Here is a 144179-nt window from a genome sequence, read left to right on the forward strand (position 1 = left end):
AATGATTATACAAATCATGATCATTAAAATCTTCGACAAAAGCGAAATGCAACGTTTCAAAACGGCTGTTATAACAGAGATGAAAAAAAAAGAAAAAAAAAAGTCTAAAAACCACTTAAGCAAAACGATTACTTAGCACAACCAGTCGTGTCAATCAATTAAATAATCAACCAGGCGTTACAGCCAAGGAACGAAAAATTCACAGAATTTAAAAATCGCGCTGTGGTAAGTTTCGAAAAATAGTCGGCATACATCTACTACAGCTGTCTCTAGAAACAAAAGAAAGCAATACACCTTTTTTTAAAGAATCTCTTGGAATTATATCAATCGACTAATCTGAGTCCAAGTCGATGATTACGAGCCTCTTCCCTCGTCTTTTGCTTCGCGAGGAATCTCCAGAAGGCAACCGGTGTGTGTTCGACTCAAACAATAACGTGAACACTTGACAAGGTGCCTGTTGGAGAAGTTTTATTGCCATTGTGACAGACTATGATGGTGTGAAGAAAGGAGGCATATTGCCTGACCCATAAAGATTAGCTGGATGTTTTCTTTCATGTTTGTATCTCCTGGACCTAGACAAGAGGAAGAAATAATTGCCGGCGATCGACCTTTGAACTATCACTGATAAAGTCGATGTTGCGGCATACCCACTTGTTATACAAGACAATTGCTATCGTTCGCTCTCCGTAGTTTTGTCACAATCATCCAGCGAAGACTCTCTGGCAGTAACTTGGATAATTTTATGAAGTGGTTGGCCCGCTTCTTTTAATTTCGCAACGACCGTTTTTCTTGTGGAATGGTTTGTTATTTTCTTGGCACGCTCCTCTGGTAAACAACTTGCAACTGATTTCATTATTTGGCCAATTCGATAAATATAGTGCTGTTATTATAGGCATACAATGAACCTTCCTTCTTACGAATGATGCACTAACTTGGAAAGATCGTTAACTTATATAGCACGCAGGAAAAAAGGCCTTTTACTTACGATTTTTTTCAGAATGGAACAAATAATTCTCTAGATAGAGATTGTTTGCAACTATAGCTAATAAAATAAAATAAGCTGGTCCTATTTCTCCCTGCCTATCAGTGTATGAAGTTTTAACACGTGTTTATTGATATTTATCTTTTATCTATTTATCCATCTCTTCATCTTTTCATTTGAAATCCTTCATTATTTTTTGTTTACATTTTCTGTTTTTCTTATTGTCTCCCCTTTTTCTAGAAACGTCAGAACTTCAAAAGGATGTGCAAGAGTTGAAAAGGAACCTCTCTGCATTCAGAGATTACTCGGTAAGAGTAATTCTTAATCTTTATCAGTAATCAGTTAAAAGCAAAATGCACTGACTTGAAATACATACAGACTAAGGGCCTCAAAAGGACTTTTAACTCGCTGATAATTAGTCATATTTTATAGAAATATAGATTTTAAACAGAGCTTTAATACTTTCATAGAGAGCAGGCTGGAGGCACTTTGCACTTCTGCTTTAACTTTTTCAATGGGGCAATCTAAATGTTATTTCTGATCAGCCGAGGCTGTTGTGGAGAAGCCTGATGAACCTTAAGATAGGCCATCTTGGGTGTCATTGTTGCAGACATTATAAGTATTCTCGTAATTTTTTGGACCAACTTTGGAAGCATAGCGGTTCAAACCCTATCATGCAAAGTGCACACCTGTATAGCCATCATCATCATTTGATCATTAGAAATAAGAAATTACAAGAAAGTATTATTTTACCAAGAAACTTGATCAGGAATATTGATTTACAATTTTTTATTGTTAAAGGTTTCAGGGGATGTAAAAGAACTAAAGAAAAATGTAAGTTTGCCATTCATTCCTCTTCCTGTAATAATCTTAATGATCATCTTAATGTTAATAATTACAATAATGATAATGATTGTAAATCATCAATAACAATAAACCATTCATGAAAAAAATGATATGATGTTGAGTAGTTTCTTTTCTTTTCTTCCTTGTGTTAGGTCTCAGCAGTGTTAGAGGAGCTAGCGATAAAGGCAAGTTTAAATTCATCCATTTCCATTTCTATCTATATATTTAGGAAAAAATTACTATTAGTGCACTTAGTTTAACACGAGTTTCTTACTTAATGGCACATGAAAAAAGATATGGGAAACATGAAACATGAGGTAAGTTCCAATACCAATGTATCGTTATCTGAATCCCTCACTGTTACAGTCCCTATCACCATTATGTTCAAAAGCAAAACGTGGACTGCTCTACTTATTTCACCAACTTTAGTAGGCCCACTTATTCTCTAACACAATAATTTGGCCCGTTTTATTTTTAGGGCAAAAATGCAGAGCTAGAGGATATCCATCTTGCAGTACAGCATGCTGCTCAAGTTTTGATTGGTCTGAATACAAGCGTAAATGAGAGGTTTCTGCATTTCCAACAAAGAATCATACAACTGGATCAAAAGGTACATATACCTGAATGTATTTTTGTGTGCCATTTCATACCGAATTTTGAATCAACCAATCAGAGACCTGATCTGAGATATCTCGCAATGCTAAGTCACTGCCCTAAGCTGCACAATATCATGGTCTCTTTCAATTGAATTTAAGCTACTTAATGGTCATCACAAAGTGCATGGTACAGATATGCCTCTAAACCTATTGCAAAAACGGAGACTGTTTTTCATCGTGAGTTAAAGGGGATTTTCAAAGATTGTCAAATGCATGACCCCTCACAGTTTGCAAGAGTCAGGGTTGAAAATTCAAATTCAAGCAATGCTACCCCAGCAAATTCTAAATTTGTTTTCAAAATGACCTGTTTACTTTTATTTTATGTCTGTGGAATGGCAGGGGATACTTTTTTTAATCTAATTTTAAGCTTTTAAGCTACAACTTAGCTTATTGTTCAAAAAGTTCTTCAAATCGACTGTATGTACTGGCTTAAAGAGCCTTTTTGAGGGGCGGAAGAGCACAAAAACGTGTGATTGAGTCAAAAATAAGAACGATCTAGTGTGATTAACTTCCAAGAGTTAAGGTATAGATATATCAGTGATAAGGGATGGTGTGGTGTAAGCCTATAGACAGATCGATTGATCTTTGGTGACCATTCCATTATCAGTCCAAACTATAAAGAGCAAATAAGTATTATAAAGGTCTCTAATGTAAATAAAAAAAATGAAAACAAACTGTGCATTTCTCACAACCAACTTAAGTCAATGTTGTTTTCCTTCTATACAACTTTTCATATAAGAGCCTCCCATTTTGGCAGTGCCACAGCCACTTTCACTGTCACTGTTACTGTCACTTTCATTGTCACTGTCACTGCCACTGTCACTGTCATTGTCACATTAACTGTCACTGCCACTATCACTCCAACTGTCACTGTTACTATCACTGTCACCGTCAGTGTTACTGTTACTGCCACTACCACTGCCACTGTCACTGTCACTTTCACTGTCACAGTAACTGCCACTGTCACTTTCCCTTCACTTTTACTATAATTGTTACTGTCGCCGTCATTATCACTGTTACTGTCACTGTCACTGTCACTTTCCCTTTCACTTTTACTATCACTGTCACCTCACTCACTTTCACTATCATTGTCACGGTCAACGTCACTATCACTTTCAATTTGTCACTTTCACTGTCACTGTCACCGTCATTCTTATTGTAACTATGCTAATTGTCATTATCACTACAATTGTAATCATTTTCATGATTATCGTCATGCAGTGGTTACTGTGAATATCATTGTTATTTTTTTTAAATTGTGTAGGTGAAAAATACTACTGGCAGCACGAGCATCAGAGGACCACCTGGAGTCAATGGTACTAATGGTGACACTGGATCTGCCGGAACTCCCGGACCTGCCGGACCTCCGGGATATAATGGTACAAAGGGTGACATTGGACCTGCCGGACCTGCTGGACCTGCCGGACCTCCAGGATATAATGGCACTCAGGGCCCTGCAGGACCATCTGGACTACCTGGTGTACAAGGTCTTCGTGGACCATCTGGGTTCAATGGTACCCAGGGTCCACCTGGACCCGGGGCCAGTTCCTGTGTTTTTAAGACTTTATCTAGCCTTGGCCTACCAGCATCCTCGTTGACCATCCAAAAAATTACAGCGACGGAACAAAATGTATGTTGAGTTAAAGATTGTCAAAGTTGTTTGATTCTGAAAAACGAAAATAAAATCTCTATCTTCTATTGAAAATTACTTTACGACATATTAACACTCAAGACAATATCTATTGGTCGAAGGAGTTGTCCAGATGTCGTAAAGCCTCCCTTAAAGTCATAAAGTTAAGTAATTACTTTCTAGCCATAGGCCGCATCGATTTGGAGAATCAAAGCTAATTTCCTCTCATTTTAAGTCTTAAATTTCCATCATCATTAAAACAAAAAACAAAAAAAAAACGTGTAGGCTGTATTTGTGATATCCGATTTCGGCATGGAAAACTCACAATAAGTATTGCTCAGATTGTAGGCGTCAGCTTTCGTCACGTCGTGTGTACACCCATTGAAGAGGAAAGAAATGTTTTGCTCATCTGCTTTTCGAACTCTTGACGTAGTTTATCATTATCATCAGTATCATCATTATATTTTTTTTTCCTGCCAGGGTAAAATCTTTATTGGCGTAAACTGTGATACAAACGACGCGAAAGCTGTTAAATTATCAAGTACTATTTCAGGTGGAAAAAGATCCTACGATTGCTCTTGCGAAGGTACCCTAACAACTGGAGAACCAATGATGTATTGCTACATACACTACTGGGAGTGTCAGATATAAGAGGGAAAACGAAAAGTTATTTGATCAACAGGAGTCTTTGTGAAGTAGATAAGAGATAATGTATATCAGAAACGAGACGAAGAACAATTAAGTAGATGAACGTAAATATCTTTTTTTTAAATATGCCCAGTCAACTGGGTTTTCTCTCAGAAAGCATTTCAGTTGAGTGTTGTAAAACCAAAATTAAAGTAAAATAAAAGTAAGAGTATAATCGGGAGAAGGAGTAAAAAACAGGTTATCTTCCCAGAGCGTGAGAAAACGAAAGTGACAAGATCGCGATTGGATTTGATTTTCAATCTGACAGATTTAAAGTATGGCGCGAGTTTCAGTTCTACACCAATCACATTGCAAAGTAAGGCAAAACCAAAGCAAAGTAGCGTTACTTTCCCCACTCTGTTGAAAATCACCCCATTCAGCGACATTGTGTTTACTTTACATGATGTCGAAGTAACAATTCAGAAATATCCATAATCTAATAGGCTAAGACTTTCCTATCATCCATACTCATTCAAAGGTGTACATGATTTATTTAATCAGAAACTCGATTCCTTTTTCACCACTAACTTCCACGCCCGCTCCTTTTGATACACTGATTACCGGAAACCCCAGGGAAAACCCCCAAAGTTGTGCCTGGTTATATTAAATTTCACTATGAGAAATCAAAAATATCACTTAAAAAAGAAATTATGTGGGAGTAAAACAAGAGTTTTAATGAGGTGTCGCTGTAGCTACCTGTAAGGATTTGTGTGATTAATTGGACTATGAAAACACTATTGAAAAAAAAATGGTTACAGTATCTTGCTTTGGAAGAGTTTTTGAATATTTCCTTTCCCATCTTCCTCAAAGCCCTAAGAGCTAATGTCAGCGTGCATCAGACAAACAGCGGCAAGTCACCCAAAATTCGCTTTTAACTCCACTTTCATATTTTATAGCCTAATTGCTGCGGTGTAGTTTTTTTTGTGAAAATATATTTTAGTTTTCGAGAAATAATTTTTTTCGTTCGATCGCTCAAATATGCACATTTTCACCGTGAATATTACCGGAGTTGTGTGAACTCATATAACGAATGTACTTGACCTCCGGTATTTCTGTCAACATAATCCTTTTTTATTTTCTAAACTTAATCCCCTGTCATTATTGAAGCTGGCAGAGAAATAGTTATTTTTTGGTGAATACGTTTGTCCGACATACTTATCCTGTGTCGAAAAGTAGCATCAAAACAAAGACAGTTTTCACAATGACCGATATAACAGAATCTACTGAGTTTCAAGCTTTTAAAAGCCAAAAGGATGGTTAAAAATTTAGTGTAAAAACGTCCTTGTGTATTTGTGTTGTTCTATCTTGAAACGAACTCAAAGTCCGACAAAATTTACTTGCTAGCGACTGTGAAATATACATGGCGTGCCTACTTGTCGCCGTTTACTGGCATAAATTACTACAATTTGTAAAAAAAATCTAATATAACACTCTGAGCTTGTTTGTTTATGATTTATTAGCTGTTTTGATGATCGCATTATGCTCTACCACATTCCGGCCAGATTTGAGTTCCAGTTTATATATCTTCTCCATCTGATTATATCAGTTGCATGGCAAGCGTGACACTTACAAATTCAAAGATGAATCAACCTCCGAAATACCAAGAGATGGTTTTTTTTTTCCACTTTGCATGGTTTCTAAAAAACCTTTCAGGAATTACTGCTTTCAGAAAACTAAAATGTCCAGATCCATCAATGATTCCCTTGTCGGCGGAAGTCGAAGAATGGTTACAAAATTCAATTTGATTGACAAGCTACACACTGATTTAGCTAATTGATCTGTTGTAATAGCGTCTTACCTCACATGCTAACATGGAGATTTTCTGTCCATTTAAATTGTTCGCTGGTGGAACTTGTGGGTTTAGTTATCGAGAAGACCGAAGTTGCATATCTCAAGTCGTTCCCTTGCATAGTTGTATAAAGGCATTTCATGTGACTTGCGGAGTTGCAATTTTTCAGGTCCAGAAAATGAAGTTGATCTTATTTTGTTGCGTGCCGGCATCTTTGAGACGCTAACAGATATGGATGATTTTACAATGTTGGTTGGAGTCGTGGTTCCAATAGTAGATTTTGAGTAACTAAAGAGGTGTTCAGCCATTGTAAAGGTAGGGTTAAGTCGATTGCAAAAGCCGATAGGGGAATTGGCAAGCGTGTATTACAGATAGTACTTGCGATGTCTGGAAAATTAGTACCGCCTGGCTCCGGTAAGTAGGCTTCTTACCACCGTGAGCAAAATTACGTGTGCCATCGGACCTAAGAATCGATTGGGTATTGGTCCATAGGCTACCAAAAATCCAGAAAGTAGCGGAGTTTTCTATACTAATGTCTGAACACTTTGTTGGCCTCCCGCCGTCTGGCGGGACGCGTAATTATGCACACGGAGGTAAAGGGCCCTTCCGCACAAGCTACTAGACGCTGAAAAAAAGTGATTTGCCCCAGTCGCCCCCACCTCAAAAGTCTAATAATTCATCCCTAAGGTACCTTTTAGACCATTCCAAAATGAGTCTCGTTCCGGAACGAAATGAATTTCATACCGCATTTATATGCCAGATAATTTAGCCTGTAAAAGGATGTATTTCCGTCTTTTTCTATGCTTCCTTCCCTCCTAAAGAGGATTCATAGAGATAGGTGTCGTACCTCGTTCTGGAATGAAAGCCCCAATAAACTCATTCGGAAATGATTCGTTTCGAATAAATGTTTACTCTGGTATCATGTGGCAACCAGTATGAACTCGTTCTTGAACAAAATTATTCCGATATCATGTAAAAGGCCCTAAAAGTTTTTTTTATTTTTTTTTCCCAGGGCATCACGCTTTGCTCTCCTGTCTGAATACTTTATACTTCAATAGCATTGTAGCAACAACCTGCTTTCAACTGCTTCGATGCCACTGAAACAACGATTAAACTTTAAATATTTCTTTGTCAGCTTAAATTATGACAGGGGTTAAGTTTAGAAAATAAAACAAAGGATTATGTTGACATAAATACCGGAGGTTAAGTATATTCGTTACATGCGGTCACACAACTCGGGTAATATTCACGGTGAAAATGGGCATATTTGAGCGGTCCAACAAAAAAAAAATCATTTCTCGAAAACTAAAATATATTTTGACACAAAAACTATACCCCAAATATTAGCACATATTGGGCTACAAAATATGAAAGTAGGAGTGAAATCGAATTTTGGGCGACTCGCCAAAATATTTCAAAATCGTTCAATGGACGTGTAGCATTAAATTGAAATTAAAAGAAGCTATTTCGGAAAAATGTTCCATGCCACCTCTCAAATTAAATAGAGATTGCGAGCATTCAATGCAATTAAAGGTGGCCTCCACAAAACCAGTCAATCATCAAAGGTAAGAAAAATTCATTAAAGTTTGACCTCAAACCCAACGAAGACTAAAACCCTCTATACCTCATTTGCTTCTACTTTGATATCTCACTGTACATAATTTTTTTGTGTTTTGTTTTGTTTTTCTTATTTTCTTTTTTTATCTCTTGGGTTATTGGGGAATCTTGTTGATGTATGAACTCGTTCTTGAACAACACTCATTCCGATATCATACAAAAAGCCCCTAAAAATTTTTATTTTCAGAGCATCACGCTTTCCTGTCTGAATACTACAAATTTTAATAGCGTTAAAGTAACAACCTAATTTTTAACTGCTTCGCTGCCACTGAACAACGAATAGTGACCGCAAAAAGCACATAATCTAATCTTTTCAATTCAACATAAACAAAAATCTCTAAATAGGGTAAAGATTCATTTGTGTCAGTATCAATTATTGCGTAACTAGCTTATAATTAAAATTGTGAAGGGGAAAACACAACGCAAAACCTGGGCTGCTATCAAAAAGTAATAGCAAGGCGTAATATAATCATCGAAACAGTTAATAAAATCATAAATAAATAAGATAAAAATATTATGCTAGATTTTTTTTACAAATTGTAGTAATTTATGCTAGTAAACGGTGGCGACAAGTGGGCACACTATGTGTATTTCTTAGTAGCTGGCATGTAAATTTTGCCGGACTTAGAGTTCGTCTCAAGATAGAATAACACAAGTACACAAGAAAATTTTTACAATAACTTCTTGATTATCCTTTTGTCTTTTAAAAGCTTGAAGCTCAGTAGATTCTGTCATATCGGTCATTATTAAAACTGTCTTTGTTTTGATGTTACTTTTCGACATAAGAAAAGTATGTCGGACAAAAATATTTACCAAAAAATAAATATTTCTTAGCCAGCTTCAACAATGACAAGGGATTAAGTTTAAAAAAATGAAAGAAAGGATTATGTTGACAGAAATACCGGAGGATAAGTAAATTCGTTACATGAGGTCACACAAGTCGGGTAATATTCACGGTGAAAATGGGCATATTTGAGCGGTCCAACGAAAAAAATTATTTCTCGAAAACTAAAATATATTTTGACACAAAAACTACACCACAATTATTAGCACATAGTGGGCTACAAAATATGAAAGTAGGAGTGAAATCGAATTTTGGGCGACTCGCCAAAATATTTCAAATTTGTTCGATGGATGCTGACATCCTCTATTGTGTACGTGTAGCATTAAATTGAAATTAAAAGTAGCTATTTCGGAAAAATGTTCCACGCCACCTCTCAAATTAAATAGAGATTGCGAGCATTAAATGCAACCAAAAGGTGGTCTCTACAAAACCAGTCAATCATTAAAGGTAAAAAAAATTCAATTTAAGTTTGACCTCAGCTCATCGAAGACTTAAACCTTCTATACTTCATTTGCTTTTACTTTGGTATCGCACTGTACACAATTTTTTTGTGTTTTATTTTGTTTTTTTTCATTTCTTTCTTTACCTCTTGGGGTATTGGGGAATCTTGCTGATGTATGAACTCGTTCTTGAACAACACTCATTCTGATATCACATAAAAGGCCCCTAACAGTTTTTATTCCCAGACCACCACACTTTGCTTTCCTGTCTGAATACCATAAATTTCAATAGCGTTAATACAACAACTGCTTTTAACTGCTTCGCTGCCACTGAAACAACGATTAGTAACCACTAAAAGCACACATTCTAATATTGTCAGTTCAACATAAACAAAAATCTCTATACAGGGTAAAGATCCTTTTGTGTCGGTATCAATTATTGCTTGACTAGCTTATAATATAGATGGAGAAGGGGAAAACACAACACAAAACCTGGGCTCCTATCAAAAAGTAATAGCCAGGCGTGATATAATCATCGAAACAGTTAAAAAAATCATAAATCAACAATATAAGAGTGTCAAGTTTTTTACAAATTTTAGTAATTTATGCCAGTAAACGGTGGCGGTAAGAAGGCACGCCATGTATATTTCATAAATTAAATGGAGATTGCGAGCATTAAATACAATCAAAGTTAGGTTTTACAAAGCCAGTCAATCATTTAAGGAAAGAGAAATTCAATTTAGGTTTGACCTCAGCCCATCGAAGACTAAAACCCTCTACATCTCATTCGCTTCTTCTTTGATATCTCACTATACACAATTTTTTAGTGTTTTGTTTTGTTTTGTTTTTTTTTAAGAGCCTTCAAGTAAACTTGATTCACTCTTTTAAAAAACATGGTACATTTGCTTTACTGAAGTATCTTAAGCCGAAGACACACCTAGCGATTTTATACGCCGATCGCGGCGAATTTGATCGCCGGCGAAAGTCGCAAGCGATTTTCGCTACAGATCGCTGCAAATACAGTTGACGATTTTTTTCGCCAGCGACAATGTGGGACTTCAGCCTTGATGTAAGGTTCCATCGGGTGACGTTTAAAAATTGCTTGAACCAATATAAACAAACAAAATGGCGACAGCGAAGCGAAAAAACCGTTGGCTGCTGCCACAATTTTGCAGCTAACGCGTTCTGAAAGGTGGGACATTAGATAATTGTGGTCGAAGACACGAATTTATTGAAACACAGTCCTTCTTGAGACGATTATTGTAGTCACTCGACGTTACATCAAATAAACATGGCTTTTCTGACCATAGTGTGATCAAATTAATTTCTTTAAGTTTAAGCAGAGGGAAAAGAAACAAATTTAGTTAGAAGATAACGGTGTACCGCGTTAAAAAAAAAATATATATATATACCTGAACAGCGTTTGAACCAGTGTATACATAATATGGCTCGATATTGCTGTCCTTCGATTTGATGCTTTTGTCATAATGCGATCTAATAATGTTTTTTAAGACTTTGATATTATAATATAAATAGATATCATAAGGAAAAATCTACAACTGACATTTATTTAGCTAAACAAGCTTCAGGAAATTTTAAAACTGCTTCTTAGGCTTGCGGACTCACCAGACTTTCTGTAGAGATTATCAGGCACAATCTGACCATATTATTGGCCTGTTTTCCGTAGAACTTGCGGTATTCTTCAGTAGCACTTTAAGCCCTCATCATAATCTTGCATCCGTTATTTCTGGTCGGTATTCTTTACAATTTTAACTCGAGTTATAGGTACCAGTGCGTTCTCAAAAAGCTTGTAAATCACTTGGCTGCGCCTCCTGCAATTAATGTTACGGTATTATGTTTAAGTTACTCCGCTTTTCTCGTGTTCTCCCAACACTGTGCGTGGTTCAAAAACTGTTCACTGAACATGATTCTTTGTGTCAAAGATATTGGAGTGTTCAAACAGCGGCCATAGGACGAACAAATTAAGCAGTCCTAAATTAGTTATGCTGTTTCACTAATCGTTGATGCCTTATTGCTGTCGAGTTTGCAGTAAGTGGCAAATTACCTGAGAATAGTCAGCCAATTTAAGACAAAGTCCACAGGCAGTGAGTGAAAGAGCAGAAGAAAATACAACCTTGTTGGGTTAGTCATTTTTTGTGCTGCCGCTTGTGAGGCAGCACCATAGTATCGTGCTGAGGTGTAATAATTTTCCTGTCAAGTGTAAAGGACGCACAAATTCAGTTGACGATTCGAATCTTCAACTGAATTCTCTGACACGCGGCTGACCGGTGCAATATTTGTTCACTTTGCTTTCAAGTTACTATATTACCTCCTCTTGGCAGACAATCAAATCTTTAGAATTCTGTTCATTTCAATTTCAGAAATGATCTGGTGGCTACAAAAGAATTCATAATTAGGGAATATGCCATATTCTTTAATTAGGAACTTTTTCATAGCTACGCATGGGCAAACATTGGCAATAATGTGTCGGTGAAAGACAAAGCAGCAAATGAAGTTCATTTGTTGGTTGTACTGTTTACTGTTTTCACTGACACATTATTTCTAATGTTTGCCTATTTTTATTGTATGTGGCTCGTAGTTGAATTGTGTGATAAGTAGAAATTGTAATAAAGAGTCAATATAATTCTTAGACGACAACAAAAAGGCCGGTAAAGCTCAGAAATAAAGAAACTGACTGTGTTCCATCGGCGGCATCACCGTACACATGCCAATCATACTCTTAGTTGATACTGGCGTGAATTTTTTGAGTTAAAATAATTTTAAAAGCGCGTTTTTGTGTCTTCTTTAAATGCGTTTGTCTGTCATTATTGACACCTTCAGTGTGCTTGCTCAAACATTGTCATTGACTTATTATTTGGCCTCATACCGGATTTCTTATGTCACTGCAGCATTACTGTACCACAATAGAACTCTTGTCAGCACAGCCAAACTCATTCAACCTCATTAGGACCGTTTTTCCTTCGTTATTCATAACCTGATCGGTACTTTTCGACGAGTGGAATGATTGCAGTTTGCAACTCAAACAAAGCTTATCAAAATTGATATGGCCAATTTTTGGGAAAAAATTTTTTGAAAAAAATTATTTAAGAAGGAATCGTCTGGGTGAAGTATCCATTGACATCAACGAGCCTTACAATAAAAGTGAATGCTCCCAAAGCAATAATACTAAACTGCCCTGAAGACTAAATTACAGATTTATAATGTATCTTTAGAAAAGTATCCAATAAAAAAGTAAAATAATGAAAGGATTTGATTGATAATTTCAGGTTAAATTCCCAGTCTAAGTAAAGAATAATAAACAATGCGTTTCATCATGAGCAAATTTCGAACAATTTGTATTCTCTTGGTTTATGTAATAAAAGGAGCACATGTACATCACTTATCAATTTTAACTGCGATGGCCCAAGGCTCTTCAACAATAGATAGGGAGACATCTGTTTTTAAGAGTGAATGCTCTTTTGAGAACTGCTTTATTTAATTACCACTTATCGACGATTGAACGAGAGCTATCAATTTTAGACTTTAAGGGCAAAGTACGATTTAAAGATAATTAGCATCCTCAATCCATTATCACTACTTAATCTAGGCAGACGGTGGGTGAAAGGACATTTTTTTCGTCCAGATGGAGCTGATAAAAGAAGGAAGTAGTGCAGAAATAAGTGATAACCCAGCTACCGTGACTGCAAAAAGCGCTGATTTGTTTGGAAAGTTCGGTAAAAGAGAGGGGATCAACGAACAAGAACAATCCCAGCTTATAGATGCCTGGCAATCAAATACAGACGTAACTCGGCGACTTCTGTTCATATCAGTGCTAATTGGAACTATAGCCTTCCTCACGGCTATAACAGCTTTGGTTTTACCTTTGGTCATGATGAAGTCTCACGCATTCAACACGTCCTCGACTTTTCCAACGGATCATGGCGCTCTTCAGAGTAGGTGGACTTATTCTACCCTCTGCATAGATAACTTCCCTAGAAATTTAGGGCTCAAAACAAGAATCATTGGATCAATATCAGTAGCTGGGAATTGACCCTTATATACATTACCACAAATCGCAAACCTGATAATGGAAAAGACTTAATTTAAACTAAAGACAAAACGAGAAGGGAAGAAAAGAGCTTCAAGGTATCACGTTTTGCAACAATGATTAGAAGTGAACATTCGACCGAGAAAAAAAAAGATCAATGATGGGTAATTTATGGTTGTATGGCTTAGATGTCTTATGCTCCTTGGAAAAGTGCAGTATAACACATGTGCCCTTTCAAAACGAAAACATTACACCAATCCTTTAAGGTAGCTTTTTACAATTAAACAGTCTTAGCTTAATTTTTGCGCAACATTTTTTAAAGCATTGGCTTGTTGAAGAATAGTCATCGGTCTTACTGATTTTCGCGTATAGCTTAGTCGCGGTATATGTCGCTCTCTCGGAAAGTATAACTCTAGGCAAAGAGTCAGAGATTTATCCCTGGATGAAGCACTTGGTCAAGAGGAAAAAAAAGTATATTTAAAAGGTTCAATGAGGAGTCTCCCTCCTGAGGAGACGACGTTATTTTTTTCGGCAAAAAATCAGCTTAATCAATCCAATCAAAGAGTACTTTCACCCGTGCCAAATCTAAATTCCGCTCCGGGCAACTAAGTGTTGTCTGTTCAACGTCGTTTGTCTCACGACAGGCTCATTTAACAACACAAGGCATTTAAAGTATATTTCAAATAAATTAAGAAATTCTCGAACACTTTCTTTTTTTTTTCATGTATTTTTTTGTTTCAAGGACGTTAGCAATCAATTTTGATTTCAATATTCAAAAGGGGTTGGAAATTTCCTTTGGCACCTGTGAAATGGAGATTTTGACAAGGTCATAAAAATTAAAGTCTTTGAAGTTTACATTAGTTTTGCCTCGTGGTTTTTTTCTTAGTTTCAAACATTTTTAAAATCAACTCTGGGACCAAAGAAAGTGAAGAAACGAACGCACACTTCCAAAATACGTCCATAATGCCCTTGCTATAAACTTTGCAACGAAGAAAATAATATAATAGTTTAGTTTTTATCCCTTTGTGCAGGGAACTCCATGTCGATCGAAACGACTTCCTTAGTATTCAATGCATGCAACAATCATCTTTCCTGCGGGAGGTGCCTCCAAGTCGACCTCTCTATTTCTTTGATTTTTTTATTTTTTTGAGTATGCACCTTGCGCTGATTTAAGGTAATGGTTTTTGATGCATCAATCCTAGACCTTAACAATCCTGTCATCATAAAGGTTATCTTTAATCAAAGAACGACTTGCGTATTTTCATTTTTATCTCTTTGAACTGCATCATAGCGACAAACCAACAGCTTAATGCAGTCCTCTGCGAATTTGATATCGTCTGTTCTTTCATATATTTATTTCCACTAGGGGCGTCAGAGCTTGAAAAGAATATGCAAGAGATGAAAAGGAACCTCTCGGCTCTGCTAGAATATTCGGTAAGAGCATTTTAAAATCATTTGAAGTAATGAGTGAAATACAAAAGTTCGCTGAAGTATATTTTACACTTAGTAAGGAGACTAGATTAAGGATCTCAAATATTTTCTAACAGCTACAATTGATCGAAATAACTACAAGACTATTTTTCTCCGTTGGTTTGGTTTGCCTCTTCCTGTCCCCTGACTCGACAACGTAATGAAAATACGTTCATAACCAATAAGAGTACGAGTCTTCGTTGCTTCGAAAATTTAGCGCTAACCTTTGATCTAAACTCTTCTCTCGGTGAATAATTACATATATTTCACACCAGAGAGCTTTTTCTATGAGCCCCATTTTCCAGCTAATGTCTCTTATTAAATACTTAATCCAATCTATCTTTTAATTATTCTGGTGATCGCCGCATAGAGAATCATGCGTGTATGGCAGTTTTGGCAGCAACTTATTCTGGTTTATTTTTTTTTACCATGAAATATATCGTTATTCAAAGTATAAAAGGAAGGAAGGTAAGGTAAAGGTAGCTCAGTCGCAGTAAAAGTGCTCGTTCGGACATTATAGTCGTACCTTTCTTTCAAGAGAAGCTTCTGTAATACAAATAACGCCCGTGTAAGTTCTGTGGCCGATAATGAAGTGCCGGTGGTGACTTCAAGCCAAACGCACTCAGTTGGAACAATTAAGCCAAACCGTCAGTTCAGCAATTATACTGTGAATTTCAACAGCTTCATCGAATTTTCCTTTCGTGCTTTTTTGAAAACTCAGATGGCCAGATTTTGTCATTTGACGAAAGCTTCGCTTGATGTTTCATTTACCTTGAGGGAAAATAAAAGCCATTTAAGTTGTAGACACTCGTGTAATTGTTCAAACCGTTCTGTTGACATTGGACTTACTCCAAGTCCCAATTTTTTCTCTTTAATTTATCTTAAGAATTTCAAACTCAACCCATGTGCAGACTTAAACTTCTTTTATTAATAAGGATTCTAAAGAGACTAAGATTTGTTTTGATCTGAAGAAATGCGGAGAGAAAGATTTTGCATAACTGCGCATGAACAGGGAAAACGAGTAAACCTTAATGCAGTAAGATGGTAAACAAGCACGTGGTAGTATAGATAAAATTCATTCATACTATGGAGGTTTCGAATCAAATTGTTGAAACGGTCAGGGATCTTTACGATAACGTCACTGCCAATCAAACACTGAGAAATTGTAAACGGCGCCATTTCATTAAATTGAGATGTTTCCTCATTCGTTATACAAGACAAATTATATCTATCTGAAGAAACGAGGGAAGAAAGAGATTTAACAAAACTGCACTTGAGAAGGAAAACGTATCTACCCCAATTCAGCCTAACATGGTACAAAAGCGCTTGGTAGTATGAATATAACAGACATCCAAAGAGAAGGTTTGGAAAGCCATTGAAACGTCAACAAAGTATTCATGAAGATGACATGTTATGATCGAAGAAAAAACAAGAATTTAAATGATATGTTTCTCTTCTTCTACGATGCTATTATTAGGTTTTTCATCTTCATTGTCCTTACCACCGTTTTCCTGGTCATCATAATTAATATTTTCATAATGATAATCATTGTTGTTGTGTTTTAATTATCTAGGTGAAAAATACTCGTAGCAGCACGAGTATCATAGGACCACCTGGAGTCAATGGTACTAATCGTGGACCTGCCGGACCTCCTGGCCCTCCAGGATATAATGGCACCCAGGGCCCATCTGGACCCGGGGCTAGTTCCTGTGTTTTTAAGACTTTATCTAGTCGTGGCATGGTGGCATCCTCATTTACCAGGGAACAAATTTCAGCGATAGAACCAAACGTAAGTTGAGGTGAAGATTGTAAAAGTTGTTTGATTCTAAAAAAAGAAAGAAAAAAAATCTGCTCTCGAAAATTACTTTGGCACATGTTAACACTTATGACAAGATTTACCGGTCCAGGGAGTTGTCTAAAGTCGTAAAGCTTCATTTGAATTCAGCAAATATAGTTTTTATCTTCAGCCATAGGCTGCATTGATTTTGAGAATCAAAGCTAATTTCCTCTCTTTTAAGTTCAAATCTTCATCCTATTAAAAAACGGAAGGTAAAAAAAAAAAAAACATTTAACAATTTTTAATTTCGTAACTTCGTTACGGACTTTAGCACGAACGTGTTGAACAAGTTCATTTTGTCGCTAAATGCACGATAAAATGTTTTTTAATGTCTTTTTTTTGTTGTATCTAATTTCAAACCTTTTTAGGGTATCTACGTTCAAGTCTATAATCCCATACGAAGCAATAATATCCTTGGCCCCTTTTGCAAATATCACTTTTTCAAAATTATTCGTTAGGCCGGCTTTTATGACTCGGTATCTCGCCCTATAAGTGGCAACAAAAATCGGTTTTGCATGAACAACCTGCCCGCTGAGGGAGCCGGTAATCTAGCGTACATTTAAAGACCAGTATTAACAAATGCGTGTGTTTTTCTCTTCTTACGTTCCTAGACGTGAAAGCTGTATTTGTGACATCCGATTTCGGCATGGAAAACTTACAATAACTATTACCCAGATTGTAGCGTCGGCTTTCGTCACGTCGTGTGTACACCCATTGAAGAGGAAAGAAACGTTTTTCTCATCCACATTTCGAACTCCTGACGTAGTTTATAATTATCACCAGTGTCATAATTATTGTCTTTTTTTTTTTTTTTCTGCCAGGGTAAAATCTTTATTGGCGTAAACTGTGATACAAACGACGCGAAAGTTGCTAGATTATTAAGCACCACCTCTCCTGACAAGAGAATCTACGAGTGCTTATGCCAAGGTACCCTGACAACTGGAGAATTAACGATGTATTGTTACATGCACTACTGGGAGTGTCAGTTGTAAGAGGAAATACGGAAAGTCATTCAATGAACAGGAGTCTTTGTGAAGTCGATAATACAGTGTTGATTCAGAAACGAGACGGAGAACAATTTAATGGTTTAACGTCCGAGATATTTTTTAAATATGCCTAGTAAAATGTGTTTTATTTCAAGGGGTATTTCAGTCGAGTGTAGTAAAACCAAAATCGAAGTAGAATAAAAGTAAAAACGGGTTATCTGCTCAAAGTGTGAGAGACAGGATGGCACGAGATTTCCACACCAATCACAATGCGAAATAATGTTAAATCTAAGCAAAGTAGCATTACTCTCCACACTCAGTGGAGAGTCATCCTGTTTAACCGCATTGCCTTTACATGAAGTCAAAGTTAATAGCCTAAGACTTCCTGTCATCCGAACTCATTCAGAGGTTTACATGATTTATTTATCAGAAACGCTGTTCCTTTTTCACCGCTCACTGTCGCGTCTGCACGGGTACCCGGAAGGCCCAGGGGAAACCCCCACTCCCACCCCACCCCAACCCCCACCCTCACCCCCACCCCCACCCCAATCTCGTCCTCCGTTGTCTGGTCTCAATCATCCAGCGAGGACTCTCTAGCATGTCCAGTAACTTGGATACGTTTATGACGTGGTTGCGCAGCTTCTATCATTTTCGCAAATGACGACCATTTGACTTGCAGAATGGTTTGTTTTTTTTCTTGACACGCATTTCTGGTAAACAACTTGCAACTGATTTCATTATTTAGCCAGTTCGATGCTCACCCATTCTAGATTTGGCGTACCAACACCACAGTTGTAAAAGTAATATAGGCATGCAATGTACCTTCTTCCTTGCGAATGATGCACTAACTTGGAAATATCGTTCATATATAACAAGCAGGAAAGAAGGTCATTTGCTCACAAATTTTTTACAGTTGAACAAATAATTTCCTTGATAGTGATCATTTGTAATAGTTCAAGAAAAACTTGGTCCTATTTCTCCCTTTTTGTATACGAAAGATGTTTGGTGAACGGTGTCAACATTTACTTATCAATGTACGAAGCTTCAACATGTGTTTATTGATTTATCTTTATCTATTTATCCATCTGTTCATCTTTTCATTTGAAATCCTTCACTACTTTTTGTTTACATTTTCTATGTTTTTCTTATTGTTTCCCCTTTTATAGAAAAGTCAGAACTTCAAAAGAATATGCAAGAGTTGAAAAGAAACCTCTTCGCGTTAAGAGATTACTCTGTAAGAGTAATTCTTAATCATTAGCAGTGATCATTAAAGGCAAAAGTGCGCTGACGTGAAATACATGGGTACATGTAGATACATAAGACTAAGGACCTCAAAAGGACTTTTAACTCCCTGATCATTAGTTAATATGATATAGAAATATTTATTTTATACAAAACTTTAATACTTCCCTGGAGCACAGGCCGGAGGCATCATTTTTGTATTAACAACAGTACACTTCTTCCGCTTTAACTTTTTCAATGTGGTGATCTAAATGTTATCTCTAATCAGACTGTTGTGTGCCTGGGGGAGCCTGATAAAGATTAGTATAGGTCACCTTAATTGTCATTATCACACACATTATCAGTGTTCTCCTATTTTTTTTGAACCAACTTTGGAAGCATAGCAGGTGTGAACCTCATCGTGCAAATTGCACACCTATATAGCCATCATCATCATTAGATCAGCATGAATAACAAATGACAAGAAAGTTTTCTATACGAAGAAATTCGATCAGGAATATTGATTTACATTTTTTATTGTTATAGGTTTCAGGGGATTTAAAGGAACCGAAGGAAAGCGTAAGTTTGCCATTAATTCACTTCCTCTTCCTCAAATAATCTTAATCATTATCTTAATGTTAATAATAACAAAAACTATAATGATCGTAAATCATTAATAAAAATAGACCATTCATTCAAAAAATGATATGATATCGAACAGTTTCTTTTCTTTTCTAGCCATAGGCCGCATCAATTTTGAGAAGCTCTTTTAAGTCTTAAATCTCCATAACCATTAAAAAAAAAAAAATTACTGAAAGTAAAAAAAAAAAAAGATAGCATTTAACAACTCGTCACGGACGTCAGCACGAACCTATTGGTCAAGTTTATTTTGTCGCTAAACGGTGAGATAAAATGTGTTTGGTTTTTTTTAACATTTTTTCTTATTTCTTATTTTTTTGCCAATTTCAAACCTTCAGGGTATCTACGGGCATTTCTATAATCCCACGCGGAGCAATGATATCCTCGGTCAGTTTGCAAATATTACTTTTTTGAAATATTAGCTAGGCCTGCTTTTATGACTCTGTATCTCGCCCTATATAAAACAGCATTGATCGATTTTGCACGAATGACGCTGAGGGAGCTGGTAATGGAGCTTACATTTATAAGCCAGTACTAGCAAAAACGTGTATTTCTCCTTTTGCGTTCCTAAGCTAGTTTTCGAGAAATATTTTTTTTCGTTCGACCGCTCAAATATGTACATTTTCAACGTGAATATCACCCGAGTTGTGTGACCTCATGTAACGAATATACTTGACCTCCGGTATTTCTGTCAACATAATCCTTTGTTTTATTTTCTAAACTAAATCCCCTGTCATTTTTGAAGCTGGCAAAGAAATAGTTATTTTTTAGTGAATACTTTTGTCCGACATACTTATCCTGTGTCGAAAAGTAGCATCAAAACAAAGACAGTTTTCACAATGACCAATAACACAGAATCTACTGAGCTTCAAGCTTTTAAAAGACAAAAGGATGATTTAAAAGTTAGTGTAAAAATGTCCTTGTGTATTTGTGTTGTTCTATCTTGAGACGCACTCAGAGTCCGGCAAAATTTACTTACTTGTGCCCACCGTTTACTGGCATATCTTAGTACAATTAAAAAAAAAAAAATCTAACATAACACTCTTAGCTTGTTTGTTTATGATGTTATTAGCTGTTTCGATGATCACATTATGCTCTACCACATTCCGGCCAGATTTGAGTTCCAGTTTATATATCTTCTCCATCTTATTATATCAATTGCATGACAAGCGTGACACATAAATTCAAAAATGAATCAACCTCCGAAATACCAAGAGATGGGTTTTTTTTTCCTCTTTGCATGGTATCTAGAAAAACCTTTCCGGAATTACTGCTTTCAGGAAGCTAAAATGTCCAGATCCATTCATGATTCCTTTGCCAACGGAAGTCAAAGAATGGTTATAAAATTTAATCTGATTGACAAGCTACACACTGATTTAGCTAATTGATCCGTTGCATAAGCGTCTCACCTCACATGCTAACATGGAGATTTGCGGTTCATTTAAATCGTTGGCTGGTGGAACTTGTGGGTTTAGTTATCGAGAAGGCTGAAGTTGCGTATCTCAAGTCGTTCCCTTGCATAGTTGTAAAATGACATTTCAAGTGACTTGCGCAGTTGCAGGTTTTTAGATCCAGAATATGAAGTTGATCTTATTTTGTTGCGTGCCGGCATCTTTGAGACACTAACAGATATCGTTGATTTTACAATGTTGGGTGGAGTCATGACTTGTTTCTCTCCACCAAAAATCACATCAAATTTTGTCCTTGCTAAATTTCAAGTGTGCTGCACGTATCATCACCCCTCGGGGGACACCTTTACATAACAGGGCGGGGATGCGCGCCGGGAATTTCAAGAACGACCTCTATAAAATTTATATTCATACATGAGTCTTATATGTGTGTGAGTGGCAACAACCGATGTCTACCCCTCAAAAGTATCAATTCAAAACCAAAAAAATGAAAAATCCCTAAAATAAAAACACCTTGATCGATGTGCTCTACAGGCTCAAATCAGATCATTAAAATCGTCCTAGTAATGCTTATTTCAGCTATTTTATTGAGCGAAAAACACCCTAAAACGTACTAGCAAGGTCTGTGGTAGTCCACTAAAGTTTGAGACACCATAAAAGATACCAGATCGCTGATTTTGACCCCCTACGACAAGCATTCTCACCCATTAATAGATTTGCCCCGTATAGAGGAAAAAAAAAAGCGATTTGCCCCAGTCGCCCCCACCTCAAAAATCTAATAATCCATCCCTAAGGTACCTTTTAGACCATTCGAAAATGAGTTTCGTTCCGGAACAAAACGAATTTCATACCGCGTTTACATGCAAGATAATTGAGCCTGTAAAAACAAGTATTTATGTCCTTTTCTGTTTTTTCTATGCTTCCTTCGCTCCTAAAGAGGATTCATACAGATAAGTGTCGTATCTTATACTGGAATGAAAACCCAAATAAACTCATTCAGAAATGACTCGTTTCGAATAAATTTTACTCTGGTATCATGTGGCAACCAGTATGAACTCGTTCTTGAAAAAACTCATTCCATTTTTTTTTTCCATAGCATCACGCTTTGCTCTCCTGTCTGAGACCTATATATTACAATAGCGTTGTAGCAACAACCCGCTTTCAACTGCTTCGCTGCCACTGAAACAACGATTAAATATCAAATATTTCTTTGCCAGCTTCAAAAATGACAAAGAATTAAGTTTAGAAGATAAAAGAAAGGATTATGGTGACAGAAATACCGGAGGTTAAGTATATTCGTTACATGAGGTCAAACAACTCGGGTGATATTCATGGTGAAAATGTGCATATTTGAGCGGTCGAACGAAAAAAATCATTTCTCGAAAACTAAAATATATTTTCACACAAAAACTACACCACAATTATTAGCACATATTGGGCTACAAAATATGAAAGTAGGAGTGAAATCGGATCTTGGGCGACTCGCCAAAATATTTCAAATTTGTTCGATGGATGCTGACATCTTCTATTGTGTACGTGTAATATTAAATTGAAATTAAAAGTAGCTATTTCGGAAAAATGTTCCATGCCACCTCTCAAACTAAATAGAGATTGCGAGCATTAAATGCAATCAAAGGTGGCCTCTACAAAACCAGTCAATCATTAAAGGTAAGAAAAATTCAATTTAAGTTTGACCTCAGCCCATCGAAGACTAAAACCCTCTACACCTCATTTGCTTCTATTTTGATATCCTATTGTACACAATTTTTTTGTGTTTTGTTTTGTTTTGTTTGTCTTTTCCTTTTTTTTTAGATGGATGCTGACATTCTCTCTTGTATAGCATTAAATAGAAATTAAAAGTAGCTATTTCGGAAAAATGTTTCATGCCACCTCTCAAATTAAATAGAGATTGCGAGCGTTAAATGCAATCAAAGTTGGCCTCTACAAAACGAGTCAATCGTTAAAGGTAAGAAAATTCAATTTAAGTTTGACCTTAGCCCATCGAAAACTAAAAACCCTCTATACCTCATTTGCTTCTACTTTGATATTTAACTGTACGCAAATTTTTTGTATTTTGTTTTGTTTTGTTTTTTTTTTCTTTTCTTTTAATACCTCGTGGGGCATTGGGGAATTTTGCTGATGTATGAATTCGTTCTTGAACAATACTCATTCATATATTATCTAAAAGGCCCGTAAAAGTTTTTTTTTTTAAATTTTTTTATTTTCCCAGAGCATCACGCTTTGCTCTCCTGTCTGAATACTATAAATTTCAATAGCGTTGAAGCAACAACCCGCTTTTAACTGCTTCGCTGCCACTGAAACAAAAATAAGTTACCGCAAAAAGCACATATTCTATTCTTTTCAATTCAACATAAACAAAAATCTCTATACAGGGTAAAGATTCATTTGCGTCGGTATCAATGATTGGTTGACTCGCTTATGAAACAAATGGGGGAAGGGAAAACACGATGCAAAACCTAGGCTCCTGTCAAAAAGTAATACAAAGGCGTAATATAATCATCGAAACAGCTAATAAAATCATAAATAAACAAGGTAAGAGTGTCAAGTTAGACTTTTTTTTACAAATTGTAGTAATTTATGCCAGTAAACGGTGGCGACAAGAAGGCACACCATGTATATTTCATAGTCGCTAGCAAGTAAATTTTGCCAGACTTTGAGTTCGTCTCACGATAGAACAACACAAATGCGCAAGGACATTTTTACAGTAAATTTTTAATCATCCTTTTGTCTTTTAAAAGCTTGAAGCCTAGTAGATTCTGTCACATCAGTCATTGTTAAAACTGTCTTTGTTTTGATGTTACTTTTTGACAAATGAAAAGTACGTCGGACAAAAATATTCACCAAAAAAAATATATTTCTTAGCCAGCTTCAATAATGACAAGGGATTAAGTTTAGAAGATAAAAGAAAGGATTATGTTGACAGAAATAGAAGAGGTCAAGTATATTCGTAGCATGAAGTCACAACTCGGGTAATATTCACGGTGAAAATGTGCATATTTGAGCGGTCGAACGAAAAAAATCATTTCTCGAAAACTAAAATATATTTTCACACAAAAACTACAGCACAATTATTAGCACATATTGGGCTACAGAATATGAAAGTAGGACTGAAATCGAATGTTGGGCAACTCGCCAAAATATTTCAAATTTGTTCGATGGATGCTGACGTCCTCTCTTGTGTACATGTAACATCATATTGAAATTAAAAGTAGCTATTTCGGAAAAATGTTCCACGCCACCTCTCAAATTAAATGGAGATTGCGAGCATTAAATACAATCACATTTAGCCCCTACAAAATCAGTCAATCATTAAAGATAAGAAAAATTCAATTTAGGTTTGACCTCAGCCCACCGAAGACTAAAACCCTCTATACCTAATTAGCCTCAACTTTGATATCTCATTGTACATAATTTTTTGGTGTTTTGTGTGTTTTTTTTCTTGTTTATTTTACCTCTTGGGGTATTGGAAAATTTTGCTGATTTAGGGACTTGAGGCGAATTTGGATGACTCAAGGCGATTTATGGTCTTAGCCCAGGTCTTTCACAAGAAAAGATTACAAATTTATCTACACATTTTATATTTCACGTTTGACATTTGTCATAAATATGATTCCTGAAAGAGCCTTTAAGCAAACTTGATTCACTCTTTTAAAAAACATAGAACATTTGCTTTACTTAAGCATCTTAAACCGATGACACACCTGGTGATTTTATAAGCCGATCGCGGCGAATTTGATCGCTGCGGAAAGACTTGGCGATTTTTTTTGCCGGCGACAATGTGGGACTTCAGCCTTGACCTCAGGTTCCATCGAGTGACTTTTGAAAATTGTGTGAACCAATGTAAACAAAATTATGTTATGTTATGTTTAAGTTATTCCGCTTTTCTCGTGTTCTCCCAACACCCTGCGTAGTTTAAAAACTGTTCGTTTATTTTGCCAAAAACGCAAAAGCGCTCTAATGCCCCGCATGCGGGGCATGCCTTTGCTACAAATCCCCTGCTAAGCCCGTGGGTTGCCCTTGGGTTGCCCGGGGGTCGACCCCTCGGGATGGCCGCTAATACCCGCATTAGTCCGCACAAACTCAAATCACTGGTTTGTAATTCTGTAATTGAATTACGACCGTTTTTACTTCGTTATTAATAACCTGATCGGTACTTTTCGACAAGTGGAATGAGTGCAGTTTATGAGAGCAGTTTGCGGCTTAAACAAAGCTTAACAAAATTGATATGATCAAATCAAACGCAATTTGAGCTGCAATTTCCGCTCTGCCACCTTTTTATGTGTATCGCAAATAAATTCCAATCAAATTACAGTAATTGCATGAAACTCTCGCGACGTGAAAACAAAGTATAACAAAACCCATTAAGCTAAATTGATATTCCCGATTAAGTTTATTTCAATGGAAGCGTTTGTGTAACCACTGAAAATTTAACATACGACAATTTTCACTGCTTATGCATATTCAAGGTGTGAAATTAGGTGTGAAAAAATCTCACGCTAGTAATTAATTCATTGACATGAAGGTGCCACACAAGAAAAGTGAGATGTTCCCAAAGCAGCATTTCAAAACTGCCCTGAGGACTAAATTACAGACTTATAATGTATCCTAAGAAACGTAATCGATACAAAAATAAAATTATGAAAGGCTTTGATTGATAATTTTAGGTTATACTCACAGTCAGTAAAGCATGATAAACAATGCGTTCCATCATGTGCAAAATTCGGTAGAGATGAAACTGAATTTTTGCATGAGATTATGAACAATTTATATTCTCTTGGTTTATGTGATAGAAGGAGCTCCTGTATATCGTTTATCAATTTGAACTGCGAGGGCTAAATGCCTTTCAACAATAAATGTAGGTATATTGTTGAAAGGCATTGTTGAAAGGCATTGTTGAAAGGCATTGTTGAAAGGAGTTGTTGAAAGGCGTTGTTGAAAGGCATTGCTGAAAGGCATTGTTGAAAGGCGTTGTTGAAAAGCATTGATGAAAGGAATTATATATAATCCCCGCATGAGTGAGTAATCACGAAACAGGCTTGTAGGGATTAAATTACGGTTTCTTTGTTTATATCTCCTATCTCAATATATATAGCGCTCTACTTCTACGTATTGAGCACTGTACGACGCAAAAATCGAAACACAGACTTCACATATATATACATATATGTGTGTGTGAGTATATGTATATATATATATATATATGTAAAATTTTGACTTTCGTAAAACAGTGCTCAGTACATAGGAGTAGAGCGATGTATATATGGCGGGAGAAAAAAGACAAATAAACTACAGGTTCATCCCTGGGGATTTAAAAATCAAAACCCCCTGATGAGTATATATATATATATATATATATATATATATATATATATTGATATCTGTTTATAAGAGTGAATGCTTTTTTATGAGAACTGCTTTATTTTATTACCATTAATCCACCTTTTGGACGAGAGCTGTCAATTTAAGACTTTAAGGGCAAAGTACGATTGAAATATAATTTGCATCCTCATTCCATAATCACCATTTAATCCAGGCAGACGGTGGGTGAAAGGACATTTTTCGGTGAGATGGAGCTGACAAAAGAGGGAAGTAGTGCAGAAATAAGTGATAACTCAGCTACCGTGACTACAAAAAACACCAGTTGGTTTGGAAAGTTCGGAGAAAGAGAGGGGATCAAAGAACAAAGACAATCCCAGCCTATACATGCCTGGCAATCAAATACAGATGTAACTCGGCGACTTCTGTTCATATCAATTGCAGTTGGCACTATAGCATTCCTCACGGCTATGGCAGCTTTGGTTTTAGCTTTGGTCATGATGAAGTCTCACACATTCAACGCGTCCTCGTCTTTTCCGACCGATAATGGCGCTCTTCAGAGTAGGTGGACTTGCATACTCCATGCTTATTCTAATCTCTGAATAGACAACTTCCTTAGGAATTTGGGGCTCAAAACAAAAATCAGGACCAGAAACTGCAAACCTGATAATGGGAAAAGACATAATTTAGACTAAAGACAAAACAAGAGGGGCCTTCAAAGGGCTTCAAGTTATGTTTTGCAAGAATGATTGGAAGTGAACATTCGACTGAGAAAAAAAAAACCATGATTGGTAATTTATAGCTGTATGGCTTAGACGTCTTATGCTCCTTGAAAAAGTGCAGTATAACACATTTGCCTTTTATAATGAAAACGTTACACCAATCCTTTAAGATAGCTTTTTACAATTAATCAATCTTTTTTCGCACAACATTTTCTGAAGCATTGGCTTGTTAAAAAATAGTCATCGGTCTGACTGATTTTCGCGTTTAGCCTTCCTTTGTCGCGGTAAATGTCGCTCTCTTGGAAAATATGACTTTAGGCAAAGAATCAGAGATTTATCCCTGGATGAAGCACTTGGGTCCAGAAAATAATTGTACTTTTAGAAGGGTTAATAATAAGTCTCTCTCTTGATGAGACGACGGTATTTTTTTTAGCAAAAAATCAGTTAAATCAATCCAATCAAAGAGTGTTTTCGTCCGTGCCAAATCTAAATTCCGCCCCAAGCAACTAATGCTGTGCGTTCCACGTCGTCTGTCTCAAGACAGGTTCATTTAACAACGCAAGGCAGTTAAAGCATATTCCAAATAAGTTAATGAATTCTCGAACATTTAAGGACGTCAGCAATCAATTTCGATTTCAATTTCAAAAAGGGTTGGGAGTTTCCCTTGAGACCTGTCAAATTGAGATTTTAACAATGTCAAAAAAGTCTTTGAAGTCTACATCAGTTTTGCTTCGTAGTTTTTCCTTAGTTTCAAACATTTTTAAAGTCAACTTTGCGACCAAAGAACGTAAAGAAAAGGACCTACGTTTCCAAAATATGTCCATAATGCCGTGTTATCAGCTTCTCAGTGAAGAAAAGAGTACCCAGTAAAATACTTTAGTTTTCATCCCTTCGTCCAAAGGCAATGGGAATTGCGTACTGCAAATTTGATATCGTCTCTTCTTTCATATATTCATTTCCACAGGGGCGTCAGAGCTTGAAAAGAATGTGCAAGAGATGAAAAGGAACCTCTCAGCTCTGCGAGAATATTCGGTAAGAGGATATTCTTTATCATTTGAAGCAATGGGTAAAATTCAAAAGTTCACTGATGTATATTTTACACCCAGTAAGTACACTACATTGAGGATCTCAAACATTTTCTACACAGCTGCGACTGGTCGAAATAATTATAAAAATATTTTTCTCCGTTGGTTTTTTCGGCCTTCTTTCAGGGTGTTGATCAAATTCTTTTCTTCTACTCTTTTGCCTTTTCTCGCCCCCTGACTTGACGATGTAATGAAAATCATTTTATAGGATCAAAAAACTCTTCTCCCGCTGAACAATTACATATATTTCACGCCAGAAAGCTTTTTTCTAAGAGCCCCATTTTCCAGCTACTGTCTCTTATTAAATACTTAATCCAATCTATCTTTTAATCATTCTGCTGATTGCCGTTGTTAAACGATAAAAATGGGAATATATCTAATCTAAAAATATTGTAAGGGTTTCCTTTATTGGTGTTGGAATAATGAATGGAAATAATGTATAATGTATAATTTATTGGTGTTGGAATAATGAATGGATATAATGTATAAGCCATTCCGTAAACATTGTAAAAAGCCAGTTGATCATTTCTTATTCCTTTTGGCGGTCTTACCTTACAAATAGAGTTCGGTCACCTTTCCTTATTATGATTGTAAATTTGACATGGAGACAGATGTTTTTGCGTAAACTGCGGTTTTCGGCTAGTTACCGGTACCTTTTCATTATGTTGCTCAAAAAAAAAATTAATTACTAAGAAAATGACTCTACCCTATATAAATTGATCCTGTACAGGAGTTTCCTGGAAATATCTCTTCTTTATACTTTTATCCATTTCGTACTCTCGTTTTTAGGCTAAATCCATGTCGAATTCCCGATCAGGAAAATAGTTTTCAGTTTTTAATTTTAACACGTGCGACACCTATTTTTCTTAGAGGTGATTTAAGGTGTAAACGTGAATTACTTTCATCTTCCGCACTGAATTTGTAATTAGATAACCTATACGAATAGCACGTAGCTCTCTTAGGGGTGGTACCTTGGGTACGCCCTTTCTTCTCCGAATTTTGTCTTTACTCTGCTGTTATGCAGCAACCTTCAAGGACAACTTTTAGGATATCTTTCCAAGTATGATTTTAATTCTGTTACTAAGTTTATTATAATTTTTATATTGTCGATCTTGTTTTGTTTTGCCTAAACTTGATTGTAAGACCAAGAAATTTAAGTTAGAAAGACATTTCGTAAAGCGTGAACATCGCGAAGGTAACTACTTAGTATGCGAACTCCGCTCTACGTAGCCCGACGTGATTCGCTATTTAAGTGTAAAAATATGACGAAGGTTAGAGATTGACAGCTCTGTAAGTGTCACCTTTATAAACGGTGACCCTCACTTTCCTCGAGAGGTCAGAGCTAGTCCCCGTTGTGACAACTAGTGTAAAAGGTTAGAATAAAGAAAAAGTCAACAGAACGAGTGTTAGATTAAATTTTACTCGTAACACCGTGTAAGAAATCAATTATGGCAGTTTTGGAAGACAGTTGTTCTGGGTTTTTTTTTTTCTTAGCACGAAATATATCTTTACGCAAGTTGATAAATACCCTTACGAGCGTGACAAATGCCAGCAAATCATCTTGATCATTAATCTTATTTTAACTATTTTTCTTCTTATATGCTCCTTGTGGTCTACATTGATTGTTGCCACCCGCAGATTTACAATTTTTGGGGATTGTGAAAAAAAGGCGACATTTCCTAAAAAAAAATTTTGTATGTTCCACTTATAATAGAACACCAGATTTTGCTCTTTACCAGGACCAAAATACAAAAGAAATCTGGCTCGCAATACAAAGTGCACCCTACAAATTGAACAAACTAAACACAACTGTGAATGAAAAGCTTCTTGATTTTCGACAGCAAATCTTGCAGCTTGATTAAAAAGTGCGTGCAGCTTAATGTAGTTAGGGACTAACTGAACTTTAAACTTTGGTCTCTAATTTAAATTACAAAAAATTAGCGGCCCTAACTTACATAACTGAAACTCAAATAGGCGACGCTACCCATATTACATCGATGAAACTTATAGGCTTCGAAGCTACATTGAATGAAAAGACTGCTGGCTGCTTATTATCAGCTGTTATGATTTTGTACCAGTAAAAGATCACTGGTTTCAATCTCTAATACTTGTCTCCTACACCAGAAAATAATATTCTTGGGAAAAAAAGGAATCCAAGATCTAGAGATTTTCGAACAAAATAACACACGAAAAGATCATAGAACGGTATCTCAGTCAGATTGTTGCACACTTGCAATAAAAGCCTGATAAAAAAGACCTACTTTAGAAGTACTGTGTCGGGCAGTTTCTCTTGGTAGCTGTTCACCCGAAATTAACATAGATCACATGATTTACCTTTCAAGGTAAGATATGCTTGAATCGACTTTTTCCTTCCGCAGACCGCATCGTTTGAGAATTTTGAGAGATCCTCTAAAATTTCAACTACCGTCTGGCTAACTTATATAACTGAAAATTTAAAAAACCTTAACTACCGTCTGGCTAGAGACGGTAATTATTTGTTTCGCTTTTGCATCGGTTTTGCTCTCTTTTCAAAATATCTTTGTTGGAATCACTTCCAGTTAATGAACTAGAACAAACTAAGAATTGTAAATTGTAGCTATCTATTTACAGAAGAACAACATAACGGTTTGTTAATTAATTTATTTATTTTTTTAGTTATTAATTAGGCCAACTATCAACGAGATCTTTAGTTACCGCAATCGCAATTCAAGACATGAACAATTTTATTCCACTCATTGACTAAGTAATCATTAGGATGGAAAGTTTTATAATGAATAAAAAAAAGAAAATTGGAATTAAATGACATTTTGTTTTTCTTATTGGATGCTATTATTACAGACAAAATTATCATTACTGCTATCATTAGCATCACAATCATCATTCTTGTTGTTTTTAAATTTTCTAGGTGATAAACATTAATGGAAGCACGAGAATCAAAGGACCACCTGGATTCAATGGTACTATGGGTGACATTGGACCTGCCGGATCTCCAGGATATAATGGTACCCAGGGCCTACCTGGACCTGGGGCCAGTTCCTGTGTTTACAATATTGCATCCAGCCCTGGTATGGTAGCAGGTTCGCCCGCCAGACAAGAAGTGCAGGTGACGGAGGCAAACGTAAGTTACAGATCAGCTCTATATTGGATTCAGGAGAAAGAATGAATCATTTCATTGGCATTTGTTCGAGACGTTCTCACTTAAGGGTTCTTCAGATGCCCCCAAATAATAGAGGTTTGATATTTAAAGGAAATTTTAGATTTTTTTTAATTAAAGGCAGTGCAAAAGAGCTTTTCTTCAGTTTCGACAACTTCAAAAATATGATTTCGGTTTGTAAGAACTTGCAAAGAGGATGTCCCAGATTGTGGCAGTCGGCTTTTGTCACTGCATTGATAGTGTAAAATGTGCACCTACCTATTCAAAAAACAGGAGAGAAATGTTTAAGTCTTCTGCACTTCGAACTCTTGACGTCATTTATCATTATCATTAGTTTCATCATTCTTATATTACCATTGATGTTATCTTTATTTTTCTGGCAGAATACTACGTTTATTGGTGTAAACTGTGATACAAATGACGCAAAATTTGTTAAATTATCAAGCACCATCTCAGGTGGCAAGAGAACCTACAAGTGCTTTTGCGAAGGTACCCTATCTCTTGGAGTAATAAGGCTGTATTGCTACATGCACTACTGGAAGTGTCAGTCCTAAATAAGAAAACGTTAAGCCATTCCTTTTAACAGGGCCCTTTTTAAAGACAATAATAGTTTTTAACCAGAAACGAGATGAAGAGCAATTTAGGCAGTTTAACATGAGTGCTGCAGTATTAACAACTGCCCTGACTATATCATATTTTTTGTCGTTAGTAGCTTACTTGTTTTCAAATGTGTCCAGTAACAGAAAAAGGCAAATAATGATTTCATCAAATCCTATTGTTATGGATATTAATGGCTTATTGTAGACTTAGCCTTTCGGCATTAAGGAAGGTAACAGAGTTAGAAGTGCAGTCATCTTCTTTTGTTCGTTTAACATTTATCCATTAACTTTTCTTTAGCTTTATCAGAAACCGACATTTTAAGAGACGAGCCAATGAATTTTCCAAGAACAGTAAAAATAATTTAATTTTGCCAGAAATCTTTTTGCGACATTAACCGCTTAGCAGCAATTTTACATACTTAACCCAGTACTCCCCTCTAAGGTTGATTCCAAGGGAGTGTGTGTTCTTTTTATATGTTTATCTGTAACTGAGAGAAATAGATTTTCTATCGAAATGAAGAAATAGTATTGTAATCGTTACATGACAGGGTCAAACCGGGAAGAAATAGATGAAGGTAAACAACGACTTTCTACCTCTAGATTTGGCTTGTTGCGTTTGCCGCACATAAAAATCTCGCAACATGCATGATACCTTTGCTTCACAGTTTCATTATGAGAAAAAGAAAATCGTTCAAAATTGGGCCCCAACAATCATCTACCAAAGTGTGTTTTGATGAAAACAAACAGACGGATGCATTCTTCACTGGAAAGCTGTCGGGGCCCAATGTTTACCAGAGAGTGTTTCGAAATGGGTTTCCCAGTCTTCTGCCCGATATCGTAAGTATCAAACGAAAACTATATTCCAGCAAATGATTAGTATTTGTGAGACAATACCTAAACGCTTGCTAGCCCATCTCGTCTTCATTCCGAACAAATATCTAATTTTCAGGGGTGCGATTCGATTGACCAAGCCATTCCATTATTTCTAAAGAAGTTGATAAAATGTTGGGCCAGAAGCGAGGCGAAGACATTTTGGAGCATTTTGCTGTATTACATAAGTATTACCGATTGTCTATTTTATCATAGTGAGGGACATATTATGCTTGTCGAATTCATGTATGTTGCAAATATTGGTAAACGGGCAATTAAAGGTGTATTGCTAAATGTACTACTGGCCCTAAAAGTAAACGTAAACTATTCGCTTAACATGATTCTTTGTATCGAAGATGATGGGGATGTTAAACCAGTGGCCACGGGAAAACAGATTTAACTGACCTGTATGTTACACTGCTTAACAAATTGTCTGTATTATTATAAACACTGACGTTTATGTTGCATAACAATAAATTTTTTCAAATGTGTACAATTTTTGTAAGACGCAAATCTATCGACTAAATTATTTTTGCGATAGATATTTATAGCCAATTTTAGCGCTAGCTCAGAGGCGTTTAAGACATTAACATGGTTAAAATTGTACCGTCAGCCGCGATTTTATGAATTCGACCTGGTCCTTTTGAAAAACATTCTAACTTAGCGAACGTTAGTTAACATTGTTTCGCTGTTATTTCAAGAAATCCTGTACCCAACAGAAAAATAAATCACTTTTTTAAACGTTTTTATGCATAACAGGTTCAACGCGAGTAGAGACAGAAAAGTAATCAATCAGTCCGGCCCATTGAAGTTTTGTTCGATTTTTTGTTTCTGCTATTTATGGCTCTTAGACCCAGTTCAGTTGATATCAGTAGCACAGAAAGAGCCTCGCGTCGACGTCAATCGAAGTTTAAATGGCGTCGGTTGAAATGTGTGGGAAAAGTCACAATTTAATGTCGAGCTGTGATGACTTATTTGGGTTGAGGACTCACATGCTATCAGTGTCATGCAAATTTGAGATATGTGAGAACAGTTTATCGACTCAATGACAAAGGACTGTCGAATAAAACGGTCTAACGAAAGCTTATTCAAAACTGAGCTCTCGGTTTAGTTGAAAAAGTATCGACCAGGACTCTGAGGAGATTCATCCCAGGAAATTTCTGATGGGATTCAAATAAATATGTTCTTTCATCAGTCGCTACCTTCCAGGGGCTGTCTTTTTGACAACTAACCGGAAATAGATCGTATCTGATCATATTTTTTGCGAAGATTTCACCGTGAGCAAAACTGCCCTTGTATGAGACAAGCTTGAGGGCACCCTTCAAATCAGGCAAACAAACAACCGGCGGCTAAGGTTGTAGCAAAAACGAAGACCCGCAAAAACAAAGACCTAAGACCTAAGACTCGAAAACGAAGATCCGAAGACGAAAACCCCTCCACGACATGACTACTCCATAGCGGATTAAACGTGAACCTCAAAAATTGGGGTTGTTTAGTATTCATATATTCAGGCTATTGTTCTTTCTCATTACTTATTCATTCCGATGAGTTTGCCGACATGCCGGCATGCTTCCGAAGATCGTGAAGAGCGCAAGTTCTTTGATGTAGGTGAGATATTTTTCTTTTGTTAACAGATGAAATAAACTCTCCCGGGAATCTGCTTGATTGATGTCTAATAATTGCTACGCATTACGGTGTGTTGGGCAACATGTCAAAGACATCAACCTCGGATCAAACCAAGCACTTATCAGCTTACATGTCTTTTCAAGTAGAAGTAAGCATTGCATGCGCCGCGCGCCCCCAAACGGAGCTCGCGTATTTTAACATAGTACGGTATTTGCGATGTGAATTTAAGAGAACAAGCGGTATAAATATACCATATAGATTTCAAACAGAGTTCTTAAATCATTGAGAACTTGCTTTGTTGCTTTCTAAGATATTTTTATCCAATGGAGAAAATAAAAGTACGAGTAATGAGTATAATAAATTAATAAAATACGTTGTAGAGTTTTCAATGCACGTAATGACTCGCGTAAACAAACCCCCCTTGAAGTGTTGTAATGCGACTTGAGAGTCGAGTTCGGGACTTTTTTTACTTTTGTTCCTCTTCTCGTTTCTTTGGTTATAAACATTACCTCTGTTTTGCTTGATTCAGTCGACTATGTGGATCGATCGATCAGCGAACGCCGCGTGATTGGTGGTCGGCTTGCGTGACTGTTGACATCAAGCAAGACACGACACGCAATTGGTTGCTTCTTGACAATAGTTCATTCACAATTTGTAAACATCCGTTCGCGTTCCACGCCGCAAGGGCAAAATTCAGCTGAGGCGATCTGCCGATCTACAATTTCTTGTGGTTAGTTATGTTGCAAAATCAGGGTGTTGAGTTTGACAATGGATGAATCTTCTGATGGAGAAATTAACTGGCCAAAAAGTTTCAAGCCGATCTTGAAAGGTGGCAGTAAATACTTCGTGATCGACGAATCATTTCTGCTCGCACTAGGAGTCAAAGTCCATACAATCGTCACGCTTCATGGCTTCACCAGTGAAAACAGTGAAAAGCTTGGCAATTTCTTTGCTTGAAACGTGTTTATTTATCAGTTAATTAAGGCAAAAAAAAAAAAAAAAAAAAGCACACAAACAAACAAAATCGCCCACAATTACATTAGGCGCTAAACCGGAGATCGCTTTATTTCGTTAAATTTTCCTATTTGTTGCTTTCCTTAATTATTTTTTATTTTCGAAAACACTAGTACCCTTCAAAATTTCTAACCGCCCACCCTGACGTCCTCATCCTAAAAATAAATCAGAGCTTGCCGATGTGAACTTTCGACCCGACTGACACCAGTAGGTGTTACGACGTTGCTCTTCAGTCTTTTTACAGTGGAAAGTAATTTCAAGGCTATACCGTTATTCAAAAAACTTTTAAAACTTCATTTTTCATCTCCTCCCTAGTGTCAACACCTCTGGGTTGCGGAAAGAAAAGAAAACTTAAGAGCTAATGTCAGCATGCATCAGACAAACAGTGGCAATCACCCAAAATTTGCTTTCACCCCTAATTTTATATTTTGTAGCCTAATATGTCCTGATAATTGTGGTGTAGTTTTTTTTTTTTTGAAAATATATTTTAATTTTCGATGAAATGCTCAAATATGCAAAATTTCACCGCGAATAGTACCCGAGTTGTGTGACCTCGTGTAACGAATGTACTTGACCTCCGGTATTTCTGTCAACATAATCCATCGTTTTATCATCTAAACTTAATCCCTTGTCATTATTGAAGCTGGCAAAGTCATATTTATTTTTTGGTGAATATTTTTGTCCGACATACTTTTCCTGTGTCGAATAGTAGCATCAAAACAAAGACAGTTTTAACAATGACCGATATGACAGAATCTAATGAGCTTCGAGCTTTCAAAAGACAAAAGGATGGTTAAAAAGTTACTGTAAAAATTTCCTTGTTTAATTGTATTGTTCTATCTTGAGACGAACTCAAATTCCGGCAAAATTTATTTGCTAGTGACTATGAAATATAATGGTGTACCTACTTGTCGGCACCGTTTGCCTGCATAAATCACTACAATTTGTAAAAAAATCTAACATAACACTCTTACCTTGTTTATTTATGATTTTATGAGCTGTTTCGATGATCACGTTATGCTCTACCACATTCTAGCCAGATTTGAGTTCCAGTTTTCATATCTTCTCCATCTTTTTATATCAGTTGCATGACCAGCGTGACACATACCAATTCAAAGATGTATCAATCTCCGAATTACCAAGATATATCTAGAAAAACCTTTCAGGAACTACCGCATTCCGAAAACTAAAGATCTATCAATGATTCCTTTGCCGATTGAGTTCGATGTAATAGTCTCCACTTTTGTTAAGACGTTGACATTAATGTTGATTCGCATCTGAATTTAAGCTGAGAGTTCCAATAGTTCAGAATAGAAACATTTTTACTTATCATAGGCTTTACGAACGACTTGTACTAGGAGTAGTTTCTTCGTTCTTGTTCAGAAACTGTTTCATGTTATTATTTTAGAAAATCAGACAGATTTGTTTTTGTGACTGGACGCGATTCGCATCAGAAGAAGCAAAGATTTATTGTAACAATTTCAATAGTTCGAATACAGTAGTTTCTTCACATCTAATTCTTGCGTATACTGTACGAATTGCTATAATAAATACGGTAGAATTGGAACGAAATGGATGGGTTTTTTTTACCTTTATTGACGAGTGTTGTGTTGTGATTGAAAAGAACACCGACAAAAAGCTTGCAAATAGAATTAGTTACCAAATATGATACAAAGGATGCTTAAAAGGAAAGTTTGGTAGGGGGGTCCAAATCTGCGAAGGGGGGTCCATATCCGCTAACGGATTTGGACCCCTGACACCGGCATCTTCGATACGCCAACAGATATCGATTATTTTACAATTTGCCCCACACATAGATATTGGGTGGAGTCGTGGTTCTAATAGTAGATGTAGAGTGCCTAAAGAGGTGTCCGGCCATGGCAATGGTAAGGTTAAGTCGATTCCAAAAGCAGAGAGGGGAATTGGCAAGCGTGTATTACAGGTATTACTCAAGATGTCTGGAAAATTCATACAGCCTGGCTCCGGTAATTAGGCTACTTACCACCGTGAGAAAAATTACGCGTCCCGTCAAACCCTAAATCTCGATTGCAATTGGTCAATAGTCTACCAAAAATCCAGAGAGAGGGTGGTAAAGGGCCCTTCCGCACAAGCTACTAGAGGCTGACAAAACTTGTTTCTCTTCACCCAAAATCACATCAAAATTTGTCCTTGCTAAGTTTCAAGTGTGCTACACGTATCATCACCCCCGGGGAACACATTTACATAAAAGGGCGAGGGTACGCGCCGGGAATTTTGAAAACGACTCCTACAAAATTATAAAAAGGTACCTAAGTCTTATCTGTGTGGGAGTGGCAACAATTGATGTATACCCCTAAAAAGTACCAATTCAAAAGCAAAAAATTGAAAAATTCCAAAAATAAAAAAATTCTTGATCGATTTGCTCTAGAGGCCCAAGTCAGATCATTAAAATCGTCCTAGTAATGCTTATTTCAGGTGTTTTATTGAGCGAAAAACACCCTAAAAACGTACCAACGTACCGGGACGTAGGACAAAACCAGAGCGACTTCAGATACGAAGTAACTATGGTAAGGATTTCAGCCCTTGGATAGGCGAGCAATCTCCGTAATTTACCTGAGATGAATTTAAGTCAGCTTTAGAGGAACGCATTACGGGAAGTACCACAGAAGCTGTTCAGTATGGCTTAGAAAGCGAGGCAAAGGCTGCAGTCCTCTAGGTAGAGGAGATTGGTTATTGCTGCTGTTGTTGATGTGGTACTTGTTGTTGTACCATATTCTTCAGTTAAAGTTGTTCCCATTTTGTTCACCAAGATGTCTTTAAGTTTGCCATTTGTACATTTTATCTTATGGGAAACTATACAATAGAGCCTGTAAAACCACTTGATTATAACCCTTGTTTCTATCAACCCATGAGGAAAACTGTAACTAACAGATGTTAATATATTTTCATACCCATCTTGCCCAGGACAACTTATGCTCGTGATACGTTGAAAACCATTTCAGTTCGCGACTCATAGTAATTTATTAGGTGGCAAGACACCATTAAAAGAATCAGACCAAAATATTAGACGATTTAAAAACTCACAGAAGTGACTGATTCATGTAACTTCTCCTAAGACTATCCAGCAAACAGATAATGTTAATACTGAAACTTATCAGGCAGAAGTTCTATTGATCTTACATCAAATTCTCATAACTTATTTACAAGTAAATGTGTAGCGACTAGGAGGGAGAATTGACAATCAGATATTGGGTATTTAAGGGTTAAAGGAAGAGAACAGAAATGCTTCCTCTCAGCTACTGATCTCAACAATGCTAATCCTTTACACACATTTAAGTTTCTGTCAGTGATAAACATTCAGTGAATTGATATTCCCATTCTTAGCACTCAGAGGCCTTCTGACACAAAGGTTTGCTATACCAGTTCTTATTGCATTGTGTTAACCAATGTTATGATATACTTTTGAGATGTAAAGAAGATACTTAAAGATTGAGAAATATATCCAAATCAAGATATTTATTTTATCCTGTTATAGTTACCATAAGATTTGTTTGAAATAGAATCTTTCAGACCATCGAAATTTATGAGAAATTATTTTTTGCGAGACTTCTATCAAACTTTTTATTATGAGGACAATTTTGTGAATAATAAAATTTTGTGTCATAGTTCATCTTTGTGTTGAGAACTCTACTAGTTGGTGAAACTCACTTTTTCTTTTTTTCAATTTGAAGCATCAAATTGATCGAAACATAAAGCACACAAAATATTTTTTGAGAGTTCCATGTGGCATCCATAGTGGATTACTATGCTATCATAAAAAACAAAAACAACAACCACTGAAAACTGCTTTTGTCACAATTTCTACCAAATTTGAGTCAGTTTTCTGGGTCTGCCATAATAAGTAAAAACTCTGAAGATACAGTGTCTTGGTTATTTTATTAAAAGCAATTACTTTCCAAGAGTTTCTCTGCTAGGAGTGTTTTAGGCAAGCCATGTTGTAAACAGGTGAGCAGCACTGAACTTCTTGACTTGCTGCCGGAATAAAAAAAAATCTACCGAACTTAAAACAATTCAGGTACCCACTAGAAAATTTGTACTAATTTTGCAACAGTAGTTACCATCATCCATAATTCACAGAGAATAAGATAAGCATAAAACGATAAATACTTAGCAAAAATACATGCCTCCGTGCATAAACTTGGAGAAGTAAAAGCTCGTAGCCAAACCATTGGGGCCATAAAATGTATTTGAACAACCAAAAGCGGCATGCACACTGCTTTCCTTTCTTTTTGGGAGAAAAATTAGCTTCATCGAGATTTCGGCTAGGACCATCAATTTTCCTTAAAAATCGAACAATTTTACTGCCCACGTACGAATCTCATCAAAAGCGCTCACAGAGATTTAACGCGAGTCAACCCCAGCCTCGTTCTCACGTGCGCGCGGTTGCATTTCCAATATGGCGCTGGGAACTGTAAAAAGGTCTATTATAAGAGTTTGTATGGGAATATTTACGACCGCTCCAAGGAATAAAAAAATACGTCAAATTCTCAAAACAAATTCTTCACCTTACATCCATAGCGTATTGCTTGTTATCTGACCGCTTACATTGATGAAAAGAACGCATCTTAGCGAGTCCGTTGTTTCTTTCGAGGTTTTCAACGTACATAAGAAAGGCGTTATTTAATAATCGAAACAGCTAATAAAATCATAAATAAAGTGATTTATGCCAGTAAACGGTGGCGACAAGTAGGCATACCATGCATGTTTCATAGTCGCTAGCAAGTAAATTTTGCCGGACTTTGAGTTCGTCTCGAGATAGAACAATACAATTACTCGAGGAAATTTTTACAGTAACTTTTTAACCATCCTTTTGTCTTTTAAAAGCTCGAAGCTCAGTAGATTCTGTCATACCGGTCATTGTTAAAACTGTCTTTGTTTTGATGTTACTTTTCGACGTAAGAAAAGTATGTTGGACAAAAATATTCACCAAAAAAATAAATATTTCTTTGCTAGCTCCAGTAATGACAGGGGATTAAGTTAAGATGATAAAACAAAGCATTATGTTGACAGAAATACCAGGTAAAGTTTATTCATTGCACGAGGTCACACAACTCGGGTAATATTTACGATGAAAATTTACATATTTGAGCGGTCGAACGAAAAAAATCATTTCTCGAAAACTGAAATAAATTTCACAAAAAAACTACACCACAATTATCAGGACATACTGGGCTACAAAATATGAAAGTAGGAGTGAAATCGAATTTTGGGTGACTTGCCACATTATTTCAAATTTGTGCGATGGATACTGACATCCGCCCTTAAGTAGAATGGTGTAAGTAGACGGCAACCGCAAGAAGGAAAAAATCTAATTAGAGCGCGCTTTGACGTCAGTGGATTTACTGAAAGGCTATCAATCTAGCATCTTAAACTAAATGTGCTGACCTGAAAAATATAGTGGACATTGGGAAGAATCCAATAAATGAACACGGTTCTTATAGGCACGGTAGTTCGCGTTTGATAACATCCATTATATATCATTATTGATAAAGAAAATAAGAGGTCTTCGTTTTCGCGGTCTTATTGTTAAAACCGGTGTTTGATTGCATACTTCATCGCTCTTAGAAAGATTAAAACCGGAGCTGAATATTTCTGGCGAGAAACCATAACAATATGATGGTGAGTGGGCGGACGCTGACATCAGTCGAATCTAATAACGCCGCGTCGGAGAAATGTTTTACTTTGATGGAACCTTCAAGCGTTTATCGAATCTCAATTCGTTTATTAAACTTGAAAGCTCGTAAAAACTGAAATACAATTAATTAAAATAAGCCTTTACCATACAATAAACACTTATTAAATGTCCTAGACTCGAACATGCGGGGCGTGTGTGCAGATAAATCAAAACAACGCAAATGTCCTAAACGTAACAAAACTACACGTTTCGTTATACACGTTTCGGTGTACAAATACAAAAATAAACAAGATGAACATACCTCTTTTTCCGTTCTATTACTCTAATATTTCGACAATCCTTCAATCTTCCTCGTCTTCTGACTATATTTGTAAAACACGCGTCTCGTGGCCGAATGAAACATAATGCCGACAATTCGACAGTATGTCACACAAAACAAAAGGGTATTGAAAGTCGCACAAATAACTGAAAATACCCTTCGTCACAATCATGTTAAATAAAGAAATAAAGGGGTCTTCGTATCCGGGTCTCCCTTTTTGGGTCTTAGGTCTTTGTTTTCTGGAGTCTTCGTTTTAGCTAAAACCGCCGGCTAAAGTTGGTTAAAGTGTAGCTCATGAAATTATTACAGAACTACTTATAATACGAGGCATTCCCTTAACATTCATGTGGAAATTGCAGATGAGATTGAAGAAAATATGTTATACCTTTCACGAGGTGTAATTTTTTTGCGGAGATCTCATCGTGAACCAGACTGCCCTTGTATGAACATGCTAGAGGGCGCCCTTTAAATCAAGCAGACAAACAACCGGTAGTGTGTTGCCCGAAATTCGTCCAGAACTACTTTAAAAACGAGACATACTAATACAATTACCCTCATAATAACGAGCGTATATTTCCCTTCATGTTGTCTTTAGATCAACAATACCCTAAAATAAAAGCATCCGTAAGAAGCAACTGAGATCCGAATCATATCAGTCTAGAAGTATGACAGACAAAGTCAATTTTCTGAAGGAGGACCATGCCCAAATTTGAGGTCAGACGAAGTTGAGTCGCGGGCTCTTGGGAAATATAATACGAGGAGACAAATCATTTTAAATGCGTTTTTTGTTTTAAATTTTCTGAAGGAGGACCATGCCCTAATTTGAGGTCAGACGAAGTTGAGTCGCGGGCTCTTGGGAAATATAATACGAGGAGACAAATCATTTGAAATGCGTTTTTTGTTTTAAATTTTCTGAAGGAGGACCATGCCCTAATTTGAGTTCAGACGAAGTTGAGTCGCGGGCTCTTGGGAAATATAATGTGAAGAGACAATCCTCATTGAAATGCGTTATTTGACCTCCTACGTCGCACTCTTAAAAATACATATATATATATATAAGAAACAAAGAAAGATTTGTGGAGTAGATACTTCGAGAAAATTTTTCCATAAGAACGAAGAGGAACTATAAGGAACGCATGAAAAAAAAGAAGTAATTTCCTTTTTATCATTATTGTTTGATTTTCCCATAGGCTTCCATTTTATTCATTTGACCCGGTCTTGCTGAATTGTGTCCAAAAATAAACTCGGACGCGGGTTTTAAAGACTTAAGATATAGTATCAATGATTAAATACAAGTGCAAGTAGGTCCAATTAAGGCTACGATAACATGCACTCTTCTCGCAGACGTTGCAAAAGATCAACAGAAACTGTTCAGTTAGTTTCTGCGATAAGAATAAAGTGGTTTAATATGTTTTTTTTCCCATTCTGTTCACGGATCGACATATCAGGTAGATTTAACTGCTCATGAAAAACAACATGCAATCAATAGGGCTCCTTGGCGTTTGTTTGTCTGCATATTTCTGGTAAACCAAGTGATGTCGAGATGAAAGCATCCATTTCAAGCATTATCCAGCGTTGACGTTGACACGTTGACGCGAGAAGCGTTGTCTGCATTCCTATCGAAAAAGGAACTGGCCAACCAGATTGCGAAATTGCTGCCAATTGTGGTAAAAAAATTTTTCTTACTCTTATCACAGTAAGATTTATTTTTTTGTTTCTTTTTTGTTTGTTTGTTTTTTTTTTGCTGTTGTACGAACTGTCCTACACAAAGAAAAGAACATCATTCTTAGAATTGATGTCTAGAAATGGTTACTTTTAGTATCCATATTGGAATTGTAAAGAAGTGTGTTTCATCTAATCGTTTTTTTTTTCTTCATTCTTTTCACAACCAAAACAACGCAGAATTGAGACTCGCACTGATTTCGATCATGAATGAGAAGCTTTATGATTGGCGACAACAGCTCATCAAAAAACCCACATCTTGATCAGAGGGTAAATAAGAAGTTTTTATAGCTTGTTAACACAAAAGTAGTTGACCCCTGGGTGAAGAAGACGAGCAATTTTAACATTTAGATTGAAATTTGGGATTTTTATTTCCTGGTTTTGTAATCTAAAATTTATGTACTAGAAGAGATCGAAAACATTAATCCCGTGATAAAATCGTAGGGAGTACCCATATCAAGACGATCACGTCAGAACATTTTATCGATACAAAAATAAGAAAACGAGATGAAACAAAGTACATACTTGGTTTAAATATGGGGAAGAAATTCTGCGCGTTGGAAAAAATGTGATCGTAGACGCAGAAATTGGGTCGAGAAAATATTCCCCTGAAGAGAAAGGTAATCTGAAGAGAAATAAATGAAGGAAAAAGAAAGAGGTGTTTCTTAAATGGAATTCAACGATGGTGACTTAAGCTCACGTGCATATTCGTGTGCCTGTTATTTTGGATGGGGCCATGTTTGCAATAACCTCTCGTGGGATAAACTAGTCTAAACAATATTGCCAACCGCCTCTGCCTCAAATAGTTTAATACGCAATACTCTTCAAAGAGGTGGGATTACACCAAGTACTCCATGATGACTAAGAAAATAGGGTATTGGCTTGTTTAGGAGCAAAAATATTCCTTGCTTCAATCATTTTCAAACAAAGTAGGTGATCTTTGAATTTGGTGGTTAGCTTGCAGCACTTAACCGTTTCTCGGTCAACATCGCCTGTGATCGGACTGCCGAAGTGAAATAGCGCGGCAAGGAATGAGAAGTGTAGATAGATAAGTAAATTTTCGGTTTTAGCTACGGCGCTGAGTCTCCTTAATGTATCTCTTTTTTCTAACTTCCATCAGTGGACGTGCTCAGATTATCTGATAGTCTCGCAAAGGACTCCTCTGAAGGTCTTGGTTTTGTTTTGACAGTCAGCGACTGATTGTTTGATCGGAATCTTTAGATATGTTGTTTTTATTTGTTACATTCTCGTGAAGGTTTTTAGGTTATTGTTCTGATCACAATGTTTTTAAAATCGTTCAAGGTCAGTTCGGCCTGCTGCATGCCAACTCATGCCTTCCGCTAGTGAGTATATACATGAGTGTGTTCTATACCGGTTCACAGTCAGTCGATCAGTTAGAGAGAGATGGTTGATTACTGTTTCCCAGAGCGAGCAAGATTCAATAGAAGTCGGAGTGTATGAAAGGAAGTGAGAGATGTGAATTTGCTGCTTGCAGAATTGATTCAGAGAAGAGAAATCGCAGAAGATTGAAAAAGTCTGCTCGCGAGTCATTAGTTTCCTTCGCTAAGCTTGGTACGCTCTGAAGCTAATTTCAACCTAGACACGCGGTAACAGTATAACAAGACAACAAGATTCTATTTTTATGAATAAAGTGTTATCTGAATTTTTTCTTTTCTGGTCAGGTAATGATATTTTCAAAATTGTGACCAAAGAGCTTCGCGAGAAATAATTCTTCCTCCTGTAGATTTCTCATGCAGTTCAGCCAGCAGGCGCTCCAGTCGTTCCATCCTATCCCATACGCATGGGCAACGTTCAGTTTGAGGTGATTGTGACTCATTTTAAAAGAGACTCCACAAAACTGTGTCAATTGGAAAATTCACTCCACTTAAGTTCAGTCAATTCTGTCACAAAGTCCTCAAGCCTGAAATTCCCACCTGGTACAAACCAAAAATTTCTTGGACCGGGTTGGTATGAACTATGCCTATATATGTTAATCAAGAATGAAATGAAGTCATTCATATCAAAAACGCAAGTCTTCATTTCTCATAATGTATCAAGGATCATCAAATATATATATATATATATAACTAACTGCAGACAGTACTGTTTCGGCCTTCTGGGCCTCATCAGTGCAGTGCTGATGCTAGGATGGAGGTAAGGCCATATAGCCACCCCAAGTGATCTCACACATGTGGAATCATCTAAGCCATGCCAGAGTGCTCAAACTAGAAAAACTAGTGAGCATGCATATATATATATATATATATATATATATATATATGTATATATCACAATATATTGATTAGGCAATAAGGGCTAAAGGTACATGTAGTTTGCATTACCTCTGTTTTAACTACCATTCACTCGCCAGTAGAAAAACTAGTGAGCATGCATATATATATATATATATATATATATATATATATATATGTATATATCACAATATATTGATTAGGCAATAAGGGCTAAAGGTACATGTAGTAAAGCAGTCTGAAGTCCTGCAGTATTACTGGCTGGCTAATTCTTTATTTTGCGCAAGGTTAATACGTCACGGTCATCCCTATCATTAATTGTACAATTTTACTAAGTCGCGAAAAAATATTTCAAAAGCATACATTTTGTTAAATACTTAATATGGTGGTAAGCGCGGTAGATTTAAAAGATAAATAATTGGGCATCGTCCGTAGACGTACATGACAATATCAGATGCAAGTATCAATTTGAACCAACTTTGTTAATGAGGGCTGGAAGGAAACAAAGATAGAACATTTCCACAAGATTTGCGGACATTTACACTTGCAATGATGTGGAACTGATCAAAATTTTCAGTTCTTTTTGCATCCATCGCGCTCTTTGTTAGAGTAGGGGGAAGGGCGAATAGATTATGCGCTAATTACAACTATTACAATTAACCCAATTAAAGTAAGAATCAATCACCTGTGTTTTATAGGAGTGTGTAGAGTGTGGAATCCAAACAAGGCAACGCGATTAACTCACAGATAGAATGGTGGGCGGCGTCTATTCTTATTTATATGCCCTCGATAATAAACGTTATTTACCTTTTACGACGATAATCCAAAAATTCCTTTGACAGAATTTCCGTGGAAAATTTCTCTTTAATATTAGGGTAACAAGTCGGAACGCGAATGATATAATTATGTAGCCGCGAAATATACTGTGTCTAAATTTCCCCTTTTTTCATAGACAGACAAATTAATCTTTTGACGACAAACTGAAAGAGCAAACCGTTAAAACTGTCAAAACGTTCGATGTAATTAATCCTCACAACATGTTCTGTACTAGATCAATCGACTCCTCGTAACATTTTAGTTACATGAGGGTGGCAAAAGGGGTGTTCCAATCACACATCACGCTGAATTTTTCTATTAAATCACGCATCACTATTTATGTTCTTAACAAATCACGCGTCAAGTAAAAAAAGGAGTAAGCACACCAAGCAAATACTGTAAGATTTTAACCTATCGGATGTTTTATTAAAAAGTTTATTGTATCCAACGTTTTTTATCCCGGAATGATTGCGTTTTACTTGTCATATTGCTTTTTGTTAGACAAATAAAAAAGACTTACTTGTTGAAAGAAATCGCTCCGAGAGCGTCTACTCGGACTTCGTATCGCAATCAAATCCTACTTTACAAGTATAGAACACAGTAAAACAAATCAAGAATCAGGATATTTAACACAAGGGTTAAGCTTAGGTATTTACTATTCAAGTTGCTTCGTTAAATCAGTCCATGAACCTATTCCCTGAGAATTTCTTCGTAAAATAAATACTCGTATCCCAAGAAATTTCCATTCGGGAATGCATCTCATTTGTCTTAACTGTCGAAACAATCGGTATTTCTGATGGGTCGGTAAACAACCGGAATTTTTTTCCTACTTATGACGATTTGATCCAACTCATCCGTTTTTTGCTTTTGTTTAATTTACAAGATCATGGTTCATGCCCTAGATAGCACCGGCAGAGATTGATCACCTTAAATGTGTTATTATGAAAACTGTGCTGAAGAAAAGTTTAAATAGTTTCTCTACGATCTTTAAGAACAGTAAGAACAGGATAATGATTAATCGAATCAGTGTGTTCATGTCCTTTGTCCCGTAATTATGTGCGGAAGACAGATATCAAACATTTGTTTATTATCAGAAGGCTCGTATCTTGCTTCTGTTTTAGACGGAAACAGAAATACGAGAAGGTTATCGTTTGCTTTCTCTTTATTGCGAACAACGTGGAGTACAACGGGTAACGTTTCATTGACCTTGGGAGCACACCAGCTAAAAATAAGCCAATTGACCTTCTTAATTCCAAAGACTTGAACAATAGAAAAATTGACTGATTTTTAAAACCGGCCAAAAAGTTTGCTGATCAGCAGATATCTTTTAATGTTGATCATATCATTTCTTTGTCCTAACCCGTATGCACAAAGTTCTTATTTCTATTTTACATTTTTTTGTTCTTTTAAACGCAGATTCCTCCCTGAAATATCAATAATAATTGAGCTTAAATTTTTAATTCCGTCATTATCTCGCACTTTATCTCATGCTACGCTACGCATTTCTCGATAATTACTTTTGAGGGTAATAAACCATTTAGAGAGGAAAATGAGACCAGTATGCTGGTCAACATCTTGCTGACTGTTGATTTTGCACCTTTGAAGAAAAGCAAAGACTACCACACCTATAGTAACGACTCTTGTAAGGAACATGTCTTTTTTAAACAGAAGCGTTACCCCTGGGCAACGATCGAACTTGCCTGTGGCGTCTAATTGTGAAACAGAACTTCAAGAAAACCATCCTGCCGAAGCAGAAGATAAGCTCTTCCTTACCAAAAAGGAAACTGAAACGACCATTGACAGTCAAGAGCAACTGAATGCTATTTCAAACGCCGGGAATATGAGCAGTGGTAGTAGTTTGCTGCAAACTGCTGTTGAGAAGAGCGATGCCAGTCAAGGTCAGATATTGTATCGTGTGGCTCTGCTGGCTATGTGCCTTCTCTCAGCAGTTTCTCTTGGGCTCACCTTGCTGATGTTGTTTGGTGTACTTCACGTTGGTTCACCGCGATGTACCTGCTCTGGAGAAACAGGTATTTGCAGATTTACAAGATGTTTTATTCTAAATTTTAATTCATGTCTTCAAATTGATCGTGCGTCAGATACGCTTCTATTTTGGATCAATTTTCGCTGCGAAAGCGAGTCTCAGCCTATGGATGACCACATAAAATTGGCCTGGTAAGGTAAAATAAATAAACGTTGGTAAGACCACGAAATCCAAACAAGATCGAGGTTGAATAAGTATGGACAAGCGTGTGACGTACTGCCGATGATTATCAAATTTACGCCCAAATCGTGAGGAACCTTTTTTTATTATTATTAGTATTATTATTATCATTGTTATAGACCTTCGAGTCATAGGTACTGATAAGAACGAACAGGAAAGGATCTCTCGACACTTCACTGATAACTGCGTTCAAAGGCGTGTTTTTTGTTTTTTTTTTTGTCTGTAATGGCATGCCAACACACTTCTATCTTCCGACGTGACTCAAGTAACCTAAGGTAGCGCATCAAAACAGCATTGGACAACAAGGGTTAAATATGCACCGCAGCCCTAGGTGCGATACGTATATACATAAAAATGCTTGTTAGCACACCTCGCGAGAATTTTGAATACCTTGATTGACAGTGATCTTCTCTTTATTTACAGTAATCATCCCCCTCCCTCCTTCCCAGGCTTTGAAATGTGTGCGACGAATAGGGTTTTCCATTTTTTTTTTTGGTTCGTTTTTCTGTTTTTCTTGGATTAAGTTTAAGTCTCGTAAAATAAATTTCCGAAGTTATTGACAGCATTTAAAAGTCATTAACGTATAAGATGATCAGGAAAGTCTCACAAATTTTATTTAAGATCATCCTTCTCCCTGTGGGGTCGATTCTTGAGCTCTAAGGTCAATCACAATGACGAAACTACATTCGCTTTTATCTGTTCAGACTGAAACATTTAACCTATTGCAAAAAAGTTATCTCTTTTTTTTGTGGCTTATCTACAATTATCTACACTAACACAAACTTAAAACGGAATCACAAAATCCGCAACACTAACACAAAACTTAAGTTTGTGTTTGTGTTGTAGAGTTTTGTGTCAGTGTTGCGGATTTTATGATTCTGTTTTAAGTTTGTGTTTGTGTTGTAGAGTTTTGTGTTAGTGTTGCGGATTTTGTGATTCTGTTTCACGTTCGTGTTTGTGTTGTAGGTTTTGTAACTCTGTTTTGTTCTTACCGGCCACCATAATTTCATCCTTTTATATCCTTTTATAAATATTGAGCATCGAAAGATGTGAAAAATGTTCAAACACCGCAAAAGAGCATTAGGGGAGTAAGCGGTAAACATAATCCGGAAAGCCGAAAATATTGACTACCCTAAATTTTTCGTGGTAATCAAATTTGAAAAACAACGAAGCCTATTTTTGCATTGTAATTATTTTCGAAAAAACTCCTTGGATCTCAAGAAGTATAGCAACATCCAAGTTTTAATTTCTACACCGCAGTGAATGAGTTGCCAGTAATCGGATCCTAGTGTTTGCGGCAAAGATTTCTGGGATCGTCAAGGGGCAAACATTGCAAGTTTCTAGAGGGGAATATATGGCGAAAGGTTGTGTCGAGATCCAAAAAATCCATTTTGGAGATAAGGCATCGCTGTTTCCCGCTGTTTCATCATAAATCGATCTCGGTAATGTTGATCCGAGGGAAGCATAAGTTTTTCATTGAATAACCATGATATGTGATAAAACCTACTGATAAATTTCCCCAACGCATGAATGTGTATTTTGAAATTTGCGTCGCATAATGGTCTCGAAGTTTAGAAAAACTAGCTATAACTCGCTAGTAAATAAATCCACAAAACCTTCTCAATTTTATTTCATGTACTGAGTCTACTTTTGGCTTTTTCCTTAGCTTGGTAATTCCAAAGAGCTACCTCGAGGTAGCTCGGGATTGAAATGGTTTGCTCGAACATAACATTATCATGTCACGTAGAGTGATTTCACACTTAAGTTGACCTTAGCTACGAGGAGCAATCCTTCAATCATTATAGTTATCCTTAATAAAAAAAAATCAACTAACGTATTTTCATTTTTGTCTCTTTAAATTTTACTATAGCTACTAATTGTCTGGTTGGAAAATACCCAACAGCTTAATGCAGTCCTCTGCAAACTTGTTATCGTCTGTTCTTTCGTATATTCATTTCCACCAGAGGCGTCAGAGCTTGAAAAGAATATGCAAGAGATGAAAAGGAACCTCTCGGCTCTGCGAGAATATTCGGTAAGAGCATTTTTTGTTTATCATTTGAAGTAATGGGTGAAGTACAAAAGCTCGCTGGTGAATATTTTATGCACAGTATGTACACTAGATTACGGATTTTGAACATTTTGTAACAGCTACGACTGGTCGAAATGGTTATAAAACTATTTTTTTCTCCATTGATTTGTTTTGGCTTGTCCCCTAACTCGACAACATAATGAAAACCCGTTTATAAGCCAATGAGATTACGAGTGTCCTTCGTTGCTTCAAAAAAATTTTACGCTTACCTTTAATCTATACGGTAACCATTCTCTCAATGAATGATTTCATATATTTCACGCCAGAAAGCTTTTTTCTAAGAACCCCTTTTTCCAGCTACTGTCTCTTATAAATACTTAATCCAATCTATCTGTTAATTATTCACTGATACCTCGTGTATTGGCTAATAGGGAATCAATTATAGCAGTTTTGGCAGCAACTGATTTTTTCTTTTTTTACCATGAAATATATCTTCATTCAGGCTGATAAAAAACCCTTATGAGCCTAACAGGTGTCAACAAGTCATCTTGATCATTAATTTCATTTAATTTGTTGTTCTTTTTTATGCTTCTTTTGATCTACACTGATTGATGCCCCCTGTAAATTGACAATTTTTGGGGGTGGTAGAAAAAACGTGACATTACATAAACTAGTTATAGTTCTCACTAGAGCTGCCCCCACCCTACAGTACCATTTTCTTTTTTTTTTTTTTTTAGTTGGGCTTGTTGTTTACAGTTGTGTAATTTTTCTGTTATGCTGTTACGGAATTGCGGCTCAGTACTTTGGTGTTAGTAATTTTGGATCTCAAAATACTACAAGTGTACAAAATGTAGTTTTGGGAAGTGCTTGGGGTTTTTTTCTTTTTTTTTGCTGTGTGGTTTAACTTAGGATTTGTTTGTTCTTCACGATCAAGAAGAAGCAGAATGTAGGGACTTGGGTGAGTTTTAACATTGGAATGTTATAGGTGGCATTGGAGAACAATTTATAGACAGCATTGTACAACAATTTATTATTATATAGTTATTAGACACAAAATTATACCTTAAGAGGGCCTACATTCTCTCTTCTCCAGTCTTCCTCTATACTAGGACAAATCTCGTGTCAAAGAAGCCGATCCTAAAAGTCCTCGTGCGCGTGTCTTTTTACTGGCAGCCCATGACCATTTGCGGGAAAAACGTTGATACCTTGCGGCCGTGCAAGCGATCAAATCGAGATTTTTCTGGTTATGATCTACCGAAAATACCCACATTCTCTCTTCTCCCGTCTTCCTCTATACTAGTTATAGTTCTCACTAGAGCTGCCCCCGCCCTACCGTACCATTTTCTTTTGTTTGTTTGTTTTTTTAGTTGGGCTTGTTGTTTACAGTTGCGTAATTTTTCTGTTATGTTGTTAGGGAATTGCGGCTCAGTTCTTTGGTTTTAGAAATTTTGGATCTCAAAAGACTAAAAGTGTACAAAATGTAGCTTTGGGAAGTGCTTGGAATGTTTTTTTCTCTTGCTGTGTGGTTTAACTTTGGACTTGTTTGTTCTTCACGATCAAGAAGAAGCAGAATGTAGGGACTTGGGTCAGTTTTAACATTGGAATGTTATAGGTGGCATTGTAGAACAATTCATAAACAGCATTGAAGAACAGTTTATTATTATATTTAAACCTGACATTTTGCACATAATAGACTAGTTATTAGACACAACATTACACCTTAAGAGGGCAAAGACGCCGATCCTAAAAGTCCTCGCGCGCGTGTCTTTTTGCTGGCCGCCCATGACCATTTGCGGGAAAAACGTTGATACCTTGCGGCCGTGCAAGCGATCAAATCGAGATTTTTTCTGGTTATGATCTACCGAAAATACCCACATTCTCTCTTCTCCAGTCTTCCTCTATATTACGCGGGGAGTCCTAAGGTGCCTCCTCGGGTTCTTGGCCCTCTGGGGCCAAAAACCCTGCGGGGGCAATTACACGGGGAGTTCTAAGGTGCCTCCTCGGGTTTTTGGCCCTCTGGGGCCAAAAACCCTGCGGGGGCAAATATGTATCGTATGTTTCACCCTTTAAAGAGCACCATATTTTGCTCTTTTTCAGGACCAAAATACAAAAGAAATCTGGCTCGCAATACAGAGTGCACCCTGCACATTGAACGAACTAAACACAAGTATGAATGAAAAGCTTCTTGATTTTCGACAGCAGATCCTGCAGCTTGATCAGAAGGTGCGTGCAGCTAAATGCGGTTAAGGACTGACTGAGCTTTGAGCTTTGAGCTTTGGTCTCTAATTTAAATTATAAAGAATTAGCGGCCCTAACTTACATAAACTCAAGTAGGCGACGTTAATTATGTAACGTTAATGAAAGTTAAAAGCTAAGAAGCTACATTGAATGGAAAGGCTGCTAATTCTTAGCTGTTACGATTTTGCATCAGTAAAAGTTCACTGGTTTCAATTTTTCATACTTGTTTCCTAAACCAGAAAATAATATTCTTAGGAAAAAAAGGAATCCAAGACCTAGAGATTCTCGAACAAAATAACATACGACAAGACCAAAGAACGGTATCTCAATTATATTATTACGCGCTTGCAATGTAAGCCTGATAATAAGGCCTACTTTAGAAGTATTGTGTCAGGCAGTACTTCCCTTGGTAGTAGTTCATCCGAAATTAATAAAGATCACATGATTTACCTTTCAAGGTAAGATATGCTTGAATCGACTTTTTCCTTCTGCAGACCCTAACAATTAAAGGTTTGAGAGATCCTCTCCATATTTTCAGGATATTTCTTCTCGTTATTTGTTTCGCTTTTGCTTCGGTTTTGCTCTCTTTTAAAATAATCTCTGTGAGAGGCACTTCTAGTTGATAAACTAGGACAGACTTAGAATTGCAAATTGTATTTGATCTAATTACAGCAGTACGACATAAAGGTTTATTTAATTGTCTAGGTGAAAAATACAAATAGCAGCAGGAGCATCATAGGACCACCTGGAGTCAATGGTAGTAATGGTGACGTTGGACCTACTGGGGTTCCCGGACCACGAGGATATAATGGTACTAAGGGTGACATTGGACCTGCCGGACCTCCAGGATATAATGGTACTCAGGGCCCTGCAGGACCATCTGGACTACCTGGTGTTCCTGGCCTTCGTGGACCATCTGGGTATAATGGTACTCAGGGCCCACCTGGACCCGGGGCCAGTTCCTGTGTTTTTAAGACTTTATCGAGCCCTGGCATGGCAGCAACCTCGATCGCCCAACAAGAAATTACAGCGACGGAACCAAACGTAAGTTGATTTTAATATCGAAAAAGTTGTTTTATTCTGAAAAAAAAACAGAGAAAAAAACAAAACAAAACAAAAAAACAAAAAACAAATCTCCTATTGGAAATTACTTTACAACATATTAACACTCTTAAGACTAGATTTACTGGTCCAAGGAGTTGTCCAAAGTCGTTAAGCTTTACTTAGTTTCAGAGATTTCATTTTTCATTTTCAGCCATAGGCCGCATTTATTTTGAGAATCAAAGCTAATTTTATTCTCTTTAAGTCTTTAATCTCCATCATCGTATATTAAAAGAAACGTAGAGTGTAAAAAAAGAGAGAGAGAGAATAAATTTAACAGCCTCTTAGGGACAACTTCATTTTGCCGCTAAATGTAAGATTTCTTTAGGACAATTCCATACCTTTCAGGACATCTATATGATCATTTCGAATTCTATAATTCCACAAGGAGTGATGATCTCCCCTTAAAAAAGGTATATTTTCATTCTTGCGTTCCAAGATGTGAAGGCTGCTTTTATGATATGCAACAGGGATTCCCCGGATTGTAGCCGTCGGCTTTCTTCACGTCAAGTGTTCACTCATTGAAATGAGTGTAAACTGGCCTATTTACAAAGAGGAAATAATTGTTTTGTCTTCTGCATTTCGAACTCTTAAAAGTAATTTATCATTAGTATCTTTTTCTTTTCCGGCCAGGGTAAGATCTTTATCGGCGTAAACTGTGATACAAATGACGCAAAAGTTGCTAAATTATCAAGCATTATCTCAGGTCGAAAGAGAACCTACAAGTGCAATTGCGAAGGTACCCTAACAACTGGAGAAGCAACGATGTATTGCTACATCCACTACTGGGAGTGCCAGTCATAAGGAGGAAAACGGAAAGCCGTTTGATGAACAGGAGTTTTTGTAAAGAGCATAACAGAGTGTTGAATCAGAAACGAGACGAAGAACAATTTTTTACCTTTTTAACATGCTATTTTTGAAATATTCCCAGTAAAAGCCAAATTAATAATTACAGAGAACGATGAATAGAAAAGCGACGTCAAAAATAAATGAGTCAAATCCTAGAAAAAAAGTGTGTTTTTTTTGTTGGTTGGTTGGTTGGTTGGTTTTTGTTTTTGTTTTTGTTTTTTTTCAGTTTTTTGGAGCAATAGTCCACTTAACCTTGCTGATGTGGCTGAAATTCGGCATGAAGGCTAATTCTAGGGTCCTAACCACGAAATGGGTATCAAAAAGTTCCAGTTGTTTTTGCTTGGCAAAAAGTCGATAAGCCGACCAAGTCCGCCCATACTTCAACAGTAAAAAATGTACCCCAACTTGTTAGCCTGATATCTCCAATGTTACCTCGTTGTAGAAGTTGCCATTTATTTGGAACAATGTCTGTTTATGGATGAATTGATTGAATTAATTTTAAAAAATTGGGGAAATTTAAAGGTCAAAAGAAAACAGTTATTAATTTATGATGACTTAGCTACATTTGGGACCAGCTCCTAAATCAGCTTACCGGTCAGAAATCAAGTCCAAGTATTTATTTCGTCCAGAATGAAAGCAAATTCCAGAAGTTTTCCTAATATTACGGAAGCATCTGTTGATTTTGGGCAAAATCAAGTATGTCTGGGCGACATTGTCGCATTGGTTACCCAATGAATGTAAACAATCGATCCGGTATTACATGACGCTCGGAAGGGTTGATTTCGCTTACCGTTTGAGAACGAAAACTTTCGAAAAAGAAAAGATTCTTATGAATTCCAAACTAGTTTATTTGGCAGTGATTGGTGACCTGCTCAAAATCAGAGCCTGTAAGCTACATTTGCAGTTGATCCGTGTCACGCTAACGGTTTAGATATCCTTCGTTAGCTATTACGAAAATTACATCATGTTTTTGAGTAGGTCTTAATTTCGTTTTTAGTATGTTTCAATATTCTTATCAGTATAAAGGAAACCCAACGTTTCAGGATACTTCCTTACGATTTTTTTTTCCACCAACGGCGGGCGCAAAATGTACACATGAAGCGCCCTAACTAAGGGCACAGACAAGCGTGTTGTTTGGAATAAACGTCACTTCATTGGAATGCGCGCGCAATCGCTAATTGAGTTTGCTCTAAGATCTATTTTGCTTTGAGAGGCTGTTCGTGAAGGATATTTTTCTGCTTTCAATGACTTTAAACAAGCTCTACACCTAATCCATATGAAAAACGAAACTATGAATTCGAATTCAGAATTCTTGTTCATCACTGAACTGTAGGTTGTAGCGAAACAGAAGTTAAGACCCAAAACCTAAGAAACCATACCTCATTTATTTTTTGATGGCAATGAGAGAAGTGCGGAAGCCGAAAAGTGGTTAAAGCTACTGTCTCTTATTAAATACTTAATCCAATCTTTCTTTTAATCATACACTGATGCCGACAAAAATCCTTATGAGCCTAACAGATGTCAACGAGTCACCTTTATTATTAATTTTATTTTAATTATTGTTCTTCTTATGTGCTTCGTGTGATCTACACTGATTGATGCCTCCCGCAGATTGATAATTTTTGGGGGTGGTTGAAAAAATGTGACATTACCAAAAATATTTATCTTATGTTCCACTCATCATTGAACACCATATTCTGCTCTTTTCCAAGACCAAAATACAAAAGAAATCTGGCTCGCAATACAGAGTGCACCTTTCACATTGAACGCACTAAACACAATTGTGAATGAAAGGCTTCTTGATTTTCGAAAGCAGATCCTGCAGCATGATCAAAAGGTACGTGCAACTGAATGTAGTCAAGGACTAGCTGAGCTCCAGACTTAAGTTTCTTATTTAAATTATTAAAAAAAAATTAGCGGCCCGAACTTACATAAATTTAAGTAGAAGACATTACCTATATTTCATCAATGAAACCTGTAAACTATGAAGCTACATGAAACGGATAGGCTGCTAATTCTCAGCTGTTACGATTTTGCATCAGTAAAAGTTCACTTCTTCATACTTGTTTCCGACACCAATAATGATATTCTTGGGAAAAAAGGATCAAAGAGTTAGAGATTTTCGAACAAAGCAACACACGACAAGACCACACAACCGTATCTCAATCAGATTATAACGCACTTGGATGGCAATTAGGATGGAAAGTTTTATGATGAATAAAAAGAAAATTCGAATTACATAAAACATTTTTTTCCTATTGGATACTATTATTACTTTTATCATTACAATTACTGCTATCGTTAGCATCATAATTATCATTCTCGTTGGTAAACAATGTGATAAACATTAATAGCACCACGAGAATCAAAAGACCACCTGGATTCAATGGAACTATTGGTGACACTGGACTGGCCGGACCTGCCGGACCTCCAGGATATAACAGTACTTTGGGCGACATCGGACTTGCCGGACCAGCTGGACCTCCAGGACATAATGGCACTGAGGGCCCTGCAGGACCATCTGGAATGCCTGGTCTCCTGGGCCTTCGTGGACAATCAGGGTACAATGGTATTCAGGGCCCACCTGGACCTGGGGCTAATTCCTGTGTTTACAAGATGGAGTCTAGCCCTGGTATGGTAGCAGACTTGGCCGCTAGACAAGAAGTGCAGGTAACGGAGCCAAACGTAAGTTACAGATTAACTTAGGGTTAGGGTTAGGGTTAGGAGTTAGGGTTAGGGTTAGTAAGTGGGTACAGAAGGAAGAATAACTCGTTTTCATTAGCATTTGTTAGAGAAGTTATCGCTGAAGGATATTTCAGAGCTCCTACCCCCTCCCCACCCTTCCGCCACAAGTAAAAGAAAACTTTCAGAGTTTTGATCTTTGAAGGATTTTTAGATAATCTAAAGACCATTTATTCAGTATGGACAACTTCAAAGATTAAATTTATTTTTTCTTTGTTTTTCTAGTTAACAAATATTAAAATTATTAGGGTTTGGTGTCAATTTTAAAAAATTGTAGAAAATAGGAATGCCATCCTGAACGTGACGATATCATTTATGAGACATGATTTTGGTTTGCAGAACTTGCAAAAAGAATGTCCCAGATTGTGGCCGTAAGCTTTTGTCACGTCAATAATAATGGAAAGAAATGCTTCAGTCTTCCGCACTTCGAACTCTTGACGTCGTTCATCATTATCATTAGTTTCATTATTCTTATGTTACCATTGTTGTTATCTTTATTTTTCTGACAGAGTAAGACGTTTATTGATGTAAACTGTGGTACAAATGACGCAAAAGTTACTATTTTATCAAGCATCATCTCAGGCGGCAAGAGAACCTACAAGTGCTTTTGCGAAGGTACCCTATCTCTTGAAGTAATAAAGCTGTATTGCTACATGCACTACCTAGTCAGTCCTAATTAGGAAAACGTTGAGCCGTTCTTTTTAACAGGGTCCTTTTTAAAGACAATAGTAGAGTGTTTCACCAGTAGCAAGATGAAGAGCAATTTAGGTAGTTTAAAATGAGTGCTGTAGTATTACCAACTGTTCTGACTACATCATATTTTTTGTCTTTAGTACGTTACTTTTTTTCAAATGCACCCAGTAACATAAAAAGGCAAATAATGATTTTATCAAATCATAATGTTATGGATATTGATGGCTTATTTTAGACTTAGCCTTTAGGCATTGGGGAAGATAAAAGAAGTGCAGTCATCTTCATTTATTCTTTGAACATTGATTCATGAACTTTTCTTAAGCTTTATTAGAAACCGACATTTTATGAAACAAGCTGATGAATTTTCATGAAAATTAAAAATAATTTGCCAGAAATCTTTTTGCGACGTTAACCGCTCAGCAACAACTATATATACCTTTCCCAGTCCTCCTCTCTAAGGTTGATTCCAAGAGAGTGTGTGCTCTGTTTATCTGTGACTGAGAGGAATAGATTTTATACTGAAATGAAGAAATAGTATTTTAATCGTTACATGATAGGGTCAAACTGGGAAGAAATAAATGAAGTTAAACAACAACTTTTACCTCTAGATTTCGCTAGTTGCATTTTTCGCAAATATAAACCTCGCGAGATGGGAAAGCAGATTCAGTATTTTCCGTTTTCTGGTACCTTTGCTTCACGGTTTCATTATGAGAAAGAGAAAACCGTTCAAAATTGGGCCCCAACAATCATCTACCAAAGTGTGTTTTGATGAAAACAAACAGACTCATGCATTCTTCACAGGAAAGCTCTCGGGGCACAGTGATTTACCCGAAAGCGTTTTGAAATGGGTTTCCCAGTCTTCTTCCCGATATCATAGGTATCAAAAGAAACCTATATTCCAGCAAATGATTACTATTCGTGGGACACTACCTAAAGGTTTGTCTTTCGTCTCTTTTCGTCTTCAAAATATCTAATTTTCAGGGCTGCCTTTCGATTGAACAAGCCATTCGTTAAGCAGGATTCTGTCTAAATAAGTTAATAGAAAGTCGGACCAAAAGCAAGACGAAGGGCATTTTGCAATTTAACATGAGTATTACCAATTGCCCGTTATATCATATTTTGTGTTGTTGGTGCGTTGCTTTTTTCGAATTTACCCCGTGATAGTGAGGGACATATTATGCTTGTCGAATTCATGTACGATGCAAAAGTAGAATCAAAGCTGTATTGCTAAATTTACTACTAGAGGGGTTAGTCCATAAAGATTAATGTTAAACTATTCGCTTCCCCTTCTTTGTGTCGAAGATGATGGAGTTGTCAAACCAGCGACCACGGAAAAACAGATTTGACTGACCTGTATGTTACACTGTATTATTATAAACGCTGATGTTTATGCATACATAGCTATTAATTTTTTCAAATGTACACAATTGTTGTTAGCCTAAATCATTTTTGCGATTGATATTTTTCGCCAACTTAAGCGTTAGTTCATAAGCGATTTTATGTATTCGACCTAGTCCTTTTGAAAAACTTTCTAACCTAGTGAACGTTAGTTACTAGTGTTTCGCTGCTATTTCAAGAAATCATGTACCCAACAAAAAAAATAAATCAGTTCTTTTAATTGTTTTCATGAATAACAGGTTCAACGCGTGTAGAGACAGAAAAGTAATCAATCAGTCCGGGCCATAGAAGTTTTGTCTATACCATGACGTCTTGAAACATGGCGTCACGGTCCGATTTTTGTCTCTGCTATTTATGGCTCTTAGTACCTAGTTCAGTTGATATCAATAGCACAGATAGAGCCTCGCGTCGACGTCAATAGCAGTTTGAATGGCGTCGGTTAAAATGTGTGGGAGAAATCAAACCAGAAACTTTTTGGGTTCAGGACGCACATGCTATCAATATCATGTAAATTTGAGATACGTTTTCTCATTGGAAAAAAAGGAAAAAAAATACGGTAAGTCTCGGTAAATATGCTTCACATACATTAAAACAGAAGTTGAGTGCACATTGGTTTAGTCCGAGTGTATGGCCGTTATTTTGTGACTTGTTGTCTTAAGCGGTCATGGCGTCATGGCTTTTGCCAGTTATCTTTTTCCCTCAATTTTTTCGTTGCAGCCCATGGATGATCATATCTCCTTCGTGAGAACAGAATATCGACTCTATGACAAAGGACTGTCGAGTGAGATGTCTGATGAAAACTTATACGAGCTTTCGGTTTAGTTGAAAAAGTATCGACCAGGACCCTGAGGAGATTCATCCCAGGAAATTTCAGATGAAATTCAAGTAAATATGTTCTTTCGTCAGTCGCTAACTTCCACGGGCTGTCTTTTTGACAACTAACCGGAAATGGATCGTACCTGATCATATTTTTTGCGAAGATTTCATCGTGAACAAAACTGCCCTTGTGTGAGACAAGCACGAGGGCGCCCTTCGCCCTTTAGCCGGCGGCTAAAGTTGTAGCAAAAACGAAGACCCGTAAAAACAAAGACGTAAGATCTAATACTCCAAAACGAAGACCCGAAAGCGAAAACCCCTTCACGATCTTGATACAGGAAGTGCGCGTCACGCTTCATGGCTTCACCAATGAAAACAGTTAAAAGCTTGGCAATTTCTTTGCTCGCAACGTGATCATTTATCAGTTAATTAACAAAAAAGAAAAAATTAAACAAAAATCGCCTACAATTACATTAAGCGCTAAACCGGAATCGCTTTATTTCGTTAAATTTTCCTATTTTTTTGCCTTCCTTAATTATTTTATTTTCGAAAACACTAGTACCCTTCAAAATTTCTAACCGCCCACCCTGATGTCCTTATCTAAAATTGCCGATGTGAACTTTCGACCCCACTGACGCCAGTAGGTGTCACGGCGTTGCTCTTCAGCCTTTTTACAGTGGAAGATAATTTCAAAGTTGTACCGTTATTTACAAACGTTTTAAAACCCCCTTTTTCATCTCCTCCCTAGTGTTAACACTTCTGGGTTGCGGAAAGAATAGATAACTTAAGTAGAAAGGTATAAAGGGGTAAGTTTGTAGAGAAACTGTGGTGCTGCGTCGGTGGGAGAGTATACCAGGTAATTTAGTGTTAACAACTGAGTTGAAAACGTAAATTAGCCACCGTAAAGGATAAAAAAGCTGACGTTTCGAGCTTTAGCCCTTCGATCTATCGCTCTGACGAAGGGCTAACGCTCGAAACGTCAGCTTTTTTACCCTTTACGTTGGCTAATTTACGTTTTTAACTCAGTTGTTAAAACTAAATTACGTCAAGTAGAAAGGCGTTTGAGACGCAGACGGCAACCAAAGGAAGAAAAAAAATCTAATTATAGCGCACTTTGACGTCAGTGGATCGATCGAAGGCTGTCAATCTAGCATTTTAAGTTAACCTGTGCTGACCACAAAGTTAGTGGGCATTGGGAAGAATCCAATAAATAAACAGGGTACTTATAGGCACCTAGTTCGCGTTTGATAACATCCTTTATGTATCATTGTTGACAAAGAAAATAAGGTGTCCTCGTTTTAGTTTTCGGGTCTTGGTTTTTGCGGTATTTTTATTTAAAACCGGTGTTTCATGGCATACTTCATCGCTCTCAGAAAGATTAAAACCGGTGCTGAAACCATAACAATATACCATTGCAATGGGGCGGACACTGACATCAATCGAATCTAACAACGCCGCGTCGGAGAGATGTTTTATATTGACGGAACTTCCAAGCATCTATCGAATCTCAGTTCGTTTATTAAACTTGAAAGCTCGTAAAAACTGAAATACAATAAATATAAAAAAGCCTTTACCATACAATATACACGTATCAAAATGTCCTACACTCGAACACGCGGGGCGTATATGCAGATAAATCAAAATAACACAAATGTACTAAGCCTAACAAAACTACACGTTTCATTGTATACGTTTCGGTATATAAATACAAAGATAAACAAGATGAACATACCTCTTTCCCCGTTTTATCCCTCTAATATTTCACCAATCCTTCAATCTTTCTCTTCTTCTGACTATACTTGTAAAACACGCGTCTCGTGGCCGACTGCATGTCACAAAAAACAAAAGGGTATGAAAGTCACGCAAATAACCAAAAATAGCCTTCGATACAATCATGTTAAATAAAGAAATAAAGGGGTCTTCGTTTCCGGGTCTTCCTTTTTGGGTCTTAGATTTTAGGTCTTTGTTTTCTGGAGTCTTCGTTTCAGTTAAAACCGGCGGCTAAAGTTGGTCAAAGTGTAGTTCATGAAATTATTTCAGAACAACTTGTAATACGAGACATTGCCTTTAAAAGTCACGTGGAAATTGTAGATGAGATTGAAGTAAATATGTTATATCATCGGTCGCTACCTTTCACGAGGTGTCTTTGAGACATCTAATCGGAAAGGGATAGAATTTGATCAGTTTTTTTGGCGGAGATTTCATCGTGAACAAGACTGTCCTTGTGTGAACATGCCAGAGGCGCCCCTTTAATCAATCAAACAAACAACCGGTAGTGTGAGAAGACAAATCTCATTAAAATGCGTTATTTGACCTCCTACCTAGCACCATTGAAAAAAAATATGTATCGAAGAAACAAAGAAAGATTCGCGGAGTGGATACTACTAGAAAAAATATTTTCATAAGAACGAAGAGGAACTATACGGAGCGCATGACAAAAAGCTTTCTTTTCCTTTTTATCATTATTATTTTATTTTCCCATATGCTTCCATTTTATTCATATGACCCGGTCTTGCTGAGCTGTGTCCAAAAATAAGCTCGGACGTGTGTCTTAAGGATTCAAGATATAGTATAAAGGATTAAAAAAAATGCAAATAGTCACAAATTAGGCTACGATTACATGCACTCGTCTCGCAGACGTTGCAAAAAAGATCAACAGAAACAGTTCCACTACTTTCTGCGGTAAGAATAAAATGGTTTGACATTATCCCCGTTTTGTCCACGGATCGACAAACCAGCTAAGTTCAACTGGCCATGACAAACAACATACAACCAATAGGGCTCCTTGGCGTTTGTTTGTCTGCATAATTCTGGTAAGTCAAGTGATGTAGAGATGAAAGCATCCATTTCAAGCATTATCCAGCGGAGTGGAAAGTGGATAATAGCAACAAAATGTTTGTATACAACCCTGTGATCTGGAAAAATCTTTCTCAAAATAGATTGCGAAAATCTTAAGTCGAAACAAATATTGACAATAATTGACTTACTTTCAAAGGAACACGTTTCAGTATTTCCTCACAGTCAGGAAATAGAAGCTATAATTACCTGACCATATCACATCAAATTTTCCGGCTGTCGCGAGATCACGTGTTTTTATGATTTGTGAAATTCAAGCGAACAATCCTAAAATACGTACCATTCCTTACACTATGAGTAACAGGAGTCAAAATGGACAGGAAAATCTGTACTTTGAGATGGAACACAGGATATGAAGCTGAAACCTATGACGTCATCGTTATATGTCAAACTCCCCAGGCAGATCCCGAGGCGAGAGCACAGCCGTCTTTTAAAAATTCGCACACGCTGAAATTTCGCCGTCTTTTCGTTGCTGTGTTTGTCATTTCTGTAGCCTCCCTCCTAAAGGCCGCTGCCACCTTGGTCTTAGCATCAGCGATGATGATGGTTCGAAGCGATGCTTCGACATATGATAAGTGGAAACTCGAAGTTATCAATTTATGACTGGAAATCCTGAAATTACTTATTATAAGTTCAATGATGTTATTTATTGGATACGATTTGCATTTTCTTTGAAGTACAATTTACCTGACTTTCGGTTAGACCTCTACACTAGTGATTTCCCCCTTCTTTCGGGAAATAAATTTCAGGGCAAAGTGTTAGACCTATATCCCTGCATGAAGCACTTGGGCCCCGGAAAGTGATCCTCTCCCCACCTAATTTATTTTCGTGATTCCAGTTTTCTAACGTGGCGAAAAAACTTTCTACAATGAAAATTTTGTGCGTGCTAAATCAAAATTCTGCCCTGCCGATCAACTGCATGTGAAGGTGCGCGTTAAACGTCGTCTATCGGGCTTCATGCAATTTCCTTTTACAAATCATGGAAAATAAATATGTACGCACTTGAAACGACTTCCTTAGTATTCGAGTGTTTGCTAGCTCATAGACAACTTTGACAATCATGCGTTTAAGGATAACTATATATCTTACAATATGCCTCGACCGATCTAAACATTGATTTAAAGCAACAGTTTTCGGTGTAACAATCGCAGATCAGTCGTTTTCTTGGCGAAGCAACATTTCGTAAAATTAAATTTTTATTTTCTCTTTTATTCTTCAAATTGAAGAATAAAAGAGAAAATAACGTAGTTGTTGGGTTTTTTAAACTTTTTTTTATTTTTGTTTTAAATCTGATAAAATAAAATTTGTTTTTAGCCTACTTTTACTGTTTCTAATTTCTTAAAAGCCATTCTTGCTGAATTGGTTTGCACAGAGTGAATAGAAGCATTGCAGGACAGAACAAGTATTTTGTCACGGCCTTAGTATTATACCTGGTAACCAATAGATTGTGACTATTATATTCCTTATCTTCCTAATTTTATAATTAGTCGCAGTCGTCATTATTCTCATCATCGTTATTATCATCTTCATTAACATCGTTATGCTTATTATCATCAATCAACATCATAATCATTATCAATGCACCAATATAGTTATCATTATTGTTATTCAACCATGTCAACGCTGTGGACGAAAGCACACTGTAAGGTGCTGACAAGGAGAATTAGTTTAACAATCAAGAGCTTTATAGTTGGTGATCATTTCCTTTGTTCTCGGGTCTTTATTGTGTGATTGAGAAATTATATAGAGATATTAGATGCGTCATTTTCAAGGGTCGAAAGGACTAACGGTGGTGTTTAGTCGCAAATAATGTAATGAACATTTTTCAGCCAATTCCAGAGTTAATCCACAGATGTTGAGGAAATAAGATTGAATTCATCATACTTTATTTGCAATCATTTTGTTAGCTTTGACATGAGTTTGTCTGAAATTTCGAGTGGTTTTCCAATAAACTATCCCAGTAAAATAATTAGGAAATGGGTACTCTTGTGTCTAAGAATTTTATTTTTGTCCCAATACACCTGAGAAAAAAAAGTACTTTAAGATCGAAAGCAAAAATTAAATAAATATCCAACAAATCAAGCTAAGGTAGACAAGCAAAAAAAATTGTTTCCCATTCTCTATCATTTAATTTCCCTGGGAATTTTTATGGGAGTCTTTTACTATTAGCGATTCTACCATACATGTATTATAGGTTCAAGGCATGAGAAATAGATAAAAGAGTAAGTCCAACTTCTAACCACGCTTTCTGCGCGTGCTGTATGTCTAGAGTGAGATTTCCGAAATATCTGTCAGTAGATTCAGTACCATCGATAACGCATTACCTTTGTTTAGAGTTTCGTTATGAGAGGAAAAAACAGAGTTATGCTGGGCCCCAACAATCTCCTACCAAAATTTTTCCTGTTGAACAAGAGGAGTGTAATGAAAAACATTCTTCGTGCGATTAAAATTCCTAAATTCAACCTAAAGAGTAAAGGGAAACGCCCCTTAACTTTTAATTGCCAACGTACTGTTTGTGTTTTACCAATACCCGTGTTAGGACATTGAGTTGAAGCAAAATTCGCTAGAACAGAAGTCGGATCATATCAGTCTAGATGCATTAATTGTTGTGAGGTAGTCAATGAGTTTGGTATGATTTTAGGGATTTTGATTTAGCAGTAGTTTTAATCAATATTTGAATTCACTAACCAAAGTGTCTTTTCGTTTTAGCTATGGCGTTGAGTTTCCTTAATGTATCTCTCTTTACTAACTTCCATCAGCGGACTTGCTCAGATTGTCTAATGACCTCGCGTTGAACTTACTCTGAAGGTCATGTTTTTGTTTTGGCAGTAAACGACTGATTGCTTGATCGGAAGTTTTAGATACGTTGTTTTTATTTGTCACATTCTTGCGAAGGTTTTTAGGTTATTGTTCTGACCACAATGTTTTTGAAATCTTTCAAGGTCAGTTGGCCTGCTGCGTGCCACCCGCTGTCTACCGATAGTGAGTATATAGATGAGCGTGTTCCATACAGTTCACAGTCAGTCGATCAGTTGGAGAGAGATGGTCGATTATCGCAACATTTTAATGACAATAATTCAAGACTATTCCCTCCCACTTATATCCTAACTTTTCCGACTCACATCCCATGAATCCCTTCCCTGAGAATTTTTGTATAAAAGAAATAGGCGTGTACCAAGGAAATTCCTACTCGGGAATGCATCTTATTCATCTTAACTGTCGAACAATCGGTTTTTCTGATGGGACGGTAAACAACGGAAATATTTTCCTACTTATGACGACATGGTCCAACTCATCCTTTTTTGCCTTTGTTTAATTTTACAAGATCATGGTTCATGCGTTAGATAGCATTGGCATAAGCTGATGACCTTAAATGTGTTTTTATGAAAACTGTGCCAAAAACAAGTTTAAACGGTTTTCCTACGATCATTAAAAACAGAATAATGATTAATCGAATCAGTATGTTCACGTCCTTTGTCCCGTAATTATGTGCGGAAGACAGATATCAAACATTTGTTTATTATCAGCAGGCTCGTATTTTGCTTTTGTTTTAGATGGAAACAGGAAATACGAGAAGGTTATCGTTTGCTTTGCTCTTTATTGCGAACAATGTAAACTGCAACGGGTAACGTTTCATTGACCTTGGGAGCACCTGAGGAAATATTTTGTTCTTTTTTTAATGAAGATGAAATAAGCCAATCAGCCTTCTTAATTTCAAAGAGTTGAACAATAGAATGAAGAATTGACTGATTTTTGAAAACTGCAAAAAAGTTGGCTGATCATCAGATATCATTCAATGTTAATCATATTGTCTAAACTCGTATGCACAAAGTTCTTAATTCTATTTTCAATTTTTTTGTTCTTCTGGACGCAGATTCCTCCCTGAAATATCAGTAATAGTTGAGCTGAAACTGTTAATTCCATCATTATCTGGCACATTCTCTCATGCTAAGCTGCGCATTTCTCGATAATTACTTTTGAGTGTAATAAACCGTTTAGAGAGAAGAATGAGAACAGTATGTGTTTGTACAAGTCCGTTACTAAGGAAATAGTACAACATATAACGTGGCAGTTTGTCATACTCTTCAGATCTATTCCTCTTTTCGGGTGCCTAATATTACTGACTTTTGATTTTGCACCTTTAAAGGAAAGGCAAAGAATAACACGCCTATAGTAACGACTCCGAAGAGGAACATGTCTTTTTTAAACAGAAGCGTTTCCCCTGGGCAACGATCGAACTCGCCTGTGGCGTCTAATTGTGAAACAGAACTTCAAGAAAACCATCGTACCGAAGCAGAAGATAAGCTCTGCCTTACCAAAAAGGAAACTGAAGCGACCATTGACGGTCAAGAGCAACTGAATGCTATTTCAAACGGGAATATGGGCAATGGTAGTAGTTTGCTGCAAACTGCTGACGAGAAGAGCGATGCCAGCCAAGGTCCGAGATTGTATCATGTGGCCGTGCTGGCTATGTGTTTCCTCTCAGCAGTTTCTCTTGCGCTCACCTTGCTGATGTTGTTTGGTGTACTTCACGTTGGTTCACCGCAATGTTCCTACTCTGGAGAAACAGGTATTTGCAGATTTACAAGATGTTTTATTCTAAATTTTAATTCATATCTTCAAATTTATCGTGCGTTAGATGCGCTTCTATTTTGGATCATTTTTCGCTGAAAAAGCGAGTCTCAGCCTATGGAAAACCACACAAACTTGGCCTGGTAAGGTAGACAAACGTAAAAGTTGGCAAGAGCACGAAATCCAAACAAGATTGAGGTTGAAAAAGTACGGACAAGCCTGTGACGCACTACAGATGATTAGCTCATCAAATTTACGCCCAAATCGTGAAGAAGCCTCTTTTATTATCATTATTATTACTATTATTTTTATTATTATTATTATTATTATTATTGTTGTTAGAGACCTTCGAGTCATTGATAACAACAAACAGGAAAGGATCTCTAGACACTTCTCTAATAATTGCCTTCAAAGGCGTTTTTTCTTTTTTCTAACAGCACACCAACACACTTCTCTCTTCAGACGTGACTTCAGTAACCTAGCATAGCGCATCAAAACAGCATTGAGTAACAATTGTTAAAAATTTACCGCAGCCCTAGGTGCGATATGTATATACATAAAAATGCATCTTAGCACACCTCGCGAGATTCGTGAATACCTTTATTGACAGCGATATTATCTTTATTTACAAAAATCATCCCTTGTTCCTGGGTTTTTTTTTTGGTTCGTTTTTTTGTTTTTCTTGAATTCAGTTTAAGTCTCGAAAATAAATTTCCGATGTTATTGACAGCATGTAAAAGTCATTAACGTATAAGATGATCTGGAAAGTCTCACCAATTTGATTTAAGATCATCTTTCTCCCCGTGGGTCGATTCTTGAGCTCCAGGGTCAATCATAATAGCGAAACTACATTCTCTGTTACCCGTTCAGACTGAAACATTTCACCTATTGCAAAAAAGTTATCTTTTTGTGGCTTATCTATAATTTTTCCTTGAGACCTAAAGACCCCAAGAATTTATTTACGCCCCGGTTTTATTAAAGAATTTTTCTGTTGCGCTACTTTCTAAATGACAAATCGACCGCATTGTTTCATCGTTTTATAACTATTGAGAATCGAAAGATGTGAAAAATGTTCAAACAGTGCAAAAGAGCATTAGGGGAGTAAGCGGTAAACATAATCCGGAAAAGCCGAAAATATTGAATACCCTACATTTTTCGTGGTAATCAAATTTGAAAAACAACGAAGCCTATTTTTGCATAGTAATTATTTTCAAAAAAATCCTTGGATCTTAAAATGTTTAGGAACATCCAAGTTTTAATTTCTATATCCAAATGAATGAGTTTCCAGTAATCGATCCTAGTGTTTGCACAAAGATTTCTGCGATCGCCACGGGGTAAACGTTGTGTCGAGATCCAAAAAATCCATTTTGGAGATAAGGCATCGCTGTTTCGAGCATCTTCATCATAAATCGATTCAGGTAATTTAGATACGAGGGAAGCGTTAGTTTATTTATTGAATAACAATGATATGTGATAAAACCTACTGATAAATTTCCCCAATGCATGAATGCGTATTTTGAAATTTGCATTGCATAATGGTCTCGAAGTTTAGAAGAATTAGCTATAATTCGCTAGGAAATAAATCCAGAAAACCCTTTGGGTTTCATTTCATGTATTGAGTTTACTTTTGGCTTTTTTCTTGACTTGGTGATTACAAAGAGCTACATATCACGTCAAGTGATTTAACACTTAAGTAGCTTATTTGTTGTGATCGAAGAGAATGAATCAGCGTTGAAAATCATTTTTTCATTAAACCGTGTCTTCTGCGACGATGAATATGTACGAATGCACTACTGGAAATATGTCCACAGTTTCTGCCCGAGCTCCCGTGATCTTACTGTTCCTGATGATATCCTCCAAGGAGTCCCAGGAAAAAAGTGGCAGTTCAAATACCTTTATATGTATTTGAACTGCCATGACATGCATTAAATATATGTTTCTCATAGTGTATTTTACTCCTTCGAAGAGCAACGGCTCGGTATACGTAAAAACAATTCCATTTCCGCCGATAACGACTTCTCTCCTTTGAGGAGTTATATTTTCAGACGCCGTAATTTGTTGATTAAAAGAGTAAAAAAGTACGAAAACAGGCTTTACCCACATAAATCCAATTGAAAAGACTTAATTATCATTATTATTACTATCATTATTTAAATCTTATCTTCAGCCATGTATTTATGCATCCACTCATTTATAAATGTTTTTCTTTCATGAAGAAATATCAGAACTTAAGAAGAATCAACAAGAGCTGAAAAGGAACCTCTCGGCTTTGAGAGAACCAGTAGGTCAAAATTCTTCGCTATTTATTCGGGTGAAAATTCAATGATAGAAATCTCATAACGAGATACATCCACTACTGCTGAAAACTGCAAAAAAACCTTTAGTAGTGGGAATTTAGATCTTCTATAATCAATACAACCCGCCATATGATATCAACCAAGATTCTTATGATGCCATTTCAGTTATGGCTCATTTCATTTCAAATGGCTCGTTTCAAATGGCTCAAGAAAGCTGCCTAGTAAATTGACTGTTGAAAAATGTGTCCCTTTTTTCTGCTCGCGTCCATTCAATTTTTTTTCGGTTTTTTGGAGGGTAGTGGGTACATAAAATTTCTCTGCTCGACTCTTGCTTAATTCCTCGCATTTCATGTGTTCATTTTCGTTTCATCTCTTTCTCTATATATTTTATATTGAAAACGAATACTTTCCTTTAAACTTTAGTCAGGAACCTATTTCTATTCGTTGTTACGTCAGGTTTCAAAGAGGATTCTTGAGAAGACCATTGCTGAGGTGAGTTTTTTCTTTCAGTGTTTATTTATAGTCGTGAACTTCCGGTTTTTTTCCTTTTTTAAGTAAAGGGGGGGAGGATTGGGGGCAGCGTTATTAGAAAAGAAACTATTTGTGTGATTAGCATTCGAATAAAAAAACAGTTAAAAAGCGTGTATCGTTCAAATTTGATTCTACTTTTTCATTGCAGATTAAAAAGGAGTTCCTGAATGTTAAAAACAAAGTAAGTTTACTCTGAATATCCTTGGCAATTCAACAAGTATATTTTTAATTACCTTCCTTGATTTTCATTAATTGGATTCCTTATTGAGTTATAGAATATTTTTTTATAATTCATCGATCCTAAAGCCCTTATTTGCATCATTTCTTAAACATTTAGTAGATTTAGTCACGCTTATATGTATTACTAACTTTTTTTTATTCCTTGTATTCAATTTTTCCGTTTCTCATGTGAAAGGTTACACATCAAAGCAAATCCAGTTCTCGAATTTCTTACATTTCTTGTAGTAAGTGTGCATGCTAAATTTAACTCACTTGAATCAAATAGTGCAATCTTATTTCGACACAATCAAATATTGTTATCTTATTACGACACATTTTTTTTGTGTAAACTTTTTTTATTCATTATTGTGACAGGTTTCAAAAGGTTTAGAGACTCTGGAGAATAACTTTACCGAGGTGAGTTTTTCCTTCAGTGTTTTCAATATAGTCATATAGTAAAGAAAGAAAGATTACACATCAACAAAGATCCATTTCTTAAATTTTTGACCGTTCTTGTAGTACATATACACGCCAAATTAAACTCACTTGAATCAAATAGTGAATAATCTTATTACGACACAGTCTCTTTACGTAAACCTTTTCAATTGTTATTCTGAGAGGTTTCAAAAGGTTTAGACACTCTGGAGAATAACTTTACCGAGGTGAGATTTTCTTTCAGTGTTTTCAATATAGTCTTATAGTAAAGAAAGAAAGATTTCATATCAAAAAGATCCATTTCTTGATTTTCTTTCATTTCTTGTTGGACGTGTACAAGCCAGATTTATCTCACTTGAATCAAATAGTGCAATGTTATTACGACACAATCAAATAGTGCAATCTTATGACCACACACTCTCTTTATGCAAACTATTTATTCATTGTTGTGACAGGTTTCAAAAGGTTTAGAGACTCTGGAGAATAACTTTACCGAGGTGAGATTTTCCTTCAGTGTTTTCAATATAGTCTTATAGTAAAGAAAGAAAGATTACACATCAACAAAGATCCATTTCTTGAATTTCTGACCGTTTTCGTAGTACATATACACGCCAAATTAAACTCACTTGAATCAAATAGTGTAATCTTATTACGACACAGTCTCTTTATGTAAACCTTTTCAATTGTTATTCTGACAGGTTTCGATAGGTTTAGAGACTCTGGAGAATAACTTTACCGAGGTGAGATTTTCCTTCAGTTTTTTTAATGTAGTCTTATAGTAAAGAAAGAAAGATTCCATATCAAAAAAAATTATTTCTTGATTTTATTTCATTTCTTCTTGGACGTGTACACGCCAAATTTATCTCACTTGAATCAAATAGTGCAATGTTATTACGACACAATCAAATAGTGCAATCTTATGACCACACACTCTCTTTATGCAAACTATTTATTCATTGTTGTGACAGGTTTCAAAAGGTTTAGAGACTCTGGAGAATAACTTTACCGAGGTGAGATTTTCCTTCAGTGTTTTCAATATAGTCTTATAGTAAAGAAAGAAAGATTACACATCAACAAAGATCCATTTCTTGAATTTCTAACCGTTTTCGTAGTACGTGTACACGCCAAATTGAACTCACTTGAATCAAATAGTGTAATCTTATTACGACACAGTCTCTTTATGTAAACCTTTTCAATTGTTATTCTGACAGGTTTCGATAGGTTTAGAGACTCTGGAGAATAACTTTACCGAGGTAAGATTTTCTTTCAGTGTTTTCAATATAGTCTTATAGTAAATAAAGAAAGATTCCATATCAAAAAAATTTAGTTCTTGAATTTCTTTGACTTCTTGTAGGACACGTACACGCCAAATTTATCTCACTCGAATCAAATAGTGAAATCTTATAACGACACAATCAAATAGTGCAATCTTACGACCACACACTCTCTTTATGCAAACTATTTATTCATTATTGTGACAGGTTTCAAAAGGTTTAGAGACTCTGGAGAATAACTTTACCGAGGTGAGTTTTTCCTTTAGTGTTTTCAATATAGTCTTATAGTAAAGAAACAAAGATTACACATCGACAAGATCTATTTCTTGAATTTCTTACATTTCTTGTAGTACGTGTACACGCCAAATTAAACTCACTTGAATTAAATAGTGTAATCTTATTTCGACACAATCAAATTGTGTTATCTTATAACGAAACAGTCTCTTCATGTTAACCTTTTTATTCATTATTGTGACAGGTTTCAAAAGGTTTAGGGAATCTGGAGAAAAACGTTACAAAGGCAAGTCTTTTTTTTCTGTATATTCAACTCCTTGTATATTTCTGTTTCTTAGGGTTGTGGACGGCGATATAAGAATGCAGCTATTCGCGTGTTTGGTCTTAGAATTACGACCCAATCATTACAGCTGTTTGGTTTAATAACAGTTCTTGTCTCTTTGGCAGGTGGAAAAGAAACTGGAAAATGTGACAGTAAGTTAAATTCTGAACATACATACATGACAGTTCAGAATAACACAAGCCTTCCGTCACCCCTCCTCGCAAGTGCTCCTCGATATCAGTGAAATCATCACTTCCTCTTCTCGGAAAATTTCCTTTCTTGGCCAAAAAATTATCGTTCTTATTGTCAAAACAGGAAATCTTGTTTTTCGTAGATCACATGTCCACTGGGATTCAATAGTACTAAGGGTGATATTGGACCTGCCGGACCTGCTGGACCTGCCGGACCTCCAGGATATAATGGTACTCAGGGCCCTCGTGGACCATCCGGTTACAATGGTACCCAGGGCCTACCTGGACCTAGAGCCAGTTCCTGTGTTTACAAGACTACACCCAGTCCGGGTATGGGAGTAGGTTCGGCCGCTAGGCAAGAAGTGGAAATCAAGGAACCAAACGTAAGTTTAGAGATGAACTCTATCTTGGGTACAGAAGAAAGAATAAATCATTTTGGCTTTAATTTTATTACAAACGGTACTGTTAGAAGTTTCTTTAAAATTCATGAAAAGAACTAAAGAATCCTTCGACTTTCAAAGATTGAACTTAAGAAAATAACATGGAGAAAATTTTCTAAATTTTGATTTTGATTAATAATTGATATATACTTAACTTTTAGAAACAAAACTATTTTATCACATAAACTGCGGTGTTATACAAGGATTTCCAGCCCTAAGAAAAGCCGTAACAACACACGTGTCGCCTTTAGCGCTACTCGGTCAGGTTGATGAATAAACGGTTTCCGTTTCGCTGACGGACAGTGAGGTTCAAACTTTACTAGAAGAAAACCAATATGCGAAAAGAAAAACCGAAAGTTACGTATTCAGTGGCTTTGGTGTTAGCATTTCTCTCGGCTGAGAATGAAAGTCGACAACTGGAATATTTGTCACTGGCCGATTTTGGCCGTTTACCTGAAAGACTTCTTCTGTCAGTAGGGACAAAGTCAATTGATGAGAATTTTGTAGATTGAAAATTACGACCATTGTTGTTTTTGTAATCATGATTCAACGCATTTTTCCATCTTAAGAGTTAGCGCCAACGCACTCTACGATTCTTATTCGGGGATTGTCGATTCGTTTATTTTCATTCATTAATGAAATCGGCTTTTCTTCTCAGTAAAGGGCTATTCTGTTTATATAATAAACAAAATAATACATGGTTGCTTGTAGATATGGAATTTCTCTTCTCGTGTTCAACTCGACATCTCACTCGTTCGCTGCGCTCACTCGTGAACTATCGAGTTTAACACTCGAAGAGAAATTCCATGTCTACGCGCGCCCATGTATTATTCTCTATTTATCAAACAACACGTCCTGGGTTAATTCCAACGCAGAAGTGACTCCGAAAAGCAACGCTAACAATAATCACCGTCTAAAAACGATCTTAGGCGCACTGCAGACTATACTTCAGCTTACTTTTGACATACTAACTCGCCGTGACTAGACTGACCAGGCTTTCTAAAAACTAATGTTCTACAGTCACTTCTTGCACCGACAAATTCAAAGATATTTAATTGTCATTGCTCTATTTGACAATTTCGAAATCGTTTCAGCGTTTAGTTTCGCAGGCAAAAAATTAGAACGCCACTTCTTTGGCAAACTTTTGCCATCGGCTTTCTCACAACATAAATAATGCTATATGTACTTTAGTCTATTCACATACAGGAAATGTTTTAGCCTTTCGCATTCGAACTCTTGACGCCATTTATAATTATCATTATTATCATCATTGTAGTCATTATCATTATCTTTTTTTTTGGCAGAATACGACCTTCATTGGTGTAAACTGTGATACAAATGACGCAAAATTTGTTAGATTATCAAGCACCAAATCAGGTGACGAGAGAACCTACAAGTGCTTATGCGAAGGTACCCTTTCAATGGGGGTGACAATTCTGTATTGCTACATGCACTACTGGGAGTGTCAGTCCTAAATAGGAAAACGTTAAGCCATTCTTTGTAACAGGGCCCTTTTTAAAGACAATAATAGTGTTTTACCAGAAACGAGATGAAGAGAAATTTAGATAGTTTAACATGAGTGCTGCAATTCAACCACTGCCCTGACTATATCATATTTTTTTGTCGTTAGTAGGTTACTTGTTTTCAAATGTGTCCAGTAACAGAAAAAGGCAAATAATGATTTCATCAAATCATATTGTTATGGATATCGATGGCTTATTTCAGGCTTAGCCTTTTGGAATCAGGGAAGGTAACAGAGTTAGAAGTGCAGTCATCTTCTTTTATTCAATTAACGTTTATTCATGATCTTTTCTTAAGCTTTATTAGAATCCGACATTTTACGAGACGAGCCGATGAATATTCCACGAACAGTAAAAATAATTTAATTTTGCCAGAATGTTTTTTTGCCACCTCAACCGCTTCGCCGCGATTTTTATATATTCCTCTCTAAGGTTGATTCCAAGAGAGTGTGTGTTCTGTCTATCTGTAACTGAGAGAAATAGATTTTGTACTGAAATAAAAAAAAAATTATAATTTAATTGTTATATGACAGGATCAAACCGGGAAGACATAGATGAAGATTAACAGCATCTTTTACCTCTAGATTTGGCTAGTTCTATCTACTTCATATGAAAATCTCGCAACACGGGTAAGCAGATTCAGTGCTTTCCGTATTCTGGTACCTTTGCTTTACGGTTTCATTATGAGTAGAAGAAAACTGTTCCAAATTGGGCCACAACAGTCATCTACCAAAGCGTGTTTTGATGAGGACAAATAGCGAAATGCATTCTTCACCGTCAAGCTGTCGGGGCACAGTGATTTACCAGAGAGGGTTTTGGTTTGGTTTTCCCAGTATTCTGCCCGATATCGTAGGTATCAAACGAAAGCTTTATTCCAGCAAACGATTAGTATTCGTGGCACATTACCTAAAGGATTGCCAGCCCATCTCCTCCTCATTCCGAACACATATCTAATTTTCAGGGATGCGGTTCGATTGACCAAGCCATTCGTTAAGCAGGATTCTCTCTTAAGGAGTTAATAAAATGCTGGATCAGAAGCGAGACGAAGAGCATTTTGCTGTTTTACATAAGTTTACCAATTGCCCGCCATGTCATATTTTGTGCTGTTGGTGCGTTGCCTTTTTCGAATTTGCCAAGTGACGGTGAGGGACAATTTATGCTTGTCGCATTCATCTATGTTGCAAATATTGGCAAAAAGAGAATCATAGCTACATTGCTAAATATACTACTGGGAGTGTTAGTCGTAAGAAGTAAACGTAAAACTATTCGCCTAACATGATTCTTTGTATCGAAGATGACGGGGTTGTAAAATCAGCGGCCAAGGGAAAACGGATTTTTTAACTGACCTGTATGTTACACTGTTTTACAAATTGGCCATATTATTATAAACGCTGATGTTTATGCAGGCATAGCTATTAGTTTTTTCAAATGTGCACAATTGTTCTAATACGCAAATCTATGAACTAAATCGTTTTTGCAATAGATATTTATAGCCAATTTTAGCGTTAGTTCAAAGGCGTTCAGGACATTAATATGGTTAAAATTGTAATCATTATCCTGTAATTGTTATTATTATCCCGTCAGCCGCAATTTTATGCATTCGACCTAGTCCTTCTGAACAACATTCTAACTTCGTGAACGTTAGTTACTATTATTTGGCTGTAATTCAGGTACAGAAATCATGTACCAACGGAAAAATAATTTTTCCGAACTCCTAAAAATGCAACTTGAATCGAGAAGCCGAAATGTTCACATCTGGGGGACCCGTAGCGGGTTCATTTCTACACACGCTGTGATCACGGGGAAGGCAGAAATTTTTTTGGGATCACTTTCTGAAGGAGCTTAAACATCATGCTCAATTAGGTAATCAAGCTTTCTGATGACATGTTAACAATTCTTCAAACACTTCCCCCAACTGGTTGTAGTGCGATTGGAGGAGGACAGGGAAGGGGACATTTTTGTCACTTGCGCGGGAAAAAAACAAGTGGGAAGTTATCAATTATCCTTTTTTTTTAATTTTTTTTTTTTTATTTTTCGTGCGAAAGAATATTACCTTACCTCGCTGCGCTCCGTTCATGTGCGAATATTCTGTTTTTGGCTAAAATACGCTTTCTTCGTTAATTCTAAACACTACTTACGGTCAAATGGAACCGAAAGGAATAACAAAGCTAGGAAATACTTGCTTTCTGAATAGTGTCTTACAAGCTCTGCTCTCGGTGACATGTTTTTCCGAAGGACTCGTTGGATTGCAGCACAATCGCAAGAAGTGCACCTCATTGTGAACAGGTCTTGAAAGTGTATTCAATGTTATTTTAGCACGTCAAAATAGCGGTGACATTGACATTGGTATGGCAGACATTAAATCCCAGCAGGCAAACAACATTAACCTTTCGTTGAACCACGTAATCGAACCAAGTACTTTTTTCAATGAACCACAGAATTCGTTTTAAGTCTTGTAATCTGTCTTTTTATTTTTGACATTAAGCTTATTTTGACTTTATAAAATAATTGGTATCAATCATATTAAAATACGTATATGCAGGAGCAGCTCCTGGTATTAAATTGATAATCTTGTTAAAACGTCATAGAAAGTTGTACCTTTAAAGAAGCTCGAGTTAAATCTATATGGCGTTTTCACCGTTTCTAGCGGTAAATTTATATTATCCCTGGAAGTTCTGCACGTCTTAGTTATTTGCTCGATTATTTTTTGACGCTTGTTATGTTGAGCATCCATCTTAAGTGTGCGCGTATGAGTGCTCGGGGTGCAAAGAGTGAAAACGATACGCAAACCTAATGATTTTTCGACCCCTTTCCCCCCCCCCCCTCCCCCCATCCCCTCCTAGCCCTACCCTCCAAAAGATGAATAGTTTCTGGCTTGAAATTTTACACTTGGCAATTCCTAGACTGACACAGGATGAAATGACTAAATTAAGTTTCCTTAAAGGTAACTTAAAGGTTAACATTAGAAGTATTTAAGACATCTTTAAGTGACATACGAAAGTTCTGAAATGAATCTTTAATTGAACTTTCAGAAGTCAATTAAAGTCTCCTTATGAACCATTTCATGAACACTTTAGGATCACATGAAAGTAAACCTAAATAACCATTTAATTGACTTTAAGAATCCTCCTAATTCTCGTAAACTCGTCTTTAATTGCCAAAACTTCTACTTGTAAAGGCAACTTAAAGGTTTCTTTAATCTTTTGTTTCCCTTTAAGTACTTCTTAAAGTTGCAGGTTTTGTTGTAATTCATCTTTAGTTGTACTTTCAGGTCCTCTTAAATTTCAAGTTTTGTTAAAATTCATCATTTAGTGACCTTTAAGTGCCTCTAAAAGCTGTAGGTTTCACCTTAAATTGACTTTTGATTTGCTTAATCACACCCACATTTAATTTATCTTATGATAACTTATAATATTTTGGGAAACTTCTAAATTGTTAGAAAAAGAGACATCACACATACAAGTAATTACAGAATGTTTGAAATTGCAGTGATGAAATAGTTTCGTTCAAAACTCACTTCCTCCCCTGAGATAGAGTAAACCCACAATAAGGCTGAGGATATCTCATTTGAGGCACATACATAATTAAAAAAGAGACATCCAAATGTTTGAATTACTAATTTTCATACTTTATTAAGATTGTTTCTCTTTCATTAATGTATAATTCATATAATCTCAGTCATCTATATAGAATAGAATAGAATAATCTTTATCACTATAAAAATATAAGAACTACAGAATATAACCAGTTGTAGCAACACACTACACAAAAAGCTATTAATTCACAAATTTCACTCTCAAATCCAGCCACTAAGAAATGCAATTTGAACTGATACTAACAATAAAAAATAAGTTCAGCCTATCAATCTAAAAAATCAGTATATTTTTCTAAATCAATTTAAATTTGCGATAGCTATCAATTATTTGCCGACCTGTACATCAATATGGAAAAAAGTATCTCATATGGAGGAAATTAAATATAAAATTGGAGAATTCACAATTACTTACTTTAGATAATGAGACCATTAAAATTGCTAATTAACATATTCAATGAAAAAGAAGTCTCACACAGGCATGTAAAAGACCTTCATTCTAGACATGGCTGATTAATACTTTATGATCTGGATATATTATACATTTTTAAATTGATAAAACAATTTTTTTTACTGCCTTATTGCCCACCCCGGAAACTGACTGATGCCTCACACAAGAGAAAATTATTCTCATATCATAAATGTTGTAATATTGCAATCTTAACCAACAGTTGTACACGTTACAGAAAGAGGATTCTTCTGTAAAGAATTTTTCTTCTTGCAGATTAAAATTTCCTGAAATATAATAACAAACAATGTATGGAAAATCTATTACAAACAACAGGGAAAATTCAAGGACAGTTACAGCCATAGCCACTATGAAGTAAGCATCCCTACCACTCCCAAAATGCATTATCAGCTGCCTCAGATATCCAGGCAGCTCAGGGAACAATTTACACATTAATACAGTTTTGTGTATTTAGATGAACTATTACAACGTACTATAACAAGTTAGGTATATTTAAAGTTAATACCACAAAAGCAAATGATTTCTGGTGTTATCGCTAACTGAGATATCAGATCCAGAAAGTATAAGCTCATTAATAAAGAGTTAAATTTTTAGCTGAAGGCTTTTCAAGTCAGTATTAATTTGACAATGTAATGTACGTTTTAAAATTACAAAGCAAAACACTAAAGTTAGGTTGTAAAACACTAAAATACTTATCTATCGGTCTCAAAACGTTTTTCCCTTTACTCTTTGAGATTGTGTTTACTACACGCCGATGTTTCTTGTATCAGGCTCCAGTCTGACGACATATGCATGAACTAGTGGCCAAAGAGGTCACGCCAGCAAGGAAAGGCTTGGGCACAAATACAGTAGGCTTGGCTACTGAGCTGAGCCTGGTTTCCAAGCTCCTTTAAAAAGTTATCCCAAAAATTTTTTTTTCACGCGGAAGAGCATCAGAGGCAGCCATATTGGTAAGCCACCCATTTGCGTTCGTCTTCAGTTGGTATAAAGTAATCATTGCTTTGTCATTTTTATTTTCTACGAGAGCTCTTTAACATACAGCCCACACATCAATCATAGCGGCCAAGATAGTCTCACCAAAAATTGTTTTTCGAGCTCCAATATTTCGGTCTGGACTTGAGGCTCAACAAAACAGCAATACCGATCCGGTCAGCAAAAAATGCAGACTGGCTGCAGACTGGTGATAAAATGTCATTTTACAAGTTACTGAGCGTCACGCAATCGCGTTTCCGCGATCATCTTTCACGATCATTTGTACTATTGCGGAATATTTTGATCACAATCGTTCTTAATATAGTTTCAAGCCTTCATATAGTCTTCTCACTTTGCGTGCGAGTTGGTTGGTGTGATGTCTGTACAGAATTTACCAATTTAATAGGTAGATGTAGATGTAGATGTAAATGAGATGTCACTATTAAATATTTAACACGTGCAATGTTCGTTTCATCTTTTAACCCAAATGTGTTCACACACTGATTTTCACATATGTGCCTCATATTATTATTAACTTAAATGACAAACTGGCGAATTTTTATAGGGAAAAGCGAAGCGTTGCAGTCGTGACTGGCCATTTGTTTACTTTTCTCGTGGTTTTATCTCTCATCTCTTTGATGACTTCACAAACATTAATATGTGAAAATCAGACTATATTAAGGCTTGAAATTAGATTACGAACGATTGAGACCGCTTTCTTATTAAAATCCAAATGCAATGGCAACCTTGTTAAAAACAAGAGATATCAAGAAACGGACAAGAAATATTTTGCAATAGTAAAAATGATCGTGAAAGATGAGAGTTACTAATATTTTGCTGCAAGAGTAACATTTGACGCCTGATTATGCCCATCCAGCCCACCCTCCGCCCCACAAACACACGCACACACACCACCAAAAAGGACACGGTCTGCTTAATGGCCTCTGCCCATCCCACCTCTAGCCTACACAAGCTTTTCTCTAGTTCCCATCACGAAGAATGCACAAGTTTTCTTATCACACAACTGCCAAAAAATAAAAGAAAATTAAATCCACAAGTCTTGAAAGGTTACATAAACCGAATTCAACTGTACCTTTATTCAACAAGTCCAAGAAATCAATATAAGCTTAAGCCATAACATGAATGAGCTGGCTCCAAGAGCCCTTTGGTTTTGTGACTTGTTGTCTCAGGCCGTCATGGCGTCATGGCTTCTACTGGCTATCTTTTCCTTCTATTTTTCGTTTCAGCCCGTGGATGATCATATCTCCTTCGTGAGAACAGTCTATCGACTTTATGATAAAGGACTGTCGAGTAAGAAGGTCTGACAAAAGCTTATTCAAAACCAAGCTTTCGGTTAAGTTAAAAAAAAGTATCGACCAGGACTTTTAGGAAATTCATCCCAGGGAAATGCAGATGAGGTTCAAGTAAATATGTTGTTTCATCAGTCGCTTCCTTCCACGGGATGTCTTTTAGACAACTTAACGGAAAGGGATCAAATTTGATCATGTTTTTTTGGGAAGATTTGATCATGAACAGAACTGCTCTTGTGTAAGGAAAGCTTGAGGGCGCCCTTCAAATCAAGCAAACAAACAACTGGCGGTTAAGGATGTAGCAAAAAAGACCCACGAGAACAAATACCTAAAACCTAAGACAGGGAAACGAAGACTCGAAAACAAAGACACCCGGACACGAAGACCCGAAAGCGCGAAGACCCCTTCACGATCTTGAAACAGGAAGAGCGCGCCACGCTTTATGACTTCACCAAAGAAAAACAGTTAAAAGAAAAAAAAAAGAAACAGTTGAAAAAAAAATTGCCAACAATTACATTAAACGCTAAACCAAAGATCGCTTTAATTCCCTAAATTTTCCTATTTAGTGCTTTTCTTAATTAATTTTTTCTCGAAAAAACTAGCGCCCTTCAAAATATCTAACCGCCGCCCGGTGACGTCCTTATTCTTAAAAAATGTTAGAGCTTGCCGATGTGAATTTTGGACCCGACTGACGCCTGTGGTGGTACGGCGTTGCTCTTCAGCCTTTTTGCAGTGGAAGATAATTTCAATGCTGTAGCGTTATTTACAAAACTTTTGAAACTCCATTTTTCATCTCCTCCCGAGCATTAACACTTATAGATAACTTATGTAGAAAGGTGTTTGAGACGCAGACGGCAACCAGAAGGAGAAAAAAGCTAATTAACTATAGCGCGCCTTGACGTCAGTGGATCGACTGAAAGGCTGTCAATCTAGCAATTTAAACTAACCTGTGCTGACCAGAAAGATATAATGAGTACTGGGAAGAATCTAATAAATAAAAACGGTTCTTATAGGCTCTAAGTCAGCGTTTGATAACATCTTTTATCATTGTTAATAAAGAAAATAAGGGGTCTTCGTTTTCGTGGTCTTTTTACCTAAAATGTTTTTGATTGTATACTTCATCGATCTCCAAAATATTAAAACCAGAGCTGAATATTTATAGCGAGAAACCATAACAATATCATTGTAATGGGGCAGGCGCTGACAATAATAGAATCCAACAACGCTGCGTCGGAGATATGTTTTATATTGACGGAACCTCCAAGCGTCTATCGATTCTCGATTCGTTTATTAAACTTGAGAGCTTGTAAAAGCGGAAATACAATAAATTAAAATGAGCCTCTACCATAAAATATACATTTAATATACACTAAATGTCCTGGACTCGAACACGCGAGGCGTGTATACAGATAAATTAAAACAACACAAATGTCCTAAGCGAAACAAAATTCCCTTTGATTGCCCACGTTTCGGTATAAAAATTATAAAGTAAACGAGATAACATACCTCTTTCTCCGTTTTATTACTCTAATATTTCGACAATCCTTCAATCTATCTTCTAGATCTCTTCTTACTTTTTTTGTAACACACGTGTCTCGTGACCGAATGAAACATAATGCCGACAATTCGAAAGTATGTCACACGATACAAAAGGGTATTGAGAGTCACGCAAATAACTAAAAATAGCCTTCGTCACGATCATGTTAATTAAAGAAATATAGGGTTCTTCGTTTCAGGTTCATCCCTTTTGGGTCTTAGATCTTAGGTCTCTGTTTTCGGGAGTCTTCGTTTTTAGCTAAAAACCGGCGGCTAACGCTGGTCAAAGTGTAGTTCATGAAATTCTTGCAGAACTACTTCTAATACGAGACATTCTCCTGACATTCATGTGGAAATTGCAGATGAGATTGAAGTAAATATGTTATATAATCGGTTGCTACCTTTCACCTTTCTTTGAGACATCTAACCGTAAAGGGATAGAATTTAATAAATTTTTTGCGGAAATCTCGTGAACAAGACTGCCCTTGTGTGAACATTCTAAAGGGCGCCCTTTTAATCAATCAAACAAACAACCGGTAGCGTTCTGCCTGAAATTCTTGCAGAACTACTTTCAAAACGAGACATACTAATGCAATTACTCTCGTGATAACGGGCTTTTATTTCCCTTCGTGTTGTCTTTAGATCAACAATACTCTGATAAAAGCATTAGAATGAAGCAAGATCCGAATAATGTCAATATAGAAGTATGCCGCGACAAAGTTAATCATCATCCGAACACAAACCAGTCATCAAGAAAATAGAGTCACGCGATATGCACGACAGTACATGGCGTGTGCTGGTGGGCTTGATGACAGAGAAGGACTGCTACTCGGTTCTTAATTCTGAGTCTTGTGAAGGCAAGTTCAGGCTGTTGATGATGGAACTTACATCCGCTGTGTATTCCTTCCTTCCACGAAATATAGTTAAGAAACACCCAGCTGACTGTCCCTGGATCTTTAACACGAGGAAGCGTTCCGATTCCTGTCGTCTCTTAATGTTGACAAGCTGTAGGACCCGACAACATCCCAAATAAATTGATCAAGGACTTTGCGCACGAACTAGCTCCTGTCATTCGAATCATTCATCATTACGAGCCATTTACGAGGCAGTAGACAGTACTGATCCAGGAGCCCGGGTCTTCTTCGCTGACTTTTGGAAAGGCTTTGATCTAATTGACCCTAATATCTTAACGACTGAGTTGCGAAAACTAGAGGTTCATCCCACGCTCATCAGTTGGATTGCTGCTTTCCTAACCGACAGACAGCAGGCTGTAAGGAAAGGTGCAATATTATCAGATTGGAAATCCGTCAATGGGAGGTGTGCCTCAGGGAACTAAACTAGGAGTGATACTTTTCACAATAATGACATTTATAATTATTATTGTTAATATTATTATTATTACAATTGTAATTGTTATAGTTGTCATTGATATTATCATCATCATTAATATCTTTAGTTTTCCTACAGGGTAAGACGTTTCTTGGTGTAAAAAGTGATACAAATGACGCAAAAGTTGCTATTTTATCAAGCACCATGGCCATCTGGCAAGAGAACCTACCGTGAATGCTTTTGCGAAGGTGCCCTAGCAACTGGAGAAGCAGAGATGCATTGCAACATCCATTACTGGGAGTCTCTGTCCTAAGATGGGAAACGTAAACCCACTCGTTTATAACAAGAGTAATTGTGAAAAAGATAATAACGAACCAGAAGCGAGACAAAGAAGAATTTAGCTGTTTATCATAATCGTTACGATATGATCAGTTGACAGCTTTGTAATGCGCTCAGTTGACCTTTTATAACCTTACTTCTGCATGCACACTCTTAAGTGCTGACAAGGAGAATTAGTTTAACAATCAAGAGCTATTATAGTTGGTGATCATTTCCTTTGTTCTCGGGTCTTTATTGTTCTATTAAGATATTATATGGAGATATTAGTTGGTAGTCATTTTCAGGGGTCAAAAAGACTTCCGGTGGTGTTAAGCGGTCGCAAATAATGTAACAGACATTTGTAACCAATTCCAGAGTTAGTCCACAGATGTTGAGGAATAAAATTTAACTCATCATGCTTTATTTGCAATCACTCTGTGAACTTTCGCATGAGTTTATTTGAAATTTCAAGTGGTTTACAAATAAACTGCCCCAGCAAAATAATTAGGAAATGGGTACTCTTGTGTCTAAGAAATTTTCTTTTTTCCTAATACACCTGAGAAAAAAAGTGTAGCCAAGATCGAAAGCAAAAAGAAAAGAAATACCCAACAAATCAAGTTAAGGTAGACAAGGAGACATTGTTTCCCATTCTCTATTATTTAATTTCCCTGGGAATTTTTATGGGAATCTTTTACTATAAGCAATTCTACCATAGATGTATTATAGGTTCAAGGCATGAGAAATAGATATCGATAGATAAAAGAGTAAGTCCAACTTCTAACCACGTTTTGTGCGCGTGCTGTTTGTCTAGAGTAAGGTTCTTGTAATATCTGTCAATAGATTCATTACCATCGATAATCCAATACCTTTGTTTGACAGTTTCGTTATGAGAAGAAAAAGAAAAATGTTAGACTGGGACCCAACAATCTCCTACCAAAGTTTCTCCTGATTAACAAGAGGAGTGTAATGAAAATCATTATTCGTGCGATTAAAACTCCTAAATTAAACCGAAAAAATAAAGGATAAACGCCCCTTAACTTTTATTTGCCAACATACTGTTTGTGTTTTACCAATACCTGGGTTAGGACATTGAGTTGAAACAAAATTCGCTAGAAAAGAAGTTGGATTATATCAGTCTAGAAGCATTGTTGTAATGTAGTCGATGAGTTTCGAGTGATTTTAGTAATTTTGATTTGGCAATAGTTTTAATTAAGATTTGAATTCAAACACTAAAGTGTCTTTTGGTTTTCGCTATGGCGTTGAGTTTCCTTAATGTATCTTTCTTTTCTAATTTCCATTAGTGAACGTGCTCAGTTTGTCTGATGACCTCGCGTTGGACCTCCTCTGAAGGTCTTGTTTTTGTTTTAGCAGTCACCGACTGATTGCTTAATCGGAAGCTTTAGATACTTTGTTGTTTATTTGTCACATTTTTGTGGTGTTTAAGTTATTGTTCTGACCACGACGTTTTTAAAATCTTTCAAGGTCACTTGGCCAGCGTGCAAACTCATGCCTACACATAGTCAGTATATACGCGTGTTCAACAGCGTTCACATTCAATCGATCAAAGTTAGAGAGAAATAATGAAACTGATCAAAATTTTCAGTTCGTTTTGCATTCATTCATCACGCTTTTTTTTAGAGTAGCGTTAAGGGCGAATAGAATATTCGCTGTGAGACATTTAATGTTTAGGAAGGAAAGAGATAATTACAGCTAGGATTAGCAAATAAGAATCAATCACCCGTATTTTAGATGAGTGTGTAGAGCGTGGATTCTTAACAAGATAACGCAATTAACTCACCGATTGAATGTGGCCGGCTTCTATTCTTATTTATATCCCCTTGATAATAAACCTTCACCTTGTACGACGATAATCCATAAATCCGTTTGGGATGTAAATAACAGCCACGTTGTTGAAGCTTTTAACTAGAAAATTTTAAGGAGTTGACGGACTTTTAGAAGGATGGTCCTTTCTCTATCGCCAAAATATTTTGTGATGGAGTTCGTACTCAACTAGTTCAAGCCACTTAGGAGCTCGCGTTTGCTTAATTGAAACCTATTTCGAGACTAATCAACTTTCATTCAATTCGATTTATCGACTAGGTTTGAAAAGTCTAAACAAAATTCCTTTAATATATTTTCCTTGGAAACGGTGGAAAATTGGTCTTAAATATTATAATAGCAAGTCGGAACGCGAACGTTAAATTTATGTAACTGCGAAATATACTGTGTCTAAATTTCTCCTATTGTGTTTGATGTCACTCTATTGATAGGCAAATTGACGACCTGTCAAAACGTTCGATATAATTAATCCTCACAGCATGTTCTGTACTCGAGCAAATTGACTCCTTGCAACATTTCAATTACAAGAATTCAAGACCATTCCCTCCCTCGACTAGACCTCAACGTTTCCAACACACATATGAACTCCCATCTCTGAGAATTTCTCTGTACAAGAAATACGCGTATGCCTAGGAAATTTCTATTCTGGAATGCATCTCATTTGTCCTAACTGTCGAACAAGTGGTTTTTCTGATGGGAAGGTAAACAACCGGAAATATATATATATTTTTTTTATGACGACTTGATCCAACTCATCTTTTTCCAAGATCATGGTTTATGCCCGCGATAGCATTGGCATAAAGTGATGACCTTAAATGTGGTTTATGAAAACTGTGCCAAAAAGAAGTTTAGACCGATTTTCTACGATCATTAAGAACAGGATAATGATTAATCGAATCAGTATGTTCACGTCCTTTGTCCTTTAATCATGGCCAGAAGACAGATATCAAAGTTGTTTTGACGGAAAAAGGAAATACGAGAAGGTTATCGTTTGCTTTTGTGTTTATTGTGTACAAAGTAGACTACAACGGGTAACGTTTCAGTGACCTTGAGAGCACCTGAGTAAATGTTATTTTTTTTAATGAAGATGAAATAAGCCAATTAAGCCTCTTAATTCCAAAGAGTTGAACAATAAAATAAAAAATTGACTGATTCTTGAAAACTGCAAAAAATATCAATAATAGTTTTCCTAAAACTGTTAATTCCGCCATTATTTAGCACATTCTCTCTCATGCTAAGCTGCGCATTTCTCGATCATTACTTTTGAGGATAATAAACCATTAAGAGAGGAGAATGAGAAGAGTATGTGTATGTACAAGTCTATTACTAAGGAAATAGTACTAATATAACGTGGCAGCTTGTCATTCTCTTCATATCTGTTCCCCTTTTCGGGTGCCTACATCTTACTGACTGTTGAATTCGCACCACTAAAGGAAAGGTAAAGAATAATACGCCTGTAGTAACGACTTTGGAGAGGTTCATGTCTTTTTTAACCAGAAGTGTTTTCCTTGGGCGACGATCGAACTCGCCTATTACATGTAATTGTGAAATAGAACTTCAAGAAAACCATCCTACCGAAGCAGAAGATAAGCTCTTCCGTACCAAAAAGGAAACTGAAGCGACCATTGACGGTCAAGAGCAACTGAATAGTGTTTCAAACGGGAATATGAGCAATGGGGGTAGTTTGCTGCAAACTGCTGACGAGAAGAGCGATGCCAGCCAAGGTCAGAGATTGTATCGTGCAGCCCTGCTGGCGATGTGTTTTGTCTCAGCAGTTTCTCTTGGGCTTACCCTGCTGATGTTGTTTGGTGTGTTTCACGCTGGTTCACCGCAGTGTGCCTGCTCTGGAGAAACAGGTATTTGCAGATTTACAAGATGTTTGATTCTAAATTTTAATTCATATCTTCAATTTGATCGTGAGTTAGATACGCGTCTATTTTGGATTTGCGAAAGCGAGTCTCAGCCTGTAGAAAACCACACAATGATGGCCTGGTAAGGTAGGAAAACATTTAAGTTGGCAAAAGCACAAAATCCAAATAAGATCAAGGTGGAATGAGTATGAACAAGCCCGTGACGCACTACAGATGATTAACTTATCAAATTTACGCCCAAATCGTGAAGCCTCTTTTATTATCATAATTATCTTCTTTTTTTTTTCTGACCTTCGAGTCATAGATATTGATAAGAACGAACAGGAAGGGATCTCTTCACACTTCACTGATAATTGCGTTTGAAGATGTGTTTTTTTTTTTTCGCTCGTTTTTTGTTTTGTTTTGTTTTTATAATGACACGCCAACACACTTCTAGCGCATCAAAACAGCCTTAAGCAACAAGGATTTAATATGTACCGCATTCCTGGGTGCGATACCAATGTACATAATCAAAGTGCTCTGTGAGAAAACTTGTTAATTGACAGATGACTTACATGATTTTTTGGATTATGTTTAATGTTATCTGGTTTAGGGAATTTTGTGGTTGATTGTCATATTTAGAGTACGAGTAGTAGTTCAGTGTTCGCTAATGTAGCATAGAAACAAAGTAACGTTGGGATAAGAAGGCATTACAATTGAAATGATCATGCTATGACATTTGACAAGGGTTGATAATGTCATGTGTTTTAAACATATATCATGTTTGTTTCTAGTTCAAAAGAAAAGGTTGGAAGTAAATGTGGGTAAAAGTGAAATTACTGTCTATCATTGTAAATATTGGAAAATCAAGGCAATACTGTCTTAATGTAAATATTAATGACATTCCCTCTTTATCAAATGAGACAAACAGGAATTAGTTTTGAGTGCTATAAGCCCACACTGCCACCATCATTTTGGATTTCCGCCTGGGTAGATTTTGGTCACGTGCTAGGTAACGTATAATCGATAACAAGATAGAATTTCATTCCAGGCCTATTTATCAATTTTGTGGTTTATAACTTTCGCATTTTAGTACGTAATATTTATTTTGAATCTTCAAATTGTCTCGAAACTTAAAAGAAAATTGTTCTTAAAAATTCACTGAAAATCGGTAGCCAAAATTATTTGTTTAGGTATTGTTTGATTTTCGTGCTAACCTATAATTTCGTCAGTCACCGGCACCTTTTGTTGCTTCACAGAGAAAAAACACATGATACGAAATGTAATGGTCGATTTTGTCCCCAATCACACGCCATAACAGAAAAAGCTTTTGAACACCTGTAAACTCCGAGCGCTTCGGAGTAAGTGATATTTTTAATGAATCTTCGGATTGTTTTCAAGTTCAAGGACTGTAAATTGTAATTTTATGAAAAACCAAGGTTGTTCTCATTTCAGTGTGAACCCTCGCATGCCTGCCAGTCGCTGGCCCCGCTTAATGAAACTAAAACTAAAAAAAAAAATCATTTAAAGATTATTGGCTTCTTTTTCACCCCACCACTATTCTTAGCAACAAAGGTCACCATTTCATTTGTTTATTACTCTTACATAAGCATAAATCACTATAATTTGTAAAAAAAACTAACACTCTTACCTTGTTTATTTATGATTTTATAAGACCAGTAAGCTGTTTCGGTAATTAGATTACGCTTGGGTATTACATTTTCCCAGAAGCCCAGGTTTTACGCTGTGTTTCCCCATACCCCATGCATATCATAAGCTAGTCACCTACTAATTGATACCAACACAAATTAATATTTACCCTGTATGAAGATTTTTGTTTATGTTGAATTGACAATATTACAATATGTTACTTTCTAAAAAAGAAAAAAAAAGAGAATCAGTGAAGATGTAAATACTACTACGTAACTGTAGAAACATTCTTATGTTTATTACTTGCTTTTGAATTCCAAACCCTCGGCTATAAGCCGAAGCCGGTTTCTTCTGAAAAAATCTCTCAAACTTTCGTGTCAAATACTGAAAATTGCTCGGCTTATAGGTGAAGAAATACGGTAATCGTTTCAGTAACAGCGCATATTGAAATTTGTAGTGTTCTGGCGGGACAAAGCGTGATGCTCGGGGAATAAAAACTCTTAGGGGCCTTTTACATAATATCAGAATGAGTTTTTGTTCAAGAACGAGTTCATCCCAGTCGCCACATGATAGAAGAGTAAAATTATTCGAAACGAGTCATCAGGCGATCGGATATGAGTGAGGATGCTTGTCGTACCTTTCAGGGGTCAAAATCGGTGATCTGGTACCTTTTACGATGTCTCAAACTTTAGTGGACTACCGGAGACCTAGCTGGTACCTTTTAGGATGTTTTACGCTCGATAAAATACCTGAAATAAGCATTACTTGGACGATTTTAATGATCTGACCTGAGCCTCTGGAGCATATCGATAAAGGAGTTTTTATCTTAAGGATTTTTCAATTTTTTTGTGTTTAAATTGGTACTTTTTAGGGGTAGACATCAATTGTTGCCACTCCCACACGGATAAGACTCAGGTACCTTTTATAATTTTAAAGGAGTCGTTTTCGAAATTCCCGGCGCGCATCCTCGCCCTCTTTTGGGGTTCCTCGGGGGGTGCTGATACGTGCAGCACACTTAGCAAGGACAAATTTTGATGTGATTTTCGGTGAAGGAAAAAAGTTTTGTGAGCAAATCTCCTTGTCAGCATGTAAGATGAAACGCTTATACAACAGATCAATTAGCTAAATCAGTATGTAGCCTGTCAATAGAACTGACTTTTGTGAACATCCTTTGACTTCCGCCGGCAAAGGAATCATTGATGAATCTGGACATTTTAGTTTTCTGAATACAGTAATTCTTGAAAGGTTTTTATAGATATGCAAAGAGGGGAAAAAAACCCATCTCTTGGTAATTCGGAGGTCTATTCATTTTTAAATTTATGCGTCACGCAACTGATATAATAATGTGGAGAAGTTTTGTCAACTGCAAATTAAATCTGGCTAAAATGTGGTAGAGCATAACTTGATCATCGAAACAGCTCGAAAATTTGCATATTTGAGCGGTCGAACGAAAAAAATCATTTCTCGAAAACTAAAAGATATTTTCACCAAAAAACTACACCACAATTATTAGGACATATTGGGCTACAAAATATGAAAGTAGGGAAGAAAACGAATTTTGGGCGACTTGCCACGATATTTCAAATTTGTTCGATGGATGCTGACATCCTCTCTTAAGTCTCGAAATAAATTCCCGATGTTATTGACAGCATGTAAAAGTCATTAACGTATAAGATGATCAGGAAAGTCTCACCAATTTGATTTAAGATCATCCTTCTCCCTGCGGGTCGATTCTTGAGCTCTAGGGTCAATCATAATAGCAACACTACGTTCACTGTTACCCGTTCAGACTGAAACATTTAACCTATTACAAAAAAGTTATCTTTTTGTGGCTTATCTACAGTTTTTCCTTGAGACCAAAAGACCCCAAGGACTTATTCCCAGGGTTTATTAAAGAATTTTTCTGTTGCGCTACTTTCTAAATGAAAAATCGACCGCATTGTTTCATCGTTTTATAACTACTGAGAATCGAAAGATGTGAAAAATGTTCAAACAATGCAAAAGAGCATTAGGGGAATAAGCGGTAAACATAATCCGGAAAAGCCGAAAATATTGAATACCCTAAATTTTTCGTGGTAATCAAATTTGAAAAACAACGAAGCCTATTTTTGCATAATAATTATTTTCAAAAAAATCCTTGGATCTTAAAATGTTTAGGAACATCCAAGTTTTAATTTCTATATCCTAATGAATGAGTTGCCAATAATTGATCCTAGTGTTTGCACAAAGATTTCTGCGATCGCCACGGGGGCATCCCTGTTTCCCGCTGCCTCATCATACATCGATTCAGGTAATGAAGATTCGAGGGAAGCGTTACTTTATTTATTGAATAATCTTGATATGTGATAAAACCTACTGATAAATTTTCCCAACGCATGAATGCGTATTTTGAAATTTGCATCGCATAATGGTCTCGAAGTTTAGAAAAATTATCTATAATTCGCCAGGAAATAAATCCAGAAAACCCTTTGGGTTTTATTTTATGTATTGAGTCTACTTTTGGCTTTTTTCTTGGCTTGGTGATTCCAAAGAGCTACATCGAGGCAGCTCAAGATTGAAAAGGTTTTCTTGAACATAACATTATCATATCACGTAAAGGGATTTAACACTGAAGTAGCTTATTTCTTGTGATCGACGAGAATGAATCAGCGTTGAAAATCATTGCTTAATTGAACCGTTTCTTCTGCGACGATGAATATGTACAAATGCACTACTGGAAATATGTCCACAGTTTCTGCCCGAGCTCCCGTGATCTTACTGTTCCTGATAAGATCCTCCAAGGAGTCCCAGGAGAAGAGTGGCAGTTCAAATATCTTTATATGTATTTGAACTGCAACGACATGCATTAAATATATGTTTCTCATGGTTTATTTTATTTCTCCCAAGAGCAACGGCTCGGTATACGTAAAAACAATTCCATTTCCGCCGATAACGACTTCTCTCCTTTGAGGAGAAAAAAAAAACTACGAAAACAGGCTTTACTCACACAAATCAATTGAAAAGACTTAACTATTATTATTATTATCATTATTTAAATCTTCAGCCATCATGTATTTATGCATCCACTCATTTATTAATGTTTATCTTTCATCTATTCATGAAGAAATATCAGAACTTAAGAAGAATCAACAAGAGCTGAGAAGGAACCTCTCGGCTTTGAGAGAACCAGTAGGTCAAAATTCTACCCTATTAATTAGGGAAGAAAATTCAATGATAGAAATCTCATCACGAGATACATCCACTACTGCTGAAAACTGGAAAAAAAACCTCAAGTAGTGGGAATTAAGATCTTCTGTAATCAATACAACCCGCCATATGATATATGCCTAGTAAGTTGACTGTTGAAAAATGTGTCCCTTTTTTCTGCTCGCGTCCATTCAATTTTTTTTAGAGGGTACATAAATTTCTCTGCTCTACTCTTGTTTAATTACTCGCATTTCATGTTTTCATTTTCGTTTCATCTCTTTCCCTCAATGTATTTTACATTGAAAATGGACACTTTCCTTTGAACTTCAGTAAGGAACCTATTTCTATTCGTTGTTACGTCAGGTTTCAAAAAGGATTCTAGAAAATAACATTGCTGAGGTGAGTTTTTCTTTCAGTGTTTGTTTATAGTCGTGAATTTCTGGGTTTTTTGTTTTTTTAGTAAGGGGAGGGATTGGGGGCAGCGTTATTAGAAAAGAAACTATTTTTGTGCTTGGCATTCGAATAACAAAACTGTTAAAAAGCGTGTATTAATTTTATTCTAATTCAGATTGAAAAGGAGTTCCTGAATGTTAAAAACAAAGTAAGTTTACTCTGAATATCCTTGGCAATTCAACAAATATACTTTTTAATTATCTTGTTTGATACTCATTAATTGAATTCCTTATTGAGTTATAGAATATTTTTGATAATTCATCGATCCTAGAGCCCTTATTTGCATCATTTCTTAAACATTTAGTAGATTTAGTCATTCTTATATGTCTTACTAACTTTTTGTATTCCTTGTATTCAATTTTTCCGTTTTTCATGTGAAAGATTACACATCAAAGCAAATCCAGTTCTCGAATTTCTTATATTTCTCGTAGTAAGTGTGCATGCTAAATTTAACTCATTTGAATCAAATAGTGCAATGTTATTTCGACACAATCAAATAGTGTTATCTTATTACGACACAGTCTCTTGGTGTAAACTTTTTTAAATTCATCATTGTGACAGGTTTCAAAAGGTTTAGAGAATCTGGAGAATAACTTTACCAAGGTGAGTTTTTCCTTCAGTGTTTCAATATAGTCTTATAATAAAGTAAAGAATTACATATCAACAAAGATCCATGTCTTGAATTTCTGACCGTTCTTGTAGTACGTGTACACGCCAAATTAAACTCACTTGAATCAAAAAATGTATAATCTTATTACAACACAGTCTCTCTATGTAAACCTTTTCAATTGTTATTCCGACAGGTTTCAAAAGGTTTAGAGAATCTGGAGAATAATTTTACCGAGGTGAGATTTTCTTTGAGTGTTTTCAATATAGTCTTATAGCAAAGAAACAAAGATTACATTTAAAAAAGATCCATTTCTTGAATTTCTTACATTTCTTGTAGGACGTGTACACGCCAGATTTATCTCATTTGAATCAAATAGCGCAATCTTATTACGACACAATCAAATAGTGCAATCTTATGACGACACTGTCTCTTTATGCAAACTATTTTATTCATTATTGTGACAGGTTTCAAAAGGTTTAGAGAATCTGGAGAATACCTTTACCGAGGTGAGTTTTTCCTTCAGTGTTTTCAATATAGTCTTATAGTAAGGAAGCAAAGATTACACATCAACAAAGATCCATTTCTTGAATTTCTGACATTTCTTGTAGGACGTGTACACGCCGAATTTATCTCACTTGAATCAAAAAGTGCAATCTTATTACGAAACAATCAAATAGTGCAATCTTATGACGACACAGTCTCTTTATGCAAACTGTTTATTCACTATTGTGACAGGTTTCAAAAGGTTTAGAGAATCTGGAGAATACCTTTACCGAGGTGAGTTTTTCCTTCAGTGTTTTCAATATAGTCTTATAATAAAGAAACAATGATTTTACATCGACAAGATCCATTTCTCGAAATTCTTACATTTCTTGTAGTACGTGTACACGCCAAATTAAACTCACCTGAATTAAATAGTGTAATCTTATTTCGAAACAATCAAATTGCGTTATCTTATTACGACACAGTCTCCTCATGTTAACCTTTCTATTCATTATTGTGACAGGTTTCAAAAGGTTTAGGGAATCTGGAGAAAAACGTTACAAAGGCAAGTTTTTTTTTTTTTCCGTATATTCATCTCTTTATATATCTCTGTTTCTTAGGGTTGTGGACGGCAATATCAGAATGCAGCTATTCGCGTGTTTGGTATTAGAATTACGACCCAATCATTACAGCTGTTTGGTTTTAATAACAGTTATTGTCTCTTTGGCAGGTGGAAAAGAAACTGGAAAATGTGACAGTAAGTTAAATTCTGAACACACATACATGACAGTTCAGAATAACACAAGCCTTCCGTCACACCTCCTCGCAAGTGCTCCTCGGTATCAGTGAAATCATCACTTCATCTTCTCAAAAAATTTCCTTTCTTGGCCAAAAAAATTATCGTTCTTCTTGTCAAAACAGGAAATCTTGTTTTTCGCAGATCACATGCCCACTGGGATTCAATAGCACTAAAGGTGGTATTGGACCAGCCGGACCAGCCGGACCTGCTGGACCTGCCGGACCTCCAGGATATAATGGTACTCAGGGCCCTCGTGGACCATCCGGTTACAATGGTACCCAGGGACTACCTGGACCTGGGGCCAGTTCCTGTGTTTACAAGATTGCATCCAGCCCGGGTATGGGAGCAGGTTCGGCCGCTAGGCAAGAAGTGGAAATGAAGGAACCAAACGTAAGTTTAGAGATGAACTCTATATTGGGTACAGAAGAAAGAATAAATCATTTTGTTTTGAATTTTATTACGAACGGTACTGTTAGAAGTTTCTATAAAATCCATTAAAAGAACTAAAGAATCCGTGAAACTTTCAAAGATTGAACTTGAGATAATAACATGGACAAGATTTTCTTAATTTTCTTCAGTGTTACAGTATAATTGATATCTACTTAACTTTTAGAAACACAACTATTTTATCAAACAACACGTCCTGAGTTAATTCCTACGCAGAAGCGACTCCGAAAAGCAACGCTAACAATAATCATCGTCTAAAAACGATCTTAAGCGCACTGCAGACTACACTTCAGCTTACCTTTGGTACACAAACTCTCTGTGACTAGACTGACTAGGCTCCCTAGAAAATAATGTTCTGTAGCCACTTCTTGCACCGAAAAATTCAAAACACAAAACACAACTATTTTATCAAACAACACGTCCTGAGTTAATTCCTACGCAAAAGCGACTCCGAAAAGGACGCTAACAATAATCATCGTCTAAGAACGATCTTAAGCGCACTGCAGACTATACTTCAGCTTACCTTTGACACATAAACTCGCCGTGACTAGACTGACAAGGCTTTCTAGAAAATAATGTTCTACAGTCACTTCTTGTACCAACAAATTCAAAGATGTTTAATTGTCATTGCTCTATTTGACAATTTCGAAATCGTTTCAGCGTTTAGTTTCGCCAAGCAAAAAATTACCACACCACCTCTCTGGCGATTTTTCTCCGTCGGCTTTCTCACAGCATAAATAATGCTATCTGTACTTTAGCCTATTCACAAACAAAAAAGTTTTTTTAGCCTTTCGCATTCGAGCTCATGACGCCATTTATAATTATCATCATTGTGGTCATTATCGTTATCTTTTTTTGGCAGAATACGACGTTTATTGGTGTAAAACTGTGATACAAATGACGCAAAATTTGTAAAATTATCAAGCACCAACTCAGGTGACGAGAGAACCTACAAGTGCTTTTGCGAAGGTACCCTTTCAATGGGGATGTCAAATCTGTATTGCTACATGCACTACTGGGAGTGTCAGTCCTAAATAGGAAAACGTTGAGCCATTCCTTGTAACAGGGCCATTTTAAAGACAATAATAGACTGTTTTACCAGAACGAGATGAAGAGCAATTTAAGTAGTTTAACATGAGTGCTGCGATATTAACAACTGCCCTACTTGTTTTCAAATGTGTCCAGTAACAGAAAAAGGCAAATAATGATTTCACCAAATCATATTGTTATAGATATCGATGGCTTATTTCAGACTTAGCCTTTTGGCATCATGGAAAGTAAGAGAGTTAGAAGTGCCGTCATCTTCCTTTATTCAATTAACGTTTATTCATGAACTTTTCTTAAGCTTTATTAGAAACCAACATTTTACTAGACGAGTCGATGAATTTTCCACGAACAGTAAAAATAATTTAATTTTGCCAGAATGTGTTTTTGCGACCTCAACCGCTTAGCCGCGATTTTTATTTACTCCCACCAGTCCTCCTCTCTAGGGTTAATTCCAATAGGATGTGTGTTCTGTCTATCTGTAACTGAGAGAAATAGATTTTGTACTGAAATGAAGAAATAATATTTTTATTGTTATATGACAGGATCAAACCGGGAAGAAATAGATGAAGGTAAACAGCAACTTTTACCTCTAAATTTGGCTAATTCCATTTGCTGCAAATAAAAATCTCGCAACATGGGTAAGCAGATTCAGTGCTTTCCGTATTCTGGTACCTTTGCCTTACGGTTTCATTATGAGTTGAAGAAAACCGTTCAAAATTGGGCCACAACAGTCATCTACCAAAGCGTGTTTTGATGAAAACAAACAGCGAAATGCATATTTCACCGAAAGCTGTCGGGGCACAGTGATTTACCGGAGAGGGTTTTGGAATGGTTTTCCCAGTCTTCTGCCCGATACCGTAGGTACAAACGAAAACAATATTTCAGCGAATGGCTAGTATTAGTGGCACATTACCTAAAGGATTGCTAGCCCATGTCGTCTTCATACCGAACACATATCTGATTTTCAGGGGTGCAGTTCGATTGACCAAGCCATTCGTTGAGTAGGATTATCTCTTAAGAAGTTGGAAGAGTGTTGGACCAAGCGAGACAAAGAACATTTTGGTGTTTTACATAAGTATTACCAATTGCCCGCCATATCATATTTTGTGTTGTTGGTGCGTTGCTTTTTTTCGAATTTGCCAAGTGATTGTGAGGGACAAATTATGCTTGTCAAATTCATGTATGTTTGCAAATATTGGCAAAACGATAATCAAAGCTGCATTGTTAAATATACTACAGGGAGTGTTAGTCCTAAAAGGTAAGCGTAAAACTATTCGCTTAACATCATTCTTTGTATCGAAGATGACGGGGTTGTTAAATCAGCAGCCACGGGAAAACAGATTTTCAACTGACCTGTATGTTTACAGTTTTACAAATTGGCCGTATTATTATAAACGCTGAACAGACGTTTACGCATGCATAACTAATTGATTTTTTAAATGTGCACAATTGTTGTAATACGCAAATCTATGGACTAAATCATTTTGCAATAGATAATTATAGCCAATTTTAGCGCTAGATCATAGGCGTTTAGGACATTAACATGGTTGAATTCATTATCCGTCAGCCGCGATTTTATACATTCGACCTAGTCCTTCTGAACAGCACTCTAACTTCGTGAACATTAGGTACTATTATTTGGCTGTAATTCAGGTACAGAAATCATGTACCAACAGAAAAATTAAATGTTTTTTGTTTTTTGTTTTGTTTTTTTTTTTTTTTGTTTTTATGTATAACAGTTTTAACGCGAGTAAAGAAAGAAGAGCAATCAATCAGTCTTGGCCATAGAAGTTTGTCTATACCATGACGTCCAAGAAACATAGTGTCAATGCCCGATTCCTTAAAATTCACGCTAGTGCCAAATAAATAAATCCCGCATTTTTGTCTCGGACATATGGCTCTTGGGACCCCAGTTCAATTGATATAGCACAGAAAGAGCCTTAGCGTCAATAGAAGTTTCAATGGCCTCGGTTGAAATGTGTGGGAGAAATCACAATTTAATGTCGAGCTGCGATGACTTATTTGGGTTAAGGATACACATGCTATCAGTATCACGTGTATTTGAGATTATCTACGACTCCTTTTGTGGATCAAAAGAATAATAAAACGGTAAGCCTTGATAAATGTTGCTTCACATTAATCAAACAGAAGTCAAGTGCACATGGCCATTATTAGCTCCATTCATTATGAAAGCAACGAATTAGGTATTATGGTGAAGGCAGATGTTGACGGAAGGTTTGTCCACCGTGGACGGATAGTTTGTAATCCGTAGACGGAAGTTGCATTGTATGCCTGCCCCCTCCCCAAATCACACCATATGTGTCTTATTTTTATAGGGAAAAGCGAAGCGTTGCTTTTTTCCGTGACTGCCATTAGTTTACTTCTTTGGTGATTTATATCTCATCTGTTTGGTGACTACACAAATATTCATATGTGAAAATCAGTATATGACGGCTTGAAATTCGATAAAGAACGATTGTGACCGCTTCGTTAATGCAATGGCCACCTTAATCAAACAAAAGATATCAAGAAACGGCGAGGAATATTTTTACAATAGTGCAAATGATCGTGAAAGATGAGAGTTACTGATATTGTTGCTGCTAGAACAACCTTTGATGGCCCTTATGCCCACCCACCCACCCTCCGCCCCATAAACACCACACGCCAACAACAAAGACACTGAAGAATTTGATATATGAAAATGCACATATTTGCACTGCGGGGGAGAGATGAAATTAGAATATCCTTCGCGATTACGCTCCATGACCTCTTCGATGCCGGTGCCAGCGCTCTACCAATTGAGCTAACAAGCCAACTGGGAGGTTGGTCAATGACTTGGGTACAAATAAACATCCAAGTAAATGAAGAATTTTCGATATATGAACATTCACATATTTGCACTGGCGGTGCGGCATGGGACCGAGCCGCAAACCCCTTCCACAACTCCCGTACGGGCCTGAAATTTTTTCAGGTCCCTATTTACAACTACTAGTTTCAGTAGTGTTCTTAGCTGCGAGGATCTTCTAATTTCATCTCTCCACCGCAGTGCAAATATGGTGACTTTTCATATATCTAAATTCTTCATTTACTTGGATTTTATTTGTACCCAATTCATTGACCCACCTCCCAGGGGCTTGTTTAGCTCAATTGGTAGTAGCGCCTGCACCGTAGCGCAGATGTCATGGGTTTCAATCCCGTACGGCCTGAACCTTTTGTCAGGTCCGATTTACAACTACTCTAGTTTTCAGTATTGGGTTGTGTTTCTTAGCTGCGAGGATCTTCTAATTTCAAAAAGGACACTGTCTGCCTAATGACTTCTACCCATCCCTCCTTCAGCCCACACAACCTTTTTTATAATTCCCATCACGACGAATGCACACGTTTTCTTATCACACAACTGCCAAAAAATAAAAGAAAATTTATTTCATAAGTCTTGAAAGTTCTCGTAAATAGAATTCAACTGTATCTTTATTCAACAAGTCCAAGAAATCAATACAGACTTAAGCCATAACATGAATGAGCTGGCTCCAAGAGCCCTTTGATTTTGTGACTTGGTGTCTTAAGCCGTCATGGCTTCATGGCTTTTGCCAGCTACCTTTTTCCTTCTATTTTTCGTTTCAGGCCATGGATGATCATATCTCCTTCGTGAGAACAGTCTATCGACTTTATGATAAAGGATCGTCGAGTTAGACGGTCTGACAAAAGCTTTTCCAAAACCGAGCTTTCGGTTAAGTTTAAAAAGTATCCGGTCGGACCAGGACTTTGAGAAAATTCAACCCAGGAAATTGCAGATGAGATTCAAGTAAATTTGTTGTTTTATCAGTAGCTACCTTCCGCGGAATGTCTTTTAGACAACTAACCAGAAAGGGATCCAATTTGGTAATGTCTTTTGCGAAGATTTCATCGTGAACAAAACTTCCCTTGTGTAAGACAAGCTTAAGAGCGCCCTTTAAATCAAGCAAACAAACAACCGGTAGTTAAGGTTGTAGCAAAAACAAAGACCCACGAGAACAAAGACCTGGCTTAAGATCCAAAAACAAGGACTCGAAAATAAAGACCCGGAAACGCAGACCCGAAAGGGAAGACCCCTTCACGATCTTGATACAGGAAGTGCCTTATGGCTTCACCAATGAAAAACAAAAAGCAAAAACAAACAGTTAAAAAAAAACAAACAAACAAAAAACAAAACAAAATCGCAAACAATTACATTAAAAGCTAAACCGGAGATCGCTTTTATTCCTTAAATTTGCCTATTGATTGCTTTTCTTAATTCATTCATTCTCGAAAACACTAGTGCCCTTCAAAATTTCTAACCGCCGCCCCGTGACGTCCTTTTTCTTAAAAAAAAAGTCAGAGCTTGCGGATGTGAACTTTCGACCCGACGGACGCCGGTAGGTTTTACGGCGTTGCTCTTCTTATTCTTATTATTACTCGGGCTTCCACAAGAAAGCCCGAGTCTTTGGATACAAGCCGCTCTTGATCGCCAAAAGGGGTGCACCCGATTCGCTCGTAATTAACCGCTTACATGCGGATTTAATTAGCATCAAATTCACGCATACAAGCGGTCAAAGTAGGGCCTATTTACCTATCGTGACCTGAAGGGACTCAAGGCCTGGTACCATAGCTTGCGAACCCCTTCAACCCCTTCGAACCCCTGATCTGTATGAACTAAAAGGTTTACAAATCACAAAATATGACATGGCAATAAGCAACAATGTACTGAAGAGAGGTATTAAAGAGATGATCAGGTCAAGACAAGTGTTACAAAGACCACTTTTTTGCAGTAGTTCTTTATTCTATATGTTACTCGATTATTTTTCCCTGTAGTTACTGAAATTCAAATACCTTACATGCAATCATTGAAAATGGATCTCAGCTTAATAATACAATACACAGTAAGCACCGTTTACCCTGTCACCCTGCCTGACAGTGTTACAGTTTTTGGCACTAATATAAATTTACACGTTAATGAAGTTGTTTTCTCTTCTGACATCTGAAGACAGTCATTCACCTGCAATGAAACAGACAAAAACACATTTTTGGTGTGAATAATCTAATAGAGGAAATTTGTAATATTATTAAAAAGAAAAAAAGGAATGTCAGACTATTGAATATAATATACAATTTATTGCCTGTTCATGTAAAATTACTGAAATTGAAAGGAAACACACCACAAAAAAAACACACAAAAAAAATACATATGAATGACAGCATGGAACCTGTTGCTAAAAAAAGGTTTCTAGAAGAAATTAAAATAAAATATTTAACTATGGATGCCACAGACATGAAAGAATTACCTACCCAACGCAATAAGAAATTAGTGAAAGCCAGATCAGTTGAATTGTGTACTGACCAGTTTAAGAGGAAAATAAGTGAAGGCCCTTATTTTATATGTACTATCTGTAATGGAATACTTTATAAGAAATCAGTAATAATATGTATAAACAAGAAGTACCCTTGCCAATCATATTTCAATATTCAGCAGTCATTTGATGGAAAACAGTATATATGTAACACTTGTCATAAGAAGTTCATGATAGGAAAATTACCATGTCAGGCTGTAGTGAATGAATATGTATGTGGATGAAATACCCACAGTACTATCCTCACTAAAAAAACTAGAACATACGATAATAGCTCAACGAATAGTATTTGAGAAGGTTGTGGTCATGCCTAAAGGACAACAGAGAAAAATTAAGGGGGAATATGCAATACACCTGAAGAATGCGATCAGACATGTAATCAACTCCCTCGTCCACCTAACAGATCTGGTATAATAATGCTAAAGCTTAAAAGAAAGTTACAATTTAGAGGACATGTTTATTTTCAAGCAGTACGACCGGAGTTAATGCAGCAAGTTCTTAACTGGTTAAAAGTACAAAATCCAATGTACAAAGACATACTAGTTGACATTAAAAATATTCAGCAACCTTACTGCTTTACAAAATGATGCAGACGATAATCATACATATCAACAAGCTACATCAAACAATGTAACAACAGATAGTGGTCCTGCATTGGAGTATGATGTAAGAGAAAATGATAAATCAAATAGTAATGAAGAAGAAAATGATGACCCCTTAAATGAATGAAGAGCCCCAGTATGCGAGACATGCTTAGACTCAATTATACCAAACTATCCAGTGGTGAAAGTAAAACGCTCGATAGGAAGCCCGAGTGAACGCTCCTCGAGCGTCTAGTTTACAAAACTTTTGGAACTCCTTTTTTCATCTCCACCCGAGCATTAACACTTATGGGTTGCGGAATGAAGAGAGAACCTAAGTAGAAAGGTGTTTGAGACGCAGACGGCAAACAGAAGAAGAAATATAGCGCGCTTTGACGTCAGTGGATAAATCTAGTACTTTAAACTAACCTGTACTGATCAGACAGGTATAGTGAGCACTAGGATGAATCCAATAAACAGACACAGATCTCAGAGGCACTTGGTTCGATATATACTTATTAAAATGTGCTAAACTCGAACACGCGGGGCGTGTATACAGATAAATCAAAACAACACAAATATCCTAAGCGAAACAAAACCACCTTTGATTGTACACGTTTCGATATATAAATACAAAAATGAACAAGATGACATATCTCTTTCCCCGTTCTGTTACTGTAATATTTCTACAATCGTTTCAAATATCTTCTCTTTAGACTTGCGACTCTCTTTAGACTATCTTCTCTTTATACTTGTAACACACGTGTCTCGTGGCCGAATGAAACATAATGCCGACAACTCGAAAGTACGTCACGCAAAACAAAAGGGTGTTAAAAGTCACGCAAATAACTAAAAATAGCCTTCGTCACAATCATGTTAGATAAAGAAATGAAGGGGTCTTCGTCTGCGGGTCTTCCTTAGCTAAAACTGGGGGTTAACGCTGGTCAAAGTGTAGTTCATGCAATTCTTGCAGAACTACTTCTAATACGAGACATTTTCTTTAACATTCATGCGGAAATTTCAGATGAGATTGACGTAAATATGTTACATTATCGGTCGCTACCTTTCACCAGATGTTTTTGAGACATCTAACCGGAAAGGGATAGAATTTGATAAATTTTTTTGCGGAGATCTCATCTTGAACAAGACTGCCATTGTGTGAACATACTAGGGGGTGTCCTTTTAATCAATCAAACAAACAGCCGGTAGTGTGTTGCCTGAAATTCTCGCAGAATTACTTTTAAAACGGGACATATTAATGCAATTGCCCTCACGATGACGGGCTTTTATTTCCCTTCATGTTGTCTTTAAATCTACAATACTCTGATAAAAGCATTAGTATGAAGCAAGATCCGAATAATGTCAGTATAGAGGTATGACAGAACAAAGTCAATTTTGTGATTGAGGACCATGCCCCAATTTGAGGTCGGGCGAAGTTGAGGTGCGGGCTCCTGGAAAATTCAAAGTGAGGAGAGAAAGATTTGAGAATCGATAGCAGTATCTTTCCCGGCTGTCGCGAGATCACAAGCCTTTAATTTATGTTTTGAAAAATTCAAGTGAACAATCCTTTTACGTGCCGTTCCATACATTATGAATAACATGAGTCAAATTGGACAGGCAAACATTTACTTTGAGATATCTTATCACTTCACAACTGTAAACAGCAATGGTTTCAGTTGAAGGTTATTTTTTTTTTCGTTTATTGTTCTACATAACAAATTAATACACGCATATTGCACGACAGCCAACTTCATAACATGAGGAAACGCTGATACCTCATCCTATGTTATTCTTGCCTTTTTAGAGGCATGTAAGGCGCGTTTAAAAAAAGGTAGTTTAAACATATTTATGTGAACAGAAAGTTTAGAACCGGTGTAAAAGACAGAATACAGATGCGGAAAGAGAATTAAAAGCACGTACAGACTGATTGTGCAAATGGAAAGTTAAGGGTCGTTGAAGAACACTAAAGATGTAAACTCTTAGAATCTTGTAATCTAGATGAAGTCGAAACGACTTTCTTAGTATTCGAGTGTTATAGCTGGCTTATGGACAGCTTTGACAACGATGCATATAAGGATTATCTATATATCTTACAGTATGCCTTGACCGATCTAAAATAGCTTTCAGCTCGGTCATTTTTTGTACATTGACTTGGCGAAGCAACATTTTGTAGAATTCTATTTTTATTCTCTCTTTTATTCTTCAATTTCAAATTGATGAATAAAAGAAAAATAAAATAGTTGTTGGGTTTTTTATTTTATTTTATTTTTGTTTTAAATCTAATGAAAAAAATTGTTTTTAGCCTACTTTTACTGTTTCTAATTTCTTAAAAGCCATTCTTGCATATTTGGTTGGCACCGAGTGAACAGAAGCATTGCAGGACAGAACGAGTATTTCGTCACGGCCTTAATATGCTACTTAATAAGCAATACGGTTGTGACTATTATATTCCTTATCTTCCTAATTTCATAATTAGCTATAGTCGTTATTGTTCTAATCATCGTTATTATCATAATCATTAACATCGTCATGCTTATTATCATCATCATCACTACATTATCGATGCACCATATTACCTATTATTATTGTTATTCAATTATGCCAACGCCGTAGACGAAAGCTGCTAAAGGTAAACTTGCGAATGGTCTGCAAGAAATGCAGAAGATCCTCTCAACTCTTAGGGAATCTTGGGTAGATGTATTGACGTAATTCAAAGCACTATTTTTAAACGAAAGTGACACTTGGATAATACATGATCTCCCTCCCTTCTGCCTAAGAGTCCTCTGACTTATTACAGCAGATCGATCGTTCTAAACGTTTCGATAATTTCTTTTTGAAGAGAAATGATTTTTGTATATGCTACTACCAGTATTTTACTACAACCATATGAAACTCCAATTCCTTTCTTTAGCTAGTGTTTACATTCTTATAGAAACAGTAATTGAATTCAGTTAAAAAATGGACTTTGGTTTATTGTGGTCTGTACAATATCGACAACGTTATTCGTCATCACAGTGATCAAAACGTTGTGGACTCACGAGGTGCAGCCGAGTGAGCCCGTAACAGACCGCGCTAAACCACTTTCGATTTGTTCTCTACCACAATATCGACTTCAAGTGAAACGATTATTTCAGTACGTGACCACTGTGTGACACGTTGACGCGAGCGGCGTTGTCTGTACTCTTAAGGAAAACGGAATTGGCCTACGAGATTGTGACATTATTGCCAATTGTGGTAGAAAAAATATATATATATATATTTATATATATATATATATATATATATATATATATATATATTTATATATATATATTATATATATATATTTATATTTATATTTATATTTATATATATATATATATATATGTATATTCTTGCTCTTGTCTCAGTAAGATTGAAACTGATCTCGATTTTTTTGTTCGACGGCTTCTTTCCTATAGAGAATTTTGAATTTGACTCCTGGAGCCATGGTTTAAGATAATTGCTTCGTGGAAGCATATGGTATTGAAGGATAAAACTTATAGGAGTGATAGAGACATTTAACATTAGTAGCACGCTTGATAGTTCACCTTCTGCCTCCACCGAGTCTACCACCTGTTGTCTCATATAGTTTTTCGGATTTTTCTCTTGTAACAATTAAAGAGATTGAGTCAATCATAAAAAAGTCTAACAACAAATGCTGTAGCCTCGATCCTATTCCTTCCTGGCTGCTAAAGGCCTGCCTGCCGTCACTTCTACCAATCATCAATAATATCGTGAATCACTCTTTGAAATCCATTATGACGTCGTCTTACAAAGAGGCCATTCTTACGCCTACAGTATACTAAAGACACCTGACTTGAATAATGAAGTTCTGAAGAACTAAAGACCTATTTCTAATCTCTCGTATGTGTCAAAGCTGATTGAGAAAGTCGTAGCAAAGCAGATAACCAATTATGTAGGTACCAACAACCTCGACGAACCTATCCAATCTGTCTATCGAGCAAGCCACTATACAGAGACAGCATTGTGAAAGATATACAATGACATCACGTTGTCACTCGATCGTAACGAGTGTGTTCTGTTTATATTATTGGATTTATCTGCGACTTTCGATACGATCGACCATCAGATACTACTAGCAAGACTAGCGCATCGTTATGGAATTACTGGTATATGCCTTAACTGGATCAAATCTTACCTAGATGGAAGGAAGTTGAGGGTCGCCATTGACAGAATACTCTCTGATTCTAAGGCGTTAAACTTTGGGGTGCCCCAAGGGTCAGTCTTAGGCCCAAAACTGTTCATAATGTATTTGGTCCCACTTGGTGATATCGCTCTTAGTCATGGTATCACGTTCCATGCTTATACAGATGACTGCCAACTTTAAGGAGGTACCAGATGGAGGCTCTTCTTGCTGAGATCAAAAAATGGATGTCAACCAACATGTTGAAGTTAAACGGCAATAGAACTGAAATAATGTCAGTAAGTGGACCTCGACGTAATCTGATGGAACTACAATCACTCACTGTTGGTAGCGAGGAAGTTAATGTCACCAAGTGTGCCCTCTAGGTGTTGACTTTGACAGTGAGTTAACCTCAAAACAACATGTTCGAAATGTCGCAAAGAAATGTTTCTACACGTTAAAAAATATGTTCAAGAACAGACGTTGTATTAATGAGACTGCAGCTAAGGCAATGGTTTATACAATGATTACACCTAAACTTGATTATTGCAATGCAATTCTCTATGGTCTGCCAAAGTCAACGCTAAAGCACTTCACCAGGGTTCAGAATCTCTATGCACGTTTCATCTCTCAAAATGGTAAATATGAACACATAACTCCAGTTCGTAAACAATTTCACTGGCTACCTATACGTCAACGTATTCACTACATAGTTCTAATATTGACTTTCAAGTCGTTAAACGGTCTGGCAACAACTTACCTTGAGGAGCTTATGAAGAGGAGACCTATGAAAAGAACAAGGGCTGATGGCAACAATGACTTGGTGATCCCCACCATCAAGCGTAAGTCCTTCGGAGGAAGATCAGTGGGCTATGGGGGACCTAAACTATGGAATACCTTACCGAAAGAACTGAAGACATGCACTAACATTAACACTTTTAAGAAATTTAGATTGAAATCTGCAATTTTTATTTCCTGGTTTTATAATCCAAACTTCATGTAGTAGTTAGAGATCGAAAACATTCATCGGCAATGAAAAAATCCTAGAGAGTGCCCATATCAAGACGGTCGCGTCAGAACATCTTATCGATACAAAATATGCTAAAGAAATGAAACAGAATTACACCGTTTAAATATGGAGAAGAAATTCCGCGAGTTGTAAAAAAAGAAAGAGGCGAAAGATAATCCGAAGAGAAATAGCGAACCATTATTATTATTACAATTATAGTTGTTATAGTTTTCGTTGATATTATCATCATCATTAGTATCTTTATTTTCTTACAGGGAGGGCAAAAGTTGCTTTTTTTATCAAGCACCCTCTCAGGTGGCAAGAGAACCTACAAACGGCTTTTGCAAAGGTGCCCTGGCAACTGGAGAAGCAAAGATGTATTGCAATATCCTCTACTGTGTGTCTGTCTGTCTGTCCTAAGGTGGGAAACGTAAACCCTCTCGTTTATGATAAGAGTGATTGTGAAGAAGAAAGCAATGAACCAGAAGCGAGACAGAGAATTCAGCTGTTTATCATAATCGTTACGATATGATCAATTGTCCGCTTTGTAATAAGTTCAGTTAACCCATTACACCCTTACTTCTGTACGCACACTGTAAGGTGCTGACAAGGAGAATTAGTTTAACAATCAAGAGCTCTATAGCTGGTGATCATTTCCTTTGTTCTGGGGTCTTTATCGTGTGATTGAGAAATTATATAGAGATATTAGAATCCAGTCATTTTCAGGAGTCGAAAGGACTAACGGTGGTATTTAGTCGCAAATAATGTAGTAAACATTTGTAGCCAATTCCAGAGTTAATCCGTAGATGTTGAAGAAATAAAATCGTACTCATCATACTTCATTTGCAATCATTTTGTTAACTTTTGCATGAGTTTGTCTGAAATTTCAAGGGATTTTTCAATAGACTGCCCCAGCAAAATGATTAGGAAATGGGTACTCTTGTGTCTAAGAATTTTTTTCTTTTGTCCCAATATACCAGAGGAAAAAAAATTGTAGTCAGGATCGAAGCAAAACTAAAATAAATACCCAACAAATCAAGTTAAGGTAGACAAGGAAACATTGTTTCCCATTCTCTATCATTTAATTTCCCTGGAAATTTTAACGGGAATCTTTTATCATTGGCAATTCTACCATACATGTATTATAGGTTCAAGGCATGAGAAATAGATGAAAGAGTAAGTCCAACTTCTAACCACGCTTTCTGCGCGTGCTGTTTGTCTAGAGTAAGATTCCCGAAATATCTGTCAGTAGATTCAGTACCATCGATAACCCAGTACCTTTGCTAACAGTTTCGTTATGAGAAGGAAAAGAAAAAAGTGGTAGACTGGGCCTCAACAATCTCCAACCAAAATTTCTCCTGATTTAACAAGAGGATTGTAATGAAAATCATTATTCGTGCGATTAAAACTCTTAAATTCAACCGACAAAGTAAAGGAGAAACGCCCCTTAACTTTTAACTGCCAGCGCACTATTTGTGTTTTACTTATACCCGGGTTAGGACATTGAGTTGAAGCAAAATTTGCTAAAACGGAAGTTGAATTATATCAGTCTAGACGTACTGTTGTCAGGTAGTCAATGAGTTTGGTATGATTTCAGAGATTTTGATTTAGCCGTAGTTTTAACCAAGACTTGAACTCAAAGATCAAAGTGTTTTTCAGTTTTAGCTATGGCGTTGGGTTTCCTTAATGTTTCTCTCGTTTCTAACCTCCATTAGTGGAAGTGCTCAGATTGTCTAATAAGCTCACCTTAGACCTACGCTGATGGTCTTGTTTTTGTTTTGGCAGTCAACGACTGACTGTGTGATCGGAAGCTTTAAATACGTTGTTTGTTATTTGTCACATTCTTGTGAAGGTTTTCAAGTTATTGTTCTGACCACAATGTTTTTAAAATATTTCAAGGTCAGTTTTGGAGTGATTGTGACTCATTTTCAACGAGACTCCACGAAACTGTGTCAATGTCACAAATTCCTCACGCCTGAAATTCCCGTCTGATACAAACCTAAAATTTAATAGACCGGGTTGGTATGAACCATACCTATATATGTTAATCACGAATGAAATGGAGTAATTCATATCAAATACGCAAGTCTACATAATGTATCAAAGATCATGAAATATATATCAGAATGTATGATGGAGCAGTGAGAGCTGGAGGTACATGTAACAAAGTAGTCTGAGGTCCTACAGTATTACTGGCTGGCTGATTCATTATTTTTCGCGTGGTTGATGCGTTACGGCTATCCATATCATTAACTGTGCAATTGTATTGAGTAGAGAAAAGTATTTTTGAAGCACGCATTTTCTTTAACACTTATATGGTGGTAAGCACGGTAGATTTCAGTTAAAAGATAACTAATTGGGCATCGTCCGTAGACGTACATGACAGTATTAGAAACGAGCATCAGTTCGAAACAATATTGTTAATTGATGAGGGCTGAAAGAAAACAAAGATAGAACATTTCCACAAGATGTGCAGAAAATTACACCTGCAAGGATTTGGAACTGATCAAATTTTTAGTTCATTATGCAATTTTCTATCACGCTCATTTTTTAGAGTAAGGTTAAGGGCGAATAGAATATGCGCTGTGAGACATTTAGTGTTAATAAAGGAAGAGGTAATTACAATAGGATTAACAAGTAAGAATCAATTGCCTTTGTTTCAGTGTGTAGAGTGTGGATTGCAAACAAGGCAACGCGATTAACTCACCAATTGAATGATGGCCGGCTTATATTCTTATTTATATACCCTTGATGATAAACGGTATTTAGCTTTTACGTCGATAATCCAAAAATTCAGTCGGAATATAAATAACAGCCACGTTTTTGAAGCTTTTAACTGGAAAATTTTACGTAGTTGGCGGACTTCTAGAGGGATAGTCCTTTGTTTCATCTTCAGAATAATTATTTTGCGATGGAAATTCTTACTCAACCAGTTCAAGGCACTTAGGAGCTTGAAACCTATTTCCAGACTAATTAACTTTGATTTAATTCGATTTATAGACCATTTTTGAATAATCTAGACAGAAGTCCTTTGACAGATTTCCCTTGGAAAAGGTGGAATATTTCCCTTTAATATCAAAGTAACAAGTCGGAACGCGAACGTTATATTTGTATAACCGCGAAATATATTGTGTCTGAATCTCCACTATTGTGTTTGATGTCATTCAATAAACAGGCAAATTGGCGACAAACGGAAACAAAAAATCGTTAAGCATGTCAAAACGTTCGATATAATTAATCCTCACAGCATGTTCTGTACTCGATCAAATCGACTCCTCGCAACATTTCAATGGCAAGAATTCAAGACCATTCCCTCCCTCTTAGATCCCAACTTTTCCAACACGCATCCCATGAACCCCTTGCCTGAGAATTTTTGTATTAAAGCAAAAGGCGTGTACCAAGAAAATTCCCTATTCGGGAATGCATCTCATTCGTCTTAACTGCCGAACAATCGGTTTTTCTGATGGGACTGTAAACAACCGGAAACATTTTCCTACTTATGACGACTTGATCCAAGTCATCCTTTTTTGCCTTTGTTTAATTTACAAGATCACGGTTCATACCCGAGATAGCGTTGGCATAAACTGATCACCTTAAATGTGTTTTTATGAGAACTGTGCCAAATATAAGTTTAAACGGTTTTTCTACGATAATTAAGAACAGGATAGTGATTAATCGAATCAGAATGTTTACGTCCTTTGTACTGAAATATCAATAATAGTTGTGCTTAAACTGTTAATTCCGTCATTATCTGACACATTTTCTAATGTTAAGCTGCGAATTTCTTAATAATTACTTTTTAGGATGATAAACCATTTAGAGAGGAAAATGAGAACAGTATGTGTATGTGTATGTACAAGTCCGTTACTAAGGAAATAGTACTACATATGACGTGGAAGTTTCTCAGACTCTAAATATCTATTTCTCTTTTCGGGTGCCTACGTCTTACTTACTGTTGATTTAGCACCTCTAAAGGAAAGGCAAAGAATAACACGCCTATAGGAACGACTCTGGAGAGGAACATGTTTTTTTCAAACAGAAGCGTTTCCCCTGGGCAACGATCGAACTCGCCTGTGGCGTCTAATGGTGAAATAGAGCTTCAGGAAAACCGTCCTACCGAAGTAGAAGATAAGCTCTTCCTTACCACAAAGAAAACTAAAGCGACCATTGACGGTCAAGAGCAACTGAAAGGTATTTCAATCAGGAATATGAGCAATGGTAGTGGTTTGCTGCAAACTGATGACGAGAAGAGCGATGCCAGCCAAGGTCAGAGATTGTATCGTGTGGCTCTGCTGGCTATGTGTTTCCTCTCAGCAGTTTCTCTTGGGCTCACCTTGCTGATGTTGTTTGGTGTACTTCACGTTGGTTCACCCCAATGTACCTGCTCTGGAGAAACAGGTATTTGTTGACTCAGAAGATGTTTTATTGTAAATTTTAATTCATACCTTGAATACCTTGATTGAAAGCGATATTCAGCGATATTCTCTTCATTTACACAAAAATCACCCCCCCCCCCCTTTCCCTGGCCTCAAAATATGTGCGATGAACAGGGTTTTTCAGATTTTTTCCTTTTTCGTTTTTTTGTATTTCTTGGACTCAGATTATTGACAGCGAATAAATGTCATTAACGTATAAGATGATCAGGAAAGTCTCACCAATTAAATATAAGATCATCCTTCCCCCTTTGGGAATCATAATAGCGAAACTGCATCCAATGTTACCCGTTCAGGCCGAAATATTTAATCTATCGCAAAAAAAGTTCTCTTTTTATGGCTTATCTACAGTTTTTTCCGAGACCAAAAGAGAACAGAGCACAGTCAGGGCTTCTCTATTTGTTTTATAATGACGAATCCGTTAAATTCCCCAAGAATTACTTTCAATTTTCAAAACAAACTTTATTTCCAAAGCGAACAAGAGTGTCGTCTCCGTGACCGTATACTCTCATATAGCACGCTACAATAAGCCAATCAGAATCCCTGTTAGAATGGTTCAAATAATCTGATTGGCTGTACAGGACTAAAGCTATCAAAAATGTCCAACTATCAAAGTTCATATTCTGTAATAGTTTTCAAACTAAAATAGTTTGGCATGTCGAATTTAACAGTTTTGTCTGAAGTTTTTTAGTTTCTAGAACAGAATCTGAAAGTGAAATGTTAAGTGAGATTCGGCCCAATCGTGTCTCACAAAAATACGCAAGTTATTTCACATGACAAGTAGAAAACAAACTGTTCAAGGCGAGTGTTTTATGAAGGAACAACAGCCGAATTCATCGGGACATGAGGATCGCTCGGAATGACAGCGCCGTAAAACTCGACTGCAGTGACTGATGTGGCCTTCCACTCAACGCATCGAAAAGTTTACCAGAGCAAGCTCTTATTTTTCTTCTCGAAGGGCAGTCGATTTAGTTCCTGAAGCTTGCTCCACTGCGATAACCGAAGATCGCAATGACGAGCTAGCCTCGATAGACCTCAGCATGATCGCAGTCGCTCTGACACCGTCATGATTAGTATAAATTTTAACAGTTATGCCAGGTTATATTTTTCATCATTCGTTTTTTTTCTGTTTTGTTTTTGAACATTGCATAGCAATTATTTGGAAAAAATTGTTTCCTGTCCTTTTCGCCGACCGTGTTCACAGAGTACGCAGAGATCCAAGCGTGACACTTAAAATTTTTCTTCGGATTCTACCAGAAAAACTGATTCAAAATACTGTAAGGAAATTGTGAAATGACGCCGGAGGGCGAATGTATTTACCGTAAAACAATTGACTGTATGTCCAGGATGGTTCTTGAGAAAGAAGATTTTGGAAGGTTTTCAGTAATCTGGGAATTTCGTGTTACAGGAAATTGGGTCGCGGCGCGCGTTGCATTAAGGGTGAAAACGGGCCTTGAAGAAGTTAATTAGGAACGTCCAAGTTTTAATTTCTACACCCTAATGAATGAGTTCCCAGTAATCGGATCCTAGTGTTTGCGCAAAGATCTTATGGCGAAAGGTTGTGTCGAACAAAAAAAAAAAACGATTTTAGAGATAGGGCATTTTCCCGCTGTTTAATCATAAATCAATTGACGTAATGTAGATAAGAGTGAAGCGTAACTTTTTTTATTGAATCACATGATATGTAATGAAACCTAATAAAAAAATTTTTCCCAACGCATATATGTGTAAGGTTTATTTTGGAATTGGTATCGCATAATGGTCTCGAAATTTAAAAAAATTTGCTATGAATAGCCAGGAAATAAATTCACAAAACCTTCTCAATTTTACTTAATGTATTTCGTCTACTTTTGGCTTTTTTTCTTAGCTTGGTAATTCCAAAGAGCCACCTAGAAGCAACACGAGATTGAAATTGTTTGCTTGAGCATAATATTATCGTGTTACGAAAAAGGATTTAATACTTAAATTGCTTATTTGTTGCGATCGACGAGAATGAATCAGCGTTTAAAATAATTTCTTAATTGAACCGTTTCTTCTGCGACGATGTGTATGTACAAATGCATTTCTGAAATTGTGCACAGTTTCTACCCGATCGAGTTCCCGTGACCTTATTGTTCCTGATAGGGTCCTCCATGGAGTCCCAGGAGAAGAGTCGCAGTTCAAATACCTTTCGATTTTTCTCAAACAAACTATTACTTTACCGAGGATTTCCTCATGTTTCTCATTGTTTATTTTATTCCTCCGAAGAGCAACGGCTCGGTAAAACAATTCCATTTCCGCTGATAATGACTTCTCTCCTTTGAGGAGGTATATTTTCAGACGCCTTAATGTGTTCATTAAAAACGTAAACAGGTACAAAACAGGCTTTACCCACATAATACAACGGGATAGACTTTACAATTATTATTACTATTATTATCATTAGTATTATTGCTATTTTATTATCATTATTATTATTCTAATCATTCTTTAAATCGTCAGCCATGCATTTATGCATCCATTCATTTATCAATGTTTTTCTTTCATCGATTCATGAAGAAATATTAGAACTTAAGAAGAATCTAGAAGACTTGAAAAGGAATCTCTCGGCTCTGAGAGAATCTTCGGTAGGTAAAAAATTCTGCGTTATATTAGGGGAAAAAATTCAACGATGTAAATCTCATCACGAGACACATCCTTTTCTGCTGGAAACAAAAACAAAACCTCAAGTTGTGGGAATTTTGATATTCTATAATCAATACAATCTGCTACAGAACATCAACCAAGATTCTTATCATGCCATTTCAGCTTAAGTGGGTTCTGCGGGCTCAAGGTGGTAGTTAACCCTTATTTTGTAACTAAATGAAAAAGTGGCCTGTTTCCCTAGGATTTGACCAAACTCCATGAAATTTGAACAGAATATAGACTTAAGTAAGTTTGAAAGATTGACATGGTAAGTGTGAGACCACGCCCATTGGTTGCCATGGTAACTCCAGAAAACTTAAGTCAACTTCTGAGATTATGGCAAAGTTATCTCAGCAAACATATACCATAAAGCAATGAAACTTTCTAGAGACATTAACACTGTTACAAATTGTGCAATGAGTGAAACAGTTTTTTAGTATCGTCAAATCAATGTCGCTCTGACATAAAGAAGCACGTTTCCATAGCAACAAAATAAAACTTCACAAAAGACTAAAACTAGTTCACTCATTGCACAGTACAGCCAAAACTACACAACCTGTGAAAAAATCATGCAAATCCATTGAAAACTGGCAAAAATATGGCTGCCACAAGATAGACAATTCTTAAACATATAACTTTAAGAAAACTGCTTCTAAAGTCCAAGACATGTGCTGTGAGTAAAATTCACCATAACATCCCCCCATTCTGTCAAGAAAGTTATTTTCTTGAAATTGTGTTGCACTAGGAAGTAAATATTAATTTGAAGGCCTTTCTCCAGCTAGATTAGATGGTTAAATGTGGAAAAGTTCAGTCCTCTTCATGAACCCTACTCTTTTGGAGTGACCACAACTTCAAAAATGGGTTCCACATATTTTATCTCCACAGTTTGCTCTCTACTAGTGGATGGTAACTCCTGAATGTGTTTCTTGGACTTAATATTCTTGATTCCTTGTTTAACTGATATCTCAGGCTTTGAATCAAGACCAAAAGCCCCTGAAGAGTATGACACTTCCCCTTTTGACTTTTGCTTTGCCCGTAAAATCTTCCTTTGTGTTCTGTACTTCACAGAAACTTTTCGTCCAGCAGTTACGATCCTTCTTTTGTCTTGATCTCTCAGGGCCTTCAACATACTTTGACCAGGATTAACCCCACTGAGATCCATAATGACTGCTTTGCTGGCTGCCCCAGTGTTAAACACAGCCACAGTTTCACAAACAGCAATTTGAACTTTACGAACTCCAACAAAGGTAGTTTTGGAACATCTGGACCACAATTGAGAATTGACACTTTCATTCTGGTTTTGAGTGAAACCTTGAAGACATCTTGATAAAAGAGCATTATCTGACAATCTTTTAAAAATTGGGTCCAGCTCTTTCATGAAAACTGCAGGAAGACGCTTGCTGTTGTCGTAGGTGTTTGTCTTATTATGCATGTCAGCCCAGAACTTACACCATGTGTCTTTACCCTTTGGACAGTGTCTGTGCTGCTTTTTGAGTGACATGTCCTCATCCACTATCATATGACACTGAATTGCTTTAATGCTTTCTTTCATCCCTTGAAGGTTGCCACAATTCTCTCTTATAGCATTACCATAATAGTTTTGAATGCGGTTGATAACTTTGTCAGTGAGCCTTCCCTTTCCAGCGACACCTTTTCCATCTGCCAGCTTTCTTCCCTTCATTTCCTTTTTAAACTTTCGGAGAGCTGTACCCATTCTCTTCTGCACATGGCCCACACACTCCTCTTTGACTACAGGATATTTGTCTCCAAATTTTGCAGTCATGGCTTCTCGCACTCGACCAAAAGAACTACTGTCACCATCTCCGACAAAAGTTGTATACTTGAGATGCAACTTCTCTACACTTCTGCCAAACATTTCTACTGCTGCAGAAGCCTCCATGTCCTCAGAGCTGGTAGAATGGTTAATGTGGCAATTTGTATGGCTGGCTTTCCAAGCTTTGTATTCCTCAGAATCTCTGTCCATATGCTCACGAGCTCGACACTCATAGCAAACAAGAGATTTGACCTCATAATCCAGAATTTCTCCAGTTGCCACTGAAATGACAAACACCACACCAATCTTTGAGGAATGGCCCCTTTTCTGCCATGTGCCATCAACTGTAACAGCTACTTTAGCCACTTCGGTTCCATTTTCATCTTCAATGCTGTTAGGATGTTTATTTTTTGTCAGATCCGACAGCCTCCCAGCAGCATCCTGCATTTGAGTTCTAGCATGTTCTACAGCTGCCTTTTCAATTTGGATCAAATGATCATTGTAAGATTTCTTGGTCACTGGTGGACAGAAATTCATTCTAGCACAAAAGTCAGCTAACCCAGCCTGGCCAAGTTTCTGAGAAGCCAATACCGACCTCCTGTTGACTTCATGAGCCCCTCCACCAACACCTCCCAGTCTCTTACTTGTTTTCAACTCAGTCTCATGATGACAATTTGAACATCTAAGAAAAAGACATTCAGCAAGTCCTTCTCTCTGATAATCTCGCTGAAAAAGTTGCAAAGTTGATTGAGATTTGCGGCAGAAACTGCAAATTGCTGCTGAGGCGATACAATCTCTAAGTAAAGTGGCATCTTGAATTTTATAACCACTTGCAATGTTGTCACAATTTACTGATGGAACTCCGAGCCCAACATTTATCGACTTCTTACGGGTTAGAATGCCTTCCTGCTCTTCATACATCGAAAACGAAGAATTCTGAAGCTTTGAGGCGGAAACATTGACTTCCATGGGCAATTCTTCACTTTCACTGGCGTCGCTGTTGTCACTAACTTCGAGTTTACTTCCTGCAAGGCCATCTTGATCTGGTTCTTTAGTCAGTTTTGGACGTTTCTTTGACCCAGTAGTGCCGCAAAAACCCTTCCTTTTTTTTCTCCTAACGGATCTGAATTTTCTTTCACCATGCTTCGCCATCTCACAAAGTACAACAAGCAAAAATGTTTGAAAGAATAATCCGACTTCACCTTCCTCTAAGCTTTCGAAAAAATCGAAGAAACGAGAATTTACTGGCTCCCGCTGCATCATGGTTACGCTAATGAAAATCAGCACTGGAGTCTATGGAATTCGGCTTGTGAGGACTGTGGAAACGGATTTCGGAGACTTTTGACCCAGCGCAGGGTCAAAAAAACCCATGGCAACCATAATAAACAAAGTGTAAACAGACGGTTGCTATGGACAATTATTAGGCCACTTTCTGATTAATTAGCCGTTTCAAGCGGGATTTTCAAATTTTTCAAAAAATGAAAGCGGGTTATAAAAGTTGAATAAATAGGGGTTTTAGGAAGCCCCAGTGGAGAATTTAAGAAATTGTTGACTTTTTTCTCAAAATAAGGGTTAACTACCACCTCAAATATAAATTGCTACAGAAAGCTGCCTGGTAAATTGACTATTGATGAACGAAGGGAAAATGAGTCCTTTTTTCTGTCCTCGTCTATTCAAAATAATTTTCAGTGTTCGTTCATAGTCTTTAGTTAGATCCTTTGAGGTAAATGGGGGTCTAAGGGCAACGTTATCAGTAAAGAAACTATTTGTGTGCTTGGCATTCGAATAACGACACAGTTATAAAGTCTTTGCTACTCAAATTTTTTCTCTTTTTCATGGCAGATTAAAAAGGAGTTGTTGAGTGTCGAAGACAAAGTAAGTTCACTCTGAATATCCATGACTATTCAAGAACATATATTTAAAATTATCTCGTTTTATATTTATTAACTGATTTCCTTATTGAGTTATGTGTTAATTTTAAGGATTCATCAATCTTATGGCCTTTATCTGAAACAGTTATTAAACATTAAGTAACGCAGATCCATTTCTTGAATTTCTTACATATCTTGCAGCGCGTGTACACGCCAAATTAAACTCACGTGAATCAAATAGTGCAATCTTTTTAAGACAATCAAATAGTTTAATCTTATTACGACGCAATCTCTTTATGTAAACTTTTTTATTCATTATTGTGACAGTTTTCCAAAGATTTAGATAATCTGAAGAAAATCATCACAAAGGTAAGTTTTGTTTTTCTTACATCTGTTTTTCTTAGAGTTGTGGACGGCGATATCAGAATGCAATTATTCGCCTATTTGCTTCTAGAATCACAACCATATCATTACAGCTTTATGATTTAATAACAGTTCTTATCTCTTCAGCAGGTGGAAAACTGGAAACTGGAAAATGTGACAGTAAGTTAGTTTCTGGACATGCATACACGATTCCAGCACAAGCCTCCCGCCACTCCTCCTCTCGAGTGCTCTTCGGTATCAGTGAAATATTTACCGCCTCTTCTCGGAAAACTTCCCTTTTTTTCCCTCTAAACATACATACATAACAGTTCAGGAATTTCATTTACGAATGGCTCCAGCACAAGCCTACGCCACCCCTCTTCACAAGAGCTCCTCGGTATCAGTGAATTCTTTACTTCCTCTTCTCGGAAAATTTCCTCTCGGAAAATTTGTCCCTTTTTTCCTGCGTGTACCTATCCAAAATTATTTGCCGTTCTTCGTTTGACTCCCGTATTATTCCTCGCTTTTTCCTTTCATCACCTTCCGTCTTTACATTTTAAATCAATAATTGGTCAAGAACATATTTCTATTCGTTTTTTTGTCAGGTTTTAAAGAAAATTCTGGAGAATGACGTTGCCGAGGTGAGTTTTTGTTTTAGTGAATTTCTGTTTCTTTGAAGTAAATGAGGGTCTTGAGGCAGAGTTATCAGTAAAGAAACTCTGTGTGTGGTTGGCATTCGAATAACGACGCATGCAGTTATAAGTCTGTTGTTCAAAAGTTTTTTTCTTTTCTATGGCAGATTAAAAAGGAGTTGTTGAATGTTAAAAACAAAGTAAGTTTACTCTGATCACCCGTGACAATTCAAAAATATATTTTTGAATTATCTTCTTTGATATTTCTTAATTGATTTCCTTGTTGAGTTCTATATTTATTTTGATAATTCATAGATATTGCGGCCGTTATTTGCATCAGTTATCAAACATTTAGCATATTTAGACATTCAAATATGTATTTCTAACTTTTTATACTCACTACAAATATCCGTTTCTCATGTGAAAGGTTACACATTAACACAGACACATTTCTTGAATTTCTTACACTTCTTGTAGTACGTGTACACGCCAAATTAAACTCACTTGAATCAAATAGTGTAATTTTATGACAACGCAATCTCTTTATGTAAACATTTTTATTCATTATTGTGGAAGGTTTCAAAAGGTTTAGAGGATCTGGAGAAAAACGCAACAAAGGTAATTTTTTCTTTTTCCTCGTCTGTATATTCGTCTTCTTGTATCACTGTTTCTTAGAGCTGTGGATGGCGATATCAGAATGCAACTATTCGTCTGTTTGGTTCTAGAATTACGACCCTATCATTACAGCATTATTGTTTAATAAAAGTTGTTATCTCTTTGGCAGGTGGAAAAGAAACTGGAAAATGTGACAGTAAGTTAGTTTCTGGACATACATACACGAATGATTCCAGCACAAGCCTCCCGCCACTCCTCCTCTCGAGTACTCCTCGGTATCAGTGAAATATTTACCGCCTCTTCTCGGAAAACTTCCCTTTTTGCCCAAAAAAGTATCGTTCTTCATGTCAAAACAGGATGTCTTGTTTCTCTTAGATCACATGGCTACTGAGATTCAACAATTCTAAGAGTGATATTGGACTTGCCGGACCAGCCGGGCCTGCCGGACCAGCCGGGCCTGCCGGACCAGCCGGGCCTGCCGGACCTCCAGGATATAATGGTACTCAAGGACTTTCAGGACCGTCTGGATTACCTGGTCTACAGGGCCCTCGTGGACCAACTGGGTACAATGGTACCCAGGGCCCACCTGGACCTGGGGCCAGTTCCTGTGTTTACAATACTAACTCCAGCGCTGGAACGTCAGCAGGCTCGAAAGCTGAGCAAGAAGTGCAGGTGATAGAGTTAAACGTAAGTTAATGGATTAGCTCTGTGATGGGTACAGAAGTATTTGTCCTTGACTAGAATATGACGTTTTCTCGAACATTCCGGAATCCTACAGCACAACTATTCTTGTAGAGTTACTTCATAATCAAATACCATGACTACATCACCGTGACTAGACTGACCAAGCTTTCTAGGAAAATTCCAGAAACTAATATTCTACAGTCACTTCTTGTACCACCAAATTCAAAGATATTTAAATTGTCGTTGCTCTTTTTGTCAATTTCGAAATCGTTTCAGCGTTAAGTTTCGCGAGGCATCAAATTAGAACACCACATATTGTAAGAGAGAAGGGACCATAAAGAAATAACCTCTTTCGCGAACTTTTGCCGTCGGCTTTCTCAAAACATAAATTTATGTTGTGAGAGAGAAAATGTACATTTATCTATTCACAAACAGGAAAGAAATGCTTTAGTCCTCTGCGTTTCCAACTCTTGACGTCATTGATTATTATCGTCATCATTATTTTCTTTTTTTGGCAGAACACGACGTTTATTGGTGTAAACTGTGGTACAAATGACGCAAAAGTTGCTATTTTATCAAGCACTATCTCAGGTGGAAAGAGAGCCTACAAGTGTTCGTGCAAATCTGGCCTAACAACTGGAGAATCAAATATGTTTTGCTATATCCACTACTGGGAGTGTCAGTCCTAAATAGAAAAACGTTTAGTCGTTTGTTTAACAGGGCCATTTGTATAGACAACAATAGAGTGTTTTACCAGAAACGAGATGAAGAAGAATTTAGGTAGTTTAACATAAGTGCTGTAATATTAAAAACTACCCTGACTACGTCATTTTTTTTGTCGTTAGTAAGTTAATTCTTTCCAAATGTGCCCCTTAAGAGTAAAAGGCAACTAAGGATTGCATCAGATCATATTGTTACGGATATTGATCATGGCTTATTTCAGACTTAGTCTTTCGGCATTAGGGAAGGTAACAGAGTTAAAAGTGCAGTAATTTTCTTTCATTTAACGAACACACATTCAAGAACTTTTCATAAGTTTTATTGGAAACCGACATTTTACAAGACGAGCCGATGAATTTTTCACGAACAGTAAAAATAATTTAATTTTAATAGAAGTTTTTGCGACGTTAACCGCTTAACCGTGATTTTACATATTCACGCCAGTCCTCCTCTCTAAGGTTGATTCCAAGAGAGTGTGTGTTCTGTTTATCTGTAACTGAAAGAAATAGATTTTGTACTGAAATGAAGAAATAGTATTTTAATCGTCATATTACAGGATCAAAGGTAAACAGCAACTTTTGCCTCTAGATTTGGCTGGTTGCATTTGCCGCATACAAAAATCCCGCAACATGCGTAAGCAGTTGCAGTACTTTCCGTATTCCGGTATGTTTTCGTCACGGTTTCATCATGAGAAGAAGAAAACCGTTCGAAATTGAGCCCTAACAATCATCTACCTGAGCGTGTTTTGATGAAAACAAACCGACCGATGCATACTCACCGGAGAGCTGGTCGGGCCCAGTGATTTACCTGAGAGAGTTTTGAAACGGGTCTCCCAGTCTTCCGCCTGATATCGTAGGTATCAAACGAAAACTATATTCCAGCGAATGATCAGTATTCTTGGCACCCTACCTAAACGGTCGCTGGCCCATCACGATCAAATATCTAATTTTCATGGGTGTGGCTCGATTGACCAACGTGAATGAATGGGCAACAGTACTCACATCACTTGATGTAATTGCTCTTGCACTCGGGAAGCAATCGGATAAAAGGCATTAGAATCACTGCATTAATGTTAGTGACCATTTTTGGGAGAGAAAACCCGATTGTTTGACCATATAGGGTATAGGCGATACAATCCCGCCGGCAAAAAAACCAAAAGTTCGTAAGTCCCGAGATAGAGAATTAGCATTAGTTTGCTTATTTATGGCACAAAATATATTTAATTTTGTATACTGATGATATTGAAAACCAACACAACTTTTACAGTGTTATAAATCAGACATTACTTTACCGTTCAAGATAATCAGCTCTTCTGATAACGTTCCGACACGCTGGCAGACCGGAAAGAGCCACTTATTGAAAAGGTGTATGAACTGACTGTGTGCGCGGAATGTAATTATTAATAATTCGTTTTGAAAGAGGGAGGTAATTGATTTAAATTTTAAGAGAAGTGATTTTAAAGAAACAGATATCATTGATGATATCTATGTACGATGCGAAATGTCGGGAGGCAACTGCTCTAATGGCCATTAGCCCCGTTGGCAAATGATATAGGATGCTAATTTGATGACCTTAAATCAAACGGTGTAATATTCAAGGCTTGTGCGGAACGTCATTGAGACAATTGTTGTGTCTGTGCAAGTAACCTCTGCAAGGCACAAAAGTTCTGTAATTAAACATAGCGAAGTTTTGTTGCTTTTATTTACTTCCCTCTGCGATAGACCACGAAGGCCGGTGCCAATTTTTCAAGCAATGTGATGAAAAACTAAAACCACTCACGTATTTTCTTGTATCTTTGGCAGTTTGCTGGTTTTCATTCTGAGTTGCTTTCCTTTTAGTGATATTTTCTCCTCCTTGTGATTTGCATTTATGTTGCTTTTTTACTGTGGTTTTACAAAACAAAACTAAAAACGCTCTAATTGATCTATTCTGTAATTCGGCCAGGGAATCAAGACGCGAGCAGCGAGTTTATAATTTAATAACGATCGACGAGTAACGGAATATTACAAGTGAGGGTGACTTATTTAGAAAGGTTTGCAACTTTTTAAGCCTTAAGTTGGAAAACAAAAACCATCCATTTGTCGGTTCCAACGAACAATTTTGGTGGAAAAATCAGTTACCACCTCTTTAGTTGTACTTTGTACGTATTCTAATCACAACGAAACGATCGGTGTCGCGATTGCATGACTTGATTGCATGACCAGGATATAAACAAAAGGTTAGTCCACATGTTTCCAACTCTGGAAGAGAGAGAGAGCGCGTTACCAGAAAGGTAAGGGAAAGGAGCTGGAAAAGACCAGCATATTTAGAGTACATTATAACTACTTATGTCCGAAAGTCGTCTGTTCTTGAAGTTTTGTATTTAAAAAAAGAAAAACATAGATAACCCGAAGTCCCGCGGTCATGATTCATTATTTATTGTGCCGTTCGAACACGTTAATCCGAACATTTTTAATCAATATTTACAGAGACAGAGCTAAAATGAAAAACTACCAATCAACTACCAATCAGTTGTCTTTGCCCTGCACCCGGACATTCTTGGAAGCCTCCGGAACGGCCTCGATTATTTTAACCTATAAAGGAGACTAAATTATTTCATGTATCTATCGGCCAATTCCCAAAATCATGAATGTTCTTATATTTTCGTGTCTCCTAGAGGTCAATGATATCTGTTACAGAGGGTTGTGGACAAGCTTTGAGTCTATATTATGTTTCAATACTACGTGCGAAGGTACCTGAAATCTCTCTATAATTCGAAAAACACACAGCATCGCTTACTAGCTTCTGAAAATGAATAGATCGCCTCGTGGAAGAGAAAATTTTTATCTCGAAATGGAATCAGCTAGAAACGATACTCAAGCAGAAATGTACCATGATGTAGTTGGCGCGATTTCATCAAAGCCAAAGAGCTCTGAGAAAATTCTGTTGGGGGGAGATGAAAGGCAAACAGGAACTACAGAGAGTACCATTCAAGTTCTAAATTATGCCCTGCATTCACAAGCTGCTGTGGTGCGTCGTCTTCTGTGCATTTCGGTCGCTGTTGTTACTGTTGCTTTCCTGACAGCGGTCGCCACTTTGGTATTAGCTTTATTCTTGATGTTACATGGAACAAACAACATGGCGGTGTCATCAAACAATGACGACCCTTTGCAAGGTGAGCAGACTACCAGGAGAAGTTTTTTTTCAATGTACAGATTACTGCATGAAAATTAAGTTGTGCGCGTAAAGAGCAAACCAATTTTAAGCTGAAGAAGGGAGTAATAAGGTTTCCTCTCCTAAACGATTATACTTGTGAATTATTCTTAAAAATTATGCTTGAATTTAATGATCACTGGGAAACTGAGTTGATTCCGAGAGAAAATGATGATTTAAACAGTTGAGTTTATGAGTATTTTAATTTTCAAATGGTGTTTAAAAGAAGGAAATTACAATGAATGTTTATTTCAGATTCGTGCAAAAGGTTTGAAACATAAGGTATTTGTCTTACGTTTTCATAAAACATAATAGTGATTGGACTCAAAGTATATCGGCCCTGGCATGTCATGCAAATAGAAACACGAGACTTCCGTACAAAAGCTTCTTAAGCCAACAACTCACTCAAAAGCCGACCCAGAAAAATGCATGAAAGTAATGATTATAAACTTCTTGAAAGTCCTTCCATCTGCTACTGAGGAGAAAGAGACTACTAGAGTATTTTCAAAGAAAACTGTGGAATTTTGTATCGGAAGGTTTCTGGGCCCACAATATTAGGAATTACTGATCAATGATACGCACGGCCATAAATTGTTTTCCCCAACTTTCCGGGAAATAAAGAGACCGCGACACTTAGTAAGGGAAGGGTGACCCTTGACGGAATTTTATTTTCCCGACTAGTGACACGCAGTTTACTGGGGGCATGTCACACGTGAACTTGGTTATGCGGATTCCGCCCTACGAATAACAAAAAAACTCAGTAGTGAGCTCGGCCAACATCAGGTCAGCGCCGATGATGAAGTTTCACCTGGATAAATAGAACGAGGAGAATGCCAAATTTTGAAACCGAAATGAATTATAGAAAGAAGTTGTTGGGCTTATCACGAATGAGCTGCAATATACAGGACTTGTGTCACATTTCAATCAACTCAACATTAAGTCTCTGTGGCTCTGCGGAAGAGTTCTTAAGGTCAGAGGATTGAATCCTAGTGGAGGACCCACACTTTTCCCTTTGTCCCACGCTCTTGACAAGACAAATACAACAACAACAACTGTAACATCGTTTATTAGAGAGAATGTCATTTAGCAACTCGGGACTCATCATTCATGATCCAGTCAACGTTATAAGTAACCTGCATTCTTTTTAGAGTCGAAGCTATCACGGTCGAAATTTGAGGCTGACCTAAAGGCAGTGAAGCAGAACATCTCCACAATTCAGTCACGCGCTGCTGATAAAGCGGTGGGTAGCTATCACAGCCAAGGCTTATCAATCTGGCTTATATTTTTATGTAATGTTATATTCGTAGGAGACGTGGTTCATCACGTGACTAAGTATAAAAAGTCAGTGAATTCCAATATTATTCAGCGAAAGAATGTTTACGGATTTATCCGTTGTCAACCATTGAGAACTGATTTATTTGTTTCAGCCAGAAGGATAATCTTGCTTACGAGGGTGATTTTAAAGTATGTTGCATCGAGAATATTGGTAAAAGGGAGAAGCTAAAACGTTAGCACCTTTAAGTACTTTTTAATCTTCACCCATTTTTGTTTGATTAAGAACGCCTCTTTTATTTCAGTTTGCCGGGGAACTCGAGAAACTGAAAGCAAAGGTGAGTGTTGTTTGTTTTCTTTTCCTCCCCAACAGTGTTTCAAAGTTTCGATAAATAAAGAAGTGTACCTAATAAGAGAGTTACTTCAAAGCAAACTCTCGCTAAATATGACATCATGCATGTATGTTCTAGAACGAAAGCCTTTTTGTAGTTCCCTACCCAGATTTCCCTTGGGTTTAGCCTCAAATCGCCCGAGTTTGTTTGTTGCTTTTCCTTTTTTTTTTCTTTGTGTTTTTTGGTTTTGTTGCTGTATTTTTGCAGATCATAATTTTTTCAAGTTGTTAATTATATTTTTGATTATATTATATTTTTGTATTTTTGCCATACTTAACTTGTTTCAGCGTCGCTGAAATTAAACTTAAGTTTCCCAGTTCATTACTAGTCTCTGCCATTTTTATATCGGTATTTCATGTCGTAAACAACATCGCCTAATTATTTGCGTACCTTTTCTTATTCTCTCGTCACACCCATAGTCTTTTTTTTTTCTTTTTTTTCCTTTTTGATACCAAGATAGTTTTATTCAATTTTACTCTGACTACCAAAGCACATTTTCCCGTTATAAACCCACTCATGATGTTGGGAGAAAACGAGAAAAGCTTCAAATTATTGAAATTCGGTCCCTTTATAAACGCGTTTTAAAAAGGTACCAAATTTCATTTTGTTTCATGGCTGTCAGAAAAGAAAACTTTTGTACCTTTATCAGCCGTTTAGCGAGATTTGTTCGCGCTATTTCACATAAATCGCGAGGCAAAGGCGATCTTTCAGCTCTGTTGTATTTGGCAATTTCATCAATCATCACGGAAAGATAAAAACACAGGTCTGGAGAGCGGTTTGACCAATCGCATAATAAGAACTATGCGCAGCAATGTTCGGAATAATTATATAGCCGGTGCTAAATAGAGAATCTTGAATTTTGAATCCAAAAGTATCATTAAATGATTTTTGTCACAAGATTTTGAATAATATTATAATGTCATGTCATGATATCTAAATGTTAAAGGTAATTTAGAAAAGAAAAAATCGTGCCATTCCAGAAATTAAAACATGTTTGGCATATTAAAATATTCTTATTTATACAAAACAGAGTATTAACTTTACCTATAGGTTATATGATACATACACTTAAAATTGTATTCAAAACATTTCATATCTGCTTGGTAGTAAAATGTCATTATCATCATGGGCGTCAATATTATAATAATTTCTATCATCATCATAACAACAATCACAATTATAATTGAAGGAGCTAAATTATTGTTACAAAGCCTTTCCGTACAATTATATATTTATAACTACTTCATCCTTTTTTTCGCTTTTTGACCATGCTCACAGAAAAAATAACTTAAGGTTTATTGCATTATTCAATTGCAGATTAGTGAGATCGGAGAGAAGGTTACAAATTTGGACAAGGGTAACATCTCAGATAATGTCCAGGTACATTACGAGTATCAATAATAGGAGAAAAGAGGCAATTTTTCGCACCAACAAGATCTATTGCGCGTACACAATACATTCTTGATTTGTAAAAGAAAACCAAGCAATGTCGCAATGTAGCAATCTACCTAAACAATGTTGTTTCTTGAGTTTAATATTTTGTCTTTCATTGTTTTCTCTTTTTCTGCCCATAGAAACAAGATGAGGCAAAGCTCGACTTGGCGATTGTAAAATCAGTGAATGCCACTGTAACTGGAAAGCTGAGAGACGTTCAGCAAGACATAACCAGGCTAGAGCAAATGGTAAGTTGATTGACGACCGGAGAAAATAATGGGTCTTATTTTCTCTTGGTAATGGCCAATTCTTTATTGGGGTACCACAATAGAAGTTGATCATCTGGGTGTAAATTTACAGTATAACTTGTCACGCTTTTAACTTTAAATACACATAGGTCATTTCCGCGCAGCCTCAGCAAAAGTCCTACGACGTTAGAAATAACAATAAGGCTATTATTATTAAGGCTTGTTATGTTTAAGGCGAGAAGTTAGTTCAAGAAAATAGAACATTTCTCGATACGACGTTGTTTGCAATAAGTACACAAACACTGACTGCCACTGGCTGACTCATAGTATTGATATAAAGACATTTTGAAGCAGCTTTACAAAATTTCATGAAAATTATCATAAAAAAAGAGATTTGTATGTATTGAATTCCCACAAGAGATGTACATATAGAAAATAAACATTGTACAATGTCTCTTTGCTTCAGGTAATAAAAATAAGCAAAGATCCCGGACCGAGGGGACCACGTGGATTCAATGGTACAAACGGTCTTCCTGGACGACCCGGATATAGCAATTGGACACTCTGTTCTTACAACCACCAAGCCAGTGCTGGTGTATCTCCATCAGTCTATGCAAATCAAGAGGTGCAAATAACTGAACCAAATGTAAGTCACACTCTTTCAACCATAAACCACCTTGGGCTTAGAGAAAAGTGGCCTTTGTAGAGTGGTAGAGAAGTAATGATACCATAAAACGCCCACTTTCCGCAAGTCAAAAATTAAAAAAATTTTTTAAATGTTTTGAAATATATAAAAGAATAGTTTCCTATACCAACATTAGCGAAACATAGAATTAGACAAGAAACATTTTGTTCTCTCTGCAGTGAAATGAAAGTGTGATAACTTTTTTTTTTTTTTTTCGTAATTGTAACTTTTTGAGATTTATTCGTTTCAACAGCGATGTATTTGCAATTAAAATCCATCTAATATTTTAGCTCATGCGCGAGTTTGGTCTTAGGGCATCACGTGATCGAATATGCCCCGGAGAATAACTGGAAAATTTCCAAGGATGTACTCCCAGTGATATTCTTCGATTTTGAAACATGGCGTCTAATACGAAAACACCGCGCGTTTAAAATTTAACACTAGATGAAAGAGCGTTTAGCTTCTGTTACAGAAGAAGGGATACACTTGTTTGTTCATAGAGTCGTACCTGAGAACACTGAAAAGTAAACTTCCCACACTGTTCATAAACTTTTTTCCTACGCGTTGAAACAAACATTTGAAAGATAATAAACGCAATAGCCTCCAGCAAAAATGTGCGCGTTTATTTCTCCTTGGGCATTTCCTGTTGAGCTTTGCTCTCGGAAGACTGTTCGCATCTCAGAACAGGGATAATGTCCGTGGAATAATATCCACGTGCTTCATTTTGTGTCGAATGAAAACGACTGACTACTCTAATATTGCTAGAATTACTAAGAGTTCTCTGAGTTCTTCGGTTTCGGATTTTTCAATTGAAGTATATAACCAGACACATCTAAGTCTTTCCAGGTGTGCGTTGAAGCAAAATCGAGGAAATCCTTAACCTTAACCCTTACCCTTATGCAGTTTCAGCTTTTAATTCAAATGAAATTTGCTTCGACAAAGGCATGAGGGATGCATTTAAAATTCTTTGAAAACTTCATCCCTTCACAAAATAATTGTTTTTTTCCGTGTCTTAAAACTACTTTTAAAAGCCGCCATTTGAAAAGGTTACGGGCTAAGTTAGAACTAAAATCTGTACGAAAAAGTTTGACGAAACTAAAGCGTTAAAGGATTTTTTTTTTCCTTTTCTTGCAGGGTAAAAAGTTTTTGGGTGTTACCTGTGACACCAATGACGCAAAATTTGTGCAGATGACGAGCACTACCTCTAAATACAGTATAAATTACAAATGCACATGCACTGAAACTTTACGGAGTGGGTTCTTAAAAATGTACTGCTACCTACACTACTGGGAATGCCCAACTTAAATAAGACAGGGGTAAATGTGCCATGAATATTCGCTTTTAATCGTAGTTAGTTAAAAGAAGGGGTAAGTCTATCATTTTACGTCAACACAGCCATGTCCTTTTAAGCTTTGCGATGGAAGATTAACTCACTCGATTCAATATTACGACATTGTCAATCATTTAAGCCAAAGCTGATCTGGTGTTTGATTGGCACGATACTGCATATGCATGCGATGCGCAGAAAGTCAAAACCCTCTTGCGGCGCTGAGCTTTTTGAAGAACATAGTCGTTCAATCTATTTTCTACCAAAGAGATTCAGGTGATAATTATAAGCAAGGAGAAATATTCAATTGAAAAATCGCCGCATGGAATGAGGTATGTTGAAATAGACGCCAGCGGTGTAAATCTATTTTCGCATTTCGCTTAGCTGATGCAATCCTCCCTAAAAATAACTGATTTTACGAGTAAATGTAAAATGACATGAAATAAAACACATTGTATGAGGAAAAATCTTGGGTCAACCATGTTTTTGCTCTTAGGTGAAATGCTATCTCATCTCAGTCTCTGAAAGATATGTTTCCTTGAGGAAATTCCAAAACAGTGTGCTTCTCTGCATGGTGCTATATGAGAATTATAATTCAAATAAAGCACGTAAAAGGTTGACACTCTTAGGTCAGAAAAAGAAGAAAAAAAAAGTTTCATCATTTTACCTAAGGTTTTACGGACGGAATCATGTCATAATGGAATGCTGTATTGCTGCAATAGAAAATGTAAGCATCTATCAGCCGAAAAATGTCGCGGAAACCACAGTAAACTAATAATTTACGCTTAAAGATATGCCGTAACGAAACTTTCTCAAATGAAGAAGGCCGAGAATGTTTGTAAGCAAAGGGACAGAGAATTGCGACTTAAGGGAAGTCATCGAAGAAAGAAATGATATCAGATGCAATTATTGCATGTCTACGATTGCTATTGGGGAACTCTTTGAACTCTAATTAATATGCTGATGAGCGACAAGAAGACTCATGATTTTGTGATGGCGGAATTCCTTTAAACTGATTTCTTTCACTGTAAAGCTTGCTTAGGGTCAATAGTATTAGCCGTCGGGATGATTTCCTCGTTACAGGGATACATTATCGGGCATTGATATGACTTAGCGCGGAAATGGCTCGGTGATCACAGTTTTCTACTGTCGGGACGCTGTTATAAAAAACATTGCAAAATTTATGATTTTTATTAAGAATTTTAAGAAGTTTGTTCTATGAAATTACTTATCCAACGATTAAATAATTTTTACTGATCTAGTAACGAGTATCCCATGCGTTAGGCATGCATAGGCAAACCAATAGCCTACGTGTAGCCGTACTCTCCCCCCCCCCCTCCTTTTTCTCACCCAAGGTGAAACGGAGGCGAGGGAACGTCTACGCAAACCTGTTCCCTCGCTTCCATTTCACCTTCACCTTTTGGGGAGGGGGGGAGCGTAGCTTGCAACCGACTGCGAGTAAAAAGAACTATCGACAGGATAAGATTTCAAGAAGTTATTAAAAAAAACCCTTAACAATGCTTGGCAATGAATGCTGATAACAGAAAATAGTTGAGCACACACCGAGCCACGCCATGGAAAATATACCTTTCTGAAAATTTGTTTAATATAATGTTCCTTGTGAATTTTTAGCCGAACAGCCCTAGTAAGGACTTAAGTAGCCGGGACGAAAACGCCAAGGAAGAAGTCGATTAAGAAATAAATTTATATTTTTAATTAGAGTTTACAATTGGACGAACGTGCGTTTATCGCAACAAACTGCGCTGCGCCTCAACTTTAATAAAACGTATATGATCAACAATGAGCCGAGTTCTAACTAGAAACTTAAATAAATTTGCCGTCGAGATTTCCGTTCTCAAACCACGCAAATTATGGAGATTTTACGTTGTTGTTTGCCCAGGACAACTAAGAAAAGTACAAAGGTCTAAAACGCTCGTGCTGAGCTATTGTTGCACCTATTAGATCTCCTTTACTTTTTTGTCACGTCCTCGTTGCCTTCACCGTTGTGGTTTGCTAAAGGTACCTATAAGTGAACGAAAACTGAAGCTTCCATAGATCTGAATGAGATTATGGAAAATCCATCTCTCAATATCATTTGGATTAGTCGAGAACGTTATTTGAGATGTGGTGTGCTATTTTAGGGCCGGATGGATTGGAATGCCAATGTGGTTTACACCCCTTCCTACCCTTATTTGTAACATAAACAAAATATGGTGAGATAATAATTACACAGCAATCTTCCTAAGTGATTTTAATGCAAACAGGAACCTATGTGGTTTGTAACATCAGGATGTGTGGAATAACAAGGTAGTTACATCTTTGAAGAACTTGAATGTAACTCACACAAAATTATATTTTTTACAAGAACAAGTGCGTGCATAGTGCCCAAACCAGAAGCGTGTTTCTCGGTGGATGAAAACAGGACGTTGAGGATCATGACACTGGTATGAGGAATTCTTGCAAGTATGCGAAGTACAGGAAGCTATTAGGAACTTAGAAACACGATTGACATGTTTTACCGGGTACTTTGTGCATTATCATCATGATATTGCACTTTTATTTGTAGTTCTGCACGTGCCCAGTTCTCAGATGATTGAATTAAATAAATAAACGAATTAATATTTTAGCGCGTGATTAAGGAAAACAGCTACACCAGATAAACACATACAACACAATACAGCTTCAAAATGTTTTGGTTTGATGCCAAAAAGTGTTGTTGCCATCTTTAACGCTTCAGAATTATTTCAAAATAAAAATGAAAATATGGCATGGGCGAAAAATGCCTTTCTCAATTAAGAATAAGTGCGCTTTGGAGAAAGGCAAAAAAGAAGAGGGAACTCAAATACAAGACTTCCTGCTACTTGTTATAAGGTTCAATTGATTTCCGCTTGAGTTCTAGCTTGGAATTCCCCACGTTATAATGTATTCAGAAGGATATGGAAAGCTAAAGTCAAATATTGGGTAAAACTTTAGAAGGAATCGTATTATAATAAAGAAGAAGTTAGGATTCATGTGATGATTTCGTAGGTCAACCTAACGGATAATGTCTAAATTTAGCAGAACCACAAAATAAACAAACAATTGTGGAAGGATACAGAAGCGCGGCGGAAAACACGTGCAGCCGTTTCCCTCTTCGAACTAGCGTCTGACATTTAAATAAACCCTCCGCAGAGTTAAGGATCAAAACATTCTTTCTTGTATTCGTTTAGAGACTCACCAAAAAGTAATCTCACTTCTATTTTCTTCACAACAAAACAAGCCTTGCACAGGATTTGCGTCGAGTGGGTCAACATGCGAATCAAAACAAACATGAACTGAATGCTTTTTTTTGCTGTATTGAATATAAAGAGGCGTGTCATTTTTTCGTGATTTGATAGTGAGTAAAACTGTTACACGTAGGCCTCGAGTAGGTCTGTATTTCTCAACTATAGGCCAACGGTAAGTTCCTGAAAATTAACTCACCGATACCCATGGAAAGACGGAATCGGTCAGATCACGAACCAACCGTAATCGTTTTTTCACCTGAAAGCTCTTTTAATCAAACTGTAAACGATAGTTATCTGCTCCTAGCGTTAACTTCTAAGAAACCGCAGGCCGAGGAAATAAGACCTCACGCATCGGACACGTTCTGTCGTCACGATATTGCCGGCGGGAGCCACAAGATCAATAAGTCTTCGTGAGAAATTGAATTTTTAATTTGAGACAGAGACAAATCAGGTACGATAGAAATTGGATTTTCATTGTATTCTCCTTTCCATTCTTTGCCCTATGTTCAAGATGCCGGGTCAGTTAAAGTCTGTTATCTCACGATTTTTATTTCAAATATTTTATGGGTATATTACATTTCAAGCCAACAAATAACTCTATTCACCGGTATTTTATGAAAGCATATGCATGGCTATTCTGAGAAGTGGCAACAATGGAATCTCGCCTTTAATTTTGTACCAAACATTATATTTTTTCAGCGCGAAGGCTTCTCATCGTTTAATCCTTTAATGATATTTTGTTAATCCAATATAACCTTTTTTTTATTCGTCTTGCGTGTTGGAACACAGTAACCTCAACCTCACATCTCTCACTCCTACGGTAGACCTTAGAACCTGAATGTACTACACTCGACCTAGCAATGAAATAACAAAACACAGGCAAAACAAAACCACTCTATTGCAGACAAGTGACACTGGAGAGAGTGAGAGAGAAATGTCCGTAGGAAGAGGGGGGCCGGAAAGTCCGTGACCCACACTTTTTTTTTGGTAAAAACGAAGAAGCGGACAAATGAGCTGGCACCATTTGCACGGTTCCTTGTGTTAGATGAAATTTAATCCTTGTTTAGTCAGCATTCTATCCACTGCGATTCTTCGACCCAAAAAGACCATGTTTTCATCCCTTCGGTATACTTACAACTCAAAAAGAAATATGCGGGACGCGTCGCGTGAGATTTACGTTTGGTGATAAACTAGGTTGTAAAGCAAGAGGAGGGATTTGACTATTATCAGTTCGTTTAGAGGTGTTAAAGACTTTTGGCTTATCAGAGCTTTCAGATACTAGTAATAACATACTGATAACTGGGATGGAGTACATAAAACATGATTGGTTCCAACCAACAAGTTCTCTTTATACCTACCCCGAAAACTTAAACAGATGTAAAGCGGCTTTTGCCGCTGTGCAGGGGCTGGTTTATCAACTGCTGTGAGATAAACTGAAAAGGTATTCTCTTGCATATTTTTATTCTCGAGACCGCTGCAGTCACCAGCTTTCTATGAATTAGAGTAGATCGAATCATTGCATAGAAATTATGTATGACGCTAGGCGAAGTTATACAATACACACGAAACTAATGAAATGAAGATGACATTCTTGTCAAAGATCTAACTGGTCCGACCCTTGAATAAAATAAAACATTGAAAAATTGCGTATTGTATTATTTTCGTTGTTGCTATCTACTTTTATCATATTTCTGAACATTATTTCGTTTTTTTTTTTTTTTTCATTCGCGGCTGATACTTACTTTCTAAAAACAAAAACAGAAACAAACAAAACATAAACAAAAACAAAAAAAGCAAGAAGAGGAGGACAAAGAAAAAGAAAGAAATTGAGTGCATAGTCAAGAGTCCAAGGTCCAGGGTGCAGCGTCCGGTTAAAGTGGTGGACTATGCCTCGTACATGAGATAATCAGCAGGATAAATTGTAACATGAAGCTTTTCTTTTTAAAACACTGCATGCAATGGAAGGGTACAGTAATGTAAAAACACTGAGCAAAATCCAAACTATTATGCGTGAATTTGAACTGGTTTAACATCTTGAAAAGGAAGTCGCAAAGGGCACAGACCATATTAGATTAGACACTATTATGTAAAATATGAAATTCTCCACTAAGATTACCGTGAAGCATAGAGAATCGTACGGATAGTCTTCAACATGCTTTGCTCGAAAAACATTTCTATACTAATCATCTTCCATTTCATTCCATTTCGTGTGACTCGAATCGTTGGAAACTGTGAAATATTTCCTCTCTGTGTCAGATTATATTCTGCTACTTAAAAAGATAAGAGCTCCAACCGAGAAAAGAGACACTAAATATTGCAGGAATCGGTAAAGCACTAATCAAAACTCTCAGAAAATGTTTATGCTACGCGTTTGATTATATTTCTATTTTTTCTTTGAATTTAATTCAAATTAAAACCATATCTGTTTGTACAGATATTCCATTAATGTTTTCGCCCTGTAAGAGATCCTCAGACAAATCAAATGAGTAATCTGTCAACAGTGACAAGGAAATGGACTTTTGATTACCGGATGTGGACACTTTCGTGGAATGGGATCAGATCCAACGACAAATAGTCAGAATATGTTCAAAGTTCCGAAAGTGTCGTACTTGAAAAGTCAGGTTTGAAACAAAAATAAACGCTCTTTTACGGCGCTAACACACTCCCCCGTGACCTACCAGGATTTGTAGTCCATTTATCGGGATATCAGCTTCTATTTAAAGTGTTTTGAAATTCTCATTGATCGTCACCAAAGGGCTTAGTCTTTATCGTATTAAGCTATCCTCAAATTTTGTAAGCAGAGGTTCACCAAAGGGCCATCCGAAGGTTCTGCCCAGCACACTTTTTAATCAGGTCTATTGAACCCACAATGTCTATATGCGGATTCGCTCACGCAAACACTTCACTGAGCATTTGTGTAACAATCGATTGATCCGCACCATTTGTTGCATTTATCCTAAAACAATTAACTCTTCAACTCCCAGGAGTGACCAAGACAGAATTTCTCCTTACAATATCAATACAATGTCAAGAAGACGAGTGATAAGAATAAAAGAAAAAAAAACATCAGTTGGGCAAGTATTAGTTGATCTAATACCAAACTCTCCAGGAATCTAGGCGGATTAGCAAAGAAAAGAGCTAAGAAACAAGGGTTAGTGTTAACGGTAAAGAGGAGTTCTTGGAATTCGATGGAGGTCCAACTAAATTGTTGTTTAAAATTGTCGTTGATTCAGTCGTTGCTTTACTCCGATGTAACCACATCATACAAACATGACTTCATTCAAAATTGATAGAAAGCATAAAATTCTGGGAAAAAGAAAAAAAAAAGTACCACAGCGTGACTCGAAAACACGATTACATGTTTTAAATGACAAAACATATCTCAGAGTGACTGCTCCTCCAAGTAGATAAAGGATGGTAAATCTTCCTTTTATCGATGAATTAAACATTAGCAGAAGTGTTTAGATAAAAATAAAAAAACCAGCAGAAGGAAGACTCGTGGGAAAGATGTACGTCATGTGACTGAGGAATTCAACGTTGAAGCTTCAAATAACGAGACTCCACCATAAGCTTTGAAATCCCTAGAACTAGAGGAAATGACCAATTCTTCGTCATGCACGGTATACCGCGGGCCCCTTCAACTAGGGATTTTAACACTGACCTCTCAAGGACTTTTATGATTATCGATAACTAGAAATGCACGCAAAATAATTTTCCTGCCAAGTGATTTAAAAGTGCCAGTTAAACCTGTTGGAGAGGAAAAGCCACTCATGCTTTGTTTACATTCTGTCATTCGGCACACACCTAATTGATTGACCTACAGGGCGGGAATGTAGTGTCTAACTACGCCGTAGTCGCGCGATCTCTTTTTCCAGATTAGTAACACAGTCGAGCAAGTAACAGTCGCGATTTTGATGAGCTAATATGAATAAAGAAAGAGCTGAAAATGATTACGGGTCTCACGCGGCCCTCGCTCCCTCTAAAGAGAATTATTACTCGACAATCAAACAAGATTTTCTGAATATTACAGCCCTGTCGATGAGTAGCAGCAGTCTTTATGACACTGGCGACAAGAGTTGGTCCAGGCCGAAGGATTTCCACTTGGAACCGATGTACATCGATGTGCTTGAGAGATCCACTCCCAGAAAGTCTTCTCGCAAGATGAAATGTCTCGTGACGTGGATGATAATTCTAACATTGATGTCACTAGCCTCTTTGGCGTTCACAGCATTTATCTTTTACACTGCTAGTTTTAGTAACGGTAAGAGATTTTTATGTTTAGAAGTAAGGATATAAAATATTGAAATACAAGCCATGAAATACTACAGAGAACTCAAGATATATCTACAAATCCTTAACAATGAGCTGATTCTTTTCAGAGAAAACAATACTTCTATTTTAATATTGCATACGTATCACCCATTAAGACTATTAAGCAACTTCTGCTTGTCCACTTTTCAACAAAACGAACTTCGTTTTCATTAGTATTGCAATATCATTTACTACAGCTTATTCCTTTATTTCCTACGTTTAATTTTTTTAACTCGCTTTAGGGGGGCCGGCTTTGAAACAGCAATATTTAGAAAAACGAGATGGAAATGTAAATCCAGTTTTTCTGGATCAAGATTAAGCTGGTAAGTCCGGCACGTGATTAGTCACGCAATAAAGAATTTGGCTACATGATTCGATCTCAAAGCGAAACATTTCCCGAACAATCTTTCTCTTCAAAAGGGAGACTGAAATCCAACCCTTTTTTTGTCTTTTTACAGCAGTCTCTTTTTTTTTTAATCTTGCTAGCAGAAGAATGAAATCAAATTCAGAGGCTGTATTTGTTTACCCAGGCTGTGACACGGATGCAGTTATTTTTGCTGTAGTATGTCTAATACAGCGGGAGATATCATGTTAAGAAAAAAAAACCAAAAGACCAAAAAACAAAACAAAAGAGCAAAATAAAACAAAACAAGACAAAACAAAGCGAAACAACAACATCAGTTTCGTACGGAGCATCGCCAAAATATCCTCACACTAAAAAGTATTAAACAAACTATCGACAAGAAAGATATTAAAAGCTATACGCACGTTCCCATCTGGAGAGAGTGCGACAAGCCAAGCGAACTCCGTCCCTATCTTCTTACATGGTTCTTTTATTAACACAGATTCATCTTTTCCTTTTACAGCCGTAACCTTAAAATACTGTTATCGACTGTCTAGGTTTTTTTTTCACAGACGTTATTGTATTTTACATTCATATCACATTCATGCGGCAAAAACAAAAGAAGCTTACAACTGAGAAGCACGAAGTCATGTGACAACGCTAGGTACAAACTGGTAATATGACCATCAAAAGCTCATAAGATAACACTAAGGATTACATGTATTAATATAAGTCAAGTATACGATTGTTATTGAAAAGCAACAGATTGAATTTGGCCATTTCGTTCAGTTCGGCTTTGTATCTCCTTATTTACTCAAACCTGATGATTCCGGCTTTTCCCTTTGTCGGCATTTTTTTCGGATTCAAAAAATACAGTTGTTCTTTGTATTTTTCTTTTGTCTTTTTCGTGATCGGTTGTTTCTAATACAAGGTTATTGCATTCTTTTAACACACAGACGATAAGATCAGATACATTACAAACCCCAAATTTAGGACTAAGACCCTCACCTTTTGAGGGCAAAGGAAATCTTACGGTGAAAATCGATGATACCGGCTTCTCAGCAACATCATGAGCTTGGCTCCTTCAATCATTTTACTCTCAGATAGTTTTACGTTCCACCGATTTTTTAATGGTTTGAAATCGAAGGCTGTTTATTCTATCGATCTCTCACCTGAAGAAAACACAAAGAGCGTCAACGCATCTTTGTCGTATAGAAAATTTACTGGAAGATAGGATAATACTGGATTAAAATGATAAATCACGGATTTAGGTATCCGTTGGACCCACTACAGGTAATTTATCAGGTTGGCTATCTTGAACTAAAAATGGTCTACATAACGAGAAAAATGTGACAGAAATCCCAATCGTGCAATAGCTCAGTTTCAACCATGTGAACTAATGTGCATTACTTTTTGGCTGTAAAATCAAAAAATTTCAAACAAATGCAATTTGACGAAGGAGAAGGAAGTGCTTTGAGAATGCTCAGTGTTGCTTCAAGGCGAATCACTGAAACTAAGTCGTGGCTTTTGCGCCGAAAATTATCCAATTTTAAATATTTTTAAATAGCGAACGATCGAACTGTTTGAAAGGCTTAGGCTCATTATAGTCATTTTATCATTTAATTGCGAAGGGAGAAAAGGGAACGCGCAAGTGGGAAATGAAACGAATTATTTCTTGTTTAGCACGCTGTAGGCATGGTGATATCCACGCTGACGTCAAATTACCGACGCCAATGGTCTCCAAGAGTACTGGGCTAACCTACTTCCATCAAATTTAATCATTAGCAAACAGAGGGTGCAACGGCCTGTACTCGGTACAACAATGTGTAGCAATATTTGATAATAAAGAATGACGTATAATTCATTTTAACCTCAACCTTTTCGGGACACATTACAGTTTTAGCTGCTTATATTTATTCGGCATTAATAAGTTTTTTTTTTTGGTACAACTACTCAGCCGACAAGCATTAATTCCGCAAATAGAAAAGTGAAGAAATGCATGGTAAATGGAAAACGATAGGAGTTTTCCGGCCCAAAATCAGAATAAGTATCTATTATTTCCAACCGGTAATAGGTCATAGTAATGTACATGAAAAAGACTACAAATCGCATTCAAAGACTACAAATCGCACTTGCCCTACGGGCTCGTGCAATTTTGTTATCATTGAAAAATTTACTCGTGCTTGTTACCACTAAATTGCAAGAGAAATCATAAATATCCAGCAGACCGAAAAATCAGTGCTTTTTTTTTTCAATAAGCCGGCCTATACTTTGGGAAAAAAACAAACTGTACCATGGCGAAAACTCAGTCTTGCTGGGGTAAGTTCATTCCTAGTGAGCGATTTATTACCAATGCTGCAAAATATTAGACTCCCCCACCCCCACCTTACTCCTTATTTTTTAGTGTCCCTCACCCCCTTGGTACAGATTTCTTTCTCATCCCAGCCTTCTGCTGCCATTAAAATCAAAGATGGCGGTCGTGATTTTCGCTAAGAAAATACCGAGCACTCGCTCGCCAAATTACGCCTACTCTACAGGCTACGTTCGGCAAGACTCAAATGTATTGTGCCGTTTTTAAAAACTTTTTGGTTTTCCAGAGAGATACCTTTCAAAATTTTGCGAGCACAAATGGTACAAACTTATTGGCATGCCATAGGTGAAAATGTCTTAGCGCGTAAATGGTCCTAAGTTGTGTCAAAGGCCTGTTGCAAGCTTTCCGCATGCGGCAAAGGTGTAGCGTGTTAATCGGCTCTTGGGCAAATTTAGAATGTGGCTCAACTAAAAATGTGTTTTTGTCCAACATAATATACTATCGTGAAACCATTAACGTTTTCAATTCGCCCCTTCTCCGTAAATGGTCTTAAGTTGTGTTTTAGACTTGTTGTAAGCTTATCGCATGCAGCAAAGCTAAGCTATAGCGTGTTAATCGGCCCTTAGGCAATTTTTGAATGTGGTTCAATTAAAAATGTGTTTTTGTCCAACATAATTCACTATCGTGAAACCATTAACGCTTTTCATCCGCCTCTTCTCCGTTCCTCTGTTCCGTTGACTCGTTGCCGCATACATACAGTAAGGTCGACGACCATAAAAAATGTTTCATCCAGTCAATCAATCTAATATTTGTGCGTGTATTCTTATACGATTGCAGGTGGAACGTTTCTGGGGGAAGTGAAACCCTCAAGGAGCCCGGTAGAAAATGAGATCATTGACAAAATCAATCAGCTCACCCAAAATGTGACGTTTCTACTAGAGAAACTGGTAAGAGAGGTGTCTTTTGTTGGTCAAAAACGCTCCTTGTGCGGGTGGATGTTTAGGATTTAGGGCAGAATTCATGCAGATCAGCTTAACGTATATGAATATTGATTTTTTTTCGGTAATCAGAAATAGAACTGTTCTATGTAGTTTGCAAAAGTATGTGATGGCAAAACATCAATAAACTGATAAACAATACAAAATATCGCATAAATAATCAAGAGAATATCATACATCATGAAAACAATAGATTGTGAGAACCGTATTAACAACAATGAACTACTCAACTCCTCACTGAAGTCGGGAACTCCTCTGGAAAGAAACTGAGCGATAAGTGCCTATTATAAATGCTTGAAATGTCGGCTTTTTGAAATCTTAGAGCAGTTATTACTTTCCCTTAATTAATCAACTTGATAGTTAATTTCCGGGTGATGCAGCTGTATATCATACTAAGATAACAAAGGAATTTTATTTGGAACATAATAATCTGGGCTAGGTGTTCAAAGTGGGGTTTAGTATAATTTTATATATAGCTAATCCAGGGTTAGTATGATTTCAGATCTGAAAGCTTTAAGAAAAAATTTACGATAATTCTTTTCGACTACAATTTGATGATTGGATGTTCTAAAACGAGTAGGGAACATTATCCGAAAAACGCTTTGAACGAAGGAATAAAGAAACCTGGATTAAAAGTTGGCCGTGCCTCATAACTGTCCAAAACGTTAAACTGCCGGGTGAAACCCTAAAAAAAATTAATAACAGCCTTCATTTTGGCGCGAAAATATGTCCGCGGACATTGCTTGTTTCGAGATGCGAACAGTTGATGGTCTATAATATAATTAGAAATGTACATTGCCCGTGCGATTTCAGGAAAACGTCAGCAAAATTCCAGGACCAAGAGGCGCACAAGGAAGGAACGGATCCGCCGGACCACAAGGTCCTCGTGGCTACAATGGCACTAATGGTAGCAATGGAGCACGTGGTGCACCCGGGTTACCTGGACTTCCAGGGAAACCGGGATTTAATGGAACCCGGGGTTTCAACGGAACAAGAGGTTCACGAGGCCCTCCGGGTGTTCCAGGTCCAAGAGGGATTGGAAACCTCAGCTCTTGTGTTCATGATTTTAAAAAGGAGAGTGCGACGCCTGGAATATCCGCCCAAAATGACGTGCAAGTAAGGGACGTATTGGTGAGTAAATCTAAGGTAAATCTGAGGTCGAGTTTGAATGAAAAATCAAGTGTCCAACATTTTTAAACGAAATGAGGACCCATACCAGTAGAAACAATAATTTTTATTTTGATCAGACTCAAATTTTCAATTAAGAAATTGGTCAAAAAAATTTCAAGGGCAATATCGAAAATGTTTATTAATGAGCATTTGGGAATATTTATACTTTCCCCTCTACGCATTTCTGACACTCTCAATACCACCGCTGTTCTCGTCTCCTTGCGAAAACATTTGCTGAAAAAAAAAAAAAAAAAACTACTGGGGCAAAAATGAGTTTAAAAAACTAAACTGAACAGAATACTTCCCTTTATGGCTCATGATTCATTCATTCATTCATCTATTCATTCATTCAGTCATATATTCATTAATCTCTATTTATTTAATTGTTAAATTATTACGATGACGTAGCGTTAGCGACACCGGTGACGACGATCAAGCCTTTTAGGGCGATCATGATGATGCTGTTAATGACGATGATTGCGCTTTTGATATCTAATTTATTGATTTAGTTGTGTTTGTGGTTTTTTTGTTTGTTTGTTTTGTTTTGTTTTTGTTTTTTATGGTTTTTGTTTTGTTTTGTGTTTTTTTAGGGCAAGAAGATTATCAGTGCTGTTTGCTCATCAAATGATGCCCTTACTTATGGTCTTTCCATCAAAAACGTAACCGAAGGTTACGTTTATAAATGCATATGCAGTGGATCTCGGAACTCTAATGCGAAAAGCATGATATGCAGAATTGATTATTGGTTATGTGAGCTTTGATGTTTTACCATTTGCATGATTATGACACGATATTTCCTTCTGAAAATGTGCTTCAGCTAGATCAGCAATAATAGATTCAAGACTGTTCAGCTTCACAAGTCAAAAACAATATTCAAGACATGAATTTTACACAATGATGCTAGTTGGCAGAAGTATTTCTATTCTGAACGAAGCCCAAACCTAAAGGCAGACTAAGTGATCACCACTGTCATGAAATTAATAAGCAAATTTAAAGTGAAAACGACAAAACCTGCAAATTAACAAAAGATATCCGTTTGTGTAATCGATTATATTTTGTTGACTAAGAAATTATTTGCCCAACGCTAGGAGAATAAGACATTTCTCGACAAAATATCTGTAAATTTCACTTACTAAATAATATTGACCCATTTCTTTCGCATCGAAAATCGCACGCGGACGTACACATTTCTTT

General features: G+C 36.8%; 7 protein-coding genes and 1 long non-coding RNA gene across 19 annotated transcripts in view; 6 read left to right on the top strand and 2 right to left on the bottom strand.

The window, feature by feature from the left end:
* LOC131771643 (collectin-12-like) overlaps positions 1 to 5306 on the top strand; it is a 6700-nt gene extending 1394 nt beyond the window's left edge. The window contains exons 2-7 of the mRNA XM_066170002.1: positions 1223 to 1290; positions 1784 to 1816; positions 1981 to 2013; positions 2307 to 2438; positions 3749 to 4114; positions 4595 to 5306. Coding sequence (XP_066026099.1) covers positions 1223 to 1290; positions 1784 to 1816; positions 1981 to 2013; positions 2307 to 2438; positions 3749 to 4114; positions 4595 to 4765 — 803 coding nt within the window. The 3' untranslated portion in view covers positions 4766 to 5306. The remainder of the gene's footprint in view (positions 1 to 1222; positions 1291 to 1783; positions 1817 to 1980; positions 2014 to 2306; positions 2439 to 3748; positions 4115 to 4594) is intronic.
* Positions 5307 to 26689: 21383 nt separating this feature from the next.
* Positions 26690 to 33083, top strand: LOC136282389 (uncharacterized). The gene is made up of 4 exons (XM_066170010.1): positions 26690 to 26999; positions 28125 to 28192; positions 31151 to 31363; positions 31783 to 33083. Exons 1-4 carry the CDS (start codon positions 26690 to 26692, stop codon positions 31951 to 31953), a joined length of 762 nt encoding a protein of 253 aa, XP_066026107.1. The 3' UTR covers positions 31954 to 33083.
* Positions 33084 to 47860: 14777 nt separating this feature from the next.
* On the top strand, positions 47861 to 99224 carry LOC131791808 (collectin-12). 5 transcript variants are annotated; one of them, XM_066169992.1, is made up of 16 exons: positions 47861 to 48321; positions 70026 to 70090; positions 70530 to 70598; positions 70786 to 70818; positions 71232 to 71273; positions 71477 to 71518; positions 71747 to 71788; positions 71990 to 72031; positions 72260 to 72301; positions 72503 to 72544; positions 72773 to 72814; positions 94851 to 94892; positions 95393 to 95434; positions 95600 to 95626; positions 95810 to 96058; positions 96978 to 99224. In XM_066169992.1, the coding sequence occupies exons 1-16, from the start codon at positions 47943 to 47945 to the stop codon at positions 97005 to 97007; spliced, it is 1230 nt and encodes a 409-aa protein (XP_066026089.1). In that variant the 5' UTR covers positions 47861 to 47942; the 3' UTR covers positions 97008 to 99224. The 5 variants fall into 5 exon arrangements, with proteins under 5 accessions (XP_066026089.1, XP_066026090.1, XP_066026087.1 ...); XM_066169990.1 differs by lacking the exons at positions 47861 to 48321; positions 94851 to 94892; positions 95393 to 95434; ... (1 more) ...; positions 95810 to 96058; positions 96978 to 99224 and adding exons at positions 67141 to 67807; positions 73044 to 73085; positions 73247 to 73273; positions 73456 to 73695; positions 75057 to 77813; XM_066169991.1 differs by lacking the exons at positions 47861 to 48321; positions 94851 to 94892; positions 95393 to 95434; ... (1 more) ...; positions 95810 to 96058; positions 96978 to 99224 and adding exons at positions 67175 to 67807; positions 73044 to 73085; positions 73247 to 73273; positions 73456 to 73695; positions 75057 to 77813 and having other exon boundaries at positions 70563 to 70598.
* LOC136282393 (uncharacterized) lies at positions 53722 to 63453 on the bottom strand. Of its 3 annotated transcripts, XR_010718259.1 has the most exons (5): positions 62512 to 62603; positions 62114 to 62206; positions 58604 to 58685; positions 54225 to 54425; positions 53722 to 53862 (listed from the first exon to the last, which is right to left on the bottom strand). It is a non-coding gene; the product is annotated as an uncharacterized lncRNA (long non-coding RNA). The 3 variants fall into 3 exon arrangements; XR_010718260.1 differs by lacking the exon at positions 62512 to 62603 and adding an exon at positions 63369 to 63453 and having other exon boundaries at positions 53738 to 54425; XR_010718258.1 differs by having other exon boundaries at positions 53738 to 54425.
* A 12903-nt stretch (positions 99225 to 112127) lies between the features above and the next one.
* Positions 112128 to 122145, top strand: LOC131771484 (uncharacterized). 6 transcript variants are annotated; one of them, XM_066169999.1, is made up of 12 exons: positions 112128 to 112678; positions 115252 to 115319; positions 118994 to 119026; positions 119350 to 119391; positions 119533 to 119565; positions 119991 to 120026; positions 120185 to 120217; positions 120594 to 120635; positions 120802 to 120828; positions 121008 to 121071; positions 121108 to 121319; positions 121835 to 122145. In XM_066169999.1, the coding sequence occupies exons 1-12, from the start codon at positions 112303 to 112305 to the stop codon at positions 122003 to 122005; spliced, it is 1137 nt and encodes a 378-aa protein (XP_066026096.1). In that variant the 5' UTR covers positions 112128 to 112302; the 3' UTR covers positions 122006 to 122145. The 6 variants fall into 6 exon arrangements, with proteins under 6 accessions (XP_066026096.1, XP_066026092.1, XP_066026094.1 ...); XM_066169995.1 differs by having other exon boundaries at positions 121008 to 121319; XM_066169997.1 differs by having other exon boundaries at positions 121008 to 121304.
* Positions 115532 to 118370, bottom strand: LOC136282391 (uncharacterized). The gene has a single exon (XM_066170016.1). It carries the CDS (start codon positions 118301 to 118303, stop codon positions 116204 to 116206), a length of 2100 nt encoding a protein of 699 aa, XP_066026113.1. The 5' UTR covers positions 118304 to 118370; the 3' UTR covers positions 115532 to 116203.
* Positions 122146 to 124693: 2548 nt separating the features above from the next.
* LOC131771621 (uncharacterized) lies at positions 124694 to 131076 on the top strand. Its single transcript, XM_059087463.2, has 7 exons — positions 124694 to 125190; positions 126377 to 126468; positions 126806 to 126838; positions 128210 to 128272; positions 128467 to 128574; positions 129041 to 129220; positions 130394 to 131076. Exons 1-7 carry the CDS (start codon positions 124827 to 124829, stop codon positions 130562 to 130564), a joined length of 1011 nt encoding a protein of 336 aa, XP_058943446.2. The 5' UTR covers positions 124694 to 124826; the 3' UTR covers positions 130565 to 131076.
* A 6603-nt stretch (positions 131077 to 137679) lies between these two features.
* LOC131771651 (uncharacterized) overlaps positions 137680 to 144179 on the top strand; it is an 8190-nt gene continuing 1690 nt past the window's right edge. The window contains exons 1-4 of the mRNA XM_059087513.2: positions 137680 to 138113; positions 141655 to 141764; positions 142629 to 142946; positions 143576 to 144179. The exon at positions 143576 to 144179 is cut by the window's right edge and continues 1690 nt beyond it. Coding sequence (XP_058943496.1) covers positions 137777 to 138113; positions 141655 to 141764; positions 142629 to 142946; positions 143576 to 143746 — 936 coding nt within the window. The 5' untranslated portion in view covers positions 137680 to 137776 and the 3' untranslated portion in view covers positions 143747 to 144179. The remainder of the gene's footprint in view (positions 138114 to 141654; positions 141765 to 142628; positions 142947 to 143575) is intronic.

This window comes from Pocillopora verrucosa, chromosome 7 (assembly GCF_036669915.1).
Source record: "Pocillopora verrucosa isolate sample1 chromosome 7, ASM3666991v2, whole genome shotgun sequence".
Taxonomy (NCBI): domain Eukaryota; kingdom Metazoa; phylum Cnidaria; class Anthozoa; order Scleractinia; family Pocilloporidae; genus Pocillopora; species Pocillopora verrucosa.

Coding starts and splice junctions, on each gene's coding strand:
- LOC131771484 (XM_066169995.1), top strand. CDS start 112,303: ATGTTTTTTTCAAACAGAAGCGTTTCCCCTGGGCAACGATCGAACTCG. Junction 119,392..119,532: donor TGAAGAAAATCATCACAAAG/GTAAGTTTTGTT, acceptor TTATCTCTTCAG/CAGGTGGAAAACTGGAAACT. Junction 120,636..120,801: donor TGGAGAAAAACGCAACAAAG/GTAATTTTTTCT, acceptor TCTCTTTGGCAG/GTGGAAAAGAAACTGGAAAA.
- LOC131771621 (XM_059087463.2), top strand. CDS start 124,827: ATGAATAGATCGCCTCGTGGAAGAGAAAATTTTTATCTCGAAATGGAA. Junction 125,191..126,376: donor CAATGACGACCCTTTGCAAG/GTGAGCAGACTA, acceptor CATTCTTTTTAG/AGTCGAAGCTATCACGGTCG. Junction 128,273..128,466: donor ACATCTCAGATAATGTCCAG/GTACATTACGAG, acceptor TTCTGCCCATAG/AAACAAGATGAGGCAAAGCT.
- LOC136282391 (XM_066170016.1), bottom strand. CDS start 118,303: ATGGCGAAGCATGGTGAAAGAAAATTCAGATCCGTTAGGAGAAAAAAA.
- LOC131791808 (XM_066169990.1), top strand. CDS start 67,432: ATGTCTTTTTTAAACAGAAGCGTTTCCCCTGGGCAACGATCGAACTCG. Junction 67,808..70,025: donor TTCCTACTCTGGAGAAACAG/GTATTTGCAGAT, acceptor TCTTTCATGAAG/AAATATCAGAACTTAAGAAG. Junction 70,599..70,785: donor TTGAGAAGACCATTGCTGAG/GTGAGTTTTTTC, acceptor TTTTCATTGCAG/ATTAAAAAGGAGTTCCTGAA.
- LOC136282389 (XM_066170010.1), top strand. CDS start 26,690: ATGGAGCTGACAAAAGAGGGAAGTAGTGCAGAAATAAGTGATAACTCA. Junction 27,000..28,124: donor CGATAATGGCGCTCTTCAGA/GTAGGTGGACTT, acceptor TCATTTCCACAG/GGGCGTCAGAGCTTGAAAAG. Junction 28,193..31,150: donor CAGCTCTGCGAGAATATTCG/GTAAGAGGATAT, acceptor TAAATTTTCTAG/GTGATAAACATTAATGGAAG.